The 144,179-nt window shown below is 32.9% G+C and overlaps 3 protein-coding genes and 2 long non-coding RNA genes across 6 annotated transcripts; 1 reads left to right on the plus strand and 4 right to left on the minus strand.

Moving 5' to 3' along the window:
* Nucleotides 1-15,469: 15,469 nt before the first annotated feature.
* On the minus strand, nucleotides 15,470-17,005 carry LOC127709510 (uncharacterized; the record flags this gene model as incomplete). The annotated part of the gene is made up of 1 exon (XM_052215116.1): nucleotides 15,470-17,005. A coding segment is annotated over one exon (1,536 nt), but the record flags the coding sequence as incomplete, so codon positions are not given.
* A 14,445-nt stretch (nucleotides 17,006-31,450) lies between these two features.
* On the minus strand, nucleotides 31,451-34,745 carry LOC127707842 (uncharacterized). Its single transcript, XR_007985041.1, has 2 exons — nucleotides 34,494-34,745; nucleotides 31,451-31,691 (listed from the first exon to the last, which is right to left on the minus strand). It is a non-coding gene; the product is annotated as an uncharacterized LOC127707842 (long non-coding RNA).
* Nucleotides 34,746-52,244: 17,499 nt separating this feature from the next.
* On the minus strand, nucleotides 52,245-104,602 carry LOC127710265 (uncharacterized). Its single transcript, XM_052216040.1, has 2 exons — nucleotides 104,316-104,602; nucleotides 52,245-55,403 (listed from the first exon to the last, which is right to left on the minus strand). Exon 2 carries the CDS (start codon nucleotides 54,784-54,786, stop codon nucleotides 52,963-52,965), a length of 1,824 nt encoding a protein of 607 aa, XP_052072000.1. The 5' UTR covers nucleotides 54,787-55,403; nucleotides 104,316-104,602; the 3' UTR covers nucleotides 52,245-52,962.
* On the plus strand, nucleotides 86,011-98,161 carry LOC127710266 (uncharacterized). 2 transcript variants are annotated; one of them, XR_007986097.1, is made up of 4 exons: nucleotides 86,011-86,319; nucleotides 91,498-91,586; nucleotides 96,573-96,984; nucleotides 97,969-98,161. It is a non-coding gene; the product is annotated as an uncharacterized LOC127710266 (long non-coding RNA). The 2 variants fall into 2 exon arrangements; XR_007986096.1 differs by having other exon boundaries at nucleotides 91,511-91,586.
* Nucleotides 104,603-121,636: 17,034 nt separating the features above from the next.
* On the minus strand, nucleotides 121,637-125,711 carry LOC127708010 (toll-like receptor 4). Its single transcript, XM_052212799.1, has 2 exons — nucleotides 125,598-125,711; nucleotides 121,637-123,787 (listed from the first exon to the last, which is right to left on the minus strand). The coding sequence occupies exon 2, from the start codon at nucleotides 123,780-123,782 to the stop codon at nucleotides 121,692-121,694; it is 2,091 nt and encodes a 696-aa protein (XP_052068759.1). The 5' UTR covers nucleotides 123,783-123,787; nucleotides 125,598-125,711; the 3' UTR covers nucleotides 121,637-121,691.
* Between the last annotated feature and the right edge of the window lie 18,468 nt (nucleotides 125,712-144,179).

The raw sequence follows: 144,179 nt of genomic DNA on the forward strand, positions 1-144,179 counted from the left end.
CATATTATTTTATCGCTGAGATGCTGTCTCGTCATGCCAAGAAATTGCCTCCGTTGAAATTTTGCAAACATCCCATAGAGCAAATTACATGGATGATTAATATTGACCATTTGGTATATGGCCGTGTTCTAAGCGACACATACATGCAGGTCATAAATTAATTTGTTGAATGAAATCAAATCTTTAACTACTAATAGGTGCCGTAGGAGGTCCACCGGAATTTTTAGAGAGGATTTCTTGGCATGTAACAGATAGAAAACTCAGTGTTAGAATTTATAGAACAGACAAGGGGCAGTGGCAAATATTTCATGTATATTATGAACACAGAGAAGATTACCCCGGCACCCTTTGTAAAAAAAAAAACCTTCTATTTCTTCTATGTGCCTTCGGACTTTATGTTTCGAATTGTAGTTTCACTTTCCATATTCGGTATTCATTCTAATGTAAGCTCCACGTGGCAAAAATCACGTGATGCAAGAATGCAGTATCTTGGAGTTAGGCTATTTCTTTCTTTTCGTGCGGGGACTCCAAGCAGACAACACGCATTTATATAACGGCACTGTAGATTTTCTTATTGAATAAAGAAAGTTCCCGGTCCGGTACATGAATAGATTGGTTAGAAAGCAAGGTTTTAATTTTAATTACATTGGAAAGCCTTATTTGAGGGTTGAAATTGGAGAGCACAAAAAAAAAAAAAAGAAAGGGGGTGGGGTTGTTCCACAGGGAATATTATTATCATATGAACTCAACATTTGAAAGGTTTGTCTAAGGCTTAAAACAAATTAAACTTTTCAAAGTTATTCAAGTTCCATTACTAACTTAATGTCGACACTTTATAATGTAGAATATCTATTTTAAACAGAAAAGGGTAATTTCTATTTCAAAAGATTGCAAAATTTCTGAGAATGAATAGAGCAGTCCCTATTCGAATGCAGCATTCGCTAACTTAGTAGACATGTCTTTGACAAGCAATACTTTGAACCATTGACAGTGTTTTTAACGATCCCATGCGCAAAAATGACAAAATTAAAAAACAGAGTACTGTCCCTGCTAACCTAAAGAGTGTAGGTTTCAGCTCGACAGTTCCCAATGAAGACATTTTTTTTTCAGTTAAAAAATTTGAGGTACATAGTCTACAAAATGAAACAAACGTTGAAAATCTGATGCTCGTCTTGGCGTATACTCAAGAATTTACTTATTCGGAACTGCTTAGACATGAAATGATGTCACAAGACACATGCAACCAGTCACGGCTTTTATAGAACGAGTTGCTCTTCATACACCTTTGACACATAGTCCCACAATGCCCTAATGTTCTAAAGCATAATACAAAATATCTTAAAGTCCAGTATAAAAGAAATAACATAACTAATAATTTTAACCAAAAAATTTGATATGAAAAAAAACCACAGATATTAAAGTTTACATTCATTACAAATGACAGGAACTATATTTGTAGACAATCGATTACGAGCGACCAAACAGGTCATTTTTTGAAAATCAGATCATTTCGTCTTTTTCTATTTTGTTCTTTGAGTCTCATTTTTGCTTTTTTTTTACTTTATTATTCATGACATGAAACCTTAACTTCATGTTCTAAAACATGTACGTGTGCATTGTGCTTCAATGAAAAAATATGGGGTAAACGTCAATGAGACAGCCACCTAGTGACAGAAATAACCAAAAGACATGTGCTCGGTTTGACGGTAAACCAGATATATGCGAGATTCCCTCACAGGAGAAAGGAAGAAAGACCATTCACAATTTGTCTTACATTTGTTTTTCTCTCTTTTTATTAAATAAAAAAAAAAACCTTTCAAATGTTGAGTTCATATGATAATAATATTCCCTGTGGAACAACCCCACCCCCCTTTCTTTCTTTTTTTTTTGTGCTCTCCAATTTCAACCCTCAAATAAGGCTTTCCAATGTAATTAAAATTAAAACCTTGCTTTCTAACCAATCTATTCATGTACCGGACCGGGAACTTTCTTTATTCAATAAGAAAATCTACAGTGCCGTTATATAAATGCGTGTTGTCTGCTTGGAGTCCCCGCACGAAAAGAAAGAAATAGCCTAACTCCAAGACACTACTTTCCATATTCGGTATTCATTCTAATGTAAGCTCCACGTGGCAAAAATCACGTGATGCAAGAATGCAGTATCTTGGAGTTAGGCTATTTCTTTCTTTTCGTGCGGGGACTCCAAGCAGACAACACGCATTTATATAACGGCACTGTAGATTTTCTTATTGAATAAAGAAAGTTCCCGGTCCGGTACATGAATAGATTGGTTAGAAAGCAAGGTTTTAATTTTAATTACATTGGAAAGCCTTATTTGAGGGTTGAAATTGGAGAGCACAAAAAAAAAAAAAAGAAAGGGGGTGGGGTTGTTCCACAGGGAATATTATTATCATATGAACTCAACATTTGAAAGGTTTTTTTTTTTATTTAATAAAAAGAGAGAAAAACAAATGTAAGACATATTGTGAATGGTCTATCTTCCTTTCTCCTGTGAGGGAATCTCGCATATATCTGGTTTACCGTCAAACCGAGCACATGTCTTTTGGTTATTTCTGTCACTAGGTGGCTGTCTCATTGACGTTTACCCCATATTTTTTCATTGAAGCACAATGCACACGTACATGTTTTAGAACATGAAGTTAAGGTTTCATGTCATGAATAATAAAGTAAAAAAAAAGCAAAAATGAGACTCAAAGAACAAAATAGAAAAAGACGAAATGATCTGATTTTCAAAAAATGACCTGTTTGGTCGCTCGTAATCGATTGTCTACAAATATAGTTCCTGTCATTTGTAATGAATGTAAACTTTAATATCTGTGGTTTTTTTTCATATCAAATTTTTTGGTTAAAATTATTAGTTATGTTATTTCTTTTATACTGGACTTTAAGATATTTTGTATTATGCTTTAGAACATTAGGGCATTGTGGGACTATGTGTCAAAGGTGTATGAAGAGCAACTCGTTCTATAAAAGCCGTGACTGGTTGCATGTGTCTTGTGACATCATTTCATGTCTAAGCAGTTCCGAATAAGTAAATTCTTGAGTATACGCCAAGAAGAGCATCAGATTTTCAACGTTTGTTTCATTTTGTAGACTATGTACCTCAAATTTTTTAACTGAAAAAAAAAATGTCTTCATTGGGAACTGTCGAGCTGAAACCTACACTCTTTAGGTTAGCAGGGACAGTACTCTGTTTTTTAATTTTGTTATTTTTGCGCATGGGATCGTTAAAAACACTGTCAATGGTTCAAAGTATTGCTTGTCAAAGACATGTCTACTAAGTTAGCGAATGCTGCATTCGAATAGGGACTGCTCTATTCATTCTCAGAAATTTTGCAATCTTTTGAAATAGAAATTACCCTTTTCTGTTTAAAATAGATATTCTACATTATAAAGTGTCGACATTAAGTTAGTAATGGAACTTGAATAACTTTGAAAAGTTTAATTTGTTTTAAGCCTTAGACAAAAGGTTGCCACATATGTAATATGATGGACACACCAACCTTTAAAGACAGGCCCCTTCAATGTTGCCTTATCCTTGGAAATCTTGAATATCTTCTCATTATCTATTGCTTTCCCCTAAAATAGCTGACAAAAATTTAAATTGTTCTGCTTTAAAACTCATCTATTCTTCTAGTTATTCAAAAATTATTAGAAGTTAAGCTTGTTCATGTCCAGCGGCACATATTACAGTGTTATCCGGATTCACCATTATACGATGCGGGAAAATTGCTATTGTCAAATTCAATTTCAAATAAATAGATTCGTGTTTAACAAAACTATGATATGTGTGTGAAACGTCTAAGATATACAATGATTGATGTATTCATTGTTGGTCTTTAACGCCACTTTTATCATTATTTGCTATGTCTTGGCGCACAGCTTTTTTTGTGTGTAGAAAGCTGGGACGCCCGGAGAGAACCACTGACCTTCGACAAGGAAACTGTCAATCTTAGTCAATTAAGATTGGAGTCGAACCAAGCTACCTACCACGTGTAGAGTTCGAACTCTGAGATAAGCAATGAAGCAGTAATTTTCACCAATGAAAGAAACTTGTTTCTCACTTTATCCAGTTTTCGTTTGGTATATAGTTTTATTTTCTATTATTCAAATTGAAGAAACCAAGACGTTTTAAAAACGAATTGAAGAAAAAAAGGTAGCCAAGTGCATAGTTCTTTCAAACATATTATTTTATCGCTGAGATGCTGTCTCGTCATGCCAAGAAATTGCCTCCGTTGAAATTTTGCAAACATCCCATAGAGCAAATTACATGGATGATTAATATTGACCATTTGGTATATGGCCGTGTTCTAAGCGACACATACATGCAGGTCATAAATTAATTTGTTGAATGAAATCAAATCTTTAACTACTAATAGGTGCCGTAGGAGGTCCACCGGAATTTTTAGAGAGGATTTCTTGGCATGTAACAGATAGAAAACTCAGTGTTAGAATTTATAGAACAGACAAGGGGCAGTGGCAAATATTTCATGTATATTATGAACACAGAGAAGATTACCCCGGCACCCTTTGTAAAAAAAAAAAACCTTCTATTTCTTCTATGTGCCTTCGGACTTTATGTTTCGAATTGTAGTTTCACTTTCCATATTCGGTATTCATTCTAATGTAAGCTCCACGTGGCAAAAATCACGTGATGCAAGAATGTAGTATCTTGGAGTTAGGCTATTTCTTTCTTTTCGTGCGGGGACTCCAAGCAGACAACACGCATTAATATAACGGCACTAGATTTTCTTATTGAATAAAGAAAGTTCCCGGTCCGGTACATGAATAGATTGGTTAGAAAGCAAGGTTTTAATTTTAATTACATTGGAAAGCCTTATTTGAGGGTTGAAATTGGAGAGCACAAAAAAAAAAGAAAGGGGGTGGGGTTGATCCACAGGGAATATTATTATCATATGAACTCAACATTTGAAAGTTTTTTTTTTTTTATTTAATAAAAAGAGAGAAAAACAAATGTAAGACAAATTGTGAATGATCTTTCTTCCTTTCTCCTGTGAGGGAATCTCGCATATATCTGGTTTACCGTCAAACCGAGCACATGTCTTTTGGTTATTTCTGTCACTAGGTGGCTGTCTCATTGACGTTTACCCCATATTTTTTCATTGAAGCACAATGCACACGTACATGTTTTAGAACATGAAGTTAAGGTTTCATGTCATGAATAATAAAGTAAAAAAAAAGCAAAAATGAGACTCAAAGAACAAAATAGAAAAAGACGAAATGATCTGATTTTCAAAAAATGACCTGTTTGGTCGCTCGTAATCGATTGTCTACAAATATAGTTCCTGTCATTTGTAATGAATGTAAACTTTAATATCTGTGGTTTTTTTTCATATCAAATTTTTTGGTTAAAATTATTAGTTATGTTATTTCTTTTATACTGGACTTTAAGATATTTTGTATTATGCTTTAGAACATTAGGGCATTGTGGGACTATGTGTCAAAGGTGTATGAAGAGCAACTCGTTCTATAAAAGCCGTGACTGGTTGCATGTGTCTTGTGACATCATTTCATGTCTAAGCAGTTCCGAATAAGTAAATTCTTGAGTATACGCCAAGACGAGCATCAGATTTTCAACGTTTGTTTCATTTTGTAGACTATGTACCTCAAATTTTTTAACTGAAAAAAAAATGTCTTCATTGGGAACTGTCGAGCTGAAACCTACACTCTTGAGGTTAGCAGGGACAGTACTCTGTTTTTTAATTTTGTCATTTTTGCGCATGGGATAGTTAAAAACACTGTCAATGGTTCAAAGTATTGCTTGTCAAAGACATGTCTACTAAGTTAGCGAATGCTGCATTCGAATAGGGACTGCTTTATTCATTCTCAGAAATTTTGCAATCTTTTGAAATAGAAATTACCCTTTTCTGTTTAAAATAGATATTCTACATTATAAAGTGTCGACATTAAGTTAGTAATGAAACTTGAATAACTTTGAAAAGTTTAATTTGTTTTAAGCCTTAGACAAAAGGTTGCCATATATGTAATATGATGGACACACCAACCTTTAAAGACAGGCCCCTTCATTGTTGCCTTATCCTTGGAAATCTTGAATATCTTCTCATTATCTATTGCTTTCCCCTAAAATAGCTGACAAACATTTAAATTGTTCTGCTTTAAAACTCATCTATTCTTCTAGTTATTCAAAAATTATTAGAAGTTAAGCTTGTTCATGTCCAGCGGCACATATTACAGTGTTATCCGGATTCACCATTATACGATGCGGGAAAATTGCTATTGTCAAATTCAATTTCAAATAAATAGATTCGTGTTTAACAAAACTATGATATGTGTGTGAAACGTCTAAGATATACAATGATTGATGTATTCATTGTTGGTCTTTAACGCCACTTTTATCATTATTTGCTATGTCTTGGCGCACAGCTTTTTTGTGTGTAGAAAGCTGGGACGCCCGGAGAGAACCACTGACCTTCGACAAGGAAACTGTCAATCTTAGTCAATTAAGATTGGAGTCGAACCAAGCTACCTACCACGTGTAGAGTTCGAACTCTGAGATAAGCAATGAAGCAGTAATTTTCACCAATGAAAGAAACTTGTTTCTCACTTTATCCAGTTTTCGTTTGGTATATAGTTTTATTTTCTATTATTCAAATTGAAGAAACCAAGACGTTTTAAAAACGAATTGAAGAAAAAAAGGTAGCCAAGTGCATAGTTCTTTCAAACATATTATTTTATCGCTGAGATGCTGTCTCGTCATGCCAAGAAATTGCCTCCGTTGAAATTTTGCAAACATCCCATAGAGCAAATTACATGGATGATTAATATTGACCATTTGGTATATGGCCGTGTTCTAAGCGACACATACATGCAGGTCATAAATTAATTTGTTGAATGAAATCAAATCTTTAACTACTAATAGGTGCCGTAGGAGGTCCACCGGAATTTTTAGAGAGGATTTCTTGGCATGTAACAGATAGAAAACTCAGTGTTAGAATTTACAGAACAGACAAGGGGCAGTGGCAAATATTTCATGTATATTATGAACACAGAGAAGATTACCCCGGCACCCTTTGTAAAAAAAAAAAAACCTTCTATTTCTTCTATGTGCCTTCGGACTTTATGTTTCGAATTGTAGTTTCACTTTCCATATTCGGTATTCATTCTAATGTAAGCTCCACGTGGCAAAAATCACGTGATGCAAGAATGTAGTATCTTGGAGTTAGGCTATTTCTTTCTTTTCGTGCGGGGACTCCAAGCAGACAACACGCATTTATATAACGGCACTGTAGATTTTCTTATTGAATAAAGAAAGTTCCCGGTCCGGTACATGAATAGATTGGTTAGAAAGCAAGGTTTTAATTTTAATTACATTGGAAAGCCTTATTTGAGGGTTGAAATTGGAGAGCACAAAAAAAAAATAAGAAAGGGGGTGGGGTTGTTCCACAGGGAATATTATTATCATATGAACTCAACATTTGAAAGTTTTTTTTTTTATTTAATAAAAAGAGAGAAAAACAAATGTAAGACAAATTGTGAATGGTCTTTCTTCCTTTCTCCTGTGAGGGAATCTCGCATATATCTGGTTTACCGTCAAACCGAGCACATGTCTTTTGGTTATTTCTGTCGCTAGGTGGCTGTCTCATTGACGTTTACCCCATATTTTTTCATTGAAGCACAATGCACACGTACATGTTTTAGAACATGAAGTTAAGGATTCATGTCATGAATAATAAAGTAAAAAAAAAGCAAAAATGAGACTCAAAGAACAAAATAGAAAAAGACGAAATGATCTGATTTTCAAAAAATGACCTGTTTGGTCGCTCGTAATCGATTGTCTACAAATATAGTTCCTGTCATTTGTAATGAATGTAAACTTTAATATCTGTGGTTTTTTTTTCATATCAAATTTTTTGGTTAAAATTATTAGTTATGTTATTTCTTTTATACTGGACTTTAAGATATTTTGTATTATGCTTTAGAACATTAGGGCATTGTGGGACTATGTGTCAAAGGTGTATGAAGAGCAACTCGTTCTATAAAAGCCGTGACTGGTTGCATGTGTCTTGTGACATCATTTCATGTCTAAGCAGTTCCGAATAAGTAAATTCTTGAGTATACGCCAAGACGAGCATCAGATTTTCAAGTTGAACGTTTGTTTCATTTTGTAGACTATGTACCTCAAATTTTTTAACTGAAAAAAAAATGTCTTCATTGGGAACTGTCGAGCTGAAACCTACACTCTTGAGGTTAGCAGGGACAGTACTCTGTTTTTTAATTTTGTCATTTTTGCGCATGGGATAGTTAAAAACACTGTCAATGGTTCAAAGTATTGCTTGTCAAAGACATGTCTACTAAGTTAGCGAATGCTGCATTCGAATAGGGACTGCTTTATTCATTCTCAGAAATTTTGCAATCTTTTGAAATAGAAATTACCCTTTTCTGTTTAAAATAGATATTCTACATTATAAAGTGTCGACATTAAGTTAGTAATGAAACTTGAATAACTTTGAAAAGTTTAATTTGTTTTAAGCCTTAGACAAAAGGTTGCCATATATGTAATATGATGGACACACCAACCTTTAAAGACAGGCCCCTTCATTGTTGCCTTATCCTTGGAAATCTTGAATATCTTCTCATTATCTATTGCTTTCCCCTAAAATAGCTGACAAACATTTAAATTGTTCTGCTTTAAAACTCATCTATTCTTCTAGTTATTCAAAAATTATTAGAAGTTAAGCTTGTTCATGTCCAGCGGCACATATTACAGTGTTATCCGGATTCACCATTATACGATGCGGGAAAATTGCTATTGTCAAATTCAATTTCAAATAAATAGATTCGTGTTTAACAAAACTATGATATGTGTGTGAAACGTCTAAGATATACAATGATTGATGTATTCATTGTTGGTCTTTAACGCCACTTTTATCATTATTTGCTATGTCTTGGCGCACAGCTTTTTTGTGTGTAGAAAGCTGGGACGCCCGGAGAGAACCACTGACCTTCGACAAGGAAACTGTCAATCTTAGTCAATTAAGATTGGAGTCGAACCAAGCTACCTACCACGTGTAGAGTTCGAACTCTGAGATAAGCAATGAAGCAGTAATTTTCACCAATGAAAGAAACTTGTTTCTCACTTTATCCAGTTTTCGTTTGGTATATAGTTTTATTTTCTATTATTCAAATTGAAGAAACCAAGACGTTTTAAAAACGAATTGAAGAAAAAAAGGTAGCCAAGTGCATAGTTCTTTCAAACATATTATTTTATCGCTGAGATGCTGTCTCGTCATGCCAAGAAATTGCCTCCGTTGAAATTTTGCAAACATCCCATAGAGCAAATTACATGGATGATTAATATTGACCATTTGGTATATGGCCGTGTTCTAAGCGACACATACATGCAGGTCATAAATTAATTTGTTGAATGAAATCAAATCTTTAACTACTAATAGGTGCCGTAGGAGGTCCACCGGAATTTTTAGAGAGGATTTCTTGGCATGTAACAGATAGAAAACTCAGTGTTAGAATTTACAGAACAGACAAGGGGCAGTGGCAAATATTTCATGTATATTATGAACACAGAGAAGATTACCCCGGCACCCTTTGTAAAAAAAAAAAAACCTTCTATTTCTTCTATGTGCCTTCGGACTTTATGTTTCGAATTGTAGTTTCACTTTCCATATTCGGTATTCATTCTAATGTAAGCTCCACGTGGCAAAAATCACGTGATGCAAGAATGTAGTATCTTGGAGTTAGGCTATTTCTTTCTTTTCGTGCGGGGACTCCAAGCAGACAACACGCATTTATATAACGGCACTGTAGATTTTCTTATTGAATAAAGAAAGTTCCCGGTCCGGTACATGAATAGATTGGTTAGAAAGCAAGGTTTTAATTTTAATTACATTGGAAAGCCTTATTTGAGGGTTGAAATTGGAGAGCACAAAAAAAAAATAAGAAAGGGGGTGGGGTTGTTCCACAGGGAATATTATTATCATATGAACTCAACATTTGAAAGTTTTTTTTTTTTATTTAATAAAAAGAGAGAAAAACAAATGTAAGACAAATTGTGAATGGTCTTTCTTCCTTTCTCCTGTGAGGGAATCTCGCATATATCTGGTTTACCGTCAAACCGAGCACATGTCTTTTGGTTATTTCTGTCGCTAGGTGGCTGTCTCATTGACGTTTACCCCATATTTTTTCATTGAAGCACAATGTACACGTACATGTTTTAGAACATGAAGTTAAGGATTCATGTCATGAATAATAAAGTAAAAAAAAAGCAAAAATGAGACTCAAAGAACAAAATAGAAAAAGACGAAATGATCTGATTTTCAAAAAATGACCTGTTTGGTCGCTCGTAATCGATTGTCTACAAATATAGTTCCTGTCATTTGTAATGAATGTAAACTTTAATATCTGTGGTTTTTTTCATATCAAATTTTTTGGTTAAAATTATTAGTTATGTTATTTCTTTTATACTGGACTTTAAGATATTTTGTATTATGCTTTAGAACATTAGGGCATTGTGGGACTATGTGTCAAAGGTGTATGAAGAGCAACTCGTTCTATAAAAGCCGTGACTGGTTGCATGTGTCTTGTGACAGCATTTCATGTCTAAGCAGTTCCGAATAAGTAAATTCTTGAGTATACGCCAAGACGAGCATCAGATTTTCAACGTTTGTTTCATTTTGTAGACTATGTACCTCAAATTTTTTAACTGAAAAAAAAATGTCTTCATTGGGAACTGTCGAGCTGAAACCTACACTCTTTAGGTTAGCAGGGACAGTACTCTGTTTTTTAATTTTGTCATTTTTGCGCATGGGATCGTTAAAAACACTGTCAATGGTTCAAAGTATTGCTTGTCAAAGACATGTCTACTAAGTTAGCGAATGCTGCATTCGAATAGGGACTGCTCTTTTCATTCTCAGAAATTTTGCAATCTTTTGAAATAGAAATTACCCTTTTCTGTTTAAAATAGATATTCTACATTATAAAGTGTCGACATTAAGTTAGTAATGGAACTTGAATAACTTTGAAAAGTTTAATTTGTTTTAAGCTTTATACAAAAGGTTGCCACATATGTAATATGATGGACACACCAACCTTTAAAGACAGGCCCCTTCAATGTTGCCTAATCCTTGGAAATCTTGAATATCTTCTCATTATCTATTGCTTTCCCCTAAAATAGCTGACAAAAATTTAAATTGTTCTGCTTTAAAACTCATCTATTCTTCTAGTTATTCAAAAATTATTAGAAGTTAAGCTTGTTCATGTCCAGCGGCACATATTACAGTGTTATCCGGATTCACCATTATACGATGCGGGAAAATTGCTATTGTCAAATTCAATTTCAAATAAATAGATTCGTGTTTAACAAAACTATGATATGTGTGTGAAACGTCTAAGATATACAATGATTGATGTATTCATTGTTGGTCTTTAACGCCACTTTTATCATTATTTGCTATGTCTTGGCGCACAGCTTTTTTGTGTGTAGAAAGCTGGGACGCCCGGAGAGAACCACTGACCTTCGACAAGGAAACTGTCAATCTTAGTCAATTAAGATTGGAGTCGAACCAAGCTACCTACCACGTGTAGAGTTCGAACTCTGAGATAAGCAATGAAGCAGTAATTTTCACCAATGAAAGAAACTTGTTTCTCACTTTATCCAGTTTTCGTTTGGTATATAGTTTTATTTTCTATTATTCAAATTGAAGAAACCAAGACGTTTTAAAAACGAATTGAAGAAAAAAAGGTAGCCAAGTGCATAGTTCTTTCAAACATATTATTTTATCGCTGAGATGCTGTCTCGTCATGCCAAGAAATTGCCTCCGTTGAAATTTTGCAAACATCCCATAGAGCAAATTACATGGATGATTAATATTGACCATTTGGTATATGGCCGTGTTCTAAGCGACACATACATGCAGGTCATAAATTAATTTGTTGAATGAAATCAAATCTTTAACTACTAATAGGTGCCGTAGGAGGTCCACCGGAATTTTTAGAGAGGATTTCTTGGCATGTAACAGATAGAAAACTCAGTGTTAGAATTTATAGAACAGACAAGGGGCAGTGGCAAATATTTCATGTATATTATGAACACAGAGAAGATTACCCCGGCACCCTTTGTAAAAAAAAAAAACCTTCTATTTCTTCTATGTGCCTTCGGACTTTATGTTTCGAATTGTAGTTTCACTTTCCATATTCGGTATTCATTCTAATGTAAGCTCCACGTGGCAAAAATCACGTGATGCAAGAATGTAGTATCTTGGAGTTAGGCTATTTCTTTCTTTTCGTGCGGGGACTCCAAGCAGACAACACGCATTTATATAACGGCACTGTAGATTTTCTTATTGAATAAAGAAAGTTCCCGGTCCGGTACATGAATAGATTGGTTAGAAAGCAAGGTTTTAATTTTAATTACATTGGAAAGCCTTATTTGAGGGTTGAAATTGGAGAGCACAAAAAAAAAAAAGAAAGGGGGTGGGGTTGTTCCACAGGGAATATTATTATCATATGAACTCAACATTTGAAAGGTTTTTTTTTATTTAATAAAAAGAGAGAAAAACAAATGTAAGACAAATTGTGAATGGTCTTTCTTCCTTTCTCCTGTGAGGGAATCTCGCATATATCTGGTTTACCGTCAAACCGAGCACATGTCTTTTGGTTATTTCTGTCACTAGGTGGCTGTCTCATTGACGTTTACCCCATATTTTTTCATTGAAGCACAATGCACACGTACATGTTTTAGAACATGAAGTTAAGGTTTCATGTCATGAATAATAAAGTAAAAAAAAAGCAAAAATGAAACTCAAAGAACAAAATAGAAAAAGACGAAATGATCTGATTTTCAAAAAATGACCTGTTTGGTCGCTCGTAATCGATTGTCTACAAATATAGTTCCTGTCATTTGTAATGAATGTAAACTTTAATATCTGTGGTTTTTTTTCATATCAAATTTTTTGGTTAAAATTATTAGTTATGTTATTTCTTTTATACTGGACTTTAAGATATTTTGTATTATGCTTTAGAACATTAGGGCATTGTGGGACTATGTGTCAAAGGTGTATGAAGAGCAACTCGTTCTATAAAAGCCGTGACTGGTTGCATGTGTCTTGTGACATCATTTCATGTCTAAGCAGTTCCGAATAAGTAAATTCTTGAGTATACGCCAAGACGAGCATCAGATTTTCAACGTTTGTTTCATTTTGTAGACTATGTACCTCAAATTTTTTAACTGAAAAAAAAATGTCTTCATTGGGAACTGTCGAGCTGAAACCTACACTCTTTAGGTTAGCAGGGACAAAACTCTGTTTTTTAATTTTGTCATTTTTGCGCATGGGATCGTTAAAAACACTGTCAATGGTTCAAAGTATTGCTTGTCAAAGACATGTCTACTAAGTTAGCGAATGCTGCATTCGAATAGGGACTGCTCTATTCATTCTCAGAAATTTTGCAATCTTTTGAAATAGAAATTACCCTTTTCTGTTTAAAATAGATATTCTACATTATAAAGTGTCGACATTAAGTTAGTAATGGAACTTGAATAACTTTGAAAAGTTTAATTTGTTTTAAGCCTTATACAAAAGGTTGCCACATATGTAATATGATGGACACACCAACCTTTAAAGACAGGCCCCTTCAATGTTGCCTTATCCTTGGAAATCTTGAATATCTTCTCATTATCTATTGCTTTCCCCTAAAATAGCTGACAAAAATTTAAATTGTTCTGCTTTAAAACTCATCTATTCGTCTAGTTATTCAAAAATTATTAGAAGTTAAGCTTGTTCATGTCCAGCGGCACATATTACAGTGTTATCCGGATTCACCATTATACGATGCGGGAAAATTGCTATTGTCAAATTCAATTTCAAATAAATAGATTCGTGTTTAACAAAACTATGATATGTGTGTGAAACGTCTAAGATATACAATGATTGATGTATTCATTGTTGGTCTTTAACGCCACTTTTATCATTATTTGCTATGTCTTGGCGCACAGCTTTTTTGTGTGTAGAAAGCTGGGACGCCCGGAGAGAACCACTGACCTTCGACAAGGAAACTGTCAATCTTAGTCAATTAAGATTGGAGTCGAACCAAGCTACCTACCACGTGTAGAGTTCGAACTCTGAGATAAGCAATGAAGCAGTAATTTTCACCAATGAAAGAAACTTGTTTCTCACTTTATCCAGTTTTCGTTTGGTATATAGTTTTATTTTCTATTATTCAAATTGAAGAAACCAAGACGTTTTAAAAACGAATTGAAGAAAAAAAGGTAGCCAAGTGCATAGTTCTTTCAAACATATTATTTTATCGCTGAGATGCTGTCTCGTCATGCCAAGAAATTGCCTCCGTTGAAATTTTGCAAACATCCCATAGAGCAAATTACATGGATGATTAATATTGACCATTTGGTATATTGCCGTGTTCTAAGCGACACATACATGCAGGTCATAAATTAATTTGTTGAATGAAATCAAATCTTTAACTACTAATAGGTGCCGTAGGAGGTCCACCGGAATTTTTAGAGAGGATTTCTTGGCATGAGTCGGCAAGAATAAAGGGACATTTAGTTTCCATTGGAATGTCGAATGTCTGTTGATAAAACTTGTCCTCCAAATGTAACAAATATGTTGTAAATAAAACAAAATCCAGCATTTGGAAGATGCCAGTTTCGTATAACTTTTTTCTGGAATCAGATTTTTTTTTTACAAAGTATGATTTGTCCGTACCTAATATAAAGATATTTGTATCTGTGTTGGCCGTTCTGGTTATTGGCTTTGAACAAACTTTTAGTAACTGCGAGTACTCCTTTTTCTGTGCTTTTTATAGTTTGTTCTTATGTTGTACTGCTACACTTCTATCCAAGGTTAGGGGGAAGGTTGAGCGCTCACAAACATGTTTAACCCCGCCACATTCTTTATGTGCCTGTCCCAAGAAAGGAGCCTGTAGTTCAGTGGTTGTCGTTGGTTCAAGTCTGTTATATATGATTTTCGTAAATCGTTTTGTCATAAATTATGCCGTTTGCTTTCTCGTTTGAATTGTTTCACATTGTTTTCATGTCGGGGCCTTTTATAGCCGACTATAGGGGTATGGGTTTTTCTCATTGTTGAAGGCCGTATAGCTTATATCCACTTTAAATGAACTCTGGTGGGTAGTTTTCTCATTTAATTTGGTAATCATACCACATCTCCTTATTTTTTATATTGGACCAATAATTGTAAACTTCTTTAAGTTTAGGATGAGGAATGAAAGTTGAAGTTCTGATAATGAATGTTTTATACTATTGAGAGGCCAAGCAAAAGACCCCTCGCATACATAAAATCGTTGTTGAAAAATTGTACTATTAAAACAAGTCTTTTAAAAGATAAAAGAAGTATAAAATAAACTCTCAGTTTTAAATTTTATAAAACAAAACTATTAAATCATATGAAAAATATTAAATTTCATTAAAAAAATATATTTATATACGAGAGAGTCTCAATGCAGCACTGGTCAGTTTGTATTCATCGCATACAGCTATAAGTTCAAAAGATCGTCTCGTCATTGCTGTTTTTCCTGTCATTTGCCAACATATTCCTAAAAGTATTATTGGGTAGGAAAATACATAGAAAGATTCGAAATCGTCATTTGTAAAATTTGTGTTCATTATATGCATTATTTGTTGCATAGAATTTATGGCTGAAGTAAGGTCACGTGAATGAAAATAACACAGAAAACTCAGAAAATGTGCAAACGGTTCAGCGCGTATTATTGTAGAACGTTCCTCTACTTCCAGTTGCAGTTCTTCTGGAATGATTTCCGATTCTTCTATAAAATGTAGATCATCACGTTTTGTTGTTTTCAAGATCTTGAAAAGCTTTTCTTTTTGCATCGATTCTAAGGAATATTTCTGTGTTCGATTTAGTTTAATTTCACAACTAGGGTGAACCTTAAAGGGAATTTTGTCATCGGTGCACTTCAACAAAGCATAGTTTATTACACGCAACGATGCTGTATAATTTTTACGAAGATAGAAGAAAGACGCCAATAGCAACCAACCTGATACTGCATCTGAATTCAAACTCATCAACAAATGACTGATGTCATGTTTGTATTTCATATATTGATGTTTGTTGTTTATATAGTGTGAAACAATTTGTGACTGTGGTGCAAACTGGTGTGCACGCGAAAGAAAGACAGTAAATATATCTCTTGATAAATCAGTTCTAGAATGGTGTAGTAAACTGAAGAGCAATCTTGAAATATTGACACTAAAAGAAAATGTTTCAACAATTTCCGTAATAACTCTAGAGTTTGTACTGCGTGAGCTGAAGATGAAATCGGTGTAATCACTTAGAGTACTTGAAGCGTTGAAACACTGAATCCCGAGTTCAAAGGAAATTCTAAGGGTCTTGATCAGTCGTTCTTTATCTTCTATACTGAATCTTGAATAAAACAAATTATTTTCAGGGATGAAATAATGCAGCAGAGTCGAATACTCAATGCAGTATATAAGTCTTTCTAAACAACCATGGTAACATGGTATGATATTGTCTGGCCTCCAAACAGACGGGTCCAGTTCTTCTGAAATCCAGAACATCAGTGTCTTCAGGAAATAAGAACACAGCAATTCTTTCAAATTTTTGCATTTTTCGACTATTTCCTTGAGCAAAATTTTCAACAAAGAGTAACAAAGCAACTGGGTGTGAGTAAATGAATAAATAAGCATTTTTTCTGCGATTGAAAATGAAATACGCCACTCAAGACCTTCGTTTTGGGATTTTTTAATACCAATGGGGACAAATAACACACCACATGTAACTATTTTTGAGATTAGTTCAGGTGAAGGCCATCTTGCACGTGCTCTAGTAATCCATGGGCAAGCAGCCGATATCCACTGATCACATTTGAAACAAAACGCAAAGTCAAAGTCATCATTTGCATCTGCAACACAGGGACCATGAATTTTATTAAAGTATATGATATTTGTTCTGTTGCTTGTTTTAGAAGACCGAGTTTGTATAATTCACTTGAAACTAATTTATTTGGCCCAATAGTCTGCAATAATTGCCTATCAGATTTATCCAAAATGTTGTAAGGAGATATTAGTCGTAAAAATGAGAAGCATGGTTGTGTATCCCTCGTCTCCATGATTAGTTCTATCTTATTTCTTTTCAACGCATCTGGTTCTGTTTCGTATACAATAATATCAGGATTAATAAACATAATATCAAGGTCACTTCCTTTTAAATTAAGCCCTTCTGCTTTACTCCCGCTGCTAATAATAGGACACTCGCATTTGAATCCAATATCACATATTGTGTATTTTAAACGTCTAGCTTTTACAACCTTTTCACATCCAATTTTTTGACACAGGTATTGATAAAACTGTTTTGATTCTTTTTTCGTGTTATTCATTTTCTGTATCTTCTTTTTGCTCAACCTAAATCACAAATTGATATTCAAATTAGAATTGCTTTCATGTAATGTATTTTCCAAAATTAACTCTTACAGATTGTTAGCTAGATGCAGGTTAATTAAAAACGAGACACACTTGGCATATTTTTCCAGATTTAATACAATTTTTTAACTGAATTATACGTCTTCTTTATACCTTATGTTCTTAACATAGCACCACTTCTACCAATAGACAACTAAAACACAAACATATGTTTGTCGACTAGCTTGCTGCTTGTGTATTTTCTGAGCTGCCGATTTTATTCAATAAATATGTACAAACATGCCACATCAATACACATTAAAAATTGTGGCAATCATAATGACTTCTAATATCTTCTACTTATATCTAATTGTTTCGTGGCCGACCAGGAAAAACTACTTTTAGAAACCTGTGTCCTTTTGTCAATGCCAGGCGAAACCCCAAGTGTTGGACCGCACTTGATATAAGAATGTTAAAAAAAAACATTAAAGAAAACATTTAAATGCAAAAAATCTGCTATCAGTCAAAAGACTGCGGCTATATGAAAATAATTTGAAGACAGAAAAGAGTCTGAATAAACAAATCCGATTACGTTTGTATAGCCATACCACCTATATATAACAAAAAGTTTTACCTTTAATGCTAATTTGAACATACTTATAAACAAAAATATTTTAAAACGTTTCTTAACGTACATATGTTAAAAAATTTGATGTTCACTCAAGTAAGGCAGGGCTAGAAATGACCATATATACACCTATCATTTAACACAATAATTTTTCCCGCCCAAAAAATTCGTACGCCTTCGAACTACTACGTGAGAAGACAATTAATTCCCGTTACACTACGTGCCACGGAAATTAGGAATCCTTTGTGTAATGTTTTTTAAACAAAACACCATGACTATGAGATTACCAGTTAACTCTCTATAATTTTTTTTTCGAATTTGCCTTTCATTAATCACGAAGAGTAATTGAAAATCATCATTTATCTCAAATCAATCATTTGAATTAACCTTTATTTCTATGTTAAGCAAATTAAATCTAAAAGGAAATGCAAAAGCTCTTGGTTCAGTTTTTAAACGAATATGAAGACAGTAAAACGATAAGTAAAATTCTTTGATTTTAAGTTTTTGAAAATGCCTTTTGTAGTAATAAAACAGTTCTACAATAGCAGGTTTAAAACCATTCAAATATGGCTATATAAAAACAGAGATGCTGTTTAATGGCCAATAAGACAACTATCCACAAGACACAAAAAGAAGAGGATGTATGTAACTATGGGTCACCGTACGATCTTGAACAATGAGAAAAATATATACTTTATAGTAAGCTTTAAAAGGCCCTGGCATGACAAAATGAAACACTTTGAAAGAAAAAATCAACGTCCTGATTCAAGTTAAAAGTATAAACGAAACACTAATATTGCAGACAACGATCAACGAAAACCACTGAATGACAGATGCATGACTTAAGTCAGACGTGTAAATAATGTAGTGGGTTCAAACATGTAAATGAAGGCTCAAGCATCCCATATCCTGATACAGTGGTGTATTACACAATAAAAGAATACACTGTTAATTAAAACTCAGTTGTTGAAAAGGATTTGACTAAATAGATCGACACGAGGCAGAAAAAAACTACTAGTAACAAAAATACAAGGACATAAAGTACCGGAATGAGACCTCTCGCAGTTACTGAAATCTATTACAAAGCCACAACTAATTATAAATCAATCATGTTCGGTATCACCAGCCCAGTAGTAAGCAATTTGTGTAGACATAAAATATCATTGACATGGTCATTTTTTGTAGATGATCCAATTAAAATTTTGATTTCTTCTACTCCCAGTCTGGATGATCTTAGTCGTATTTGACACTACTGGTAAAGGTTTCGCCCCCGATGGTATCACCAGCCTAGTAGTCAGCACTTTTTGTTGAAATAAACTATTTTTGTCCTGTAGCATTGGTTTGTTACGAGGGATCATAAATAGAATAAACAAATGTCTCAGAATAATTGCTTATTCAGACAAAAAAGTGCTGGCTTGCAATCATTTGTGTATATAGTCAAAGCTCTTTATATTTATAAAACATACAGGGTTCTGCTTGTCATTAATCAAGGAGAGGCGAAAGATAAAAAGGGATAAACAAACTCATAAGTCAAAAACGGACTGACAATGCCATGTAAAAAATGAAAAACGACCAAACGACAGTATTCAAAACACAACATATAAAACTAAAGACTAAGCAACACGAACCCCGCCAAAACACGGGTGGGGGAGGTCTCAGGTGCTCCGGAAGAGTAAGCAGATCTTGCTCCACATGTGGTACCTGCTGTGTTGCTAATGGAAGTACCACTCGTGCTAGATAAACCTAGAGAAACCTTGAGGCAACCTTATTTATCTGTTCAACGATTTATATTAAAAGCCACATTTATAGCATAAGTAGGTGTGATGTAATGACAGAAAGAATCTGAGTATTTATCCTGAAAGAACTTTTTGAATGAATCTGTCTGATTATCAAATGAATAAATACAGTTTTCTTTTTTTTTAAAGATAATTTTGTCAGATGGTATGATAATGGAATTTGCTGGGCGCCTCGAATTAACAAAAAACAACTCTGTAATCCAGTGGCTGTCGTTGGTTGTTGTCGGTTTTGGTTTTTTTATGCGTTCGTTGTAGCATTAATCAGGCAGTTGGTTTTCTCGTTTAGTGATAACTACTATACGATATGGATTTTGCGCATTGTTGAAAGCCGTTCGTTGATCCGTAAATGCTCCCATCATAATTGTCCTATACCAATGGTCTGTCCCGATGGTTGTCTCATTGGTTATCATACCACGTTCTTATTCTTATATATTTAAGGCCATAGTTCAATCTGGAACTATCATAACACGTTATTTACAACTACTTTAAGTAAATAATAAATGAACATAAGTATTTTTTATTCAAACACTTAATAATAGTATATGGATGTGTCAATGAAATAAGTATCGTATGAATCAAATTATGATTTATCAATGTATACTAGTATATTAACCAACAATTGTTTCATTTACTTACATTTGCAGCTATACATTGTACAATACCAGTATTCTCTCATTAACTTTTTATTGAAATCTGTACATGTTCTGTAGTTTTGTTAAGTGGTACCTTTTAAAGGAAACTGAAAGTGCATTTTATAAATATCTTTTTCTAAAATATTTACCGTGTGGTTTATGAGACGACACTTATTTCCTCATTGCTTTCTTGGTAAAGGGAGTATTACAGTAAGTCAACATCCGATCGAAAATTTGAGTCACATGCATGTATATTTTATGTTTTATTGAAGTATTTAAGAAAGGTCACGTAAACAAGTTGATTTAGTATACATCTTCCTTATTTAGAAAGTTCTTAATTTATGACGTTCTTTTATTAGCAGATATGTAAGATAAATGGCAAGGAAGGCATATTGTTATACTTTTGTCCCTTTTTTGTTTATCCAGCTCACCAAAGTTTGTATTAGGTTTAGATATTTTTCACTCTGAAGATATATTGTTTTACGTTTTAAAAACACGTCTTTAGGATTTTCGCCCGTTAGAAAATGACTAAACACGTGTATATTGGAGGTGTAATGTCTTGAAATGAACAATAATTTCATCACAAAACACTGGGATTTCAGATATAGGGTTTTCGCCGAGATGTAAACAAGTTAAAGGGACATTAGTTACGCGATATACAAAAAAAATAAGATATGATTTTTTTTTCAATCATTAATGGAAGTGAAATAGTGAAATAATAATTCGCTTTTAGCAGCCAGGTTAGTTCAATTTTGTCAGAATAAGCTTAGAAACATCGCTGATGAATTATTCACTTGCAAGTGAATAATTCGACCTCATTGAATCCGTATTCATGTGACCTTCAATTTAAACCATTAGCTAGAGATTGGTTAATGTCTTATACAGTCGTGTTCAGCCATGAAAAGGAAAAGAATGTCAACATTGAAAGTGAAACAAAGGTGAACCAATTCGTTGACTGGTTCGATCCACAAAAAAATCATTCCTATACAGCTAAAATCGATGATAAAACTTATTTTTTTTAACCTATAACAAGAAATCAAACAGAACTAGAAAAGTCCAATTGCACGAGGTCGCTACCTATTTATAGTTATGTTTATGTTTATGTCGGGTTATGTAACCGTCGGCAGTCTTCGGACTGTGTTTTTTACTCTTTGGTCGGGTTGTTGTATCTTTGGCACATTCCCCATTTCCATTCTCTATTTTATTCGGAGGTCATCTCAATGGTTAAGTAGATGGCGTCAAGACTAAAATACACACAAAATGCTGATATATATTATCGAGTTCATGCGTTGTTAATTGTTTATTTAAGACTTATTGTAATTTGGATATACATTTTAGTGTTATAAATCAAAAATGAGAATTTGAGTCAAATGGTGAATATGAATTTGACAGCTAATGTCCCTTTAAGCTCTATAGAATATCATAGCTATATTTTGATTGTAATATTCAGTCTTTTAAAATCTTTTTTGTGTGCAAAACGTTTTTCTTTGACTATTCCAAGATCATTTTTATTCATAGAAATTCGTTGCATTTTGCATCCTTATATATGTCCATCAAACAACCCGTCAAACGGTTTGACTCCCATTCTATTTAAACCCAATGTATTAATGTAGCGTTTCGACAAGTTGTAAAAGCTATTTGCTAAATCTCTATAACTAAGTGGATTGGTACTAGAAATGGACCAATTACAAAACCATGTCATATCATTGAATGCACACTTATGAAATGGTCTTATTTTGTTGTATTTTAGGTTCTAGTAGGTTGTATGGGAACTGGTCAAGTAGATATTTTGTAATAACTCTTTAGATATTAAGTGTAAGTCGTTATATTCAAATTCAACACCCTGCATTCCATCTGGAAATTTAGGAATGAATATCAATATACCCTTTTGAAGTCTTGCATTTTCCTATACATATTTTTGAATTTCTATACATATTTTGATTTTGCCTTTTTCTTCCACGCTGAATGGACAATATTTGTTACAATTATAGTGCCTAACAAGATTTTGTGAGGTAGACGAAATTGACCATAAAACGATCGTATTGAATTTCAATGTCCAAAAATAGGCAGATCGGACATATTTCGACTTTATTTATTGACTTCTTTTGTTTGGGATTAATTGTAATTACATTGTATAACATTATAATGAGACTGAAAAATGATTTTTTTTTTGTTAAGATAAACAATAATTTTACCTTACAAAATGTTATCACACACTATAGTATCTACTAATACAAGTGGTAGAACCGTGACAAGTAGAAAAATCACAATTTCTAAAAAAAGAAATTACTTTAACTCAAATAATATATTGATACAATGCGGATGAGTTAAAATGAGGTGCATATTCATATATAGAAAAACAATTGGGCGCTAAATGGAATAGATTTCTATAGAATCAAAAACCAATTGTTCAGAGAACAATTGAAGGTCTTTCCACATAAATTTTCTTAATGATTGATGAGAAGCTACTTCCGGTTTCAAAGTTACTATTGGCGTCCAAGCATAGGTTACTTCATACTGAATCAATAAATATATGGTTTCTATATATTTTTGCCTTAAATAAGGGAGATAATTGTCAACTTTCGGTTTAATCAACTGTCACGTTCGGTCTCGTATGATAGCTTTATTCACACTGATTCCAAAAATATATGATTTCTATATACTTTTCCTGTACCAAGGGAAATATTCAGCTACTTCCGGTTGTTTGAAGGTAACTTCCGGTCTCAAATGATAGGTTTTTTATGTCTATTTAAAAAATAAACAGTTTCTATGTACTTTTCCATGAAATAAGTGCAAAAATGATTACTTCCGGTTTACTCAAGGTCACTTCCGGTTGATATTGTTCAAGGTCATATGTCACTTAACATTTTGCAAAAGACCATATGGCTTTATAATGTACCAATTTGAACTAATAATCAATTAACCTAAAATCTAATCTTTTCAGGAACAATAACTCCTATGAGATGTCATTGGATTTTTTTCAGACTAAATGTACCATATCTTCATCACAATGAGGCAAACATTTTGCACTAGTTCTATTAAATATATCTTTAAAATTGTCAGGGGAGATCATAAAACAATTAAAAGTCAAAATTGAGAACATGACCTTGACCTTTGACCTTGGCCACAAATTCATTTTTATGTACCCAGGACCTCAAATACAAATACCCTAGGTCTCTATTACTTACCATTCATGTGATACATTGTCATATCACTTATGTCAAATAGAAAAGGGGAAATAACTCTCATATGGAGTCTTCGAATCGCTTCGGTTAAAATTTGACAAAACATCCTTAGGATAAATTATAACAAGCAATTTAGTAAAATAAATTTGTCGATTTTTTTTTACGGTTACGGAGGAGATGCACAAACAAGAAAAACAGTGTTTGGGGAGATAACTCTTACAATAAAAAGTCTTCGACTAAACAGGGTGGGTCTCAAAAGTGCAACAACTGTTCAATTTCATATGCAAAATATCTAAGCGAAATCTTGCAAAACCACTTTACACCGCAATAAACAAATTTGGCGGAAGAACAAAACAATAATCAGAACAAATACAATAGGTCTTTCCACAAAATAGTGGAAAGACCTAATTATACGTTTAACCATTACTTAAAATGTGAAGAACAGTTCTCAGTAGTGCAGTCTCTCATCGCTCACGTAATTCATTCTCTGAAACTGTCATTAACGAAAAAGCATCATTTTACCATGCGAAGGGAATATTTTTTCAAGCATGATGATTTCTGTTCATCTACACTGTACACGAACTTATAGAACGAAATATTTTAAAACTGAAAGTTATTGTGTTATTAATTGATAATATAATCGAAAATTAGTGAGTTTAAACTTATATTCACATACTAAATAGTGTGTTAAAATTACATTGTTAGGAAATCTATAATTTTATTTGTGTAATTGAATTAATCTCTGTACTGATTAATCCACACTCCCATAGATTTGTATGTCATGTGCTGCTATTTATAGGCACTTATATATATATCTATATATATACATAGATTGCCTAACAATGTAATTTTAACACACTATTTAGTATGTAAATATAAGAATGTTTAAAATATTTACAAAATGATGAAAATAAACGCAATATTTCGCTAGACTAACTAGCTTTATCAAGCGTGCATCTATCCAGGTGAAATCGGATGTAGATGATAAGAAACTTTTGCAGCTCAATGTATATGTTGCACTTGAATTTAGCTGCCTTGAAAATAATACATAATTTGGATGAAGTTCAAGATTTTTACAAAATTGGTAGTTGAAGTTAGCAACGTCCATTGGCCAATATTACAGGATAAAAAGGACGATGCTGTGTACTAAATTATTCTTTATCTTTCCTGTATCTTTTCTCATCTTTTTCGTTAAGACCATCAGGTTCTAAAGTGTGGAGTTGGTGGATCCAAAAATTTTCTCTTCTCCTTCTCGCCGTGGTGTCCCACTCGGTGTTGACTTCTATGATTTGGAAGGTAACATTATCAAAAGAATGTTTCGTTGAACGAAGATGTCTTGTGAGAGGACAGTTTTTGTTTGTTTTGTACCATGAACGATGGTTATTGAGCCGAATATTAAATTTGTCCATTGTTTCTCCCACATACTGAATGCCACATGTGTCACATGTTAATATATAAATTGAGTTCTCCGTTTTACAGTTGGAATTTGAGTAGATGGTATAATTTTGTTTAGTAACGGAGCTGATGAAAGAACTGCTTGTATTGGCAGCTTTACAACACAAGCAGTTCCTTCGACCACATTGTTTGTAGCAACCGGGAGATGGAGTAGGCTGCTTTGCTAATACAGATGTCACTAATTTGTCACGGATGTTTTTAGGTCTTCTGAAGGCCATGACTGGTGGTGAGGAAAATACTTTTTTAAGATTTGAATCATTTTCTATAATTTTCCAATGCTTCTGAACAATGGAAGACACATTTTTAAAATCAGGATGGTAAGTGAGTACAAGGGGTGTTCTGTTAGCTGCTTTATTCTTATCTTTGTACTCTAGAAGTTCTTGGCGACTAGTTTTGTTTGCTCTTTCGAAAGCGCTATCAATGATGTTGTTATTGTATCCTCGAACAACTAGATGTTTACGTAGTTGTCCAAGTCTAGCATTTTGCGTATTTTCAGTAGAGCATATTCTCTTGATTCGCAATGCCTGGCTGAATGGGATGCCACGGGAGCAGTGTTTAGGATGGCAACTTTTAGGAGAAAGGAATTGATGTTTGTCCGTTTGTTTGGTATGAAGGTCCGTTATAATGGTTCCGTTCTTGATGTAACTCGTAGTGTCGAGGAAGTTTATTTTCTCCATAGATGATTCATATGTAAATTTTATTGAATGGTGGAAAGAGTTACAGTGTCCTAGAAATTCATTAAGATGTTCTTGTGAATCTGTCCATTTGAAATCAATATCGTCAATGAATCGGAACCATGATAAGGGCTGGTATGGAGCACTAGCCAAGAGGCGTTTTTCAAGTTGGCCCATAAATATGTTGGCATATGACGGGGCCATTTTTGTGCCCATACTAGTACCGTCTATCTGGAGATAATGTTTTTCATTGAAAGAGAAGTTGTTGTTCTCTAGCACTAGTTTCAGAAGTGTAACAAGGCACTCAGTTGGAGGATTTTTTTCACTACGAGTGTTCCATACCTCTTCACACGCTGCTATTCCTTCGTCTTGTGGAATGTTGGTATATAAAGAAGACACGTCCATGGATGCAAGTATAGTATTGCTTGGTATATATATATATACAAGTGAAAGTTAAATGGTCAAGATTTAACGAACTATGGTATCGAACATCAGTGCCAGATATTAATGGTGTTGTTGTTTCTACATAATAAGTTCTAGTAGGCTTTGGGATTTGTTGATTTGTAACAATAAATTTTATGCACATGTCATTTTGACAAATCAGATAAACAAAAATGTCCGTTTCAAAAACTGAAAATAAAACAAATAAAATAAAGACTGTTTGTTAATATTCCCAGGAAATAATCATATTCTTAATAATAAAAAATATATTATATACTTTTTTAAATAAGGAAATAGATTTAACAAATGCATGTTAATCTTTCATGAGGTCTTTAAAAAATATGTTATGCAAAAGAAAAAAAGAAAAATACACAAAACAATTAACTCTAGATTTTTACACTGAATAAACATACAATGGATTCTTTAAACATTGGAAAGTTAGAAAAAGAGTGTATTTATTCTTACGTTCCGGTATTTGTTTAAGCAATTATATATCAATATAAGAATTAAGATTGAAAATACATAATATAATGAGACCAACATTCTTTTAATAAATATATCTGAATTTATGAAATTGTGTTTTAAAATTAAAAATTATTATGAAATGTGGTTCCTTCAACCAACATACGTAATAAATCTCAAGACTTTAAACCTTTTTTGCTACCTAAATAAATGTTTGTTGCCTATAATTCAGAATTTTATCAGATTTCGGGATTTTTTGCTTAAAATTGTTAAAGCATGGGTCCCTTTTCAAAAGTCTCCCAACTACTACCTCGCAAGGTATTCTTGTTGGCATGCGTTTATATGCCTTTTTTTACCTCGTGTGACTCAATTTTATTAATGAAATCTTTTGTATCTCGAATGTAAAAGTTAATTAAGCCTCTTCAATAATGGTTTTATAATTAGATCAAGAAATCTCTCAATGCGTCTCGTGGGAGAGTTACACTTATTGATAATTGGTCGGTAAGGAAATTTAATGTCTCCTACTATCTGACCAGTTCGCAATGCATCATTAATTATGTCTAGATTTATTTTATAAATTTTTAAAAAAAGGTACATGTGTCCATGTTTTGAATCATTATCATTCTTTAAGAAAGTATACGTCTGGGAATCCATTTCTTTTTATGCCCCCTACGTAGCGGTGGGGCATTACGTTTTACCCTTAACTGAGTTGGTTTCCGTTCTCTAACTTAAGTTTGCCTCAAACAAATGTTATGAAACTTATACACAATGCTTATTACCACAAAATACAGATCAAGTTTGAAATTGGTGGCGTCACTTTAACCGTTCTAGAGTTATGCTCCTTTTCAAATGAAAATTGCTGAATTTTTCATTTCCGTTCTCTAACTTTAGTTTTCCTCAACCAAATAGTATGAGACTTATACACAATGCTTATTACCACAAAACACAGATCAAGTTAGAATTTTGGTTGTGTAACGTTTACTGTTCTAGAGTTATGCTCTTTTACAAACATAAAAGTTTCCGTTCTCTAACTTAAGTTTGCCTCAACCATATATTATGAAACTTATACACAATACCTATTACCACAAAAGTCAGATCAACTACAAATTTGGGTAGTGTCACTTTTACAGTTCTTCAGTTATGTCCCTTTAAAACTTTATATGATATGCAAGCAGGGGCATAATGTATCATGTCCCATGGACACATTCCCTTTTTATTTTCATCTCACTTTATAATTAACACCACTCTCATATTGTCATGATTTAAAATAATTTAAAAAGAAAATATCATCCTTCACACACATGGCCATGAAACCACTGAGATATAATTTTAATTTAGTTGAATTAATTAATAGCATAAAAAAGTTCTAAGGTTCACGTATTGTCTTTTTTTTTCAAAAGCAACTTGTTTTAATCTCAAACCCTCTGCTGTGGGACCCCTCCCCTTCCCCGCCAACAACACACTTGTCTCGCCTTCTAATTGACTATCTCATTAAATTGTTGGAATATCGCTTGTTTAGTAATTCCCCTGGTTAAATTATTTCGTTCAAAGTACTGCGTGAGTTTTTTCATCACGTTGTGTCAACCTTCCTCTGTATCGTTTGCTACTCAGTGTTTCTTTTGAAATTGTTTCGACAATTTAAAACTAGGAGAAGATGTTCACATTTGAAATCCTATCACTTGATTTGTGGATAAAAATTTCAAGAGGTCTACATCGTACTGATTGGCAGAAATTTCATAAATTTCGTAGAAATTTCTATATGCAAAATAAACCACATGTGGTCCTCTGCTGATCGGTAACCCTTCAGTGGCTGTACACTTACAGTCAAGAGATTGGAAAGCTTAACATGTACAAAAACATTGGGAGCACAAAAAACGTTTTAGAGCGATCTGAACATAACAACAAGCAGAAAAATAGGTTATATGACCTGGTAGGTTTAAAAAAAAAAGTACAAATCAGATACTAAAAATATCAAATAAATATGCCGGTAATTTGGCATATCACACCATCCAAATGAAATATACTACAAACAATTTGACGCTTGCTTGGTACGTTTATCATCATTTTACTTTGGTTAATTTCATACAATTTGATAAATTTTCAATTCTTTTTTTGTATTTTTTTATAAATATGAAGATAAGAATATGTGGTATGATTGCAAATGAGACAACTATCCATCAAAGTTCAAATGAAGTGGATGTAAGCAATTATATGCAACAGTACGGCCTTAAACAATGAGAAAAACCCATACCGTATAATCGGCTATAATAGGCCCCGACATGAAAATATGAAACAATTCAATTGAGAAAACTACTGGCCTAATTTATAACAAAACAATTTATGAAAAAACAAATATGACGGACATGACCGAACGACAAAAAAAGCTTCAAACCCTTTCTTTAAGGATTGGTTGTTGAATTTTAGGCTTCATTTGATAACATTGATTTCTGTGTATTCCAGCATGAATCATATATCGACGATTTACCAAACGTTTTATAAATAGAAATTATCCATCAAAGCTTTTCGAATTGCAACAAGTTTGAGTTTCTCAGTGCTGACCGGTGGAAATCAAAACTTAATGACAAAAGATATATTCCAAATTAACAAATTCTACAAGGCTAGTTTGCCAGTCCTGAGGGACAAATGGCTGATAATTTTCCTGAATATTAAAAATTAATATCTTGAGACATTTCATCTAGAAATTCTGATTCAAGATTCTTATTCAATTTTTATAAGCTTTTGAATAGCCGTCATATCATAATACCAAATAATAAGCCTGTTATCTTAGATGAGTTATTATAATGCTTCCTCCAAAGTCTTTTTATACAAAACACCTTCTGGGCCCTTGATTTTGGCCAGGGGTTACCATTACACTGGCTGGAGGTACATGCCAAGTAAAAATGTGCAAGAAAATTAAAAAAAATGTATTTAGGAGATTTCAACTAAAAATCAAATTTTCATACTAGTTACAGCTATCCTGAGCAACTATGACTTGACTTTTGACCTATTGACCTAAAACCATAGGCTTCCTACCTTTTTTCCTCCTTCAACAATTTGTATAAGTTTTATAAACATCCAACATAACCCAGAAACAACAAATTCCAAACAATTTTTCATGATTTTCAGTCTATTTTTATCAACTGTGACCTTTATCTTTGACCCATTGATCTAAAAATTATAGGATTTTCTCTTCTGTATATTTTCCATCTATACAAGTGTTTTTATACACCATAAAATGATACTAAAATTACCATCCAGAAACAAACTTTTAAATTATTTTTTTAGTAACAGTGACATTGATCTTCAACCCATTGACCAACAAACCAATAGGCTTCTTTCCCTTCCCTATATCTTTTATCTGAGCTCCATTTCAATCAATCAAGGGAACCATCCGGAAACATGATTTTCGAGAGAAAAAATGTTATTATTTTTAGTAAAGTAGAGAGGCGGAAATTAACAAAGGATTATAAACTGACAAAAAAACCCGAAAAACTAACAAAAGACAAACAACAATCTTAAAACACAAAACATAGAAAACTTAAGACTGAGCAACATGAACACCTCCAAAATCCAGTGGTGATCTCAGGTGCTCCGGAAGGGTAAGTAGATCCTGCTCCACATGAGGCAATTCGTTATGGCGTCCGTAAAATTTTCGAAAGGATGACTTCAACTTCATTAATTGGAACCATTGCTTTAATAGCTTCCTTCTAGGAAGCAATACTCTATCACGGAAATCATGATAGGAAATGCAAACTCTGGAATATATTATCAACTTGGAGATTATTATCTATATACAGACGCTGCTGGAATGTTGCTACATAGTAACAGTGATATTGACCTTAATCGGATGACATTAATTCAATAGGCTTCTTTCCCTTTCTAATATCTTACATCTGCACAAGTTTCATTCCAATCATTCCAGTGAAACTTAACTTTACCTTCTGGAACCAAATGTTTGTCAAAATATATATTTTGTAACTGTATCATTGACCTTATGGTCATACTTATAAATTGACTGTTTAAACAATTTAGAATTTTACGAAATACTTAGAATTTTCTACACAGGGAATACAATACCTTAGCTTCATTTGGCAAAACCTTTCGGAAAGTTTGGTCCTCAAATCTCTCCCATTTTGACTTTTTTGATTCGAGCGTCACTGATGAGTCTTTGTAGACGAAACGCGCGTCTGGCTTTAAACAATTTAAGCCTGGTATCTGATAAGATGAGGTTATTTCTTTCCATATATCTTTCATCTGAATATTTTTCAATCCAATCAAGCAAGGGAAACTCAAGATACCATCCGGAAACCATATTTTATATATTTTTTTTATTTTAAGTAACAGTGACTTTTGATCTATTAATCTCAAACAAACAGACGACTTGTCCCCTTCTATATATCTTCTATCTGTGTAAGTAGCATTCCAACCAAGCCAGGGGTTCTTAAGTTATCATCTGGAAATAATTTGTATTGGACACGAAGACGAAAGGAAAGACAAAAGAACAAAGCATTTGCTTTATGCTCTTCAACTTCATACTTTATTTAGCCTTTTTAACTTTTTTAAATTCAAACGTCACTGATGAATCTTTTGCAGATGAAACGCACGTCTGCCTTTCAAAGTTTTAAGCCTAGTAAGATGAGTTTTTTATGAGCCCGAAATTTTTTCAGGAAATCACAAAAAGGAAGTCATGAATATAAGAGGTGTGGGGTTATTGTCAATGAAACAAAATACACAAAGAACCAAACTCCATTTAGATATCTCAGATACTTTTTTATTTTCTAAGAGAACACTTGAACTTCCGCAAAATTTAGTATTGTTTCTTCTGTATTCTGGTCCTTCATCATCACCTTTACGTAACGTGCTACCATCGGTTCTCTGCAGGACATATATATTATTTCTCCTTTTGTAGCTGTTCCTTTATAATACCCACAAAACTTCATATAAGCTAATGAATATCCAATGGTAACTTCTACATTGCGGAATCTTTTACCTACAAAAATATATAGACCACACAAATCATTCATTAAAATAAATAAGTAGGATTCAAAATGGCAACGGTTTCATGTTTTTTCTTGAGGTAATTGTACTTCCTCTATACGTGTATGTTTAATAGTATTAAAACATTTGACTTTTCTACACTTTACACAAGTATTCCCCATACCAAACTAAAAGACAAATTGAAAGAGTTGGTATTACTTTGTTTCATTAAAAAGAATGGCGAACGTAGATACAAGTATCTTGTCTTGGGGAGGGATAAATCCTACTTTGTAAAGAATCACTCTGATTCAAACAAAAAATTCTCTGAAACTGACATTATCAAGATGCTTGATTTCTTGATTGACAACATATTTGTTACGTTTGGAGGACGTGTTTTTCAACAGACTGTCGGAATTCCAATGGGAACCAATTGTGCCCCTCTTCTTGCCGACTTGTTTCTTTATTATTATGAGGCTGACTTCATACAGGAGCTTTTTAGGAAGAGAGATAAGAAGTTAGCAATATCCTTTAACTCTACGTTCCGCTATATAGATGATGTTCTCTCACTAAATAATACAAAATTTGGTGACTATGTTGAACGAATCTATCCCATCGAACTAGAGATAAAGGATACTACAGATACAGTTAAGTCTGCCTCATATCTTGACTTACATCTAGAAATTGACAATGAGGGTCGGTTGAAAACAAAACTTTACGACAAAAGAGATGATTTCGGCTTCCCAATTGTGAACTTTCCATTTCTATGTAGCAACATTCCAGCAGCGCCTGCATACGGAGTATATATCTCCCAATTGATACGATATTCCCGGGCTTGTGTTTCCTATCATGATTTCCTTGATAGAGGATTGCTGCTCACAAGGAAGCTATTAAACCAAGAGTTTCAAATGGTGAAGTTGAAGTCATCCCTTCGTAAATTTTACGGACGCCATCACGAGTTGGTTGACCGTTATGGAATAACCGTTTCACAGATGATATCGGATATGTTCCTTATGTCGTAACTACAATACCCTTCCCTTTTCACGAATGTGACTTACCGAATTAGACTATTTACCGGATTTGTAATAACATAAGCAACACGACGGGTGCCACATGTGGAGCAGGATCTGCTTACCCTTCCGGAGCACCTGAGATCACCCCCAGTTTTTGGTGGGGTTCGTGTTGCTTAGTCTTTAGTTTTCTATGTTGTGTCATCTGTACTATTATTTGTCTGTTTGTCTTTTTATTTTTGGCCATGACGTTGTCAGTTTGTTTTCGATCTATGAGTTTGACTGTCCCTCTGGTATCTTTCGTCCCTCTCTTTTTTTTTTAATATCGTTATGGCCACGGTAATAAAGTATAGTTGTTTGTTGTTTTCAAAAAATGCTTGAAACCTAATTTCCCAAAGTCTAAGTCTTATTGAATATCATGATCATGTTTGTACAATTTAGATATGAAGCTAGTATACCGATATTCAAATATTTGTCAGGTTTGACTAGTTGTAAACATCTTCTGCTAATCATGCACCACTGAGTCGTCTCACTATTCTTATGTCACACCAAATAAGTTCCAAAGAAACAATCTCCGGCGCAGAGATCTCTTTCCGTTCCGTTCTATATTACGTAACACTTCACTCAATACTTGTATTAAGTGAAGTATTAAGAAGCACGTACATAACGGATATGAACTATGTGCCAGAGATTGTCAAAGATACGGAATTAAAATGCAATTTGTTTTGTATCAATGGTTCTGATTGGATGATGATTAGCGTACAATTCTGAATCTACCTGTCTGTAACTAAGGGAAACCGACATTTTGAATTCCGGAATGTAATGACATGTGATTTCTTCAATAAGAAACAAATAACTCACATTTTTCACCTAAAAAGTCATCTTTTTGTCAAATTTTATAACAGTTTGAAGCGTAACTGAAGCGTACACGACTGGTGTTTTCGTTTGACACCGGAAGCGTAGTCTACCTATGACGTCATCTTGTTAAGTTGACAATAAGATGAATTTTCTTGGAATTTTCGTTTTATGAAAATTTTACATCAAAATAATGACGACGAAAATGAACAGATTTGTTTATTTTGCATTAGAATATTCATAACCGTATTGTATTTGAAGCTTGGTTTATACTTAAAACATTGTTTTACTGTAAAAAATATCCGTTTACCTGGCGTCGCTAGGTAGGTAAACTCAATTTGCGACACTTTTACGCAGGTCAAACTTTAAATACAATACAGTTATCTTTTTATGTGACAAAAGTCGGCAATATTGCGTATTGCTGTGTGTTTGTTTATTCCACATTGATTTCTCGCTGCGTTGAAGACCCATTGGTGGCTTTAGGCTGTTTTCTGTTCTTTGGTTAGGCTGTTGTCTTTTTGACACATTCTTCGTTTCGATTCTCAATTTTAATGATTTGATATTGACATTCCTGGGAATAAGTAAAATGTCAAAATAAAGTAGAGATATTGACACACTGTAAAAAACAACCTATCCATAATGGCGGCCTTAGAATAGAAAAAAAACACTGATATTTTTTGTCGTTCTTCTAACCTTTCTGAAGCAGTAAAAGTTAGTAGTAAACTTGCAATAAAGAATGAAATTTAGTATCATTTGGGAAACACGATGAGCTGGGGCATGTGGTATGTTTACAACTCAAGAATTATATATGAAGTTATTAATAGGAAAATTAATTGAAATCATCGTGTTTGCCATATACTAGTAGTCAAGACAGAGTACTTAAAATCATTCTTATCGAGATTTCTCATACAAGGTCAAATGCCCCAAATAGTTGCATTTTATAGAAAACTTACCACAACAATCTTTTCTGTTGTATATTTTGATTAGTTTTACCACACAACTGCTTTCCAAATCAACCCACCAATACGGGTTACTTTCGCCGTGCCAAGCATTATTCTTCCAGAAATATGTTGTGTGTATAACGGTATTGAAATTCCCATCAACAGCCAAACCACATGCATATCCATCCTTATATGAACTTTGCCCACATTTCTTATTTAATGCTAGATTCTTCTTACCACACGATCCTTGATAACAAAATGAAATGTTAATAAAATTGAGAATGGAAATGGGGAATGTGTCAAAGAGACAACAACCCGACCATAGAACAGACAACAGCAGAAGGTCACCAACAGGTCTTCAATGTAGCGAGAAATTCCCGCACCTGGAGGCGTCCTTCAGCTGGCCCCTAAACAAATATATATACTAGTTCAGTGATAATGAACGCCATACTAAACTCCAAATTGTACGCAAGAAACTAAAATTAAAAATAATACAAGACTAACAAAGGCTAGAGGCTCCTGACTTGGGACAGGCGCAAAAATGCGGCGGGGTTAAACATGTTTATGAGATCTCAACCCTCCCCCTATACCTCTAGCCAATGTAGAAAAGTAAACGTATAACAATACGCACATTAAAATTCAGTTCAAGAGAAGTCAATATATATATTGTAAGCTTACAGTGAGTTCAGTACTCAATTGAGAAGGTATGATTAGTTTATTTTTAGGGCCCTTGATTTTGAAAAAACACAATGTTGGGTGTATTTCACATATAATTCTGTATTTATTGTAACAATACCGGTTTTCGAGGGTCGCATATGTATATTCTAAAAGTTAATCTTATTAAATGTTTATTTTAAAAGTAAATCTAATAAAACATCACATATTTTGAAAGACGGGTCCAGCGGATACTTATATTTATAATATATCTTACATCAAGTACAAAGAACATGTTTCCCCGTTCGTTAGAAAGATTACATTTTATCATTTTTTGCTTTTCGCTCTCCCCAATGCGCAAATTACAATCACATTATCTTTCAGTTTCACATTTAATATATTTGAATTTCGTCCTATATATTTTTTGTTAACTTAAAGAACAGCCTTACCGAAGAGAAATCGGGAAAAAATATTTTGTTCTTTTAATGTAAGGCGCATATTTAAAACCAAAAGCTATTATCTTAATATTGTGCTCTCTTTCGTCAAACAAGTCATTTTAATGAAATGTTTATGTCGTCACTATAACACAACATCTATGACTTTAATGCACTTAAAATTAATATAATTGGTGAAAGGATTGGAGATCTTTAAACTTTTTTTGCAATTACAGGGCTAACTTCATGGCGCATATAGCTCATCGCTATAATTACTAAACTTAAAAATAAGTGCAATATTTCAACCTTTTTAAGGCAATATTATTAACTGAAGTATTTTTTTGCGTGAACCCCTGAACCCCTGAACCCCCGAGGGTTCACGCATATTAATTAGTTAGAAATATAGTCTATGGAGGAATATTCGGAAGCTAAATTATTCTTCATTCGGAACACTTATTCCTCTTATCTGTATTAGCCTCCTGCAATTAAGAGCATCTCCATACGGGGGTATCTGAGATATTTAAAACGTCGCAATAAAGAAATTGTCACAAATCGCGTATTCTCTTATCTGATATATGATAATAAACTAAATGTATCTATAGATCACTTTCAAACATGTATGTTAAAGCTATATTTATGCATCGTTAGTGTTTACTTGAGCAAAGTTGACAGTTGCAACGTTTGATAAACAAGTGAAAGTTAAATGGTCAATATTTAACGGCCTATGGTATCGAACATCAGTGCCAGATATTAATGGTGTTGTGGTTTCTACATAATGAGTTCTAGTAGGCTTTGGGATTTGTTGATTTGTAACAATAAATTTTATGCACATGTCATTTTGACAAATCAGATAAACAAAAATGTCCGTTTCAAAAACTGAAAATAAAAGACTGTGTGTTAATATTCCCAATAAATAATCATATTCTTAATAATAAAAAATATATTATATACTTTTTTAAATAAGGAAATAGATTTAACAAATGCATGTTAATCTTTCATGAAGTCTTTAAAAATATGTTATGAAAAAGAAAAAAAGAAGAAAAATATACAAAACAATTAACTCTAGATGTTTACACTGAATAAGCATACAATGGATTCTGTAAACATTGGAAAGTTAGAAAAAGAGTGTATTTGATCTTACGTTCGGGTATTTGCTTAAGCAATTATATATCAATATAAAAATTAAGATTGAAAATACATAATATAATGAGACCAACATTCTTTTAATAAATATATCTGAATTTATGAAATTGTGTTTTAAAATTAAAAATTATTATGAAATGTGGTTCCTTCAACCAACATACGTAATAAATCTCAAGACTTTAAACCTTTTTTGCTACCTAAATAAATGTTTGTTGCCTATAATTCAGAATTTTATCAGATTTCGGGATTTTTTGCTTAAAATTGTTAAAGCATGGGTCCCTTTTCAAAAGTCTCCCAACTACTACCTCGCAAGGTATTCTTGTTGGCATGCGTTTATATGCTTTTTTGACCTCGTGTGACTCAATTTTATTTCGGGATTTTTTTGAAATCTTTTGTATCTCGAATGTAAAAGTTAATTAAGCCTCTTCAATAATGGTTTTATAATTAGATCAAGAAATCTCTCAATGCGTCTCGTGGGAGAGTTACACTTATTGATAATTGGTCGGTAAGGAACATTTAATGTCTCCTACTATCATAACAGTTCGCAATGCATCATTAATGATGTCTAGATTTTTTTTGTGAATTTTTAAAAGAAGGTTCATGTGTCCATGTTTTGAATCATTATCATTCTTTAAGAAAGTATACGTCTGGGAATCCATTTCTTTTTATGCCCCCTACGTAGCGGTGGGGCATTACGTTTTACCCTTAACTGAGTTGGTTTCCGTTCTCTAACTTAAGTTTGCCTCAAACAAATGTTATGAAACTTATACACAATGCTTATTACCACAAAATACAGATCAAGTTTGAAATTGGTGGCGTCACTTTAACCGTTCTAGAGTTATGCCCCTTTTCAAATGAAAATTGCTGAATTTTTCATTTCCGTTCTCTAACTTTAGTTTTCCTCAACCAAATGGTATGAGACTTATACACAATGCTTATTACCACAAAACACAGATCAAGTTAGAATTTTGGTTGTGTAACGTTTACTGTTCTAGAGTTATGCCCTTTTACAAACATAAAAGTTTCCGTTCTCTTACTTAAGTTTGCCTCAACCATATATTATGAAACTTATATACATAATACCTATTACCACAAAAGTCAGATCAACTACAAATTTGGGTAGTGTCACTTTTACCGTTCTTCAGTTATGTCCCTTTAAAACTTTATATGATATGCAAGCAGGGGCATCATGTATGTCCCATGGACACATTCCCTTTTTATTTTCATCTCACTTTATAATTAACACCACTCTCATATTGTCATGATTTAAAATAATTTAAAAAGAAAATATCATCCTCCACACACATGGCCATGAAAGCACTGAGATATAATTTTTAATTTAGTTGAATTAATAAATAGCATAAAAAAGTTCTAAGGTTCACGTATTGTCTTTTTTTTTTTAAAAGCAACTTGTTTTAATCTCAAGCCCTCTGCTGTGGCACCCCTCCCCTTCCCAGCCAACAACACACTTGTCTCGCCTTCTAATTGACTATCTCATTAAATTGTTGGATTATCGCTTGTTTAGTAATTCTCCTGGTTAAATTATTTCGTTCAAAGTACTGCGTGAGTTTTTTCATCACGTTGTGTCAACCTTCCTCTGTATCGTTTGCTACTCAGTGTTTCTTTTGAAATTGTTTCGACAATTAAAAACTAGGAGAAGATGTTCACATTTGAAATCCTATCACTTGATTTGTGGATAAAAATTTCATGAGGTCTACACCGTACTGATTGACAAAAATTTCATAAATTTCGTAGAAATTTTTATATGCAAAATAAACCACATGTGGTCCTCTGTTGGTTTATTATATAGTTCAAAAATCCTAGATGTCTTTTCTAGAGGTTCAAAATTGCCATTTAAATGTATCATTTTTTATTAATATAAAAAAATTTACCCCAGTAAATGTATTTTCATTAAGGAAGAAAAGTTTTGAATAATCTAAGAAATGCTTTCACTTTTAAACCATATGTATTTAACCCGATCTCTTTGAGTCTGAAACGAATTCGTTTTGTTTTGTTCATTATACTTTACGTTATTCTTCAGTGTTTCATGATTAAAGAGAGATAAATTGTCAATGGGTTAACCAGTTGTAAATAACACTTTATTTGACATCGAAAAATAAGTACAATATTTAATCCTTTTTATGGCAATATTATTAACTCAGTGTTTCTTTTGAAAGGTTTCGACAATTAAAAACTAGGACAAGATGTTCACATTTGAAATCCTTTCATTTGATTTTTGGACAAAAGTTTCAAGAGGTCTACAGCGTAATGGTTGGCTGAAATGTCATAGATCTCGTAATTTACCATTGTTTATTAGGTTTATTTCATCATAGATATAATAGCCATAGATAAAGTACTCGACCCACATCAAACGCAGATGATAAATGCCGAAATTGTGTCACCCTCTTATTATATACATGTCACGCTTGGTGTTAATTAGACTTTATTGGCAATTGCCGTCGATCGATATCTAATAAATTGTGAATCGGAAGAGGAAGATGTCATTCTTCGGTAGTTATCGTTATCTTCCGGTACATCATTTACATTGGCAACCATGTCCGACACTGATGCGACTGATTTTACGGAAGAAGAAATTAATGAAATAATGAAAGATGACAGTTTTACCGAAATATTTTGCTATTGCTGTACACCTGCAGATGACAACATGATACAATGCAGTTCGAAAATCTGCGAAATGGAATGGTTTCATAGGGAATGCGTTGGGATTCCCGTAGACAATGAACCTCCGAATAACTGGATTTGGGATGAATGTAAACCGCAGAAGCAAATAAAAGGTAAACACTTTAATACTCGTGAAATGCAAGTATTTTCTATATTAGTGAAGAGTGGGTGGATATTTTTAAACTTTTAATCATACTGTTTCAAGAATTAAATGTTAAATAATAAGCATTCGCTTTTTTGTTGGCGCCGGCAAAAAACGATCTAGTTTACAGATTTATGCAATTCGGAAAACCGACTACATTTTAAAAACAGCAAATTTAGTTTAACATTTTAGACTTTGTTATTTATATTTAATGAATACAATTATTAGGAATCGTAAACAGATATCTGAATCCCCGTTAACAGGTGATGTACATTGATTTAACATACAGAAATAAATTTTTGACATGTAAATTTCATTTTACACCATTACACAAGTTCGTGTCAGTTATGAATGTGACATATTTAAATGTCTATTACTTCAGAGATAGTGCTGGTGTGTCTTTTGTATGAGAATTTAATAAGCGAGGTACCAACTATTCATCTTAGTTTTGTAATATTCTGCATGTGTTTGACAAGAAATTATTGTTTCTCTATTTTTTTTTCTGTGAACAACTGGACAGTCATTGTGAGCTAAGTTTAAAACGTTTTATAAATTGTCTCTCAAGAATGTCTCATTTCAATTTTATCAAGCCTGCGACTTTTGTCGCAAAAGCGAGAAATGGCAATCCTACATTCCGATGTCGTCGACAGTATCCACAAATAATGACTCTTCGGTTAAAGTAACTTGGTATTGGAAGTTTTAAAACTTGCTTAAACTATCCTCGATTTCTAACAAACCTGTTCAGAAGCTTATTTATGATCATAAGATAGTATCAAGAGGTAAATAGTTCGTAAAAAAAAACCTGTTTGTTCGTATTTTACTCATAAATTGACTTAGTTTTTCACCAAGTTAACGTGACATTCACTCTGTGGTTAAAGTTATAAAAATTTTAATAACTTTATTAAAATATCCTGGATTTGAACGTAACTTGGACAGAAGTTTGTTTGTGATTAAAAAAAAGCTAGTATAGTATCTAGAAAGAACTTTTGTAAAAATCATTTCCCGTTTTTCCGTATATTACTTATAAATGGACTAAGTTTTTCGTCTAGTTAACATATTACATACAGTCTGCAGTTTAAAGTTTTTAAAACTTTTATTAGATTCATAAACCATCCTTGATCTTTGCCAAACTTGGACAGACGCTTCTTACAATCAAAAGATAGCATTTAGAGGAATATTTTTAATAATTTTCCCCCATTTTTGTTGAGCCTGCGATTAGCAGCAATAGAAGGCGAGACACTGGATTCTACGGAACCCTTGCTAAATCCTGTGTCTTGTTTGTACTACGCATATTCTGTACTATGCACTCAAATTTCTTTTAATCTAACACCACAGCTACATTACTTAGTTAAGAGTCAATCCACCGTTTGGAAATCAATATTCTTTCATTCTTTTTAAATAGGTAAAAAGGTTAAAAGATCGAAGGAAAGTTCAGTACAGAAACCGGTCCAAGAGAGCAAGTCAAAAATTAAACATACTTCATCAAAGCCAAAGAAGATATCAAAAGGTAAATATTGAATTAATACGTACAGTAAGTGTCAAACCATCAATTATAATTGGTGTGTGACAAGCACCCGTCAAGCAGGCTAAACAATGACGTGGTGCCCTATGATCTATTACGATGCAGAACAAGACTCAATAACTAAGTACAAAAAATCAGTAAAACTAAATGATATTTATTTACATCAATTGTTTATTTTAATATACAGGCATTTTTAAAGCATAAAACTCAAGATTTTTAATTGGGTACTGCATTGATTTTTTACATGCAATAAGCATGTTTATGAGAATTAAATAGAAAATACATTAATCATTCCTATGAATATATACGTCGAACACAATACAGTAATTTCTCCTTAAAATATATTCTGAAATTGATAGAGTTATCAGACGTTGGCCTTGAAGAGGTTGAAAAGTTTGATGAATTCGAAAAAATTTGCGGTTCGGAGTAGCTCCATCACACACAAGAGCACGGACGTGAAAGGCTGCAGCTTCAAGAAGTCCAACTGATCTCCAAACGTTGTGGTAAAGATGATGACTATTGGCTATTATATCTATGGTTTCATATAGTGTTTTCTTATCTGTATTTAACCAGTTAGAAGCTAGCTTTAAAGAATGATATTTGGAATATTAACCTCTATTATTATGATTATAATCATATAATTGTATGATGCTTGCCTATTTTAATCTATTTCCGTGGCCAATAAAGCGATCTATAAGACTGAAATTTGAAATCTGTTTTCGTTGAAATCATTTATACAGACAACAATTCGGACCAATGAACATGAGAAGGAGTCTTATTATTTTGTCTTGTTCTAATGTGAACGGCAAAAAATAACCTGATAAGAGGAAAAAAGAAAAGTATGGTTGTAGGTTTTAAACATACATTTTGTAAGAATGTTGTGGAATTAAAACAAATGTTCGCGTGCATTAACGCACTAACGCCCCCTTACACTAGACTCAAGCTGGCAGCCACTTTTAGCAGCCAATCAAGATAGCAGCCACTTTTTTCCAGCAGCCAATTTTGATGATAAAAAATTATCTCTAAAAACCAAAAAACTATAACAGACTCGAATGTTCCAAAAATCTCAAAATCTAAGTAAAATGTAATTTAAGAGCGGAATTCGACAATTTCACGGCTTGTAGTGATTCTCAAAGGATTTTTTCGTTTTAAATACCAATAATGATAGCAGCCACTTTTTTTTCGAAATTCTAGCTACCAATACGATATATGTATTATTTTTTAACGTCTAAATGACCACAGATGTTCAGCCTTAGAAGTGAACGTTGAACAAACCAACACAAATGACGTCAGTAACTGAAAGCACTCACTAGCTTGCTTTCTAAATCCGGCATATTGGTATCAATGTGTATAGAAATATCTAGTTTCTACATAACTAATATATGTGCAGTTAGCCGCCGGTTCGATATTCTATATCCAACTAGCTGTGAGCAGTCGGTTCAATATTCAAACTTATTTGAAAATCATAAAAAATTGAGAGTTAAGAGGAGTGAAAAAATACGTAGGAAATCGTTTTATGACCCCTTCAAGCTGTCGTAAATTCTCGTTGTCCTCGAATATAAGCCCTTATGTAAGTTGCATAACTGTCTTTATGTAAAATATAGTTTTTATCAATAAAACATTGAAGATGTATTTTATATACAATATTTCTTAAAACTAGGGAAATATAACCTTAACGCTAGAAATATTTAAAAAATATCAATAGAAATATTTATGGAAAGCCCCCCCCCCCCCCCCCCCCTGTCCCAAAAATTGTATAGTAAAAACCTACCAACTTTGAACCCCAACAATTTCCGAATGGGCCTAACTCCCAAAAATTCATTTCAGTGTGGCCTTTCCCAAGTTATTACCTTTCATTTGAGCCTTGTCCGGTGGCGAACTTTACCGTACAGCGCTGGCGAGGCTTACCGAAAGAATATAGGGTGTATACATATTTTTTTCCTTAACAGCAACATTGAACCCCAACAATTTCCGAATGGGCTTAACTCCCAAAAATTCATTTCAGTGTGGCCTTCCCCAAGTTATTACCTTTCATTTGAGCTATGTCCGGTGGCGAACTTTACCGTACAGCGCTGGCGAGGCTTACCGAAAGAATATAGGGTGTATACATATTTTTTTCCTTAACAGCAACTTTGAACCCCAACAATTTCCGAATGGGCCTAACTCCCAAAAATTCATTTCAGTGTGGTCTTCCCCAAGTTATTACCTTTCATTTGAGCCATGTCCGGTGGCGAACTTTACCGTACAGCGCTGGCGAGGCTTACCGAAAGAATATAGGGTGTTTAAATATTTTTTTCCTTAACAGCAACTTTGAACCCCAACAATTTCCGAATGGGCCTAACTCCCAAAAATTCATTTCAGTGTGGCCTTCCCCAAGTTATTACCTTTCATTTGAGCCATGTCCGGTGGCGAACTTTACCGTACAGCGCTGGCGAGGCTTACCGAAAGAATGTAGGGTGTATACATATTTTTTTCCTTAGCAGCAACTTTGAACCCCAACAATTTCCGAATGGGCCTAACTCCCAAAAATTCATTTCAGTGTGGCCTTCCCTAAGTTATTACCTTTCATTTGAGCCATGTCCGGTGGCGAACTTTAGCGTACAGCGCTGGCAAGGCTTACCGAAGAATGTAGGGTGTATACATATTTTTTTCCTTAGCAGCAACTTTGAACCCCAACAATTTCCGAATGGGCCTAACTCCCAAAAATTCATTTCAGTGTGGCCTTCCCCAAGTCATTAAATTTTATTTGAGCCATGTCCGGTGGCGAACTTTACCGTACAGCGCTGGCGAGGCTTACCGAAAGAATGTAGGGTGTATACATATTTTTTTCCTTAGCAGCAACTTTGAACCCCAACAATTTCCGAATGGGCCTAACTCCCAAAATTTCATTTCAGTGTGGCCTTCCCCAAGTTATTACCTATCATTTGAGCCATGTCCAGTGGCGAACTTTACCGTACAGCGCTGTCGAGGCTTACCGAAAGAATATAGGGTGTATACATATTTTTTTCCTTAACAGCAACTTTGAACCCCAACAATTTCCGAATGGGCCTAACTCCCAAAAATTCATTTCAGTGTGGCCTTCCCCAAGTTATTACCTTTCATTTGAGCCATGTCCGGTGGCGAACTTTAGCGTACAGCGCTGGCGAGGCTTACCGAAAGAATGTAGGGTGTATACATATTTTTTTCCTTAGCAGCAACTTTGAACCCCAACAATTTCCGAATGGGCCTAACTCCCAAAAATTCATTTCAGTGTGGCCTTCCCCAAGTTATTACCTTTCATTTGAGACTCAAATCAAAAGAACAATTGCTCATCAATGTATAAACCAAATAAAACAGCCATCACATATACATGTATAGAAAGAAACATATTTGAATCATGGATTGAAATCTTGGTTTGACATAACTTCATTATAACATGCCTAAATTCAATATATTGATGATGAAAAACCCAATACATTAAAGAGTTTGGTGGTGAAAAACCCAATTTGATATTTGCTTGAATGGTGAATTGGAGTTAATAATGCAATTGAAAAAAAATTATTCACTCATTACATTAAAAATAATGGGTAAAAACCCCAATTTGTGAATTTTTATGTGGAGCTCTGTTATATGCTAAATCTGATTAGTTCAGTTTGTGGGGAACCAGTACTGGTAAGTCAATAATATTTGGTGTGTTGTACATGTATCAGAATAACAACATCTCATCAATGGGGATTAGTTGGTCAACCACCTTAGTCATGGTTGTCATGGTCTATTGGCATGTTACAGCTTAAAATTAAAAGGCCAAACCTCAGAAAATAACAATAAGACCTATTAATATTCTGGTGTAAGAAGTTCATCCTTCATTTAAATAAATGCCACCAGGATTATTATTAATTTACATGTAAAACAATTCTAGAGGTCAATACACAATCTCAAACAATAGACAAAATAAAAAACTTAAAGTACAGCCGATTGCTGAAATGTATTCTTTAAAAACGTTCATTTGACAACAAATTTCAGTAAATATGATGCCACACTATAATAATCTAAAAAAGTGTCTGGAAAAATAATGAAAAACAGTTGAATATCTTGCCAATGGGGCGACAGAGGACGATCGACCTCGAAATTTTCAGGTACTAAGTGGCAAGTTCTTGAGTATAACACAAAATCTTGTCTTAATTTTGTACTTATCGGACTAATAATTTAAAGAATTATATATCAGAAAATCATTTCTTAAGCGGTACCCTCGTCAAATCAGTAGAAATGCTTTAAATTGAATGAATTCTTACCTTGTTTACTTTTTTTTCCATTTCTCTCCGCTTCGTTAGTACCCAATTTCCGGTGGCGATGATACACAGTGACGTATGTATATACACGTATCTTTACCTATCATACAATTGATTTGAGTCGTCTATCATGGTTTTGACCATGACTTTGTTTTTCGATATACTTTGCAAATGAACCTTTTATTATTTAATATTTGACATGCTTTTATTTTTCGTTATCAGATTGGTGTCCTTTTTTCCTTTCGTCTCTTAATGTTTTATAATATTTAATTTCCGTGGGTATTTATTATTAGACAGAGATTTTTCTAGCAATTTCAGAAATATCGGTTTCAAAGTATTAGTCAGAATTTGTCTCTGTTAAAGTTGATATCTGGGATTGCATCATACTTTATTAAGCATAATTTCAAACGTTCTTTTCTTCTGCAGTTAATCTTGTTTTTTTACAATCTCCGATTTTTTCCCAGGGAAAACGTTCGACAAAGGGATGTGTATCTTTAAAAAAATATTAATACAGGTCTTGTACTTCTTTGAATTTTAATAGTTGACATACACTTCTCTTTCAAATGAAAGTCAACATTAAAAAAAAGAATTTTGTAATTAATAATGAGAAATGTAAATAAATGTGTACACCAATTCGTTATATAGATTGTAATTTGGAAGGTGTACTTGATTAGCAATTGATGACTAATCTACATTGACCGTTGTGGATAGTAAACTATCAATTTATAGTACATAGTAATTGGCTAAAAAATGTCCTGTCCCGAAGTATCTCTGATTAAAAGTGGACGGGAATGCCAATTTATATACTTGTTAATTTTTAAGACAACTATAATGCCACTTCAGTCTTTACAGTAATTTTCTTTTTAAAATGTTCTTTTAATTAGTAAGGCTTGATATTGTCATAGTTGTTTTTTGGATTAAGACAACTCTTACTAATCCAACAAGAAGTGGATTCTAAAACTATCACACATTGATTGAGTTAAGCAAAAAATTTTAGTTTCAATTTTTGTCTCGCCTTAGAGGTATATATTTATATATAAAAGTTAAACTCTATGACATATCCTTGCATAGGATCACCAATGAAGGTGATACACGGCTGAAAACACATTTTATATTAATAATTACTTTAAATATGTATATAGTTATCAAAGGTACCAGGCTTATAATTTGATACGCCAGACGCGCGTTTCGTCTACATAAGACTCATCAGTGACGCTCAGATCAAAACAGTTAGAAAGCCAAACAAGTATAAAATTGAAGAGCGTTGAGAACCAAAAACTCAATATTCTGAAGGAAGGTTTTTCCAGGTTGTTCTTATGCTGTTGCACCACTGTCTCAGGATTAGGGGGAGGGGTTAAACAATCATTCCTTATGTGTCTGTCCCATGTCAGGAGCCTGTGGTTCACTTGTTGACGTTGGTTCATATCTATTATATTTGTTTTCCGTAAATTGTTTTGTTTTAAATCAGGCCGGTAGTTTTCTCAATTGAATTGTTTCATATTTTTCAAGGTGGTTCCTTCTATAGTCGACTATACGGTATGGATTTTTCTCATTGATGAAGGCCGTACGGTTGCCTATCATTGCTTACATCCACTTCATTTCTTATTGGCAATCATACCATATCTCCTTATTATTTTTTTTTAACTAAATACGTTTAATATTCTCAGGTAATTTAACATGTAAGAATTAGCTTTCGGTACCTGTGGGTACTTTAAGATCGGTACTCTTTGTCTTTCATTATAAAAATGTAATTATATTGGGCTTAATTCAATATTGATTAGTTGAGCTGTTTCCAACTGAATTTTACAGGTGTTTTTCTTCTGATATTGTGTGCTGTTACACCAGAGTGTTGAGCGCTGGTAAACGCGTTTAATCAGGCCAAATTCTATATTGGCTTTCCCAAGTCAGGAGCTTTCAATTCAGTGGATGTCGTTGGTTACTTTCTGTCATTTTTGGGTTAATTTTACTCTTGTAAAAATGTTTTTATTTTCGTTTGAACTGTTTACATTTTTCAAAGTCAATGCCTTATATATATACATGTACTATAGTATCTGATAATACGGTATGAGTATTTGCTTATTGTTGACGACAGCACGAGCCACTGTAGTCGTAATTCACGTCATTTGGACTCTGTTTGATAGTTGGACGCTCCAAACGGATCCAGGTATATACATGTCGGAGTGTAAGGAATAAATCGAAAAAAAGAATGCATGCTAAGCATACTGATGCTTTTGAAGAGAAAATATTTGTTGAACCGGGACAGACTGGCGGACGGACAGACAGAGTGATTGCAATATGAGTGCCGGTACAATATTTTATCAGTGTATGTATCTTAGATGCTAGTGGTAAGGAAGTCTGGATCAAAACGGGTTAATCTTTACTTGTTAAAAAATATTTTATACTATTTAGAATAATAATTGCATGCCTACTGGATATTAATACAATAGAAAGTCACAAGGATAATGGAAGCTGTGAAACACCATTTTACAATAAAAACTAAGCTTTTTGATACAAAGAAACATGGAGAAACCAAACAAATTATGCAACAAAACAAGTGTTGCTAGAATAGTAATATATGCACATAAAACATAAAATATATAAACAGGTTTTTATTAAATATGGGATTGACTGGTAGCAGGTTAGCCTCGATTACGGGTTCAATTATTTTGTTGGACCCCCCTGATCGAATGATTTTAAGACTGGATTTTTCGGCTTCATCACCAAGCATGATGATGCATTCACGAGTAAGATCAGGTATTGGTTTAATCGAAGAAAGACAAGTGTGTCTTTGTATCGGGTACGCTAATTTACCTAGCATATAAAAATGCGACTGTTAGTGTTGGTCATGTACAAAAAGGTATAATCATTTATCATTATCATTTCATCATCCTTAATATATATATGTAATATTTGTCGCTTGATATAAGACAAACATCAGTATCATCATCATCATGATGAGAACTTATTTTACGCATGCATTTCTTTTCTACATAGTTTCTATAAATGTCCAAGTTAAAGCTAATAGAGATCATAGAAGTATGTTTATCAAATGATCATGTCTACTCACAATTAAAACATTTAGAAAGGGATTGACTCGTCCGACTAAAACGAAGCACAAAAACAGCAATTACTAGTATTTCCAAATAAACTCCATGTACCGATCTTAGAGTATTCACAGCTACTGAACACTATTTTAAAAACAACTACAACTAATAAATACAGAATAATTATCCAGTCTAGAATATTAATCAATTATTTCGTACTGTTACACCACTGTATTAGGTAAGTGGGCCCGTTAACATGTTTAACTCCGCCACATTATGTATGGATGTGACTGTCCCAAGTAAGGAGCCAGTAATTCAGTGGTTATCGTTTGTTGCTGTGCTTTCGTTCATTTTTTTGTACATTAATTTGTCCGTTAGTTTTATAGTTGTGGTTGTTTTACATTTGTCATGTTGTGGCCTCTTATAGCTGACTATTCGGTATGGGCTTTGCTCATTGTTGAAGGTCGTACGGTGGCCTATAGTTGTTAATTTCTCTGTCATTTGGTCTCTTGTGAAGAGCTGTCGAATTGGCAATCATACTACATCTTCTTTTTTTGTACATATCACAAATTAAGGAAATTTTTTTTGGTGCCATACAATTTGTGATTATGGCCGGATCCAAGATATTTGAAAGAGGGCATAGTTTCCGATAACTGAATTTATACTGCCGAGCGGAGCAACGCGAAAAAAAATTAGACGATTTTATACTCAACATTTGTATAGATAACGTAAAAAACGTGAGATTTTCAAAATTATTTTGCGATCGAAAGGGGGGAGTACGCCCTCTACCCATGTATCTGCGAATGCACGTTTAGGTATACATGGACACCTCGTCCAATGCATTATTATAGTTGAAGACTAAAAAATACTATTTGATAAATGTATCAATGATATAAATTTCTGTCAAATTATCTTGAATTAAATTATAGAATTTTTTTTTTAAAAGTTAGTCGCGTACACCTTTTACATTCGGGTGTGTTGGAATCTACTTTTTAAACGTTAAAACTTATAAAAACAAAAAAAAGAGATAAACTTCTCGCTTCGGATTTCATTATTTTAATATTTTCATACTAAATTTTTATTTGGTAGTTTTTAAAATTCACATTTTGAGAAGAACTGAAATATGGGTCAAGTGAAATGACAAGAAATGATGGGTGTATTTGATTACAAGTTGATAGCTTAAGTATTCCATTAAAATATTTTTGTCAATAAAATCTTTCAAAATTTAATAACAAAATATTTAAAGATTAAAAAAAGTAGTTGGGATTGATTTTTACATTAAGTCTATATCTACAAAAAATGCGTGTTCAAAAAGCAAAAAGTGCATGGAGTGTATGCTCCCCTCCGTCATGCTTCAATGCAATAGGACGAAATACGTTGAGTTAGGTCGGTTATGTCGAGTAAAGTCATTTTATTGGAAATCTCTAATACAACTGCATACTAAATATCATTGACTTAATATTAGTGGCATGTTCCTCTTAAACTGATCAAAGCACTAACTTTAACATGTAAAAAATGCAAAACATTCAAAGTCAAAAGACCATGTCTGAGGGGGCGAAGCCAAATAATCTCAATGGAAATGAGATGTGCCAATCTGAATGCATCTACATACTAAATACCATTGACCTACCACTAGTGGTGCCCCTTAAACTGACATAATCACAAATTAAAACATGAAAACTAAACAAAAATTTCAAAGTAAAAAATCCATGACTGAAGGGGCGGGGCCAAATAATCTCCATTGAAATGAGATGTTCCAATAATAATACAACTGCATACCAAATATCATTGACCCACCACTATCGATTCCCCATAAACTGACATAATCACAAACCAAAACCCAAAACATTGTTGACGCCGCCGCCGCCGCCAACACCGTCGGAAACAGCATACATAAGTCTCGCTTTTTGACTCCATCTAGGCAAGAAAAAAAAAAACTGAATGGGTCTAAGCACCCGCTCTTCCTCCATGGCGAACATATACCGCTGAGACATTTATCAAAGTGAAAATCCTGAATAATTACAGGTCTCTTCTTTGTCTGCAGAATTTCAAACAATGACGAAGAACTGGATCTTTTTTTTTCTTATTTTTTTTTGATATCTTAATTATATTGGTGTCCTTACAATAATCGAATGTCATAATGCTGTGTCTTCCAAACGCTCCACGAAACATATGTCTAAACTATTATCATAAATTTTATAGGTAATCAAAGCCGATCTTCAAACTTATTGAGAAACTACCTACTCTAGGGGCGGTGTGAATTAGATGTGTTAGTCTGTTAGGTTAGAGTACATACACTCTATGTCTCTCACCTCTTACAATAGTAAAAACGCATTTCACTCCTATCCTTCACACAAGTATTCCCTATTCCAAATTTAAAGAAAAAGGTGAAGAATTGGTCTTTAATTACCTTGTTGCATAAACAAAGAATGTCCGACGTAAATACAAATATCTTGTTAAACGATGGACAAATCATACTTTGTAACAAAACTTCTCTGATTAAAAAAAAACAAACTCTAAAACTGACATTATCAAGCTGTTTAATTTCTTGATCGACAACATACTTGTTACGTCTGTAGGTCGTCATTGTTAAAAACAAGTAATCAATATTCCCAAAGGAACCAACTGCACTCCTCATCTTGCTGACTTGTTCCATTTTTCACATGAGGCAGACTGCATACAGGAGTGACTATATATTGAACATATATATCCCATCGAACTTTAAATAAAGGATACAACTGTTACAGATGTCTTTGATTTTTTTACTCTTTATACAAATATTCATTATTCCGAGCAAAAATTAAAAGAATAAGTCCGGTCTTGGTCCATACAAAAAATGACCAACGTAGATACAAGTATTTTGTTTCACAATGTTTAAGGGAGGGAGTAGTCCTTCTTAAACATGTCGCAGTGAGTTTTTATCACCTTAGCGACTGCAGCTTCTAATTTCCATGTTGAATATATATCATCATGTTTTTTTCAATTTTGACTCTTCGTTTTCTAATTTTTTCCGGCCCTTCACACATAGCTTGACTGCACGTGTGCTGTTTGAACGATTTCAAGCCGTGGGCAAATTTCCACATTCCATCATTGGCGTTAAACCTGAAGTGATCTCCTTTCTTATTCCTTTCTACAGAATTTGGCTTAAATACTTAAATTTTTAAATATGACGTATACATATATGAAACTGAGGCTGTAACCACGTGTAAATAGGATTCAGATTTAGCATACATGACAAATACTGGTTCCAAGATATGATCTCCATGTTTGATCTCATAGAGAGAAAAAAAAAGAAAAAACTTGGGAATCTTACCAGTATAAATACAGTTTAATGGAGGTCCAATTAAATTCTAAAGAGGACCCAAAGTAAAGGGAAGGGTAGTGCAGAATTTTGATATAAGCTTAAACTCTTTTAAAGAAGTTCTTGGTACTAAATAAATGCTAAAAAATGCCAAACAACCTTTAAAAAAAAGTAGTAGTGCATGTTAACTTTCTATTCCAGGATACGATTTTTTTTATGAATCTTCATAGATAGCCTTAAAAGGAGAAGACGTTATTGGAAGGACAACCTATATTAAATGAAAAAGTTAACAAGTAGAATTTACCAAAATATGGTTTATCTTGGGAGATTTAAATGAAAGCAACATAAATATGCAGACTTTCAGTTTACAAATATTTCATAAATAACGACTCAGCAATGAGCATAAACGCAGGGTTTACAGTACATGTGTATAAAAACTAAAGACAAATCCCTGACACTTGGGTCATAAAACATATAATTTAAACTGTAAAGGGTGTGATTTTATTATTTCAAAGGTCTTTTGTGATTAAGACAACAATCTTGCTTTGAAGTTATGTAACAGACAGATTTAAACAGTTATACAATTTTTAATATATTTGTATATCAAACTAGTAACTGCATATATACAACAGTTGCAAATTTTTTTGCTTTATTCAAACTGTTCTAGCTAATACATGTATGTTAGCCCAATAAAGTTAGAAATATGGTTAAAGATGATAATATGAAAAGCAACTATAAGTCGCCGTACGGCCTTCAACAATAAGCAAAACCCATACCAAATAGCAAGATATAAAAATCCCAAAAATGACTAAATTATATGTAAAACAGTTTAAACAAGAAAACTGACGGCCTGATTTATGGACAAAGCAATAAACGAAAAACAAATATGATATATACAGCAACTACATCAACTGAATTACAGGCTCCTGACTCGGGGACAGGCGAGTTAAAATTCGTCAACAGGAACTAAAGAACAAGCAACAACTGAGTTATGATCAGGCTTGGTGTATGACTGTTTCACAGGAAAGTTCCTTCAATAAAAATTAAATCAATCAGAAAATTGTGTCGGAGAGCTAGTTCTAAGATAGTTCGACTGGATCTAAATTATTTATCCCTAATCAGCGAACGATTAGTTCTGTCAAGCTAATGTGTTTGTATAAGATTCAAGAGTGACCAAAGTATTTATTTTTTCATATTGTCTAGATTGCATTGCAAATGTTATTGTTTATATGCTATATGCCCTCCTGGGGCCCTAATTTGGTGAATATTCTATTCTATTCTATTCTATTCATTAGTTCAACAATTTCAATTTACACCAGCGGGCGAAGTGGCTTGAGTCATTGGAAAAATAAGAAAACATTTGCTCTCCTATTCGTTCCCTTGCTCGACGAACTACTTCCTCCGGATCATAGGTTTTAAATTCACTCGAGTAATCAAATACAGAAACTGATCCATTAAACGGAACTTTCAAAATATCACTTTGTATTTTTTTCTGTGTGAATGGCCCCTTGAATGCATAGTGTGCAATCTCGCACTCAATATATTTGTCCTTACGACTGAGGACATCAAGAACCACTGAACAGTGTAGAAGTCTGAAATAGCTATACAAAATTATGTCCCCTTTTTGTATATCGTCTTTTTGTAGAACTTTCATTTTTGTTACACTAAGCATTTTCTTATTTCTCTCGAAGCACATTTTACAAAGCATACCATGTTCATATTCGACCTGGTTTCTTAATAGTTCGTCACTAAGACCACGGAATCCTTTCCTTAACTTAAAAAATATTTTAAGAACAATCCTTACTTTTCTTATTTGAACGCTGAGTCTTGTTCCAGTCACGCACCAAGACGCAAAATGTTCGCAATTATTATCAATAATATCATACCGAAATTCCTCCTGGTCTACTTGTAAAGCCCCAATTGCCCGTTTCACCACTTCTTCTGGAGTACTCGGCTTTATGCTTCCCCAATATTTACAAATCATCACTATGTCTGTTTTTAAATTGACAGTTTCAATTTTACGTTGTAATTTGGCTAGTGTTCCTTTAGGACGAATTTTGCCCCAAACGGCACCCATCGGACTGTTTGTCTGATGAATTAGTTCTAAATCAATCTTATCACTGTTATCATCCTCTGGTTCAATTACTCTAACTACAATTGCGTGATGATCATAAAAACTCCTTGAAAGAATGATATGATCGCCTCGGAGGATTTCCTTCCAAGTTTTAACTTGTACTGGCTTAATACAATCCATACAACTTCTAACAGTCTCAATATCTTCATGTTTTATCGATTGTAAAGATGAGTGTAAATTATTCGAATCCGTATCATCATCGGGAACGCCCCCAGACAATCGGTCTCTTTTTGATTTTATCCCTTCATCGTTGTTTGTTGCCAGTCGATAATCGTTTTCGCCTTCCTTGTGCATTGATTCCGAAGTGTTTGCAATATTCATGCAAACTTTGGTGCTTTCTATCCCAATGCCCTCACCAGCATTATCATTAATACCCAAATTGTTTATCAGTTTCTTCTTTGAATTATGTCTTGTTAATGCATCAACCTCTTCCTTTATTACTGAATCGGATGATTTCATTCTTCTTGTAGGTGTGTTTTTCATTGCCCATTTAGAAACAGTAATGTGTGACGGAGCTCTTTGCATAAACATATAATCTTCTGATAATGAACATTCTGTTACTGGATTAACAACATATAATTCGTCTGGAGATTTTTCTGTTTCAATATTGTCTACCGTTTGAGATTTTTCTGTTTCAATATTGTTGTCCATTTGAAATTTTTTTGTTTTAATATTGTTTTCCAATTTAGATTTTTCTGTTTCAATATTGTCTTCCATTTGAAATTTTTCTGTTTCAATATTGTCGTCCATTTGAATGTTTTCTGTTTTAATATTGTTTTCCATTTGAGATTTTTCTGTTTCAATGTTGACTTTCATTTGAGACTTTTCTTTTCTAAAATTGTTTTCCATTTGAGATTTTTCTGTTTCAATATTGACTTCAATTTGAGATTTTTCTGTTTTAATATTGTCTGCCATTGTAGATTGTTCTGTTTCAATATTGTCTACCATTTGAGATTTTTCTGTTTCAATATTGTCTTCCATTTGATATTTTTATATGTTACGGTTACCTGACAAAATTCGTTGTCATTTGACTGATATTCAATATTTGTGGCATCATTCGATTCTCGAGTTCTTTTTTGTTGATTTCCTTTTTTGGTAGATATTTCAGTTTCAGACTTATCATTTATATTACACACAAAGACTTTGACATGTGACTGGTTAACAGAATCGTCATCATATGTTTCGTCAACCAAATAAATTACTAAGTGAGTATGTTCTTCTCCTAAGTCTATCTGGTTAGCAGTAGTCTCTTGACAGTTGTTTGTTGCCGAGTCGCTAGTTTTATCTAAGTCTTCAGTAGCATCTCCCGATTATTTTATCTTTCACTGGTGTCTATATTCCGATAATGTTCTACAGAAATGTCTTCCGATTTATCATTATCCTCCATGGTGTTTCTTCGTTGACCCCCTGCTCGTATTAACTCGGTAATATCTCTGATATGACCGACCTCTTTAATAACGAACCGGCTTATTGTTGAAATCTTTCCTAGTTATCAGAGTTCAAGATAATTCACAGTTTTCAATATTTATCTGGACTTTGCAGTCGCATTCGCAAGCGAATTATTTGATGTGGAAACAGGCCAAGGGATTTCCATTCCACTGAAATAGACAACAACACGTTTAGTATACTAATATAAGATGCCTTACATCATACTTTTTGTTAATATCCATTGCGCAGATTGGATTTTTTTACCACCGCATTAACAGCCAAATCATTTTAATCGGTCTAAAATTATAATTAATAGATATGGTGAATATGTGTATTTTATGCGCGCATGGGTGTGTGTTTATGTGTCACTGTTCTTTATATTATTTGTAAATGTCTTGTTATTGTGTCATGCATTCTAATGGCATTATTTGAGACATACCTCGTTTAAATAAATGTCGAATTAAGGATGTTCGCTACTCTTGTTTTTTAAATTCGGAGTGTCTATTCGTCCGGCTAGCCGGACGAATAATTAAAAATCTCTATTCGTCCGGCCATCCGTCTGCGGATGCGCAAATCTTCAATATAAATAAAAGTGTCATGTGACGCGGAAAGTGTCCCGGATGAGGTGTCGGATAACAAACGCGCGTATGCAATGGACGTTTTGAGAATCGGAGATCGTGATTTATATTTAACGATGCCATAAAGAAAACAAAAGAAAATGTGATTGCTTTAAACAAATTTCTATAGGAGTGATTCCAGAACAATAGCGTATACATGTTAACTGTGAGGAATAAGCCTGAAATCAAAGTGAAATTGATGATTTACCCCCATTTACCTTATGGAGGCAAAACGCATTCAGAAAAATACTATATCAAACTTGCTTGGATGCATTTTTTTAAAGTTATACTACTACGGAGATCTATGAAAATGCACTGATATGCCTGGACTGGGAATATGACACCAGGGTTGGGGTATCCCCCCTTTTTTCTGTTGTATCTAATAATCATTTTTTTTTAAATTCTATCGAAAACCCAATCCTACTTTTGGGGACATGTTACACGTGCCTACCCTTTTCTCTAATTTCCTATGAATTAAAAATCGCCGAACAATTTAAATGAAGAATCGTGCATAATCATTTCAGGACCTTACTTTAATCAAACTACACAGAAACAATAAATTCAGGATCTTTTGGAATCATAGATGTCTAATGAAGCCAATAATCATTGGCCCGACTATTTACCTTACAGGAAATAAGGCAGAACAACAAAAGAGAGAATCATTTTTGCCCCCCACCCCACCCCCATCCCCAAATTCCTTTATATATATATATAGAATAAAAAAATCTGAATCAAATGTATAGTTTATTTTTTTATTTGAATGAGTTCTTTTTCATAAAACGATGTTGGACAATATATTTTAAAACTACTCATGCTTTATCCATCTCCTTCAAAACACGATGTTATATCTTCAGCATTATATTTTGGCCGGACAAATAGCGAAAAACCGTAAAAATGCTATTTGTCCGGCTTGCCGGATGAATAGACATTTTTGACTATTTGTCCGGCTAGCCGGACGAATAGCCACTGCCTTTTAAACTTTTGTCAGACATTCGGAATCCTCTAGATTATCCATGTAGTGCCAATAGAAGTTTTGCCCGCTAACCCCTACTTTTCTTTTCATAATTTAATTACATATAGTTTTAAAAGTCATTTATGGAAATCCTATAAAGTCCTTGTTATTTTTTCATAGTTTTTGAAAGAAAAAAATTTGAGGAACACATATATAAGCGGCTGAAAAAAAGTGTAAAATGCATTTATATCTTATAATGAGTTATAAGGTATCGTTATAGTACAAACATTTCTTGTAAACAAATCAATGTTTATAACACAAATAACACAAATATATTAGTAATACAAAACTTATTAAGTACTAGTATATCCTTCTATAATATAAGTATAATAACATTCTGGCAAGAATTGTACACATGAGAGCGCTAACAATGCAATTTTCCATATAATCAATATTTCCAAGGGAAATAACTCTTTTAAAAATAATTGATCGGCACTGATTTTCAAATTTGTCTGAGACATTGATGATATAAACATTTAACATAAATTTCATAAAAATCTGGCAAGAATTGTACACATAACAATGCAGTTTTTCATAAAAATCAATATTTCCAAAGGGCATAACTCTTTTAAAAATAGTTGATCTGCACTGATTTTCGAACTCGTCAAAAACATTGATGATATAAACCTATGATATAAATTTCATAAAAATCTGGCAAGAATTGTACACATTAAAGCGCTGATAAGGCAATTTCCCATATAATTAATATCTCAAAGGGGCATAATTCTTGTTTAAAAATACTTGATCGGCACTGATTTTCGAACTTGTCCAAGACAATGCTAATATAAACCTATGATATAAGTTTCATAAAATCTGTCAAGAATTGTACACATGTAAGCACTAAAGATACAATTGTTCATATAATTAATGTTTCCAAGGGGCATAACTATTTTAAAAATACTTGATCGGCACTAATCTTCGAACTCGTCCAAGACATTGCTGATATAAACCTATATGATATAAGTTTCATAAAAATCTGGCAAGAACTGTACACGTGAGAACGCTAACATGACCGGACGGACGGACGCCCGGTATTTCTTTGTCCCCCGCAATGCGTTGCGCGGGGACAATAATCTCATGCTTGTGTCTTTATATTTATCAAATGTATATTGCGAATTTGTATTACATTCCTGAAATATTGGATTAGAAAACTATGGAATATTCGTGATGGTACTCTTTTGTACAAAGCAAGCAGGAATTAGATTAAATGTGTCTGAAAATGTAACCAATATGAAGCTTGCAACCAAATATCAAGAACCTCTGATTTGTAGTTCATGAGAAAAAAGTAAGACTGAAATGTGTTATGGGCTGAGGTACTGACGGACACGGAAGCATGAACGAACAGAAGAGGTGATATATTACATCTCATCTCATTTGAAAATGAAGTGTTATTGCTCGATATCCCGGATGATATATCATTTGAAGGAAGAAACATTGCACTGTAAGAATATACTTGGCGTAAGGTTCAGATATGGTCACGTTTTTTTCAAAAACTAAGACCAAAGGTCAACTTTACCGAACTTAGAAAATTTTGGTGGAATTAAATTTTGTAAAATTTTCCCTTTTCCACATTTGGTCTTATAACACACTTATATTTGTTTGGCTTTAGTACAATGTAATGGTATTTTTTTCTTTAAACAACTTAATATTAGATATCTATTAATACACACTTACTAAAACAACGTTTATATATGCAAAAAAAAAATGTTTTCAACCATGCAGATAAAGTCTCAGCAGATTGTATCAGACCAGCAGCAGTAACACAGTAAGGTTAAGTATGACCTGAAGTAACACAATAAGGTTAAGTATGACCTGAAGTAACACAGTAAGGTTAAGTATGACCTGAAGTAACACAGTAAGGTTAAGTATGACCTGAAGTAACACAGTAAGGTTGAGTATGACCTGAAGTAACACAGTAAGGTTGAGTATGACCTGAAGTAACACAGTAAGGTTAAGTATGACTTGAAGTAACACAATAAGGTTGAGTATGACCTGAAGTAACACAGTAAGGTTGAGTATGACCTGAAGTAACACAGTAAGGTTGAGTATGACCTGAAGTAACACAGTAAGGTTAAGTATGACCTGAAGTAACACAGTAAGGTTAAGTATGACCTGAAGTAACACAATAAGGTTAAACGTGACCTCATAATGATTTTGTCGTATTTTTTTAACAAAAATTTGTTTTGCTGCTTCTTTAAAACTGTTTCCTACTGGGTAGTGTAATCAGTTAAAAGTCTTTTTTGTTGTCAGTATAACTACCTTACATTCATACTATAGGAGTCTCATCCCTTGCCTGTTGCAACGTACTACAAATTTTCAAAGTTTCCAGGTCCGTACTCAATAATCGGCATTTCCGTGATCGATTACAAGCATGATTTTATGGTACCCCATATTTTAGTTGCATGGTACGAACAAAAGTCTGAACATGGCGGAGTATGCTCGAGGCAAACACATTCTATTGAATTTTACAATAACACATTTTTTAGAAACGATATTAACCAAAAAGTACCAACAAAGTTCGATAGAAAGAGAGACAACACAACCAACAACAACCGACTCCGCCAGAAAATTAAAAGTTCAGACTACAGCGATAAATGAGTGAGGATTTCAAAAGTTTTACATGCCGTAAAAAATTCCACATTTGCCTTTCTATACCACACATGGTCAAAGTAAAACACGCAATGGAAAAAACATTGTTAAGCTTAACTATGAACTTTCAACAACTTTGGGTTGGATATGGACACTCATAAAACTAGAGGATTTAAAGAGCATATGTCGCTAACCTAGGTCTAATAGTAGGGGATTCTTCAACCATGGACCCTATCCAACATGGAGGAATCAAATAGAATTCACGACAAAGATATCTTTTTTGTTGATCTGGTATTGCTGATCATGTTATCTGTTTACAGTTTTCTCTATCCTCTCTAGTTTTCGCAAGGGTAAAACATCGTCATTTAATAGTTATCACTCCTATCAAGAGTTTATTAACGATTTCGGCAAAATTTTACTTATTTGTAGATCTTGTCTCGCTGATCATTCTTATTATTTTTAGTGTCTATCTTTCTATTATAGTTTTCAAGATAAAAGTCAAAAACACTAAAAATAGGTAAAAAGAGCAACATATCCAAAAATGTACCGGAATAACACACACCTATATTGCATATCGATGGAAAGAGGAAAATGTGTACAATAAGGAATGTTTGGTCATAAAAGCCCAGAATGGTCAAATATTTGTAAAATTGAGGTAAAAGGTCAAACCTCAAATATAATTATCACAAATTCAAACACGAAGAAACAAGAAGGAATTTTCTAAATTATATTCAGTAGAATGCTACAAAAACGATTTAATCAAAAGCATAAACTACCAAGGATGTCAAAACGACAGTTTTAACTATTTGTATGAACAGCTGCCATTACAAAATGGGGTTAATGATGAAACTTCTGATCTTTTTTTCATTTATGACAAAGAAAGTATAGATGTGGCATGACCTTTTCACGTCCATTAACTTTTACATTGCTTATTATTTGCAGTGGCGGATCCAGAGGGGGGCGTAGAGGGCGTACGCCCCCCCTTTGCTTGCACTTTTTTTTTTTGTTAAATGGTTAATCAGACTAGACTTCGCGAACTTTGCCATTTCCCGTGTACTAGTATTTAATTTTTATGCGACAATTTTTTACTTATAAAGATATTTTTCGCTCGTATTTACTGTAATATATTATTGATTATGTCAAAGTCATGTGATTCGCTACGGTGGAGTTGACCAGTACGTCGAAAAAAAACGTCACTCAGTCATTTTGAAATTCAAATTATAGTAACACATTGCTTAGGCTGAGGATGACAAGCATGACGCCTTCAAAGCGACAAAGTATTGAACAAGAACGTATTGACTTCTATTTCACAATTCCACCCAACAGAAAGTAATACTCTATTACACTCTCATGAAAAAAAAGTTCCACAGCAATATTATTTACCTACGAAAACATGTTTAACCCAACACGCCCCAACCCATTAATAACATTGCTGAATAGCGATCCCCAGTCAGTAAGCTCTAGATATAGATTTAAAGTATAAGGTACGGACCACTTGATCTGAGGGGGCAGTCTGAGAAAAAATTCTGACCCTGATTTTTGCCATAAACAAAAATTCTGGCCGCATCTGGATTGAAAACAATAATCTTGTCCACTTTTTTGCTATTAGAAAAAATTATTTTCAACAAAATTTTTTAGCATTAAATGAACATGATGAATAAAAAACGGGCGTAATTTTTTTTTTTTGGGGTGGGGGGGGGGGTTGCATGTGAATCCCATATCTGACAGGAGTGTCTGTTTCGCCGAACTGATATACTGAATACTTTTTTCAAGGCCCGACTGCAACCTGCCTGCTGGGTGTGGCCTATATGTCTCCATGTGTCGACCGTCATTCACAACTTCATTGTCATTTCCGACTCATTCGTAGCCTTTGGTTGATTTGGAACCCCTCACTTCCCTTGTTGGTTGAAACATTTCAACCAAACATTTGGATAAAAATTGCTTGTTTGTCTTTCTTCGTGTCGGTCGTATTGTAAATTTCATTGAATAGACGTATACCTTGTTTACAACAAGAAATCTGTGTGGTTATGCTAACTAACCATACAACAAACGAGAATTTTCCATGTCCATTTTTTACTGACAAATCCCACATCAAATATAGTAGTTAGTACATAGCTTTGGATCCATACAATCATTTTATAATAGACAATTAATGGAGAGAATACGGCACCAAAAATGTCCAACCCCTACACTTTAACTATAAAAAGCATTTTACACTTATTTTATGTTTTTTAGCCAAAAAAAGGTCAAAAACATTTTAATACTACGCCCCCCCTTTCCAAAATCCTGGATCCGCCCCTGATTTGTCACCACAGCATATGAGAGAATTATTTTTTAAACTGTATAACACCAGTTTCTCAATATTTTAGTTATTTTTCTTCCTTTAAAAAAAAAAATAAATTCAAACACCATTTTGCATTCAAAAGAATATGTATTTTGGAAAATCGGCATGTGGTAATAGATTAACAAATATCGTATAAATAACTTGCAAAGTCGACAGATCAATTATAACCCAAAGAAAAAACATAGTCAACCGAGGCAAATGCGAGGTTTAAAAAAAATCATAGGTGTAACTTATCTGTTGGTTCAGTGTAAAACAAAATAAGTTTTATGCCATGAACATTCTCTTCGTAGGATTATCCTGTAAAAATGTGTAGTCTCATTTTATTTTAGCGAAGTGATGGATTATAATGTTAATCTGTTAATGTTGTAATCTGAAAATCGACCAAGACCCTTCTATAACTTGTCTTTGAAGAGCTACAAACATTAGCTCTGGTCTTCACCAAATATGGGGTAAACAGTACAAAAATGCTTCACATTGAAAAAAATTATACAATATCTAAGCTTCACGTCAAAGTCTTCCTCATTATTTGCAAATCCGGTAAGCATATTAGTCTGCTTCACCTCTTCGACACGGACAAAGTTCGTTACAAGACAGATTTACAGGTACAAAGTAAAAGCTTGCAAGTAACCTGAAGACATTTTTTCACCCTTAAAGTAGTGGGATTTAATCTACTTTGGTCTTTCCAGTCAAGGTCTAAAGGAGACTGTCGTGGTGGCTGTGCAATATGTAAATAAATTCAAATACTGGTCTGAAGCGAAGCCCTCAGGACATGTTGCACAAAAGTTGATTCGTATTGGGGTTGTTTTACCAGGCTAGCATCTTTCTGTTTAGCTTTCCTTACGCGAAGTTTATTCAGATCACCGTGATCAAATTTGGCTTTCCGTTTATGGACAGCAACACATTTGTCAATCTCATCGCTTTAAAGAAGGTTTAAATCATGAAGTCTTCAAGAATGTTCTTTAAAACTTTGTAAACAGTTTTCTTCTCTATTCCAAACATTGACGATGTGGTGTCACAACCTATGAAAGCACGAACAACCGGTAAAACTTTACACTTAGCAGGGCTTGACAAACTACATATATCATGTTAAGGGAGGAATCTACGACCATCTTTATTGCTAGTTATTGTCCCTGTTTGAATTAACTCAGCATAGATACCCGGATTAAAATTTTGTACGTTTTGTCTAAAAACGACTCATCAGTGACGCTCTAATAAAAAAAGATGAAAAGGCACAATAAAGTACGAAGAGCATTTAGAACCCAAAATTCCGAAAGTTTTTGACAAATACAGCTAAGGTAATCTATGAAACCACATTTCCTGGTTATTTTGCATTGACGGAAAGAAATTTACACAAAGAATGAAGACATATGTATCTGGAGACTTTATAAGTAGTGTTGTCAAATTGAACAGTTTTGTCTAAACGGTTACTAAGACAATCTTTCAACCGACTAACCGGTTAACTGGTAGTTTAGTTGATGTTTTAATGGTCCTCAGTACTCTACAAATACTGTAAACCAACTAATTTTCGCTAGCGATTTATTTTCGCTAGTTTCGCGAGTAGAAAAATAACGCCAATATAAATCTTCGCGAATATTTGAAACTTGATCTTTCCTTATTTAACTACATCAAGTAAATTAGAAAATCGCGATATTTAATCGCCACAAAGTGGACTAGAAAAGGCTAAACGCGACATAAAGTATCTTCGAAAATAAGTTGGTTTACAGTACACGGTTTTATGATAAAATTAATTGAAGTTAATGCTAAGGCATTATAAGGCTTGGCTTTGAGCAGTCCTGGTAAAGCTTTATTTTCAATAATCAAATACCCTCATATCTACTTTGGCGTTTGTAATAACTTCATATTGAGAAGATGAAAATTTTCTTGATCTCAGCGAATTGACAAAGTCTGAAACCGGAGATTGTTTCATTTTCTCTGATATCTCAGAAAATTCTGTGGAGTGTTTCAGTTTTTAGATGATTACGCGTGTTACTTAATACCACACAATATTATACAATAACTTCATCCACAAATTTGCGTTTAACCATTTTTGAATCGTCGAACCAACAATGGAGGTGGCATATTTTCATGAAGTCTACGAAAATCAATGTGAAATGATGACGTAAACCGTAAAATTTAATCAGCTTACAACTGTTTAAAATACATGTACTCTAACTCTAATTATGTTTACTTTAGATCTTGCCCCGAGCTGACCGATTAACCGTTGACAAGTAATAGTTATACACCGAGGGATAGGTGTGTCTGGATAAGAAACCCCGTCGGCCGGAGGCCGGAGGGGTTTCTTATCCAGACACGCCGTATCCCGAGGTGTATAACTAACTTACACCCCATTTTAAATCCTATATTTGTTAACATTGATTATTAAATGAAAAAAAAAAAAACGATAGCATATTTATTGACAATATCAAACCATGATTTATAGAAATATTTTTTTTATTACATGAAACCCCACTAGTAACCTTTCTTTGGTTATCTTCGTTCAAAATTTGACAAGTGAGTATATTTTACAAATGTCATGTTGTTTTGAATATTCCCGTTAAATCCATGTGCTAATATGGATCAGCAGGTCAAGGTTGACTGTTTCGTGTATTCTTATTACAAACAAAAAATACGTCATGCTCCTGGTATACAGTTGTCAATATGGACGGGTATAAGACGGACGACATTTTGTGGCAAGCGTTGGATTTGGTAGAAGAGACTAAAGATAAATGCAATATTATAACCCAAAGTACTTACCTGTATCATAAGGTAATCATTACTGTATTTTATATCTTACGATTTTATCAAAAACAAAAGCCCCCGCCCCCCCCCCCCCCTCCTTCTCGATAATAAACAAACATTCATATTTGAACATACTAAGGGATAGGTGTGTCTGCATTAAAAACCCGACTACCAGACACGCTCAACATACAATATTTAATATAGAGGAACTCCCTTTTTGGGGGCAATCAGGGGCTGATCCCGGGGGTTCCCAACTCAAGAGAAAAAGTGGGGTCCAACCATTCAAATGCATTGATCTTTTAAATAAAAGTCGGGTCCAACCCGCGGAACCCCCAACCCCGGATCGGCCACTGGGTAACCGGGAGGGGGGGGATGGGGGGGGGGGGGGGCGTGGCCGGGAGTTAGAGAATCTCCTTTTTTTAAAAGAAATCAATGCTTTAGAATAGAGACATATGACTGGGATAAAAAAAAATACCTTCAAGCAAAAGAGTATTTAAAGGATTATTTTTGTATTCCATATAGATGCTTATTGGAATTTCCTAAATTGTGTTTTTTCAATATCATGAAACTATTTGTAGTGAACACTATTAGTAATTTCTTATGTTCAAGCTATTTAAAAAATAATCAATTTCTATTGTTACGAATAACAATGGACTTTGTTTGCGGGATGTAGAAAGCAGGGGTTTCCAGAAACCCCGCTCGTCACACCCTGTGGTCAAAATCCATTGTTATTCGTAACAATAGATCTATTCAATTTACACATGTTTCAGAAATAGAAACTATGAAGTATAACAATAGAACTGGGGTGTAACACTATTTATAACTATTCGACCCTTCTAGTTTTGCCTTCCAATCTCTTTGTCAGCAAACATAAATGTAGAATCATTTGCATTTGCCTCTTCGTGCACGTGTGTCCTGAATAAATCATGAAAGTCAGTAACCTCTGTCTTAACATTTAACCATTGTTTTAAGGCCATCCATTTTGTCCCTGATAAGTACGGTAGCGGATCGATCATATGGTCCCAGCTGATGATGAGATCAGTGGCGGATCCAGAGAGGGGGGGGGGGGGGGTTCCGGGGGTTGGAACCCCCCTTTTTTTGGACGATCAATGCATTTGAATGGGGACATATGGTTGGAACCCCCTTAATCCTGGGTTGGGACCCCCCTTTTTTTTGAAAATGGCTGGATCCGCCCCTGGAGATACAGCTTCAGCTTCTATCTAATGACAAAGATCGGCCTTACATATTTTTAGCATGGTACCGTCCTCATGGAAAAGAGAAGTAGGAATAGATCCAATTGAGAGTGATTGAACCTTCTCTTTTCTGATGCCATCACGACGAACTGCTAATTCTAGACTAATATGTACATTAAGTATCTCTCCTGACCTACACTTGATTTTAGACTTTTTCGTTAAGTCTTCGAAGGTTTTAATTTTTGATCTAGGTATTGGGCCATAGAAGTCACAGTTGTCACATTCCGCCGATGCACCTTTGACAAACGATTTGACAATTTTTATACATTGTACTATCGTCAAATGATTTTGTCATTGAGGATCCAATTTCCACAGGCGAGTGCATTCCAGCTGAGATGTTGATGAGTCACTTGAGATGAGAATTTAAATCAAAAGGATTTGTCGGTCGCTGGTGAACATGGTCTATAATAAGTTTTACATGCTCTTCGTCTCGTCGTAAGGCAGTTGGTCTAGTTTCCTCATGAGAGGGTCTTATTTCTGCATTAAACTCTGCGTACATTCTTCTTCTTCTTCCAATACAGTGCAGTCCTCTAATTGAGTATTATCGCACTATTGCCCATGCTAGGTGTGACAACATAGGTGCAAGAAAATATTTACAGGGGCAAGTTAAAAACAGTCTGATGGTGCGATTAAGGATGCTGCAGCTCAGTACCCCCTGCTTGAAAGAATCTAGTGAGGTACTATCCACCAAAGGTTGTGAAAGGCTGTGTTATCCGTATGCTGTCTGGGAAGAACGAATGCCTGTATGTTGATGTTCTGGCATATGGTACAATAAATCGTGTTTTGTATCCTCTAGCTACTGATGATGTATTATGTAGCTCTAGCTTTGGTATTGCTACGAGGCCATGTACTATTCTGTACATCATTACTGCTTTACATCGGGCCCTCCTCTCGGCTAGTGGTTGCCACTGTAGAGCTTTTAGCATTTATGTTACACTACTGGTTTATTGGTAGTCGTTCATAACAAACAGGGCTTATCTTCTTTGCACACTTTCTAGTTTCTTTGTGTTACGGTTGGTAAACGGGTCCCAAACTGAGCATGCATACTCAAGCAATGGTCTAACTAGCGTTGTGTAGCATAAAGCTTTTGTTTGTTGTGGACAGTGGTGCATGTTTCTTTGGATGTAGGCCTTAATTGAATTTGCCTTTTTAGCTATGCTTTCTATATGTGTGTTCCAATTAATGGTTTTATGGATTGTTACGCCTATGTATTTTGCTGAGTCAACAAATTCCAAATTGCTGGGATGGAATTCCATTTGCCAATCAGATTCCCATCTGAGCAAGTTATTCATGTCTTCTTGTAGTAGTTTTGAATCTGCATCATTTTGGATCCTCCTGTACAGTACACAGTCATCTGCAAATAAACGAACTGTTGATGACTGTACGTAGTCTGGTAGGTCGTTGTTAAACAGAAGAAACATGAAAGGCCCAAGTACACTGCCATGTGGTACTCCTGATTGGACAGGTGCAGTGTGAGATGTTTTGCAGTCCACAACGACTCTCTGGTTTGAGGAGATTAGATTAACCCTGATCCACTGAAGTGTTGGCCCGCTGATACCATAGTACTCTGCTTTATAGAGTAATTAATCTGTCACGAGGGACTTTATCGACTGCCTTCGAAAAGTCAAGCAAGATAAGGTCAATTTGTTTACCGAGATCTATGTTCTTAGCCAAGTCCTGTATTGTAAAGATCAGTTGTGACTCTAATGAACGGTTCTTTCTAAATCCATGTTGAGCATCGTTTAGGATGTGGTGGGTTTCAAGATGTTTTGCAATACTACTGCAGATTATATGTTCTAGAATCTTGCATGTGACAACAGTCAAGGAAACTGGACGGTAGTTACTGGCACTTGATTTATTATCTCCTTTCTTAAAAATTGTTACAACAAAGGCGTTTCCAATCTGGTGGTATGGTGCCTTGATTGATTGATGCTTGAAAGAAAGTGGTAAATGTTGCTGCCAGGTATGGTGCAAGCTCTTTGAGAAGTCTTGTTGGGATCTCATCTGGACCAGTTGTTTTGTGGATATTCAAGTTACTTATCAATTTAAGTACACCATTTTCAGTTACGTGTATATTGTTCATTGTTAGATGTGGACTCTCTCCCTATATTAGGAACGGTATAAAGGCGGTATTGATATCCTCACTGGTGTTGACTACCGAGAAAAATTGATCGTGTAAAATATTTGCCATTTTTTTCACTTTCTGAGTATGTGACTCAGTCTCTATCTTTGAGAAGTGAAACTCCAACAGATTCGCATTTCTAACTTTTAATAAATCCCCAGAATCTTTTAGGATTTACTGATAATTCAGGATTAATGATGTCAATGTTGTCTCTCTATGCCTTCCTACATTCTTTCTGTGTTGAGCTTTTCAGTCGATGGTATCTGTCAAGATCAGATTTTCTTTTGGTCTTTCTTGCTTTTTCAAAGCTCCTCTTTTTCTGTCTTGTTAGTTTTTTATTTTCTGGTTTACCAATTATTATGGTTGATTGAATCTTGAAGATGACATTTTCGATGGTACTGTTTCTTCAAGTAAGTAAGTTGAATTTATTAAATTCCAACATTTCAGTTATATGGCTGTCCAGGTTAAATTTCTCTTTAAAGTTAGCATTTAGTTTCCTTGCCTTTTCACCGTGTTCTTTAGCATCTGCCTTTGTCAAAATAAATATTTTTCTCTTCTTTCATGCCAAAAATAAAAGTTACCCGACCCCTCGCATGCATATTAATTAATCTGGTGACGAACATTGACACACAATGCATTTTTCAAACACACCCTCACTCGTTTTCCTTTTGGGACTAGTTAGATGTAAACTTTACAGGACTACCATGACTAGTCATTATCCGGAAAAAATCTTATCCAAAGGATTTGGTTCACTATTATAAAAAGTGAAAATTTCAGCAACAAAAATATAATTATCTACCGAAAAAAAACCAACAATATGTGATCAACACACACTTTAAACCAAAAAAATATCTAATAAATCACAGATAACGTACAAAATCACATCGAAACTTAAATTTATTGTTGAACAAAACGTCCCAGTAATTGAACTTAATAAATGGTTACTACAATTAATGGAGGTGATTGACGGATATGAAATAAAAGGTATGAGCAATGTTTTTATTTCTTGAGTTTTAGCAAAAAATAGTCGGAGTTTTTCCATTGAAATTTGCATGCAGTATCTCAATAATATTTTCTTTCCACTCAAACATGAAATACTGTTTTTGAATCATATGTTTTATCTATCTATTATAGTTTTCAAGACATAAGGCAAAAACACCAAATAAATGGGTAAACATCGATATTTTAAGGTTAATACTCCAATTAGAAGTCAACTAACGATTTAGTCCAAAAGACTTCTTGGTAGATCTTACCTTGCCGATTATTTTTCCTCATTTAATTTTTTAACTATGATCTATTATAGTTTTTAAGATATTAGGCAAGAACGCAAAAATTTGGTAAAATCGTCATTATGAGGCAATAACTCCACTAAGTAGTCTTCAGACGATTTCGACTATGTCGACTTATTTATGGATCTTGTCTTGCTGATCATGTTTGCTGTTTAAAGTGTTTATTTATCTTCTATAGTTTCCAAGATAATAGGCGAAAAACACTAAAAATAGGTAAAAATTTGCATTAAAGAGCAACAACTCCAATAAGGAGATTTCGACAACTTGACTTATTTGTAGATCTTGTCTTGCTGATTTTTTTTGCTTCATTAAATTTCCATCCATCTGTTATCATTTTTAAGGTATTTGATAAATACGCAAAAAATGGATAAAAATCACCATGAAAGGGCAATAACCCAAATAAGAAGTCGACGATTTCTGCCAAGTAAACTTATTTGTAGATCTTGTCTTGTTGATATCTTTTACGATTTAAAAGAATCTCTATGTCTATCATAGTTTTGAAGATAATAGTAATAGGCAAAATTGACAAAAAATGGACAATAACTCATACAAGAAGTCGTCATTTTTGATATGATTAGACAATATGTAGATCTCATCATTGTCAGATTTTCTCTATTCATAGCGATTTTCAAGACAGTACACAAAACTTGCATTTTACCGCTATGTTCTACTTTTACTCATATCGGCTATGTTTGTTCACAGGCAGGGTCATTTGACACATTTTTAAACTAGAAACCCCAATGATGATTGTGTCAAAGTTTGGTTAAATTTGGCCCAGTTGTTTCAGAGAATACGATTTTTGTAAAAGTCGAAGGGACGATGACGACGACAGATGACGGACGAAGGACGCCAAGTGAAGAGAATAGCTCACTTGACCCTTTGAATCAGGTGAGTTAAAAAAGAGAAACAACACTTCTAACATATTCATAGAGTCTAGTCATGAAAACAATTGAAATCGGCAGTATTAGGGATATACCAGAACCAATCTGATTAAAATACCGACCCTGTGTCCAAGCTTGGCCTTGTAAGCAAAGCTTGGGCACATGATCTGAATTTTAATCAGATTGGAACAGAAAATACATAAAGGTCGGCGGACCTCAAAATTTTATTGAATCACGCCTGTATGCATTACTTAAACATATTAACTGACTCTATTTTAAAAGAGTAAAATCCATTTTATTCCTTTTTATAATCTTTTTCAATGTTTACTATAAATGAATGCAGATTTCATAAAGAAACACACAATTTTTACAATATTCCATGTTTTTATTCTTAAAATTGATAAAACTTAAATTTAATGTTCGGGAAATTTCCCAAAATATATGAAAGTTTTAAAATATTAGTGGTAAATATGTATGTGACACTTGTTGTTATTCGGGAAATGTCCCGAAATCATTTTCAACATTATTATTTATAACATATAAAAAATTGTTGGAAAAGCGTTTTGACAAACAGATCTGAAACACATTTCGGGAAAAATCCTGACAAAAATAAACTAAGTACAAAATGTATAACACAGATGTCTTCAATTATATTTGGGGATTTATCCCGAAAATCTATGTATATGCTAGAACTCATGACTAATAATTTCTTTCACATTTCGGGAAAAATCCCGAAAATATAACTCTATTATCAGGCACACACTTGGTGCATAGTTTTTTTTTTACCCATTTCGGGAAAAATCCCGAAATAAAATCTACAAGCAAAAATTATGCTACAGATTTCTTAAACATATTGGGAAAAATCCTGAAAAACAAAATCTTTCAGATTTTACAACACAGAATTTTGATACATTTAGAAGGTTTTTATGTAATCATGAAATATAATGTTTGCTCTCTATTGCATCTCTTTTGCAACCTGCTATATTTGACTAAGTGCATATTACAGGTTAAACATAGAAAATAAAATTCCATTAAAAAAACTTGTTTTAAAAATTATTTCTTAATTAAAAAGACTAAGATTGATGATAGGTATGGTATTTAATAATGCATATATATGCAATTACTACGCGGCAAGCGCTAGTTAACTAATAAACTCACATATAGAAATACAATCAGGACAATGTTTTATAAATAGTGGTTGCATTAAAAGGAGCTAAAAGGTACCAACAAGATTTGCAGGATGTATACATGCCTATACAAATAAGATGATATTGCATTATTACATTTATACCAAAAAGACACAATAATTTGAAAGATATCAGGAAGTATGCAGTCCTTTAAACTATGTTTGGCATTCTTTTCCTCTTGTTTATCTTCATATCTGTGTCTTTTAAGACTCAAGTCAATTTGTCCTCCAAGATTTCTATGTATCCTACAAAGAAAAGTCAATTCAAGTTCAATATTTTAAAGTCCTTCAGGCATATTATTCATGATTTTTTTTTTCCGGCATATTTTGTTCTTTCTTATAATCATGATAATAGATGAATTTGTTATCACAGGTCGACATCCTTTCATAGCTTACTCATGTTACTGTATGTCATTTGTTTTGTTCAATATATAATTGAAGCCTTTCCACACTGATGATATATAAATTTTGTTCAGATTAGGGCAGTTGTCTCCTTAGCTATCATACTGCATCATTTTTTCTAATCTGGTGTTTTCATTTTTTGATATATGTATATATATATATGTGTTACTTTACCGATTATTACCTACAAACAAATGGGGCAAACTGGAAAAGTTTTAAAAAATAAAACATTTTTTTTTTTACTTTTAGAGTTATCATTAGGATTAGCAATCATACTATAGATATCTTCTTCTTTTAAAGGGGGGCAAAGTTCTAATCCTATTAATTTAATTATTTTACTTTACCAATAATTGTCTGGAAACAAACAAGGCAAATTTAAATGGTTTTAAGAAAAATTTGTAAGGGTTCCAAAGAACACAGTGTAACGCCTGTGATTGCTGCTGTCACTGTAAAAATGACTTTCAAAGTAAGCACAATTTTACTTGAAAAGACTCAACATAATCTAGACTGTACTTAACTGTACTTGACTTTGGTCTACAATTTAACCTAAAGAGTCTAAGAGTACTTGATAATCTTGGTAAAGTCAGAATATGGTCTTGTCAAATGCTCAACCAGTCCCGACCAGTCTCTACTTAGTCTTGACCCAGTCTCCACCTGTCTTGACCTTTAAATTTAGTCTTGACTGGTCTTAAATCAGTCCAACTATATCAATTATGTATTGAACAGGTTATTTTATAATATATGGTTTATTGCTTTCAAACTTAAGGATTTAATTTTAATAGGTATAAAAGCTACAATTTTTAGTTTGCACTAAATTTCAGGCAGTCAACTTTAAAAATTTCTATAACTATTTCAAATCAACTTGGTATTAAAAAAAATATCTAATTTAAAGCTCACAATCATCATTTTTGCTTTTTAAAGTTTCTATTTTCCATAAAAAAAACCAAACAAACCCATCACTGACAGGCAATAACTCAACTGATGATTTTGGCCATGTGACTTATATGTAGGTCTTATGGTGTTAATCATTTTTACTATTCAAAGTTTCCATCTCTTTACTATAGTTTTCAATAAGGCTAACAACAAAAAAGATGTGTTTTGATTGCCCTTCCAACCCTAATTTATCGGCTCCGACACCAAAAAAGTCAAAAATCGATGTTTAACAAAAAATTAAATGGGGAATGTGTCCATGGACCACAGATGATGCCCCCGCTTGCATATCATATAAAGTTATAAAGGGACATAACTGAAGAACAGTAAAAGTGACTTTATCAAAAACACTTGATCTGAGTTTAGTGGTAACAGGTATTGTGTATAAGTTCCATAAAATTTGGTTGATGCAAACTTAATTTAGAGAACGGAAACAAAAAAATCAGCAATTTTTCCATTTGCAAAGGGGCATAACTCTAGAAAATTAAGTGACAACTCCAAAATTCAAACTTGATCTGTATTTTGTGGTAATAAGTATTGTGTACAAGTTTCATAGCATTTGGTTGAGGCAAACTAAAGTTAGTGAATGGAAATGAAAAATTCAGCACTGTTTCAATTTGTGAAGGGGCATAATTCTAGAACAGTTAAAGTGACCCCCTAAAATTCAAACTTGATCTATATTTTGTGATTTATAAAAAGCATTGTGTATAAGTGTCATTGCATTTTGTTGAGGCAAACTAAAGTTAGAGAACGGAAACTATAAATATAAGCATCTTTTTCATTTGTAAAGGGGCATACCTGCAGAACAATTAAAGTGATGCCCCCTTAATTCATACTTGATCTGTATTTTGTGGTAATACGCGTTGTGTATAAGTTTCATAGCATTTGGTTGAGGCAAACTAAAGTTAAAGAACGGAAACGAAAAATTCAGCAATTTTTTTGTTTGTAAAGGGGCATAACTCTAGAATGGTTAAACTAAATGACGCCACCAAAATTCAAACTTGATCTGTGTTTTGTGGTAATAATTAAGCATTGTGTATCAGTTTCATAACATTTGGGTGAGGCAAACTGAAGTTAGAGAACGGAAACCAACTTTGGGAAGTATGGAAAGACTTACGTACAGACAGACAAGGGTAAAACTACTGCGGGGGCATAACAAAGGTCTTCCTTATCATGTCCCTAATTTGCACTATTTGTGAACATTAATGCTAATAAACAACTGGCCAGCTAATGTGTGCTGGCAGTACGCTTGATTATACAAATGCAACATTCAAAAAAGAAGATGTGGTATAATTGCCAACTGTCCACAAGCGCCCAAATGACACAGAAATTAACAACTATGCCTGCTTTACTTATGATTGAAAATATGACGCTTTTACTACAATTATCACTTAAACTTGATCCATAAATGATCCATGAAAATAAAGGCATGGTCAGTTTAACCCGTCAGGCAAAAACAGCTTATAATCATTTCATACACAAATATAGTGGCCTTATTGCTACATAAGTGTCTGAGAGACAGAGTATTTTATTTGTGAAACAGCACATTTTGTTAGACATAACATATTTTTGTACACTTACAAATTTTCAAACTTACCTTTCAAATCTTCCCATATTTAGACTAAGAAAGACCTTGAACTTCACAGAGAATTAAATCAGAGACCTTTCTCTTCCTATTTGTCTAGGCTAACTGCATGTCCTATGGATATGTCAATCTGAAATAAGAACAGAATGACATAAGACTTCATGCTGAAAATGTTTATCATCCTTAGCTTTTTTTTTACACATGAACTGCTTGAAGGCACATTAATTAAAAATGGTGATTTGCACTAATGCAGGTGGATATTAGATTAATTTCTATGAAACTTTGTCTATGAAATCAGACCAGAGATATGATTTTCACCTAAATAGGTGGATATTGGATCAATTTCTATGAAATTATGTCTTTACTAAGAAAAAGAACAAAGTTGAAAATAGATATATATAATATACCATTCATTACAAATTATCATTCGAATTCTTAACATGCTTAAGCAGAAAACTTCAAAAAGTATTCAGGAAATACTGGCATCTTATTAAAACAGATTCTACAAAAGGTGACAAATTCCATAAAAACCTATTAGTGAAACAGCTATAAAATAATTTATATGAACCTAATAGTTCCTTCTAATGTTTAACTGTGCAGAACTAATTAATGACATTAATGTAAACAACACATGTAAACTGGTATTCTTATGAAGACACTTCCTTACTATGAAAAACTTAATTCAACCATGAAAGTAAATGAAATATAATACTTCCATGATTCAAACAATTTAAAAACCAAAAAACCAAACAAAAATTTTGGTAAAATATTCTTTCAAGGGCAATAACTGCTTTAAAGGATCAATTGTCAATTAAAATAAGGAAATAATGCAAGTCCTATTCCCAGATCGTGCTGATGTTCTAAGTTTTGTATTTTATGTATGAATTCTGTCTTTCTCTGTTTTTCTCTTGATTATCCAAGTTTTTAATTTTGTACATTATTTGGCCTTTTAAACTTTTGTTATTCGGAAGTCACTTATGAGTCTTTTGCAGACGAACTCTTGTCTGACCTAAAAACAAATTATTAGGGTATTTGTCATTTATGTGTTTATGGCTTAAATTTATTAAGGTCTAGATAGGGGTTCTGTATATCTTTATCCTTTAATACATGTATATTGGATTGTTTTTCTTTAATCTTTTGTTAATTTTTTTTAATCTCTATTCTTCATATTTCAGCACACTATTATTCTCTAATATTTATTTTGGTTTCCTACTTTTCCCTGTTTATTATTTTTTTTTACCTTTATTCTGCACATTTTGCCCGTTATTCTCTATTTTGTAAACCCCATCTAAAATCTCATCCATGTCAATTTTTTTTTTCAAGTGGCATACTCATTATACTTGTATGCAAAATTCTTGAATTTTAAATTGTAGGCAATTATCAACTCGTGAAATTCAGAAACTAATTCTTAATACTTTTTTTTGCATTTAAATCAACAACAATAATGTGTCCATAGCACACAGATGACCCACTGGTACTATCATTTTTATATGTTCAGTGAACCATGAAATTGGGGTCAAAACTCTAATTTGGCATTAAAATAAGAAAGATCATATCATAGGGAACATGTACTAAGTTTCAAGTTGATTGGACTTCAACTTCATCAAAAACTTAAACTTGAAGCCGGAAAGACGGATGGAGGAACAGACGCATACTCATGACTCATCAGAAAGCATATAATGCCCAAAGGTGGGACATAAAACATCTATAGGCAAATATCCTTAGGTGACAGATTATTAAATTTATCACTAATGCATATATATATCAATATAAAAAGTTTTAATTGATATATTAGAATTTTTTTAAATTATAAAACATCCTTAGTTTCTGTATGTCTGTGGTATGCAGTGGCAGTACCAGAATTTTCAAAAGGGGCCCGCTCAAACTTGCTTCAGTGTTTCGATCCCTCAAAAAATTAATCAACCAAATTTTTTTCAAAAAGGGGTGCCCGGGCCGTATGTTGCGTGTTGCATGTAGATAAAGTTAATTTTTTTGTACATTAGGGAAGTCTTTTCTTTCTTTTTTGTTTTTTGATTGCTATTTCTATGACGTAATTCACAATTATATAACAATACCTTCATTACATGATAGATGAATGGTGGTTTTGATTTTTTTTCTGTCATGAGAACAAATTTATGTATTTTATATATGTTTTTACCAGTGTCTGTAAATTTAACTTTTTTTTATGTTAAAGTAACAGAATCTGAAAAATGAAGGCTAAAAATTTTTAATATTCATTTGTTAAATTTACATGAGGTTTTAAATGTTATAACTGAATGTACATGAGTCATATTTATTCTGTACTATATTATGCTTGGTAATAAATGGACCAAACATGAAACTATATGATGACATACATATGTATATATATATAGTGTATCCTTCAATTCATTTGACATTTTTAATTAACCTATCAACAAAAGTCATCAAAACTTGGATTCTAGAGACTGATCTATAGTAGTATTAATTAGATGATATGGGATAATTTGATAGAATTTTATGACCTGTTAACATGGTTAATTATTTTCAATAACAGAGATTTTCTCTCAACATAGAGATTTTTATATTTGGCTAAAATAAATAAAAAATTTATCAAGCTAAAGGTGAAATGATCTCTTATAATTGAATTGATTCAAATTTCATATATACATATTTGTTATCTACAAATTCCATCATATATATACAAATACATATAGTTAAAGAGAGACACATTCATTAGCATAGGCGTAATGAATGGAAGTAGCTAATCAGAGGCGGATCCATTTTTTCCGAAAGGAGGACAGGCCTGCTTCATTTTTCTAATCTGTAAGTGTGGGGTCTTTATCTTGGAAATCTGTATGAAATCAGGATTTTGGGGTCAAATTTAGTTCTGCCCTCTCCAACTTACAGTTAAAAAATGTAGCGGGCATATCCCAGTCCCCCTCCCTTTTCGGAAAGTCATCACTATACATACTCAACTTTTTCACATTTTAACATTTAAAACAATATTGTTAATATTGACCAGGGCTTGGATACTTTCTAATATGAATCAATTTAAAAGTAGAATGTAGTTCAAGATCACACAACTTGAGGAACAGGATATAAAAACAACGAAATCATATAATATAGGGCTAGTAATGAGAGATGATTAGAGTTGATTCACAACCATGACAGCTGCACAATACATTAAATTTAACAGTCAATGGGTCAGTCTGCTAAAGTACATAAAAACAATTAATTAGTAATATCAACACTCCTGAAAATAGCAAATTATTGTCAGCAATTAAAAACTGATAAGAGATCAAATATAGTTTACAAACTTAAGCTCAATATTTTAAACTTTAATTAAAGAACCTTAGTGAGCGACCTCACATACCCCACGTCCCCACATTGTCACTGGAAAAATAAAATAACTGTAAGAAAAAAAAATTGTATAAAAAAAAAAATTGAATCCTAATTTCCTGTCGATATGCACATCTACCTAGTATGTCCTTATTATCTGAAAAGGTTTCATGAAATTCTGTTGTGTGGTTTGAGAGGAGTTGCCATGACAAAAGGTTGCAGTAGTATATTGGGCAAATAAGTTTAAAGGGGCGTAACTCCTGGAAAAAAATTGAATCGTAATTTCCTGTCGATATGCACATCTACGTAATATGTCCTTATTATCTGAAAAGGTTTCATAAAATTCTGTTGTGTGGTTTGAGAGGAGTTGCGATGACAAAAGGTTGCAGTAGTATATTAGGCAAATAAGTTCAAAGGGGCGTAACTCCTGGAAAAAAATTGAATCGTAATTTCCTGTCGATATGCACATCTACGTAGTATTTTCTTTTTTATCTGGAAAGGTTTCATGAAATTCTGTTGTGTGGTTTGAGAGGAGTTGCGATGACAAACTGTTGCAGTAGTACATTAAAGTCAATAAGTTCAAAGGGGTGTAACTCCTAGAAAAAAAAAATTAAATCGTAATTTCCTGTCGATATGCACAACTACATACTATGTCCTTATTATCTAAAAAGGTTTCGTGAAATTCTGTTGTATGGTTTGAGAGGAGTTGCGATGACAAGAAATAGGACTGACGGACTGACGGACTGACGGACTGACGGACTGACGGACGGACAGACGGACGGACAGACAGATGGACAGACGGACGGACAGACAGGTCAAAAACAGACTCCATGATGTAAGTCAAAGACATTTTAAAGGGTGAATTTAAACGATGACTGATGAGAAATTTTACCAAAAATATTTGTATATATCCAAATTAAAATTCTTCCAATTTTACAAACAGTTTTTGTATATCCAAATTAAAAATTCTTCCAATTTTACAAAAATTGTAAAAGAAATAATCGAAGATCAATGTAACACGCAACACGCAACATGCAACATGCAACACACAACATGAATACTAGTCAATTTCGCCCGGGCCCACTAGCCCCATCCCCTTAATCCTCCTCAAAATAAAACTTTAAGCAGACCATACACAAAACAGAAAATATAAACCAATTATTGACATTAAGTATGAAATTATTACTTACAATATTTTTTTTCAAAATTCTCTCCCTGTATAAGGCTGTATGTCATTATGAACATATAATACTGTGTATTCTAATCCTTCTTATGATTTCACTTTTATTTACACTAATAGACCTACTACCATTATACTTAATTATGTCCATTGAATCAATGTGGTGAGTATATATATATATGTATAATATTTACTTGTGTTTTTATGTTTTTTAAGCATAATACACACAACATGTACAAGTAAATGTGACCTGTTTTTATCCAAAGATCTAGGAAGACATAAAATGAATTTCTCTTTTATCTCATTGGTTACTATATGGATTCATATTGATGTCATGACCTCATTACTTGGACATCATAAAATGTGTAGAGGAATATAAAATGTTGAAATTCATCAAGAATACACTACTCTTATTACTATCTTTATTACTATTGTTTTTGTGGTGATTTTGTGAAGAACCATGCAGTGGAGGAAAACAGTTCAAAGAAGAAAATGGCAAGTTAATTCACTTTGAAGTTTAGATACAGTAATATAAATTATATAAAAAGATAATTACAATGATTCTCTATCAAATATTTCTTTAAAAGTTCAACAACAGTGTGTTTGAAATTTACACATCATTCCCTAATTAATGCATAATGACTCTATACAAATGTAATTCTGTCTTGAAATAAGTGGTTCAGGATAGTTTGAAGGGAATATTTTGTCACATATATATATATACATGTGTATACCTTCACTAGATGATTTAAATTATCTTGTGTATTTTTTTTTAATAGTTCTTTACTAAATTTTTTTTTGTATCTTATATTGCTGATCAATAAAGTCTGTTTAGTTTCTCTCTATCTTCATGATCTTATTTAGCTCTTGCTCCAAACACAAAAGAGTATTTTTTCTGATCATTTTTGCATTTTAAAGTTTCTCTCTATCTATTATAGTTTTCAAGATAATAGGCAAAATTGAAAAAAAAAAGTGAGAAAATTTGATTCTATTTCATGTATTTGGCCCAGTAGTTTCAGATTACAAAAATTTACGAAAAATCCTTAAAATAGACTATAACTCCTTAAGGGGTCAATTGACCATTTTGGTCATCTTGACCTAATTGTAGATCTTACTTTGCTGAACCTTATTGCTGTTTATAATGTATCTCTATCCATAATAATATTCAAGATAATAACCAAAAACTGCAAAATTTTCTTAAATTATTAATTCAGGAGTGCAACCCAACAATTGGTTGTCTGATTTGTCTGTAAAAACTATTTTCCCCAATGATGTTTGTGGCCAAGTTTGGTTAACTTTGGCCCAGTAGTTTCAGAGGAGAAGATTTTTGTAAAAGTTAACTGACGACAACGGACGATGACGACGGACCTCAAGTGACATGAAAAGCTCAGTTGGCCCTTTGGTCCAGGTGAGCTAATAAAAAAACTAACAAAAGTTTGTAACATTAGAGTTCTCACGTCAAAATGTGCTTCAATGGTGACTTTCGATTTAATTGATTTTTACACAACTTTTGGTATGCATCCCTAAACTACAAAGTGACAAGGATGGTGAATATACAGCTTTGATTATATCCAAGGTTAGACCAACTTGGCTAGAATAGTGGCATCATTTCAGTTAGTTTACATTTTAAAGTCCAGCAGTTCTTGTTATGTTATTATCATGATTATGTACCAAATGTATTTTAACTTTGAATAAATGCCTTTTTATTTACTTGCATTTAAAGCCTGGACATATTTTTTCAGGATTTAAGAATACATTTTTTATAATGACTGTTAACATCATTTCTAGATGATAGACTTAGTCTACCTGGGCATTACCTTATTGACAAGGATTTAAGCTTAATGCCTAATTTCACTTATTGCCACTTACATATGAATAATATAAATACTTACATATATATCATAAAGGTTTCTACTTCATACTAATAATTGGCATTGGCCTTTTAAACTTTTTTTATTTCAGCACTTTTAGGCATTAACAAAAACATATTTAAAATGTTGAAAATAAAAAATGAAAATGAAAGAGGATGCTGATTTTGTATAAACTGTTGACTACATGTATAAAGCATTGTAAAGACTATAGACTTGTTTTGTTTGCTAGTTAAGTATTTCAAAAGTTTGTCCTCCACTCAGTGTACCCTTGAGCCACTATACTGTGCTAAATCTCTAGAAATATCTTGTACCCAATTAACCTACTAGAATTTAATAGAACCATTAGATAAAATTTCATTTTCTGAAGAGGGTGTATAGAAATACATGTATGAATTCTGATAATAATATATATGATCTTAGCATTATGCCATATATCAAAATAGTTTCTCTATTACTTTCAATTCCCAGTAGACATGGTAGATGTCTTAATGTTACATTTTTTTGTATGTCCTATGGATTGAGGGATATCAATTTTAAATAAATTCAAGAGTACAATGGACTAAGCAAGTTGATTGTTTGACCACATAAATAACAAAGGCAGAAAATAGTAGATTTAACTTTTTGACCATAGTAAATAATTGATAAAGAAATCTAAAGAATAAAAGAAAAAGAGGAATCTAAGGCACTTACTCATGTTATTTTAGTAAATCAGCTGATTATGTTCTTACCAGCTGCACAAATGGTCAATCAATTAAAAGCAATAAATTTCTTCAGTTTAAGTGACCACAAATAATTGCTCCCAATCAAGCATTAAATTTCTCTGACCCTAAAATGTTGTGGAACAGTATCATTATAAATCACAGCTTTATTCTGTTAAGCTCCTGTATATTTAGCATGTCAGTTAATACATGAGATTTAATTATGCTCACTGAAATTAAAGTTATTGGAATAAACATAATGTTGGAAGAAAATATTTTAGTATATTTAGGAACTTTTCTACAAAAACCGTCAGAGATACTGGACAAAAACTATAAAAAAAATCCCTTGAAAAAACAATGAGAAAATATAATAAAAACGCGTCGAAAACTACTGCAAAGAATGAATAAGGTAGCTTTGTTACTCTAATAATACCAGTTGTTTCCAGATTATTAGGGTTGATGATATGATGATATATTTCACTTTATTCATCTAATTGTAATTATAATAATTTGTATGTATATATGTAACACTCCCAAACGTGTCCATCCCCCCAAACGTGTCCGATTCCCCCAAACGTGTCTATTTCCCCCAAACGTGTCCTTAAAAGTTGATATCACCCAAACGTGTCCGATTTCAAAACCCCCAAACGTGTCCGATAATTGTTATTCGCTAAAACGTGTCCACTTTAAAACGCCGGAACGTCTGAAAACTTTAAGCGCTATTATATTCTCAGTTACGTCTATAACATTTACGGCAATTCCATAATAGGGGACATGTCGGGTTTTTGTTGGATCCTAAATAAGATAAAAGCCGCATTCAAAAGACATTACTCCTGGAGTATATATTTTGGGCACAATTACCAGAAATTAAAAAGGAACAGAGTTAAAAGAAGAACATTCAAAATGTATTAGCATTAGTTTGTTCAACCCCAGTTGTTTATATGTATGCAATATTGATTATCAACATATACATAATTCTTGACTGTTGCTTGCTTAATGTCTAGTGGCAAGTATTTGATGCATATTTAGAGCGAACATCAACATTACTTTAGTACAGTTAAATTAATCGTTTACTCAATAAATTATTTTGTACTAATAAACTGCAGTGATGTCTTACTATATTAATCATGTATGAGGATAATGTACGACTGGCTTCCTGCAGCGGTGTTTTCCAATTTTTTTCAACAGTTCTGATTTTTTAAAAGCTCTTGAAATCATAAACTTGTTTTCAGGTTTAATATTATAAATTTGGGGTTTCGAACATCACTTAAAGACACACAAACAAGAGACATTACTTCCAGTTGCAAATATTTCATGCATTTTTAGGACGACAACATATTAACAATAAATATTATTGGTAAGTTCTTTAATGAGAGACGGAGGACTATTTCCTGGGACTTTAGGAAAGTAACATTTTTATGACGGGAATTTGGGATTGGGCCTAAATTTGTACGGTTATTAGGAATTTACACTAATCGGGACTCAGAATTAGATAATAATTTTTGGGAGCAGAGAAAGACCACTTTATGTTTACGGGGCTTCAGTATAACAATCTTTTATTCCCCTTTATATAATAGAGGCCGTTTAAAATTAAAGTTGGGGAAATTCCAACTGCCACTAGATAATATGTATAGGCACAAAAATGGTTGCCTTGATGCATACTATCGACGGCACCCTGAAAGAGTTGTTACAAGGATTTTAATGTACAGATAGCGGGTATTCTCCCTATACAGGAGGTATCTGATTCAATATCCACATTGTTACCTATAGACATTGCTGCGTACTTTTACACCCCGCCCAACCAAACGGAGGCCCCATTTTGGCACGGGTTATTCTGTTTGTTTGATAAAGACCTAAAGGACTATATTTCAATTTGCAATGAAATAGTAAAAGGAGTATATGAAAGAGCAATAACCATGCAAATAACGGGGACACGTTTGGACATTTTTATGATATGGACACGTTTGAGCTTCATATGGACACGTTTGGGTGTTATTATATAAATGGACATGATTGGGCGTTAATAAAAATGACACGCTTTGGCACCCTTTTACATTTAGATATGTTTTGCAGTTCAGTGACGTCATGTGGACACGTTTGGGGGAATCAGACATGTTTGGGGGGAAGGACATGTTTCTGAGTGGACACGTTTGGGGGAATCGGACACGTTTGGGGGGAAGGAATAAGGTAGCTTTGTTACTCTATAATAATACCAGTTGTTTCCAGATTATTAGGGTTGATGATATGATGATATATTTCACTTTATTCATCTAATTGTAATTATAATAATTTGTATGTATATATTCAATAAAAATTTTGATAAATGTTTGTCTAAAATTAACCCCTATATGGTACAAATACATATAGGGGCCAGTTAGTCCTAGACTGTATGAGTATACTCAAATGGTCTGACCGTACACATATGGTCCGACTGCACGAGTATATGTGTACGGTCCAAATACTCATATGGTCTGGAACATATATACAATATGAAGATTTGGATAAAGAGGTTTTATTACATTATATTCTTTGATGTATAGCCTGTACATGTAAGAATATTTAATCGCATTAACAAAATCCCTCTGCCCTGATTACATGTTTCCCCTAGGTCTGTTAACCCAGAGTTCATTCACCCACAGAGTCTGTTCGCCCTAGGTCCGTTCTCCCTAGTACTTTTATTAAAACATATTGTTTAATGGGTATTAAATTTTAATAAACTTATTCATATGGTATAAATTCTGGAAATTTATGAAAACACATGGAAATATTTAAAAGTTGTTGGCTTAAAATTTGTTTTAGAGCATTAATTGTTAAACCTTATAACCTTTTTGATTCTTTAGTAAAACCAATTATGACCTATAATTCAGAAGTAACATATTTGGATACATATATTTCTTTTCATAGAGCCAAAAACAGAGCCTTATCTTCAGGAAAACAAATTAATCAACTTGATTTTACAGACAAAACCCCTATTGAAAATATGCATCTTAAATTTTGTAAATCTACTCTAGGAATAAGAAAAAATGCATCCAATTTAGGGGCAAGAGTTGAATTAGGAAGATTGCCTATAGAATGTTTTATTAAAACACAAACCCTTTTATATTTAGCTAGACTATATAATAATAATATTAATCCATTGATAAAGGAAGCTTTTTCTCTAGCACAGTCTCTAGATTTGTCTGGAACTTATTCATGGTATACATATGCAAAGAATATTGTTGAAGAGACTAATATTGACCTTAATATTTTTTCTAATTGTAAGGACATAAAAGATGTAAATAAAATAAAAAACGATATAAAGTTAAAAATGAAAAATAGATATGAAGATTTAATTGAAACTAAATTTGAAAACATTGATGATAAAAGTAAATTTTATCTATATAAAAAACTTAAAAAGGATTGCAAACTAGAATCTTATCTAAATATATCTAATTTTCAGATAAGGAGATTGATCACTAAATTTAGACTAAGTGATCACTCCCTCTTAATTGAAAAGGGGAGATATTTTAAAATCCCAAGAGAGGAACGACTTTGTCATAAATGTAAAATACTAGAGGATGAGAAACATTTTTTACTCTATTGTGATTATAATAAAACACTAAGAAATGCCTTTTTTGAACACATATGTACTGAAAATAATAACTTTAATAATTTAAATGAAGAAGAAAAAATTCATTATTTACTAAATCCATCAACGCCTTTACAAACAAATAAGTTAGGATCCTTCTTGAAAAAGTCATTAGAACTGAGGGCAGGGGACTCTTAACAACTTGTTTGTTTTTATAAATTTTGATGCTGTTTTTATTGTGTTTTTTTTTTTTTTTTTTTTTATATGTATGTATATATGTTTATTGTGTTAATACATGTTGGTCACAAACTGTAAAGTTTATAAGACAATAAAATATTTGATTTGATTTGATTTGATTGTTAAAAATGATAATTCTCACTGATTGTTGTAATGGATTTATAATAAAAATAACATTTTTTTTTGATAAACTAGCTATATAGTCAGCTTGGAATGAGTAACAAAAAATGATGTACCAATTTTAAAACTTGAAAAAGATATAAATTCATATTGTTATCAAATTGACTGATTAGAATTAATAAAATTGTTAACAAATATCAATAAGATAAGTCATGTAAGTACAATGTATTCCAGTATTCTACTATGCAAATAAAAAATAATTTATATTTGTTTGCAGCAAATACATTTTACAAATATTGGGCGAATTTTTCAATAAACTTAAACATACTCTGTTCGAACAATAAATATTATTGATTATGCAACTAGACTATAATATAAAAAAATCAGGATGAAATTCGAAAAAAAAAACAGGACAGGAGTTTTGAGTAATCAAAAGGTGGGATGAGACACTTTGCCGAAAAAAGGCAGGATGACTATTTACATGTATGTAAAAAAAAAGTCAGGATAAACTAATGAACTAGTACACATTATTGTTTTGGGGCTAGCTGAAGCAAGCCTCCTGGTGCGGGATTTTCTCGCTATGTTGAAGACCCATTGGTGGCCTTCTGCTGGTTTCTGCTCTTTGGTAGGGTTGCTGTCTTTTTGACACATTCTCCATTTCCATTCTCAATTTCAAAACAAAAAAGGCAGGACCGAATAGAGTGAAAAATACATAACAACTAATAGAATGAAGGACAATATTGTTCATCCTAGCCCCCCATGAAAACCAAATGGTAGGTCCCTTAGTTATCTATACCTTTCACCTCCCCCCTCCCCCCCCCCCCCCCCCCCCCCCCCAAAAAAAAAAAAAAAGAAAAGAAACAAAGATTCAAAACAAAAAATCCAGTCCCCCTTTAAACGTAAATTGCTCTCACACTTGTTTTAACTAAATGTTTACCATATATATAAATTGAAATCATTTCAACAACAGGCTACTGTCGTACTGACAAGTTTTCATTCAGCATCTCTGCATCTTCAAGTTCAAGGTCACAACAAGTTTGTCTTACATGAACTGGTTCCCTGATTGCATTTGGATAACAGACGTTCTTCTATCGCACTGCAACTCAGGACTCTTGTAGAAGTTGAACTTTACCAGTTTGAAGGTGAGGATGTTTGTTCCATCCACAGAACTGTTACCCGTCACCTATTCTGTATTAAAATTCCACCTTTTTTAGACGAACCACTTCGGTTTGGAAATCCTCTGGTTACCTGACAAGTATGGGGGAAAATCTGGATTCCGAATATTTTTTGGTATCTGCTTGACCACAATAATGTCAACTGGTCAATGCTTATTAGATAGAGCAATAATTTCTCTTACACAGTTTAATAATACCAATTTAAAATTCAGAAATAAAGTTATTCATTAAATCAAGACTACCAAATATAGACCTATTCAAGTACACCTTTGCCTTTGGCTTTGGGTGTGTTTGACTTTGGATTGTATTTGATTTAAGGTTGTGTAGGACTCTTTGTAAACAATAAATGCTGGCATGGACATAATACTTGTAAGTGAGTTAAATTTTACAATGAAAATCTGTAATAGATCAAACTATAACAGATAAAAGTCTTTGTTTTTTTTTTTTTTTTACAAAAATCTAGGCTTTACTTGCATACAATCCCTATTTTCTATTCACCTACATCTGACACAGGTATTTGGGGATTTGGGGCCCACTGTAAAAAAGTCTTTATTATTCTCCATAATTACAATTTTCTAAAATGTATTGACATATAACAAGTCTCAACAATCCATTACTAGTCATTTACATGTGTAAGTAACAATACCTTTTTTTACTATCAACCACCTTGACACTTTTTCACAGAAAATGTAAATATTTTAATTTGTCCGATGCTTTGAAAAAGTGTCCTTCAATTCATTATTTCATGATAAAGTACTATTAAATTCTGTCCTGCAAGGTTGATTTTCAATAAGAGGACCTTTTCACAGTAAAAGGTGTCCTTTAAAGGGAGATCATAAAAAAGTCACTCACGTATTTTGGCTATATTAAATGTTCTATTACTAAAACAAACCAATCAAGAACCTGTTATAATTTGATAAAAACACCAAATGGAAGGTGTTAAATTCCAAAGCATATTCAATTATCTTAGCTATAAAGATGTCAACAAAAAGTATCCACCAGCATCAACTGTCACACAACCCCTATATAAAGTTTATACACAACACATTTTAAAGAAAGACTTTTATTATATAACATAATAACTCTAAACATCATTATCTAAATTAAACACCATAACATACATGTAACAATAAACATTTCTTTAACTTAAAATGTTACATTATTGGCTTTCTTGGGGCTACTCATTCATTGGAAAATTTAACCTTTAAATTTTTTAAATACATAACAATGATGGGGAGATCCCTGCAGCAAACTTAACTGTATGAAATGTCACCTGGGGCGATCCCGGCAGGTGTGAGCTACTTGACTAGAGAAATTAAACTTAACTGTATGAAATGTCACCTGGGGCGATCCCGGCAGGTGTAAGCTACTTGACTAGAGAAATTACCGACCTGGCAGGAATTAACCCATCTGATGTATTATTGAATTGGGGGAGTATAATTCCCCTTGAATTATAAAGGCCAAAAAAAGTCTTTATTATTCTCCATAATTACAATTTTCTAAAATGTATTGACATATAACAAGTCTCAACAATCCATTACTAGTCATTTACATGTGTAAGTAACAATACCTTTTTTTACTATCAACCACCTTGACACTTTTTCACAGAAAATGTAAATATTTTAATTTGTCCGATGCTTTGAAAAAGTGTCCTTCAATTCATTATTTCATGATAAAGTACTATTAAATTCTGTCCTGCAAGGTTGATTTTCAATAAGAGGACCTTTTCACAGTAAAAGGTGTCCTTTAAAGGGAGATCATAAAAAAGTCACTCACGTATTTTGGCTATATTAAATGTTCTATTACTAAAACAAACCAATCAAGAACCTGTTATAATTTGATAAAAACACCAAATGGAAGGTGTTAAATTCCAAAGCATATTCAATTATCTTAGCTATAAAGATGTCAACAAAAAGTATCCACCAGCATCAACTGTCACACAACCCCTATATAAAGTACAAGAATACCAAATGAAGAAAGAACAGTATTTATGAGAAAATTCTTGAAAATTACATGATTTTTAGCTCGCCTTGACAGAGTAAAAAAGCGAGACATTATAGGTTTGCCGACGGCGGCAGCGGCGTCAACAATGTATTAGTTTGAGATTAGGTCTAGTTTATGGTGAAACACAAGTGGTAGGTCAATGATATTTGGTATGCAGTTGTATAAGCATTGGCATATCTCATTTCCATAGAGATTATTTGGCCCTGCCTCCTGAGTCATGGTCTATTGACCTTGAAAATTTTGCTTAGTTTTATACATGTATTAGTTTGTGATTAGGTCTGAGTCAGTTTATGGGGAACCACTAGTGGTACATTTGTAGGTCAATGATATTTGGTATGCAGTTGTATTAGCATAATGGCATATCTCATTTCCATGGAGATTATTTGGCCCCTTCCCCTCAGTCATGGTCTATTGACTTTGAAACATTTGCTTAGTTTAAATGTATTAGTTTGTGATACTGATTAGATCAGTTTAAGATGAACTGCTAATGTTAAGTCAATGATATTCGGTATGCAAATTTATTGGCATAAATTTACAAGTATTGTTTCCATGGAGATTATAAAGCCCCACCCCCTCATCATGGTTCATTGACTTTGAAACTTTTACATAGTTTACCAAGTTAATGTTTGTGTTTAGGTTTTTTTTAAGGGAATGACTTAGGTAAGTCAATTATATTTGGTATGCATAAAAAGAAGCTTTTGTATAATTTAACATTAGCACATCTCATTTCCATGGAGATTGTTCAGCCATGTACCTTCAGTCATGGTTCATTGACTTTGAATATTTTACATAACTTACATGTTAAAGTATTGCTATTTTAATTTCAACAATATTGCTTTATCAAAATTACAAAAAGGCAAGACATATCTCTGTGATAACAGTTTATGTAAATTGAAATAAAATACATGTATTTTTATTAACATTGTTCATATTTTTAAGTACTATTTAATATATTTCTGTTTTTGTGTGTATTAGTACATGTTTTATTGTATAATTCATGTTTAACTACACATGGTGATGGTCACATTTAGTATGAATTCACTACTCCAGTTTACATGCCATGTTTTAATAGAGACAAAACCTATATTCTAATTTTTAAACTTTAATTTAGATAAAGAATTGAAGCTATGTAAACATAGTAGGTATTGATAGTGGGCACTTTTTCTCTTGACATACTGTCCTTTCTATGAAGGACACTTTTTTCATATGAAATATTGTCCCTTCATTGAAGGACAATTTTTTTCACATCTGGACACAATTGTATACTATAGGCAAACATTGTTTGGACAATATTTCATAATAACATTAAGTCCGTGGACACAATTTACTGTGAAATAGTGTCTGGTGGACATAATTTCATGGCAGACAATATTAAATCCTATATATATGTTCTTTGAAAATTTCTTAATACATTGTTGGTCATCTAAAATGTGAGTCATTAATATTTACATGTACTTGGGATCTTTTAAATGTTCAAAACTGTTCTATTTGCTTAAAAGTAATCTGAAGCAATTTCTAGACACGCTTCGATCATTAGGGTAAAAGCCTTGTGACATAAGGGTGTATCTCCTATTCGAGCCCCAGTTTATGAATGCATGTACATATCTTACCTTGGAGAGGAGGTTGATCTTACATTAGAGTCAGTCAGGGTAATTCCGTACACGTTTGGTCCTAAATGAAAGTCATTTGGTTCCCTGTTTAATAAACAAGCAAAATGTACAGTAATTACCTGGTCTGGACACACAGTTATCGTCCTTTGATTTTCATTGTCCACGAATATAGTCCCTAACTAGTGTGGACAGGGTGTTACTTGCCAATTTTTTTTTATCCCCCTTCCAAATTTATGTCTTCATGTTTTATGTCTCAAATAGCAAGTTGGGGGATAAAATTACACTGTTAAAAAATTTGAATTATGAATTTTAAAGTAAAATAGTGATTTGTTCCAGCTGAAAAAGGTTAAAAATTAGCATTAATTTTGGAAGCTGTCAAGATTTCAAGACCCCCTTAACATAAAATTGTCCATATTTTGAGTTAGAGCTGATGAAGTTTTTCTATAATTTTTATATAATTTGTCCCAAAAGTTAAGTAGTACAACACACTGTAAAAATATTATTGAGAAAGCTCAGTTTGGATTTTTTTTATTTCCACTTATTGTCTAAAAGAAATGCACTACAAAAAAACTGTGTTCTCGGACCAACTGCCTGTACGAAATTACCTGGATCGACTATAATCTTTATAGATTAATCAGTTAAGCTAATTCTTTTTTTTTCATTAATAAAAAAATTCTACAGATGATTAAGTATACAACGTATATCTATTTCAAACAAACTAAGAATGTTTAAAATTAAAAAAATTCACAGAATCTAAATAACAAAAATTTTTAACTTTGCATTATTTGTTAAAGGGACAGTATAGACTCAGTTCATCATTATGATAGGAGCACATGTCCTGTGCATGCTGTGTATATAGTATAATAGATTTATTATGTCTTGTCTGTATCTTAATTTTGGTTAAACTGCCTACTGGGAAAAAAATTATTACATGTTTACATTCCCAATTACTACTATTAGTCAATTATGTGTGAAAAGTTTCAATTTCATGGGTTTATATCCCCCAGGATGTGAAACATCATTAGAATTTGTAGATATAAATGAAGAGATATGAAAATGTTATCCTCAGTACTGTGTCAGTCACTTAATTAAAGACAATAAAAACATTAAATTAGGGTAATAAATATTCCCCCAAAAAATGAACATTGAGAAGTTCTGACTCTGATACACATTTCAATGATCAATTAATTCATCTTTTAATAATTAGATGTGAGGACATGATGGATAATTTTTAAACTCTTTCCTTACTTAGAAAAAGTACCTGGTTCCCTTCAGAGCACAAAATTTCAGGGGGAGGGTGCAGAGCCTCTATATATTTACTGCTCTCCCGAATACTGATTTGTGAACATGTAAAAATAAGGCAGCTAATGCACTCATGTAACCTCAACAACGAAAGCGACAAATGAATAATTTTATTTACTTTTTGCAATTTCTCATTGATGTGATGTAAATTTTCTGTTAGAAAGTCACACGATTCTGTATCTAAACTAGTATGACAGTTACACAAGACTGTTTTATCTTATTTTTGCAGATTTTTTTTCTAGGTGTACAACTGTGCAAGTATTGAACATCAGCTTCAAATGCAATGTGATCTAAAAGACAACATAATAATGGACAGATGTAAGTAATGATCAAATAGTTAAAGATATGGGAATGTATGAAATTGTTTGAAAATGTCCACATGAAAGTAGATAATTATCATTTTTACTGTTCTGCTAAATGAGGGTTTGGATGAGGGGGTCCTTATTGTCTTTATTCTTTAAATATTAGACCATTTTTCTCTCTATTCATTATTTATTTTGCCCATTTATATTATCTCTATCATGTCTTAATAATTTACTGTATTTTTGTGCCCTATTATTCAATATTCTGTATTATTTTTCCAATATTCTCTATTCTTTATTTGTTTGCCCCTTTATTCTGCACATGTTTGTCCAATATTCTCTATTCTTTATTTGTTTGCCCCTTTATTCTGCACATGTTTGTCCAATATTCTCTATTCTTTATTTGTTTGCCCCTTTATTCTGCACATGTTTGTCCAATATTCTCTATTCTTTATTTGTTTGCCCCTTTATTCTGCACATGTTTGTCCAATATTCTCTATTCTTTAAACCCTATCCATTCTTTCTCTCCATTACAGAGTTCTTGAAATCTTTTTTCTCCTGGTGGTCCTTGAGGGAAATACTGAAATTGTTCTTTGCAAATTTTGGTGGTCAAAAACTTTTAGACTTATATGTGATACAGAAACAAAACAACACAACACAATACAAATATAAACATTAACAAAAGACTTCTGTAAACATGAATAATTTAAATTATGAACTTTTCAATAGTATTTTAAACAAAGTGTATAACTCTGTATGTCCCCGCAACTAAAAGTTGGCGGGCATATTGTTTTACCCCTGTCCCTCCGTCTGTCAGTCAGCTATAGGTCACAGTACAGCCTTCAACAATGAGCAAAGCTCATACTGCATAGTCATATATAAAAGGCCCCAAAATTACAAATGTAAAACAATTCAATACTAAAGGCCTTATAAAAATACAAAAAAATTAACGAAAAACAAATATGTAACACAGCAACAAACGACAACCACTGATTGTCCAGGTTCCTAACTTGGGACAGGCACAGAATGTGGCAGGGTTAAACATGTTAGCGGGGTTCCAAGCCCTCATAAATTCATATATTTTAGATATTCTCCTCAAGAAAATTGGATATATCAGAAATGTTATTAACATCAACACTTTTAAATGTTGTACTTAACTTTACTTGATGTATGCTTATAAATGATGTGGTATGATTACCAATGAGACAACTCTCCACAAGAGACCAAATGACACAGAAATTAACAACTATAGGTCACCGTACGGCCTTCAACAATGAGCAAAGCCCATACCACATAGCTATAAAAAGCCCCGAAATGACAAATGTAAAACAAGAAAACAAGAAAAATTACGGCCTAATTTATGTACATGTACAAAAAATGAACGTAAAACAAATATGTAACACATCAACAAACGACAACCACTGAATTACAGGCTCATGACTTGGAACAGGCACATACATTACATTGTACATTAATATTTAATTTCCATATTGCTATAAAATCTATCATATGTTTTTTCTCATGGCAGCTCTAATATAAATAAAAAAATTTCTTTGAAGTGCATTATCTTCTTTATTTCTAAACACCTGTTGAACATCTTTTTTAGCTCACCGGGGCCCAAAGGGCCCCATGTGAGCTTATGCCATCACTTGGCGTTCGTCGTCTGTCGTCGTCTATCGTCGTAAACTATTTCAAAAATCTTCTCCTCTGAAACTACTGGGCCAAATACCTTCAAACTTTAAATAAATGTTCCTTAGGGTATCTAGTTTATAAATTGTTGTACATCTTTTTTAGCTCACCTGGGCCCGAAGGGCCCCATGTGAGCTTATGCCATCACTTGGCGTCCGTCGTCTGTCGTTGTCGTCTGTCGTCGTCGTCTGTCGTTGTAAACTATTTCAAAAATCTTCTCCTCTGAAACTACTGGGCTAAATGCCTTCAAACTTTAACTAAATGTTCCTTAGGGTATCTTGTTTATAAATTGTATCCGAAGTTTGTATCCATTGACAAACATGGCCGCCATGGCTAAAAATAGAACATAAGGGTCAAATGCAGTTTTTGGCTTATATCTCAAAAACTAAATCTTTTAGAGCAAATGTGACATGGGGTAAATTGTTTACTTGGTCAAGATCTATCGGCCCTGAAATTATCAGACGAATCGAACAACCCATTGTTGGGTTGCTGCCACTGAATTTGTAGTTTTAACAAAATTTTGCAGTTTTTTTGTTATTATTTTGAATATTATTATAGATATATATAAACTGTAAGCAGCAATAATGTTCAGCAAAGTAAGATCTACAAAAAAGTTAATATGACCATAATTGTCAATTGACCCCTTAAGGAGTTATTGCCTTTTAAAGACAATTTTACACAATTTGTTCATCAAGTTTGCTAACATTTAAAAATGTTCTCCTCTGAAACTACTGGGCCAATTACCTTCAAACTTTACCTAAATGTTCCTTAGGGTATCTTGTTTATAAATTGTATCCAAAGCTTGTATCCATTGACAAACATGGCCGCCATGGCTAAAAATAGAACATAAGGGTCAAATGCAGTTTTTGGCTTATATCTCAAAAACTAAATCTTTTAGAGCAAATGTGACATGGGGTAAAATTGTTTAATTGGTCAAGATCTATCGGCCCTGAAATTATCAGACGAATCGAACAACCCATTGTTGGGTTGCTGCCACCGAATTGGTAGTTTTAACAAAATTTTGCAGTTGTTTTGTTATTATTTTGAATATTATTATAGATATATATAAACTGTAAGCAGCAATAATGTTCAGCAAAGTATAAGATCTACAAAAAAGTTAATATGACCAAAATTGTCAATTGACCCCTTAAGGAGTTATTGCCCTTTAAAGACAATTTTACACAATTTGTTCATCAAGTTTGCTAACATTTGAAAATCTTCTCCTCTGAAATACAGGTGAGCGATTCAGGCTCTTGAGAGCCTCTTGTTTTATTTATGCCTATTATCAGGAAAACTATGAAATTTAGAAACATTTTTTATGCCTCGCCGTAGCGGAGGGGGCATTAAGTTTTACCCTTGTCCGTCTGTCCCGTAGGTCCGATAATTGGTTTCCGTTCTCTAACTTTAGTTTGCCTATACCAAATGTTATGAAACTTATACACAATGCTTATTACCTTCAAACACAGACCAAGTATAAATTTGGGTATTGTCACTTTTACCGTTCTAGAGTTATGCCCCTTTACAAATGGAAACATTGCTGAATTTTTTGTTTCCATTCTCTAACTTTAGTTTGCCTCAACCAAATGTTATGAAACCTATACACAATGCTTATTACCACAAAACTCAGATCAAGTTTGAATTTGCGTAGCGTCACTTTTACCGTTCTAGAGTTATCCCCCTCTACAAATGGAAATATTGCTGAATTTTTCATTTCCTTTCTCACTTTAGTTTGCCTCAACCAAATGTTATGAAACCTATACACAATGCTTATTACCACAAAACTCAGATCAAGTGTGAATTTGGGTAGCGTCACTTTTACCGTTCTAGAGTTATCCCCCTCTACAAAAGGAAATATTGCTGAATTTTTCATTTCCTTTCTCACTTTAGTTTGCCTCAACCAAATGTTATGAAACCTATACACAATGCTTATTACCACAAAACTCAGATCAAGTGTGAATTTGGGTAGCGTCACTTTTACCGTTCTAGAGTTATCCCCCTCTACAAATGGAAATATTGCTGAATTTTTCATTTTCTTTCTCACTTTAGTTTGCCTCAACCAAATGTTATGAAACTTATGCACAATGCATATTACCACAAAACGCAGATCAAGTACAAATTTGGATAGCGTCACTTTAACAGATCTTGAGTAATGTAAGAAAAGGCATGGCAAGATCTATTAAAAGTTAAATTCTGCCGATATAGTTAGTAGACTGTCACTCTTAACATGCTTAATAGGAGTGATTGCCCTTCAGTGAGAATTTTTGTTTACCCTCTTTTGTGTTTTGAGCAAGAACTAAAGAAGAAAGAGAGAAACTAAACAGACTAATTATAAAAGACCTGTAATAAAAGATCAACAAAATAGAGATTTTTGTCATGAAGTATATTCTCGTCTACAATGTTAGAGAGTGTCCTTTGTTTGATATGCACATAAACCAAGGTGAGCGACACAGGCTCTTTAGAGCCTCTTGTTTAGCTCACCTGGGCCAAAGGGCCGTCGTCGACCATTAACTTTTACAAAAATCTTCTCTGAAACTACTGGGCCACAGTCAATCATCATTGGGGTATCTAGTTAAGAAAATGTGTCTGATGAATATTAAGAAAGAACAAAATGAAAATGATATTTTGATAAACATGTTGTTGTCGTGGTATTGTGCTCTCTTAAACCATCAGATTATTACTGTACGTACTGCAATAAAAAAAAACATGAATCAATATCAGGGAACTTGAAGTAATTGAAAACTAGTTCAAATCCCTAATTGCACTTTAGCTTTTCATTGCCTCAACCAAGTGTTATGAAACTTATACACAAAACAAGGAATTATCTGAATCTGGAATAATTTTGAATTCTGGAAAATTGATAAGAAATGTATGATGAAAACATACCCAACTAAATAGGGATAGCCATGCAAGGGTAATTTTACTTTCACTGTTCTTTCAGTATGAACTAACTAACCCTATTTAGTTTGGTTAGTTTTCATCATAAATTTCGTTTCAATTTTCCAGAATTCAAAATAATTCCAGATTCAAATAATTCCTTGTTCCAATGCTTATTAACATCAAACACTGATCAAGTCACTTTCATCATTCTCATATTATGTTACTTTATTAATAGAAAAAAAGGATAAATTAGAGATATATTTACAAGCAGGGACATCCGTGTCCCATGGACACATTCTTGTTTTATTTATTACATATTTTAGTGTATTAAAGTAATTATACTGCTTCCACCTTTCAAAATTCTAACAAAGCTCTATCTCTTTAATGGATAAATAAATGATACTAGTCGAGAACTCAACAGATAATTTTTTTTCAGGTTCTCTGGTCGTTAGTACTGGTTTGCCACACACATGAATATATTGATCCTGCTTTCAGCTAAATATCAGAAAAATTAAGAACAAAGGAAAGGATGCTGAAACTGTACAGTCACCGGTCAGGATTGTTTCAGAAGTGAAATTACAATACAATATATGTTACTGGTTAATTCCTATGATTTGTAATTTTAAACAACACACATAGACTTTGCATTATTGTTTTACAAGAGAGACACCAAAAGATGCAGTCAACATTTATTATTTTTATCAAAATACACCGAGGACAAATCATGGGTACACTTAGCTTGAAATATGGTGCTTTCATACCAAAATTGCCTGGACGTAAAAGAAATAAAGAACCAAAATTCATGTCAGGAATCATGCAGGGGATAAGATGAAAGAATAAAGAATAAGGTACTGTCATATTCAGTCTTAATAAGAGTCCTGCTGCTTTATATGTATATGCATTTTGTTATGCCCCGTCGTAGCGGAGGAGGGCATTAAGTTTTATCCTTGTATGTTTGTACATAGATATAAGAAGATGTGGTATGAGTTCCAATGAGACTACTCTCCATCCAAGTCACAATTTGTAAAAGAAAAACCATTATAGGTCAAAGTACAGTCTTCAACACAGAGCCTTGGATCACACCGAACAGTAAGCTATTATTAATTTAAGGACCCCAAAAATGATTAGTGTGAAAATAGCTGTCAAATAGGAAAACAAACGGTCTAATCTATATAAAAAAAGAGAAACAAGAAACACTTATAGTGCGTGATTTTCTCGCTGTGTTGAAGACCTTATTCTTTGAAAAAGCGACGGAGGTATCATGTGCTCATGGCACAGCTGTTTATTCATTTTAGTTCACTATAAACTTAAGTTTGCTTAACCAAATGTTCTGAAACTTATACACAATGCTTATAACCACAAAACTTAAGATACAACTTTAGGTAACAGGAACGGTCTTGACTTTGGAAAGCCACATGAAAACTCAATTCTGCTCCCCTTTTAAATCTTGATCAGTATTTGTTAAATGAAAAAAAGTAAAATAAAAGAATGCAGGTTGCCAGGAACATTCAATTGGAGAAAGGGAAAAGAACTCAACTCTACACTAAATAATTTTGAAAACTATTATTGGCTATACTATCTTTATTGATAAAAAATGTCAGAAAAGTTATGTACATTATGATCATGTTGATTGTGTGAAAAGTCACACAAGGTAATCAAAATGGTCAGAGGGGGAAAAGAAGTTTTGTTATAAATGTCAAATGTGATAGTCTCAACCTATCAACATGATCAAAATTGTTGATTTCACCATTAATATTTACATTTAGCATGTTCAGCGGAATAGCACGTTTTTGTTATATTTTACTAAATGTTATTTTACTTTTCTCTTATAGGCAGGAGTGAAAGGAAGAGAAAAAGTCATCAGTAAAGAAACAGATCAATTTAAATTAACATGTAATAATTCCATCTGAATATAACAAGCATTGCACATGTTATGAAGATTTATTCACATGTTACTATGATTTGTAGTTATATTTTATTGTATGTATTTGTAATATTATATAGAACATGTATTTTATTTTAGAACAGTATTTTTCTTTTTCGTCGAGCCTGCGATTTTGTCGCAGAAAGCTCGACATAGGGATAGGGATCCGGCGGTGGCGGTGGCATCGTTAGCTAACTTCTTAAAAGCTTTATATTTTAGAAGGTGGAAGACCTGGATGCTTCATACTTTGTATACAGATGCCTCATGTTACGATGTTTCCGTGTGTCACATTTCCATTGACCTTGACCTCATTTTCATGGTTCAGTGACTACTTGAAAAAAAAGTTAAGATTTTTTGTAATGTTAATTTCTCTCTTATTAAGAGTAATAGGTTAACTATATTTGGTATGTGCGTACCTTGCAAGGTCCTCATGACTGTCAGACAGTTTTCACTTGACCTCGACCTCATAATGGCTCATTTCTTGGATCAGTGAACAAGGTTAAGGTTTGGTGGTCAAGTCCATATCACAGATACTATAAGCAATAGGTCTTGTATATTTGGTGTACAGAAGGACTGTAAGGTGTACATGACCAACTGGCAGGTGTCATCTGGCCTTGACCTCATTTTCATGGTTCAGTGGTAAGTTAAGTTTTTGTTTTGGTCTGTTTTCCTTATACTGTTTGCAATAAGTCTACTATATTTGGTGTATGGAATGATTGTAAGGTGTACATGTCTAGCTGGCAGGTGTCATCTGACCTTGACTTCATTTTCATGGTTCTGGGGTCAAAGTTAAGTTTTTGAGTTGTGGTCTTTTTTCTAATACTATATGCAATAAAGGTCAACTATATTTGGTGTATGGAAATATTTTATGATGTACATGTCAGTCTCGCAAGTTTTATTTGACCTTGACCTCATTTTCACAGTTCATTGCTCAGTGTTAGGTTTTTGTGTTTTGGTCTGTTTTTCTTAAACTATAAGCAATAGGTCAACTATATTTGTTGTATGGAAGAATTGTAAGCTGTTTATGTCTGCCTGGCATGGGGCATCTGACCTTGACCTCGTTTTCATGGTTCATTGGTCAATGTTTAGTTTTCTTGGTTAAGTCTATTTCTTAGAAACAAAAGCAATAGGTCAACTATATTTAGTGTATTGAATGATTGTAAGGTGTACAAGTATTTCTTGTTTGGTTTATATGACCTTGACCTCATTTTCTTGGTTAATGTTAAGTTTATGTGATAGTGGTAGTAAAGCTTTATATTTACGACTATCAACATAACATCAATAATTAGTAAAGAAGGCGAGACATTTCAGCGTGTGCACTCTTGTTATATTTTGTTGTGGAGAACATCAAAGAAATTTAGAAAAATATAATTAAAGATAAAGTTTCTTCCATGTTTTCTGTGACAAAAACAAAATTGTGCAAATTAGGAAAATGAAATGAGGCTACATTATTGAATATTTTTGAGTTTGAGTTTTTTCTTTTTATTCCTATTTTAAAATTTCATTGGCATTTGAAGTAATGAGTTAAAACTAGTTTTTATCAATCATTTTGTTTTCAAGATGTACAAACAGTACAGAAGGTTAAGGTTTTGTGTACAATAGTTTACTATGATGTTATGGTCAAATAAACTTGAAACTTTGTACATTCAAGTGTTCATTATGAAGTCATCGATTTTTTAAGTAATTACAAATAAGTTACTGAATATGGAAATCTGATTGTGGAAGCAGGGCATAATGTGTTATGGAAACACATCTCAATCCCATAGAGCACCGCCCTCCTCACCAGCCTCTCAGTAATGGAATATTGACTTTGAAAATTTCCTTAGTTTACACTGTAAGATTTGTAAGAAGTTCAGTTTAAGGAGAACCACTAAAAGTAGGTCATGGATATTTTATATGCAGTTGAATAAGCTTTTGGACAATACATGTGCTTGGGGATTTTTTTATCCTGAACCCTAAATCATGGTTTTATAACTTAGAATCTTTTGCAGTTTATATGGAAAGTTTATGCTTAGGCCAGTTTAAAATCGACCACTTATAAGAGGAGGATTTAGAGGAGGCCTAAGCCCCCTTTTTGTGGGACAAATTTGGTTGATATTATATTTGGGAAATTACTAAAGCATGACAAAAGAGATGCAGTAGAGAGCAACCTTAATATTTCTTAGAAAATACTTTTTTCGGACCTGTAATGAAAAGTATGGTTATAAACAAAATACATATTTTTTTCAGTTAGAAACATATTTTTTATGAATCAAAATTTTAACAAATGTTGGAAACAAATTTACATAAAAACTTTCTAAATGTATCAAAATTCTGTGTTGTAATATCTTATAGATTTTGTTTTTTCGGGATTTTTCCCAATATGTTTAAGAAATCTGTAGCATATAATTTTAAAAATTTGCTTGCAGATTTTATTTCGGGATTTTTCCCGAAATGGGTAAAAAAAATCTATGTAACAAGTGTGTGCCTGATAATAGATTTATATTTTCGGGATTTTTCCCGAAATGTGAAAAGAAATTATTAGTCATGAGTTCTAGCATATACGTTCTGTTTTCGGGATAAATCCCAAAATATCCGAAGACATCTGTGTTATACATTTTTCACTTAGTTTATTTTTGTCTGGATTTTTCCCGAAATGTGTTTCAGATCTGTTTGTCAACATTCTTTGCCAACATATATGTTATAAATAATAATGTTGATAATGATTTTGGGACATTTCCCGAAAAGTTGTCACATACATCTTTACCACAAATTTTTAAAAACTTTCATATATTTTGGGAAATTTCCCGAACATTAAATGTAAATTTTATCAATTATAAGAATAAAAACATGGAATATTGTAAAATATGTGTGTTTCTTTATGAAATCTGCATTCAATTTATGGTAAACATTGAAAAAGATTATAGAAAGGAATAAAATGGATTTTACTCTTTTAAAATAGATTCAGTTAATTATACTAATTTTTTCTAGATTATAATATAATTATATGTATCTTTTTCAAATTTTTAGTTCTATTTACGACATTTCAATAGAATATGGGAGGAACGCTTTTTAATATTTGTTTTTAAGAGAAAATTATAATGACAACCGACTTTCAATAAAATTATTTTCTAACCCTGTAGAAGTATTTATGTGCTAATGCTAGATTATGGTCATTAAAGAAGCTCATTAGAAGATATTCTAATAAACCATACAAGTTACGAAATTTATACGCCATAAGATGCGACAAGACATGCAAGAGTTACATCCCCATCTAGAAAAAGAAAATACATAATTGGCCTCTTTTCTCTATTTAGCTTATCTGCTATTTTGTACTAATTATAGATATTGTGATGTTGTTGTAGAACGTCCCAAAAAAGTTTAATTTCTAATAGAAATGACTTCAACCCATTCAATTTTAGCTGAGATCACGGAGTTGGCTTACCTAGATGTGAATCAATCATTTATAAAAATACATTTAAAGATGCTTAACGGAAATGCTGTCTTAACGTGGATTCATAAGAGAGTGGATAGACAGTGACGTGTCCTAGCTAGTTGCAAGATTTATACGCAATATATTTAGGGCAAATATTTTATGTTTTGATCATATAACAAAGCGATGCGCTTTCTTGCCAATTAAAGAGATTTATTAATAAACTGTTTGTTCGCCAATCTGACATCTGTTTAAAAGCTTTGAAAACCGTCTTGTTACATTTCGATGTTGAGTCATATTATGCAACTGCTACAGGCAACCATTAGCTGATTAAGGAACGCATGCAATTACAAAACGTTTGTTTCTAATTTCAGGGATGAAAAAAGTACAAACAGAATTAAAACGTCCGTATCAAATTTTTATAAGAATACGAGGTATGATTTACAATGATACAACTATCAACCCGTTCTCTCCGCAACAGTAATTAAGGGCGGATTTTTTTTTTGGGGGGGGGATGGGCATGGGGTCTGGGCCCCCTAATGGAGTTTCATATGTAACAAATACAAAGACATTTTACAAGTACCACTCCAAACGTTGGCTTGAGGTTGAGGCCTCCCCCTCTCCCCCTCCCCGTTTTTCAAAATCCTGGATCCTCATCTGTTGATGACATCAAAAGTGATGACATCAAAACTGTTTATCGACATGGATAATGTGTAAAATTACGCTTCCGCCCGTCAATATAAAGCTAGGTCCATGCAGTCATGCAATGACACCTCTTCCACAAATGTGTTTTGCAATTTGAGAGTACTTAAGTTTAAATTCAAGCTATAATGAGGTCTTCAAAATTTAATAGCTCATACAGTTTGCTTTGGTTATAATGCATAGTAAATTTCTGAAGAAAGTGAAGCTGTGAATACCTATTGTGTAAAGGTTGGTCTTCTATCCAATTCGGTCACCTTGATAGACAATTTAAGAAAGAGATCGATTTTAAAACGGTAAAGCTTAATGGCACAAGTATTCAATGGACTGGAAGAATCCGTGCAGAATTTTTAATTCTCGACATGTCCTTCGAAGATTTTGGTTTTATACTATAAGACCCCTTTTCTTTAACACAAAAAACGAAAATACTAATAAATAAACACATCAAAAGCACAACTTATTTATTTATAAAAATATTACCTGGAAAACATCTTATTTACTAGGAAAAAAGTAATAAACTTATATAATAAGTACTACTTGAGTGCTAATCTAAAATTAAAGACCGCGGGAATAATGACCAAGTTCCGTGTTAAACTTGCAGTTTTTCTTTATTTTAATTTTTCATCAACAACTTTTGCCTTTTTTATAGATGATCTCTAAATTTTTATTAGAAATATCACTCAAAGCGAGGCGAAAGATACCAAAGGGACATTCAAACTCATAAGTCGAAAAGAAACTGACAACGCCAAGGCTAAAAAAGAAAGAGACAAACGGACAAACAAATTAGTACACAAAACACAACATAGAAAACTAAAGACTGAGCAACACGAACTCCACCAATAACTGGGGGTGATCTCGGGTGCTCCGGAAGGATTTCTAAAACGTTATCACACAATCAATTACAATTGTGTTCTAAAAACAAATACAAAAAGAAGTGACATTTTTAGTAACTTAAAACCGTAAAATTTTATAGATTAGATGACAATAGTACACAAAAAACAATAGAAAACGTAAGACTAAGCAATACGAACTCCACCAATAACAGAAGGGTGTCTAAAACGTTATCAAACAATTAGTTACAATTGTGTTCTAACATGGACAAGGACAAAAAAAAAAATACAGAAAAAAGTGAAATTTTTAGTAATTCAAAACCGCAAAAGATTATAGATTAGATGAGAATGGAAACTCAACTGAAATTCTGAAAGATGTTTATTCCGTAAATAAAATTATTTCGATGAAATGTAAGCATGAAAGACCAAATAAACATTTGGAAAGGTCTAGCGAATAACAAAATTACAAAAATAGTCTATTCGGAAAAAGCGTTTTTTTCTTTTTCAGAAAATGTACACTTACGAATTTCTTATGACAGGGTGGAAAGTAAACAAGGCATATGCAAGTTTAATTTAAGACTTATTCCAGCCGTGTATTTATTTGTGAAAATTAAACTCAAAAGTAAAACGTTTTTTGCCTTTTTATCACCGCACTGCTTTTACAACTGACAAATGAGTCTTGTGCAAATTGAATAATGCATGCATATGGTTAAAGTACAATCTTATCATACACTCGTTCATTTTTGTCCGTGGTTTATTTGTCCTCTGTAGATATTAAGCATATTTTTTTTTTAACTACTTACCATGTTCACCCGAAAATTTATAAACCAACGTCTCTTTAACGCTTAATTGAAGTGTGTGTGTTTTCCTGTGATATGCCTATCATCATAAAATGTGATACTATTATTTGTTTTTGCGTACATCTCTTTCATCATTTCGGCTCGACCTTATTATAAATTAAATCAATAACACCATATGTACAACATACATAACACAGAATGAATCTTAATTCGAATTTAACAGTTTTAAATATAGATTATGAGGAGATTGAGTGTCTCTACCATGGATCATCTACTTATTTTTAAACAAAGATAGATCGAATGTTCGCCACAATGTTAGCAAAGTTCACAAAATGTTTACATAAATTAAAAGATCTAATTAATGTCAGTTCCCAATAACATGTACCACTTGCACGCGATCAGTTGTAACTTGACATAGTGACCTGTTTCTGGCGAAAATATTTATACTACACCTCTCAAAATGTTGATTACGTTGAAAAGCAGATTTCTGTAACTATTATTAACTTGTACTTACCTGATATGTGAATATACATATTACACGTCTCAAGATTTATAAATCCAACTATCAGTAAGATCTTCACACTTAAAATAGAGATCGACGTCCGGAAAATCGTTTCATCTATCGCTCAAGTCATGCAAATTATACACTTGTTCTGTGTGTAATGTCAAACCGAAGTTAGTTTATAGTTCATATTCATTCATGTTAAATGGGAGAAGAATCAAACTAAAATCAATTCCATCACCATTTCCAATACTTTCGTTCTGTTTATTTGGTTCTGACTGCTATTGATCGGATTAATCATAATCATCAATCTCTGTCCTTGAAAATTTCCATGTTTTTAAATAATATTGTATTATTCAAAAGACAGAATGGGCCACATAGGGGCAACATGAGGTTTGATAGCTAAACAAGTACAAAAGAACAGTAGTGTGGAAAAGAATCACGTACTTGATTGATAAAATGTAAATGAGAAAATAAGCACACAAAACGCCAGCTTCATCAATAATTTGCATTGTACGTGTTGTAAAAGCCAATATTACATTTATATAGGATTCATAACGTTTAAGGCAAATGATCATAAATTTACTCACACAATATAAAATATATTTGTCCTCATCATCTAATATATCGAAGAATTTTTCCTCCTCATTTAACCAGATATATTTGTTTACTATATTAAATATGAGAGTACAACTTGCTTTCGTACATTGTTGCTTTGTCACAATTGGTTAAACATGTAATCAGGTCTTTCCACTTTTCCGCGGAAAGTCCTTTTGATTTTGTTCTGACTATTATTTTTTTTCCGCCAAATTTTGTTCTTGCATGTAATTTTTGTTTCGCAACATATCGCTTAAATACTTGGTTTATGTTATCATACAGTTTATGCGCTTTTTATTTTGACCCTGCTTAACCGAACAATATTCTTTGTAAGAATTATCTCCCCAAACACTGTTTTTCTTGTGTGCGCATCTCCTACGCAACCGTAAAAGAAATTAATTTTTCCAAAAAGAAAATGGTGTCAAGTTCAAAGGTCAAGGTCATTTTCTAAATTTTGCTTTTTGCTTGTGTGTGCATCTTATCTTATACTGTAAAAGCTAGATACAAATGAGGGGACCCTAAATGTTCGGGTTGTTGAGACAAAGAAATTGTACATTTAGTCCGAAGCGATCTGATGATATCTTATAGGAGTCATTGCCCCATAAATCTTAAAATTAAAGGTAAATCGAATATTCCATCATTCTGATACATGATAAAGCCATAGTGTTTCTTGCAAAGGGAAGGGTGACACATGACCTTGAAAACATATTGTCTTCCATGTGATATTTTTCTGTCTTAATATTGTCTTCCATTTGAGATTTTTCTGTTTCAATATTGTCTTCCATTTGAGATTTTTCTGTCTTAGTATTGTCTTCCATTTGAGATTTTACTGTTTCAATATTGTCTTCTATTTGAGATTTTTCTGTTTCAATATTGTCTTCCATTTGAGATTTTTCTGTTTCAATATTGTCTTCCATTTGAGATTTTTTCTGCTTCAATATTGTCTTCCATTTGAGATTTTTCTGTTTCAATATTGTCTTCCATTTGAGATTTTTAATATGTTACGGTTTCCTGACAACATTCGTTGTCCCATTTGAGATTTTTTATATCTTACGGTTTCCTGACAACATTCGTTGTCATATGACTGATTTTTCAATATTTGTGGCATCATTTGATTCACGAGTTCTTTCTTGTTGATTTCCATTTTTGGTAGATATTCCAGTTTCAGACTTATCATTTATATTATACACAAATACTCTGACATGTGACTGGTTTACAGAATCGTCGTCATGTGTTTCGTCAACCAGACATTTAACCAAGTGAGTATGTTCATCTCCTATAGTCTCTTGACAGTTGTTTGCTGCCGAGTCGCTAGTTTTATCTAAGTCTTCAGTCGCATCTCCGGATTATTTTCTCTTTCACTGGTGTCTATATTCCGATAATGTTCTAAAGAAATGTCTTCCGATTTATTATTATCCTCCATGGTGTCTCGCCGTTGATGTCTTTCAGTTCGACAAAGACTTATCTATATACCTTATATTATTGTTATTCTCTGTGATTTGTCATTTGTAAGTTTCCTAGTTTTTTAAGTTCAAGATAGGTCAAAGTTTTCCATATCTATCTGGACTTTGCAGTCGTCGCATTCGCAAGCGCATTATTTGATGTGGAAACAGGTCAAGGGCGTTCGATTCTACTGAAATAGAAAACAACACGTGTCATATACTATTATTTGTTACCTTGCATAATACTATTTATGTTAATATCCATTGCGCAGATTGGATTTGTTTTACTGCGCCTTAATTGCCAAATCATTCAAATCGGTTAGAAATTATAATTAATAGATATGATGAATATGTGTATCTTGTGCGCGCGTATGTGTGTGTGTGTGTGTGTGCGTGTGTTTGTGTGTCACATTTCTTTATATATAATTTGTAACTGTCTCGTAATTGTGTCATGCATTCTAAGGGAATAACAAGAAGTCCTTAATTGAGTTGTTGACATTCCTCGTTTAAATGATCTTAAATAAATGTCGAACTAAAACAACTTTATTCAACAAGACGTTGTATGAATAAATATATTGTATACTACGCTCCTGCTTTTAAATACTTTTAAGCAAAAGGAAATACAAACACCAAAAAATGTGAAAGCATAAACGAAATAAGGATACAGTTTAATCTACTAATATTACACTTGGTACAAAGTATAAAGAGGACAGTTTAATCTACTAATAATAAACTTCATACCAAATATAATGAAGACCTGATTTGTACTTGCTGACGAAAATCTGACAACGTTTCTTAGTATCGCATCAATTTGAGGAACATATATTATGCGGCTGAAAAGAAGTGTAAAATGCATTTATAAGAGTTAGATCTGATAATGTGTCACAAGGTATCGTTATAGTACAAACATTCCGTGTAAACAAATTAATGTTTATAACATACATATATGAGAAATACAAAACTTGTAAGTACTAGCTAGTATAATTATCCTCCTCATATATCAATGTTTCAATGTTGTGAGGTTTTTTTGCCTATTAATAATCTCATACTTGTGTCTTTATGTTTATCAAATGTATATTTCGAAATTTGTGTTAAATTTCACCTGAAATATTGGATTAGAAACCAATGAAATATTCGTAATGATATTCTTTTGCACAAAGCAAGCAGGAATTAGATTAGTAATACATGTGTCTGAAAATGTAACCAATATGAAGCTTGGAACCAAAAGTCAAGAACCTCTGATTTGCAGTTCATGAGAAAAATTAAGACTGAAATGTGTTATTTAACTGAGGTATATTGACCGACACTTAAAAGGATGAATGTTTTAAAAAAAATCTGTGGTATCTCTATTATCTGTATTTGCACTATCTTTATATTTAACATGTAACCATGAACATATCTTTTGCATGTCATGGTTTTTGTTCAAGTTATTCAAGTTTATACAAGATAAATGGTTTATGATGAGGAATTTTGTATGCGCACATAAAGATGGCGGACGATGTTCTAGAATAATGAATCTGACATCATTAATTGAATATAGGGAATACAGCTTTAAATTGTTTGATGTATGCAGATGACATAAAATTAATGTCTCAAACCAAAGAAGGGCTACACAACTGTTTATCCTCATTGGAACTTTATTGTAAAAAATGGAAATTATCCTTGAATATAGAAAATAACTCAAATAATAGTGTTTAATAAATCAGGTAAATTATTGAAAAGACTGTAATTTTTATTTTGTGTTCAAGAGTATAAATACTTAGGTATTGTAATGAGAGCACCAGGTTCTTTCAGTACTGCAGTTGAAGATCTTAGTAAGAAAGCTCTTAAAGAAATTTTTATGATTAAACGTAAATTTCATTGTGTACATAATAGTACACCTTTGCTCTTAAAACTTTTTGACTCCTGTGTTAAACCTGTACTTCTATATGGAAGTGAATCGTGGGGTCTATACATTCTTAACCTGAACAAAAGATTAACACCGGGTATAAATGATGATTTAGAAAAGACTTTTTAAAATTTTGCACCTGAAAAGGTTCACATTCGATATTGTAAATTTGTACTTGGTGCCACTAAATATGCTTCTAATATTGCCAGTATGGCAGAACTTGGTCGCTACCCGATTTCTCTATTTGTTATTTTGCAGTCTCTTAAATACTGGCTATATTTGTATAAAGAACCTCTTTTGAATTTTTCAAAATTAGCATATAAGTCAATCGAAGAAGTTGACTGTACCTTTCCATGTACCTTTAATTAACACATTTTTCAGTTTCTAAATTTCATTGGTTTTGACCATGTCTGGAATAATAAAGGAACACTGTCAGAAGGAAAACTCATATCTGCAGTGAAAAAAAGATTACAAGAAAGATATGAAAAATATTTCTTCTCACTTTATCAGGTGAAGACCAAAACAAATTACGTACATATTACAAACTTAAAAAGGAATATAAACCTTAGACTTATACAAAGTTGAATATCTCGAAACAATATATTAGACAGTTCTTTAAATTAAGAATTTCTAACCCTAATTTACATATCGAAAAAGGCAGATATAATAATACCCGTTTGGGTCAAAGAATATGTAAACATTGTAGTGATAACAAAATTGAAGATGAGTTTCATTTCATATGTGAATGCAACCTCTATCAAGACGATAGGAAAAAGTTTTATGATGACATTGTTAATATTATACCATGTTTTTGTAATTTTGATAAATTTAGATATTAAATGAACTGTACGGAGACTGATGTTCTCAACAGATTTCTTATATATATATATATATGCATCATAATCAGAAATTCATCTGTGGGAATAATTGCATAATTGATGTGTGTGTTTTGTCTATTGCATATATCTGTTTGTTATACGTCACAAAATTGCTGTTTCTTTTTTGTATTAATTTGTTCTATGTTTTCATGTATTTCAGCGATGATACTTTTGTACTGGATTTTATACTGAATAAAATTAGTTAGTTAGTTAGTTGAATAATCACGTGACATTATTATTTGTAAACAAACGAACACGTGTCGGAACTTTCTATACAATTCCAAATTTTGATTTTTTTTTACAGATTTTGCAAAACTTGCTGGATTTCCACCTATTTGTCTAACCAAATGTTTGTCTCAAAACTAAAAAAATCTGGAAATCCAGCATATAATTCTTCCATAGGGTTGAGAATAAATAAATTGTCTGGAATTCCAGCATCTTCCATAAGGGGGGGGGGGGGGGGGGGGGGGCGGGTAATTATTTCTGGAATAGACCATTGCACTCTAATACGCCATGCAACTTTGTCAATACAACATCATCATCCATATATATAGCTATAAGTCTGCATGAAGCAACAAACCTGTTAAATTATAACTTGAAAAAAAAACCATGTGAAGATATTTTGGTTAAAATACATATATATGGTTGCATATAATTTTTGTAATGCTTTTTTCCCATCATATTACATGTATGTATAAACTATATGTATTTTTAAGGTGCACATTGAGTGCTCCCAAGTAAGGAATATTATGTACACGGTAACACTCAGAAACATGTCCATCCCCCCAAACGTGTCATATGTCAAGATGTCAATGAACACCAAAAGGTGTCCTTTTTATAAACACTCAAACATTCCATATGAAGCCAAAACGTCTTCTTTTTATGAACGCTTAGTCGTGTCCAGCGTTATTAGATAGTGATTTGTAAATTAATCACCATTTCTTTAAATATAAATCCAATCAATATTATTACAGGAACCTTCCTTTTGTTTTGTTATGAAAATGGAACAATAATTCTCTAAAAGTTCAGAAACCACTCTTGCAGGAAGCCGTCCGTGCAATACCCTGATACATTATTAAGATATATATGCATCACTGCAGTATATTAGTACAAAAGAATTTACTTTGTAAACAATGAATTCAACTTTACAAAACTAACTAATTGCAATCTTTATGTTTGCTCTAAATATGCATGAAATATTTGCCACTGGACTTTAAGCAATCAACCGTCAAGAATTAATGCATGTGTTGCAAATTAAATTTGCATTTATGCTATAAATATCAAGAACCGACTTTAAACAAACTAATGCTAATAAATGACCACTTAATCAATAGTTGAAGCACTGAGAAAAATTGTACTATAGTCTAGTGAAAACTTGCAAAATAAAATTAAATGTATAAGATTTTTTAAGTGTGAAATACCTTCATTTAAAATTATAACAATAATAATCATATTGATGAGAAATTAATAAGCTCTCGCAAGTGAAGATAATTTTTTATTGTGATATTCTTTTTCTTATCTGGTGTCTATTTATTTGAGAGCAGAATTAAGTCAGTAATTTCATCTTTCACTGTGCATAGTGTACCACATTTTGGACTAATAGGATCACTACACCTTTCCTCTAGATGTCCTTGGATAGTGGCTTAATTTTTTTTTTTGGAAATGTCCGAATCCTGACGTCTTCAGTCGTGTTCCCCTCTTCCATTCATTGAATGTTGTAAACGTTATTTCATTAATACTGAGGTCATATTTGAGCTTAACGTTTTAGTGGACAAGTTTTCGGCGAATAACAATTGTAGGACATGTTCAATTTGGTAGAGTAAAAATTCGGACACATTTTGGCGAAGTAAATGATTGGACCATTTGGGGAAGTGAAATTGGACATGTTTGGGCGATTTGTGGTTTAAAGGACACCTTTGGGCGAAATGAACACGTCTGAGAGTGTTAAATATATGAGAAATCAATGGTCACAAAATTTGTGTCATTATTTTTGTTACAGGTGATCCACTGATCTGATGGCCATGGGTGGTTAATGAAAAGAAATATTCAGTCAGACTATCCATTTAAATAAATTTCACACGACCTCGCAGTTGGTAACATTTGCCGAACTTCATGATAAGACTAAAGATTGATGAAAATAAAATTGGGGGGAGGGGGGGGGGGGGTCTTTTCACAAAAAAATTACAACAAAAATTGATCGTAAGCTATACTGAAATGGTTATGACTTACAAGTAATTTTCTCGTAAGATTTTGTGTGAAATAAGCCGCTTCCAATTTATTTTTTGGGAGCATGCAACAGGAAACCCACCTATTTTTTTGTTTTGGCCTTAAATGAAATTGCAAGTATTATATATATAAGGATCAATAATTTAACAAAAAATGGATTTGTAAACAAAAAATTCCCCCTTTTTACTAATAAATGGACTTATTTTTTGGCAGTCACCATTACACATTAACACAATGCAGCAGCAGCAATTATTAGTGAGGAACCCTCTCCCATTTTGTTTTGTCTTGCTGCAACAAAATCTCCAAAGCTAAACTAAGGTACCAAAAAATGTATGCTGTTTTTGGCATAGCCCAGACGTTAACAATTTGTTAAAGATTATAATTATTACAATTTTTGATTCCTATATAATCTTAATTGACTAGGATTGTCAGTCTTCTTACAGAGGGTTGGTCGTTTTCCCCGGCCACTCCGGCTTCCTCCGCCTATAAAATATGACCACTACAAAATGGCCGATAGTGCAGCAGCAATTGTGTTGAAAGTGGCCTTAAAACACCAATCAATCATTAAGAATTACAGTTTGTGTACATGTAGGTTAGTTTAACGGGAAACACTTATGGGAAGTCAATGATATGTGGTATGTACTATAATGCAGTTGAAGGAGCATTTGAATATCTCATTCTATTGATATTAAGGGGCCTGCCCCCCAAAAATCATTGTCTAATGACTTTAAAAAATTGGTTACTAGTAGTTTATATGCTTAATCTGATTATTTCAGTTTGAGGGGGGCCAGTAATGGTAAACCAATGATATTTGGTGTGTTGTATCAGAATTATAGCATCTCATCCATGGAGATTAGGTGGTAAACCCCCTTAGTCATGGTCTATTGACATTAAATCTTGGGCATGTTGCAGCTTTAAAATAAAAGGTCAAACATCAGAAAATGACAATAGGACAACCATCGACATCATCTTACATGTACATGCATATTAATATTTTGGTGGAAGAAGTTCATACTCTTGATCTACGTTGCATATTCCTTTCATATTCATATAAATGAATGCCACGTAGATATATACAACAATAAGACAACAACCCAATGCCAAAGTAATTGAAAGACATCCAGAGGTCAATATACAGTCTGAAACAATAGACAAAATAAAAAAGTACAGCCAATTGTTGAAATGTATTATAACACATGTACATGCATTTGCAAGATTTAGAATATTATATCTTTCACGACTTTTTAAGTATTGGGTTCAATCTACCATTTTATAAAACTGTGATTTCATTGCGGCTAGTCTGTAAAAAGGATATCAATAAGAGAAGCCAATACTATTGGGACCTTGATTTGAGAACAATAAAAAAAGACATCTATTACAGCGGTATATAATTGATCATACATGTAGATTTGGAAGCTTTTTTTTATTATGACGTCAGATTTGGACGTCGACTTAAGAATGGAGGTCGATTAGAGACTGGAGGTCAATCCGAGTCTTACATATATAGATATAAGAAGATGTGGTATGAGTGCCAATGAGACAACTCTCCATCCAAGCCACAATTTGTAAAAGTAAACCATTATAGGTCAAAGTACGGCCTTCAACACGGAGCCTTGGCTAACACCGAACAGCAAGCTATAAAGGGCCCCAAAATGACTAGTGTAAAACCATTCAAACAGGAAAACCAACGGTCTAATCTATATAAAAAACGAGAAACGAGAAACACTTATGAACCACATCAACAAACGACAATCACTGAACATCAGGTTCCTGATTAGGACAGGTGCAAACAAATGCGGCGGGTTTGAACGTTTTATCTGGCGCCAACCTTCACCCTAACCTGAGACAGTGGTGTAACAATACGACATAAAAGGACACACTATAAAACATTAATTGAAAAAGGCTCAACTCATCAAAGTGTGTATATATTGATTCAGTTGTGACGGTAAATAGACACTAATAAGTCTGATAACATTTTATAGTTTTGAATGTTTGTTCACCTGTTTACTATGATTAGATGGAAGTATATTCTTATTTCAAAAAGAGGGGCACTCCGCCTATATTATTAATTTGTGCAGGAAGTGACAACTACTTGCTAGGAACTGAAATGTTTTTTCCACAACTTTGTTTGAAGTTTTAACCGGGCTGTAACGTACAATTATATATAAAAAAATTACATGTCTTTTTCAGGACTTCTGATCCATGTAGTTTGGCATGTTTTTGTTAGATCATAGATGTGGTTATGAATGGGGAATGTTCATGACAGGCCTCTTTTACAAATCATATCACTGGATTGAGCTCTTTGTCTAAGTGTATTATTAAAGTATTTTGCTTTGAGCTCAGTTCATTGTTATGCAAATGCATTCATTGTGAAATAAAGATTTGACAGACAACTCATTTTTGCACATGATCTGTAAAGTAAGATGATTTAAATTGTCAGCACAAGAACCAATCAGTTTTTATCCAGAAGCCACATAAAAAAGCACAAATTTACCAAATAATGCTACTCGTGCTACTAGCAATATAATGCTAGGTGGTTTTGCAACACTTTTTTTAAACATCTGTACTGCCTACGGAGGAGTCCTGAGTGTAAATGGTCATTCACCTATACATAATGTTTGTTTATGTAAAAGAAAAGGACAAAATTCACAAGGCTTAATCGATTTCTAAAATTATCTTTCATTGTTCAACATTTATCACTCTTTCATTAATTTCTTAATTTGTGTAAATGTTAATTACATCACTTCATTTTATACCACAACAAAACTGCATCTCACTGTACCGGTATCACATATCTTTTTATCCATATAACAAAAATCTTGAAACAAGAATAATTTTGCAATACCTTTTTCATTTCAAATACTAAAAAACCATAGTTCATATTTCTTCAAGTCTACACTATTTGTCATAATTTATTTCTAGAAATAAAGAATCATAAACAATTTCAGTGGATTTAAAAAGTTATTACATCCCACACAACAAAGTAAATAAGTATAATGTTATTGACCCGTCAGTCCGTTTGTCCATCAGTCCTGTTCTTTTCATTGCTACTCCTCTGAAACCATACAAAAGAATTTCAGGACACTTTGTAGATAAGTAGACCATATTTATGTAGATGTTCATATCCACAAGAATATTTATCAGTTGACTTTGTAGGAGTTATGAGCATCTGTATTAGTATCTGCCATATCTGGTATATTGTAATTACTTAAAACCATTAGATATCTTCTAAGAAACAATTTCGACATTTAAACGAAATCTTTTACTAATGCTACTGGGAAGATCCTTAACTAATTTACAGTTGTTGTGGACAAACCCAAGTAAAAAATGACCACCACAAAGGAACATAAATAGAACCATACAAATAGTACATGCATGCAGGTTCTCGGATACCACCTCGCATATTAAAATCAAATCATGCAGAAATGCACCAAATGTGTTTCTCTTCTTATTTTGAGTTTTTGCTTCTATCCAAAATCAAAGTTGTGGAACATGTTTTGTCAGAATCATTTGGTAATCCGTACAATCTTCTTCTTCTTTACGCAAATCCCTCCAGCGTTGGAGCACACACAGCTAGCTGTGTCCCCTCAACAGATCAGTTTTAAAAATGTTAATGTATTCATATAAAAGTTATTCCGAAGTTAAAATGTTGAAAAGAAACCCCCCCACAGGAACGTTGGACATGCACAAAATTTATTTTCAGGAATGTACATATTATATACACAAAGCACCCATACCTTCGCCAAGATGTAGATTAGTAGTCTAGTCAATTTGGTGAACAATCTGCAACTAATTGCAACACAAAGTTTTTCTCTGAAAAACAAGTCTGTTACTATCTTTGAACAACATACTAAAAATCTACAAAAATATATTTTGCGGAAAGTGCTGTAATTAATCAAACATTTTGGTAGTAAAGTAAGGTAATCTGAGTTGTTTCCCCTTATTTGTCAAAGTTGAAAAAAATTGAATCATACAAAAATGTTCTATATTTTTTTTTTAAAAACAATTGAATCACTTTCCTCTGTCAAAATTTGTATATTTTGATAAAGATATAAACCGATTGTGTTCTTCTATTTTACAATCCAAGATTCTAATCCTCCAATAACAGTGTTAGTATATAACCTACAATTGGTAAATGTACTTATTTAGTAGATATAGGAAGATGTGGTATGAGTGCCAATGAGACAACTCTCCATCCAAGTAAACATTTAAGTCTTAATCTTACTCAGTATTTAAAATAATTCCGACACTGACTGTGTCTAAGGCACAATTTTTTGTTGGGTGGAGATGGGTTTTATTTTCTCGAAAAACCTTTGTCCTTTATAAAAAACTTTCTTTTTGTTTTTTTTTGCAAGACTTAATTTTTTGAAATTCAAAGTCTTTAATGTATTTATTTTCCCCAAACTTATAAAGAAAACAAAGTTTTTTTTTTTTGCATTTCCCTTCTGAAACAAAATTTTTTCGAAAGATTTAGAATCCATCAATTTATTTCATAAAATAAGATGAATGTTGAGTGTTTAATGATTATAATGTTATATATTTTTCAAAGGTGAAAATTTCATGCTCCTGGAAGCCAATAGCTAATCACGCTAATATCAACGATCTCAGTACTGACAGACTATCCAATTAAATCCTTAGCTTTGCCAGCTTTTTTTTTAGATGTAACACTGAATCTCACTTTTCGCTTTGGGTCGAATCGGATCTGAAGTGATCTATATTTTGATCTTGGTCAATATGATTTATTCGTTAGCTGTTATTAGCATTGTGCTAGCTATGAGAACTCAGTGGTGTCTTATTGTAAGATGTTTTATGCTCCGTGATAATCTTTTGAGTCGAACCCATTCCAACTGATTTTTACAATTTGTTTTTATGTTGTGCTTTTTGAACATTGTCCCTGATTATGGAAGGATTGGGTGCTCGCAAACATGTTTAACCCTGTCACACTATGTATATGTTTACCACAAGTCAGTGGCTGTAATTATTTGGTGATCATTGTTTTCTGTCCGTCATATTTGTTTCTTCGTTTATTGTTTTAACATAAATCAGGCCATTATGTTTATGGTTTGAATTGTTTTATATTTTGAAAAAAAAACAGGATAACTTAAGAATTGGAATAGCAGAGAGAATACAGGGATTCGAACCTAAACCGACAAATCCCTATCTTTAACTCATTGATTTTAACCATGCTAACCTCGCGGCTACCAACTCATACTATACGATTGCCTATTTTGTCTATATAAAGGTACATGCCCTGTGTGTCCGATGAACCGATATATATATCAGATGTTCATTTAAATATATAAAATAGACATCATAGTGTAACCCATTGGTAGCCGAGAGGTTTCGTCGATGTCTTGATGTCAGTCACACATAACTGATTTCAAGGAAGGATTCGATTCCCAGTGAAGGCATATAAAAATTACAAAAATTAATGGCAAGTTTTTAAATTAATTCCATTAGTGAACAGAAATCAGTAAATTAGCCAATTCAAACTTAATGAAATTAGGCACACAAAAGGAAACAATTGAATATAATTTGGTGAGTCAATTTCAGCGGCAGATTTAGGAAGCGTTGATTCTAGAAAAAGAATCCACGGTAAATGAATAGGCTGACGTCACCACAATGGTTTAAATGTAATGAATGTTGCTAATCGTTGAAGGCCGTACGATGACCTATAGTTGTTTACATCCAAATCATTTTTATCTCTTGTGGATAGTTTTCTCATTGGAAATCATACGAAATCTTCGTATATTTTATTTTAAGCAGGAATAAATTTTCAATAAATCATGGTCTGACTGTCAAGCCATCAAACACATGACTTCCCACATTTGAGACAAGCGCACTACCAAGAGATCACTGATAGAGTTTAGTGGACCTTAAAAGCTAAATATTTATATCAGTTTGGCATGAGTTGTATTCTATTTGAAATATTGTTTGAGTATCATTCTAATGAGTTGAATACAGGTCAGCATTCAGAAAGCAGGAAACAGCGTCTTTTAACATCGAATTTTCAAGTACTTTTTCTATACTAGAGTATATTCGTGAATAAAGGGAACTGTGAGGTATTTAAGGTCAATGAGACAGCAACCTAAACGACTCAAAAAGACACAAGAAATAATTTTAGATTAGCCAGGACTATTTAAACGATATCTCAGGCCCTAAATCGCCAACTTAAACTACAAATGTTAGTTCATTTTCAGGTGTTGAATGATGCATGATCTTTTTATAGTTCTTGGATAGGCTTAAGCTGATTACCATTATTAAATTAAGTCAATGAGATATCTAAGAAATGAACTTTGTAATGCTTTTCTTTATATATATCTTTGGCCGTGATATTTTCATTGAATAGATAACTCATGTTAGTTCTTTGTCATTCTCATTTGGTCGATTTTTTCAGATCACCACATACATGTTTACAGGGTACACACATTATGCGTGGTTGCTATTAGCACTTCCCACAGGAAGAAACCCCATCGATTCATTTAACAGTGATATATTCAGACTGAGACTACTGATTGTATGAATACTCGGAAATTAAATATCTAGAAAATTCCTTATACCTCTCTTTGACATTTTTTCCCAAATGAATCTTCAGAACTTCCTATTGTTTTCTTGTCAGAAAAAACACCACACTATATAAAACGAATGTGTGGTATGCTTTCCATTTTGGCAACTATCAACCAGAGTCATATGTGTTTAATGTGAATTTATGCAATTCAAATATTGTAAAAGTAGCTGATGAAAAAATACCAGTAAATGATGAAGCAAGGACACTAGAGCAATAACTATTTCAGCAATAATCATGACAAAATCAAAGTCATTAACCAAACTGATTTAAAGGTATTTTTGAACTAATATTAAACATTTTTGTTTATTATACCTACACTTATAATTACTATAAATACATAACAGAAACATAAGATAAAATGTCCAAACTTCAACAAAACGTACTTCTTTAAACGGAGTTTTACTGTGCGTATTGCTGTATGTTTGTTTATTCCACATTAGCTAGAGGTATAGGGGAGGGATGAGATCTCACAAAACATGTTTAACCCTGCCACATTTTTGCACCTGACCCAAGTCCAGAACTTCTAGCCTTTGTTAGTCTTGTGTGTTTTTTAAAAATTTTGGTTCATTTGTATGTTTCGGAGTTAAGTGTGGCATCCATTTCGCTGAACTAGTATACATTATTGTTTAGGGGTCAGCTGAAGCCCGCCTCCGGGTGCGGGATTTTCTCGCTGGGTTTAAGACCCATTGGTGGTTTTAGGCTGTTTTCTGCTCTTTGGTCGGGTTGTTTTCTCTTAGACACATTTCCCATTTCCATTAACTATTTTCTTTAAAAATCAATCGGCGCATCCATTTTGGACGGGCAAATATTGGACATACCACAATTGACTGCTTTGTGAAATTTTGTCTTTAGTTCAAAAGTTAACAAATATCTCGAAGCTCCATACTATAATTGAAGTAAAAATACGTATATCAGATGCAAAACATCCTAAATTATGCACCTACATTAAACTTTTAAAGCCCATAGAAACAGATGTAAACCATTCAATTATACCAACTTGGCTTTTTTACCTTCTCCAATAAAGAGTTCCATTTCCATTTGCTTCTTCTCAAAGTGTGATTTTAAAATAAAAAATAACTACAAATCGAAATTTTAATACTCTGAAGCGAGATGATATTTTCATTTCTTTTAATCGTTTATATAAGTTATACGGTTATGAAAGGAGTTTCAAACACACTCGAATGTAAAAAGTGTAGACGACTTACCTTCTTTAGCATATTTCTATAATTTGTTTTAAGATACTTTTGTGACAGTATACATTCATCAGATAATAATTGTAGATTAAATGTTAATAAAACTTTGAATTTTTTCGAAATACTGAGAATGTTCTACCCTGGGAATAGATTACCAGAGCTGTATTTGACAAAACCTCTCAATTTTTGGACTTTTGTAGAAGAAACGCGCGTCTGGCGTCCACAATTTTAAACCTGGTATCTATGATGAGTTTTTAAAGTACTTTTTATCTTTCCATATTATTTTATGAAAAGGAATTGATGAGGATGCATCTTCAAAATAAACAATTATTACACTTTAACAAATCAGTTGTTCATTTAATTCCCATTTTATAATTATAATGATGCATTGGTTATAGGAACAGTAATGGTGTGCACTTTAAAGGTATTGCCTACAAATTGTTTTCTGAAATATTTGACTATTTACAAATACGTATAAAAACGGACATGTATGGAATATTTCATTGCAGTTTTATTAAATATGATTCGTTTAGTTTTATCTTCCACCTACGATAGTAGAGGGGTGTTATATTTTCTGATCTAGATTTGGCTTCCTCTGATCGTCTGTCCCGTGCAAGATTTATAACTTTTAAAATTATATACCAAATTAGGGTTTCTATCTTGATTCTGCGGTTAACTTAACATGGAAATGTGATACAGGGAAAAAAAGGGGGAGGGGGCTGTTATATGTTGTATGGACACATATTCTTGTTTCATATGTTGTCACATTAAAATAATTTTTCTATTATATGTGTGTGTATCTCCAATTTTCATTTTCTAGCCACTACCAAATTAACGGGTATCTTTTGCAAATTATGTATACTATATATTCATACCAAATATGCACTCTAAAATAAACACTTATTGTCCTACATACTGTCGATACTTATATTTTGTCGTTTCACTATGTCGTGACTTCTACTTCGCATTGAACATAAACCAACACAAAGGCAAAATATAGCAAGACGTCGTGACTGCAATATGCATCGAAATTCGTATTGTCTTATTTTTTTCTTGTGAAAAATGCTCATCAATGATTTATGTTGTGTAAACGAATTCGTTGACCCCCTATTAGTTGTACATCAATGCAATAGATAAAATAATACTAGTAGATATACCTTGTTAATTTTGCCTGGAATTGTCTTTTTTATTCAATGTACTAATGTACTCATATAGCATTTTAAACTGGCATTCTCGTTAAACAACATCACAAAGTACAACCCTAATCGAGCACAGTCACCTTCTAAAATGCAATCTGTTAAGGAATTTTTATCTATAAATTTCATTTTAAATGCAGGATAGTGTTTTCATCAGGTGGGTTACATGTTTAAGACACATAAATTCGTTCTTGTTGAAATGTTCTCGTGTTACGTACTCACATACAAATCGTAACTACTCGGCCATTCTCGCTACGCCTACAATAGGCGTATCGAGAATGGCCGAGTAGTTGCGATTGACTTACATACTTGATAGAATTGGATGAAATGGATAACTGAAGTTCTGATAAAGTCTTCTTGTTTAGTTTTCAATAAAGAATGAGGTGACATATATGTTTATTCAGTTTGTCAGAAAGCATGCCGTTTAATATAGAGCTAATCCTACAACATGGTCACTTGGTATTCCTTCGAGGTCATATGGTTAGCTCCGGATGTCTTTTTTTGTTAACTCTGGATTTTGTCTTTCGCGTATCTTTTAAAAAGCTTATGCTAATGCGATTTATAGATGTTTTCTTTTTCAATTTTTATAGTACTTATTAAGTTTCAAATAATTTAATAAAGAGAAGGTCGGCTACTCTCATGGCGAGCTATAAATTTGAGGAATTATAAGGCCTGTATCTTTTAAATAACTACTCTGTAAATTGTGTGCATTGATTTTGTCGAACACATTCTTTATGTTACTTCAACATAAACATTCTTTTATTTGTGTGTTTTTCAGAATTATTAAATATACTGTTGCGAATATACCACTACCATAACAGTATAAACATTATGTAAGAAATATTAAATTTGCAATTCTCCAAGCCTGTTTTTATGCCCCCGCCGTAGCGAACGGGGCATTAAGTTTTACCCTGTTCTTGAGTTATGTCCCTTTATAACCTTTATAACATTATATGAAAGCGGGGGAATCCTCTGTGTCCCATGGACACATTCCCCATTTTTTTTTATCATATTGGCTAACATGTATATATAAATTGTACATAGTAGAACAGATTGCAATTCATATTCGCTTTGTATGGAAACGCAATCAGTCACTAACTCTTTAAATTGGCTTTGACTTTTCCTTCAATTTGATTTCCGTTCGCATAATTTTTTATACTTTCCATTTGCATGGTGCTGTATGATTTGTTTGAAATGTTTTGTTTCGACTATTCCATGTGATATTAATTATCAATGAATTGGTTTGAAATCTCACCTCAACGGCCTTAAATCAATTGGGAAATGAAACTTTAGGAATGATTATGAGTTAAACTTTAGTGAAGCTAGTTCATTGAGGACAACTGTGTAGTATGCACCTTGTTTATTCTAAACTATTGAAAATTAAACTGAAATAATCTGTCTTAAGTATTCTTTAAATGATCCTTGATTTTGTCCCAGAAAAGTTCTTTTGCGTTACTGTCTTCGCTCCAAGCTGCATAATTTGATAACTTAATGAACGAGTAAATTGCTGCATTCATATTTTTGAATTCAACTTCCTCAAGCATAACAGGGAAAATTGTTAATGATCCTTCTTTAGTAAGTTTGCTTCGAGCCACATCAAGCTGAAAGAGACACCATTCATTTTTGGAAAAGTTATTAGAAAAAACAGGTATAACCATTTTGCTCAAATTCATGTGATCAACGATATTGTCCGCGAAAACTTTCCCAAGTTCGAAATCCCTATGAGGAATACATAATTTGAAGCCATATTCTATTTCTATTTCCTTGATAAGTTTGTTTTTTATCCACTTAAAATCCTCATAGCAGTATATAACGTATGCAGCATAAACACAATTATTTTGTTTCAGCTTGTGATAATTTCTATAGCGGGATCGGATGTTATATAATTGGAAACGAATGCGCCATCTACAAAAGTAGACAATAATTGTGGCAAATAGAATAATACCGACTAGACATCCAACTGACACTGCAATAATTAAAACGATATTTTTACAGTTTTCGGGAGTCGGATTGTAATTGATCAGAAACTCTGAGTTGTCACACTTGTATTCTTTTGCATTTTTTATGATTACCTTTGTTGATTTCATCCACTCTCTGAACCACATTATGTCACAAGAACACGTGAAATGGTTATTTGAAAGATCAATTTTCTTTAAATTATCAAGCACTATTGATGGTATAGATTTTGAACTTATCATGCTAATTTTATTATTCTCCAAATTAAGTCTTTGTAGTGCCTTAACTCCTTTAAACGTTGAGGAACCATCTGCCCATGGTACTATCTTGTTGTCTGCCATAGAAAACTCCTTAAGCTTGGGGAATTGGTTAAGGAAGTACCTGGGAATATAACTAATTTGTAAATTTTCCAAAAAAAGATTCTGTAGTTTTTGTAGAGGTTTGAACATTTCTCTAATCGCTTTTTGTGTAAAATCGAACACGTTGTGTGACAAATCAAGAGAAAGAATATTCCTACATTGAGCGAAAAGTGTATGCGGAACAAAAAATCCGATTTGTGCAGACCACTTGGAAAAACGGAATCCTTTAGTCATATAAAAGCTTAATTGTTCTAAAGAAGAGCTATTAAATGCAAACGGGTTTATTTTTAAGCTACGTCCTTGCATTTCCATCAAACTGAGTTCCTTTAAGCTCTTTAGTTCTGAAAATGTATTGTTATGCAATTGATTTATGTCGAGGCCGTTTAAAAACAATTGTTTTAATGATTGTAGGCATCTGAATTTTTCTTTCATGTCCGCAAATGACCGCAGCTGTGTATATGAAAGATGTAATGTCTTCAACTTAAAAAGTCCGTCATCACAAAACGCCGGGATTTCAGATAACGGGTTGTCGCCCAGATGTAACCAAGTTAAGGTAGAGAGTCCTTTTAGATTCAAATTTCGACTTGATATTCTATTCCAATTTATGTCTAGACTGATAAACTCTTTTAACTGTGCAAACCATGTTCCATTGAATGTTTCAATATTATTGTTGGTCATGACAATTTTCTGAATCTTGCACCCTTTAAGTCCACCAAACATGCCGTCAAAGGGTTTGAGTTTCATGCTTTTTAATACCAATGTATTAATGTAACGTTTTGGTAAGCTGTAAAAGCTGTAAGCTAGATCACTACTTTTAAGTTGATTATTACCAGAAATGTCTAATTTACATAACCAAATCATATCACTGAAGGTATTGTTGTGAATGAATTTTATTTTGTTGTATTTTAAGTTCAAGTCAGTTACATGGGAATGCGTCGAGGATATATTGTCTAATGACTCTTTAGATAGTATCTGTAAGTCGTTGTTAATAAATACGACTTTCCTTGTTCCATCTGGGAATTCTGGAATGTATGTTAAATTTCGTGTTGAACTTCCATCGCATATTCCAACGTATATTTTGCTTTTTTGTCCTCGTTCCACACTACATTTACAGTACTTGTTGCAGGTTGTATTTGCTAACACCAGTGGTAAAATCGTAAGAAGTGTAAGCTTCATAATGTCTGAAAAAAATCTTTAGATTAACTCGCATAATATATAATAAGGACGAGTTCGATTTAGAGGAGGATTCGGATATTAATAAAATTACAAGTTTATTTGAAATATTTCACATTTAATGTTTAATTTTAAACATTTATTAAACGCAACATAGAATAGTTATGCTGTGGATCTTAAACTTTGATAACATTTAAAATGTAGTTTTGAGAAATATGTATCACTATGTTTGTTTTGAAAGTGAAAATCATATCAGGAATTTCACTTAAAAACAGGCTTTTTATTATTGATTTGCATATTAAAGATTTTGAATTGAAGACAACATTGTGTTCAATCATCTTTTCTAAATTTCGAATATGGTATGTGTACAATAACTAATACCATTCTTAAATGATACTTGAAATTGATTATGTTTTGCAATCTGACATATCCTTATGACTGAATGTATTTCTTTTTCTGATTTCACTTTGTTCTTCCAATTATCTGCAAAATGTAGGAATGGTTTAGTACTTATAAAAACACCATTTTAATCCCGCTGCATGTTCAATGCATTTGTCCAAAATCATTAGTGGTCATTATAAACATAGGGAGATGTGGTATGATTGGCAATGATACAACTATCTACCAAAGTTCAAATGAAGTTAGTGTATGCTATTATAGGCAACCGGAATGCCTTCAACAATGAAAAAAACCCATACCGTATAGTCGTTTATACAACGATTCGACATAAAAGACATGAAAGATATGATACAATTCAATTGAGAAAACTAACGGCCTTATTTATGACAAAACAATTTACGAAAAACATATATGACAGACAATAAACCAATTGCTTATTATTGCATTTTAAGAATATTTTGTGTTTCGTATGAGGATTCGCCTGTAAGAAATTTACTAATTATTTGTCCAGATATCGAGCCAATAGAACATGTCGTTCGGTGTGGATACTTTTCCTAGTTGTCTTTTTTGTTTAACATGAACAATGTAACAACTATTGCGATGTTGTTATTTTTTAAACTTATCTCCTTTTTTATGTATATTACTATTGTATATTATTAATATTCAATGTCAAGTATGAAAGTCACATTACAAAAAGTGGATTTTTCGAAAATCATCTTCCTCTTCGTCACAAAGTCCTTAAAATACATGTTTATATTTAGCAAGGTAAATTTTACAATTAATTTACATAGGATTTAAATTTTGCCCATTAAAGAAATGCTTAATATAAATAGATATTTATTGTTCCTGTCTGTTGAATATTTGTTCTTATATTGTTCAGGTATGTTTAAAGAAAAATAAGACGGTACCAAGGGAACAATAACAAATAAAAAATGAAGGACAAACAATGCCATTTCTAAAAGAAGAAATTACAATAATCCAATTTACATAACAAGTGTCATGTTATACGCATTCTTGAAAGTTTTTGTTAGTCACCTAAAGAAATGAACTTAGAGCTTACAGTTGAAAGATATGTGCTCTGAAATCTGTTCTACTAGTATCAGCGTTCAAGAAGCGCTGCGTTTTGCTTACAAAGACGTTTAAAATGGTCATATTACAAAACTTGTACAGATGAAATACATAATAATCATTATTAATATTATTCTATTATTCTAGTATTATATAATTCTTTTTGTAAATTTAATCAGTTAAAGTACATCATTGCAGATCTATTCTATTTGAGAGGGGGGAAATTTTATTTTGACTATTTATACATGATAGAAGATGTCATAACGCCAAACACAGGACTGTAGAATATCAAGGACAGAATAGAGATTCCAAAGCAATTTTTATCAATCGAAATTAATTATAACAACTGACCTTAAGAGTTGCTTCATCAAACGTATGATTATATTTGTTTCATAACTTCCTGTGTAATCTAACTAAAATCATATATATTAAGGAAGTAAATGAGGAAATACAGTTGTATTCACTTTAATATGAACTTTGATATGGACTTTTATAAAACTTGATGAATCATTTTATATGTTTAAATCAAATGTTTTCAAATCTACAGTGTTATCTGTGTTCGAAGCGCTTTAATCATTGAAACTTTTTCACAAAAAAAAACTCTGAGTCAAAGATACGTGTATATAAGCATGCGTTACATTACACACGTTTATTTGTACACGAGACAAATATAGATAATGTTTTACATTTTGAATTGATATATCAATTTTACAAATATAACAGGATAGTCGAAAGTAGATTCTATACAGGTAGTATCTTTCCAAAAAACTTGTCTGACTTTATCAAGTATTTAAAGTAAGAAGAAGTCCGATTTTAGACGTGTGTTTAAATTCTAGTATAGGTACTAGACTACTTCAGTTAAGAAATGTACTAGTTAAAATATTTGGGTAGGTACTGTCTACTGCTACGAAGATTTCATATACATGAGTATTATTTTCAACAAATGACCGTAAACTTATGAATTTTGTTGTAATGAGGACGTCCTTTCAAATTCATCGGTTATGCAATTTGTTTTTTTAACGTATTGAATGCTGTGGGTATTACTTTTGGTTTTGGCTAATATTTATCAAAGATAAACCCTATACTCTATTTCAGATTTCATATAAATGAATTGATTAAACTATTGGTTACCTCACTATTTTTTTTAACTATTGTAGGGACCTCGGCGGCCGGGTTGTCGAAGAAGTTCATCTACTGTATCACTAGCCTGTCAATGCTGAAATTGAGCATTCGAACCCCGCACGTGGCAGGTGCGTTTGACTCCATTCTTAATATACTTGGATTGTCAGTTTTCCTGCCGAAGGTCGGTGGCTCTCCTGGGTAATCCGGATTCCTCCACCAATAAAAACTGACAGCCACGTTATAGCCAATAGTGCTTAATGTGGCGTAAAACACCGACAACCAATCAATCCATCGATCTTTTGTTGTACACAATCAGATGATAATGCTTTGTAAACTGTTAGATGATTTGGCCGACAAACATAATTATGTTCCTATATTAGACAATTACAAAAAGTTGATAACGTAGAACAAAATGTATTTCCGTGATTATTTGAAAGAAATAAAATAAAAAAAAAAACCAATCAGTTTGCGTAGTGCTGTTCTGCATGAATTTGCGAATTGTAAGAAGAGTTTAACAGCCTAGTTCTGTATCTTTATTCGGGAAATTTCATCAAATTGACTATGATAACTGGCATATTGCCAAGGGTCTCAGTGACCAAGAGATCTAAGCAGTTCAACTACTTTATCACTAGCCAATAAACACTGGGGTTGTGATTTCGAACCCTGCAAGTGGCAATTGCGTTCGACTGTAAGCTTAATTGACAAAGATGGTCAGTTGCCTGCCGAAGGTCGGTGGATCTTTCCGGACACGTCGTCTTCCTCCACCAATAAAAACTGAACGCCGGGATATAGCCAATAGTGCGGTAAGTAGAGTTAAACACCAGAAATCAATTTATCAATCAATCAAATTGTAAACAGCTGTCAATTGCGTGAAAACTGTGTCAGAAAAAAAGTTATACATATGGACATACACTACACGAAAAGGCAGATTTACATCAATTTGGGCAATCATGTAAATGTTTGACAAATGTAACTACTTTTCTGCCAGATATATTTGCGGACCTACTAATGTATATGTAAATGTATTATTCCTTTGGCATTATTTAGGACGTCCTCAAAGATATGCTAAAGATAATTGTTTATTTCCATAGCTTTATTCATATTCCAAAGATAGGCCTAAGATTTGCAAGCACTTTCCAGGATAGGAGATATATGCAAAGTTTAAAATTTGCATAACTGTTTTACAGAGGTGTGGGCAGTTTTGAGAGACCGCGGTTTATAAAACATTTACAACCAGTGTAAATGCTGTCAAATGTTTCTGTTATATTTGCAAACGTTTCTCGATATCGTTCATGCATGTAAAGAAATGTATTTTATTTACTTATACTTTCCAGTATTATAGTTATTTTGATAAATATTGATATTTGCAACATATCTTTACAGACTATGCAAAGTTTTGAGAGACCGCGGTTTATAAAACATTTACAACCAATGTAAATGCTGTCAAATGTGTGTGTTATATTTGCAAACGTTTGTCGATATTGTTTATGTATGTAAAGAAGTGTATTTTATTTACTAATACTTTCCATTATCATAAATATTTTGATAAATATCGATATTTGCTACATATCTTTACAGACTATGCAAAGTTTTGAGAGACCGCGGTTTATAAAACATTTACAGCCAAAGTAAATGCTGTCAAATGTTTGTGTTATATTTGCAAACGTTTGTCGATATAGTTTATGTATGTAAAGACATGTATTTTATTTACTAATACTTTCCATCATTATAGTTATTTTGCTAAATATTGATATTTGCAACATATCTTTATGGACGTATGCAAAGTTTTGAGAGACCACGGTTTATAAAACATTTACAACCAATGTAAATGCTGTCAAATGTTTGTGTTATATTTGCAAACGTTTGTCGATATCGTTTATGTATGTAAAAAAGTGTATTTTATTTACTAATACTTTCCATTATCATAAATATTTTGATAAATATCGATATTTGCAAAATACCTTTACAGACGTATGCAAAGTTTTGAGAGACCGCGGTTTATAAAACATTTACAACCAATGTAAATGCTTTCAAATGTTTGTGTTACATTTGCAAACGTTTGTCGATATCGTTCATGTTTGTAAAGAAATGTATTTTATTTACTAATAATTTAATTTTGGATGTAACGCGTCTTCTGATTAGCTGACGTTGTTTTGTTTATCAGCTTATAGACATAATTTTATCATGTGACCGTGACGTCATCAACGTCTTTTCATGGTTTACTCAGGTTTAAAATGGAATTTAGAATTAAATTATAAGAAATGACTGTAATATTTTTTCTGTCTATTCGAAATAACATAAAAAATGTGGTGCACACTTTAAAATAACCCGCTACGCGGGTTATTCAGTGTGCACCAAATTTTTTATGTTATTTCTTCATAGACAGAAAAAATATTACAGTCATTCCTTAAATACTTTCCAGTATTATAGTTATTTTGCTAAATATTGATATTTGCAACATATCTTTACACAGGTATGCAAAGTTTTGACAGACCGCGGTTTATATAACATTTACAACCAGAAAATGCTGACAAATATTTGCTTATTTTTGCAAACATTTGTCGAATGTATTCATGTACGTAAAGAAATGCAATTTATTTACTTCATAGTTATTATATGAAACATTGATACTGCTTAGTTGTCTTTACACAGGTATAGCTTTGCGAGACTGCAGTTTATATCTCGCATGCACAACAAACGTAAATGAAGGTCGTGATTAGAGCTAAAGGAAGAAAAAAGAAAATAATTTACTCCCAAAAAATTAAATAAAAAGGGTCTAATATATACAGAATAGAAAATAATCATGACAATGGACATAAAATATAAAAAAAAATAGAGAAATATAACCTAAATTATCATAGAACACATATATGAAAGACCCCATCCAGACCCTAGTAAATGCTGTAAGATGTGTCGATTATTTCGCATTTACGGGAAAAAAAATCCATATATTGTATAGTAATTTTTGCAGCAAAGTTCACGTATTGATGGTTTCAGAGAGTCACTCCGAGCGAATATTTGAATTGGAGTAGATATGGTTCTTCCCGTTTCAAAACAGAACTGATTGAAGATATAATTAATGATATTAAAAAATGGCAGGGTGCTTTTTAAATGTCGGACCGATGATTTTTTTTTCTATTTGAATAAATAAGAAAACCACCAAAGCTTTACTCCAGAACCATGGAAAATATTTAAAACAGTAATGGGGATTTTTTTTAAGATCTTGCTTGCATAACAAAACACAAATGCTTTAAAATGTTCATAACTTTCCTTACAGCAGAGTTTAAAATTCGATATGCTTGTATCAGAACGGAAACTTTAACTAAGACGATGAATTGTAACAGTAAACTGATATTTTTTTACATCTTATAGACACATAATAAATGGGTTGATGAATTTATTTGTGTAAACGTCCAGTTGCAAATACTACATGAATCTCAGGTGTAGGAAGAAATGCACTATTATACTAACACTGTACTAAATTGTAAGCAGCTTTACTTTGTCATTCAGGAATGAACTCTAAACTAGAATAAATAAGATCAAATCGATAAACACGGTACGTTTTCTCAACCCAAGCTTAAGTCTACCAATCTTGGTGTGGTCTTGAAAAAAAGTTAGTTTAGCTTCTGCTTATTTGTGATTTTTTGTCATTTTATACAAGAGAATACAAATTAATTATTTCAATATAACTTGAGCCAAGGCGTGTGTTTTGCATGATCTTATAATTTGAAAATACACGAGTATGCACATACATGTATTTTATCAGAATGTTTATGTGTACAATTGAAAATGTCTAATAATACAATAAAGAAAGAGTATGAATCAACTATCCCTTAACAGGTGGTAAATGTGTCACTTGTATGTACATGAATGGATTTTCCTGACTGTGAAATGGTTCATCTTTTAGCACTACAGGGTACCTTAAAAGGAAAACCATATGTGTTAATTACCAAAATTGATCTAATAACGCTAATTGTGTATAATAAAATCCAGACGTTGTAAAGAGATTGATAGTATACAAATATACCAATTACGCAAGCCAAGAATATGCCAGATAAAGACATCGGTATCATTCTGTAATTAAACATGCAGTTTATATTCGTGAAAACGTGTTAATACTTTGAAAAACGCAAAGAATTTAAAAGTTTACATGCTAGAAAATTAAAGAAGAAATAAGAACAGTTACTGTAACATTGTATCTAAAAATATGTTGAAATTATAAACAGTGAAACTGTTTTTAAACAATTATTATCTTTTGTATATAAAAAACATTCTCGTTTCCCCGCTTCTCATAGCAGATATAATAGATTCGATGCAAAGCAAGTAATTTAATTTTTGAATCAGGTATAATTTCTGTATTTCCTGCTCCTGTATCAGTTTTATTCTAATGATATATGCAAGTATTTAATCAATTCAAAATTTTAATAAAAAATATTGGTGCCCTTTGGTTTCTCGATCTTGACTTTATCCTATTTAAAGGTATAATGATATAAAAAAAATCCCAGTACATGTATTTGTTCCAATCGAAGGCTCAAAATCTTTAAAACATTTCTTATCAAGATTAGCATTTCATTTCAATTCAAAATAATGTTGTTGCTGAATGCTGTAAAGTTAATCGTCAATATCAAACTCTACCTCCATTTTGTCATCAGTGAAAAAAATTTGAAAACCTTAATTTGGATGAAAGGTTCATAATTCGTCGCACGGAAACGACTGGAGCAGCCCACCCGCTCGTCCACAGTACGACAATAAATCAATAACGGGACTGGAAATCCGGTAATAAAAATAGCAGTCATTAATAAATGTAAAATAAATCCGGTTAACTGTCACATTCTGACATCCTCATATTTATGTCATATACTTGTAAAATGGTGTTTGTCTTTGAGTCGCTTTTTGTTTTTACTCAATGCAATAAGCATTGCATTGTCGGCACTGATTTTTGAAACTTGTCAGCAACAAGGCTGATATATACCTGATATATAAGTTTTATAAAAATCTGGCAAGAATTTTACACGTTAGAGAGCTAACAAGACCGGACGGAAGGACGGACGCCCGGTATTTCTATATCCCCATCAACGCGTCGCTCGGGGGACAAAAATCCAACGACATCTAAAAATCATTTTGAATTTAGATTCATATTAATTTGCACTTTGGTCTTCGGGGATGGGTGTGTTTTTGGTGTTTTGAGTTAGACATGATGAACAGGCCTGGTACAGCTGGTAAAAAAACGCACCTTTTCACAAAGTGGGGAGACAAAACGACTCACAGACGATTAGGAAAGGTGCCTTTTGAGGGGGGCATATTGGTCACATAGGCGTTAGGAAAAGCACGAGATTATTCACAGTCTTATAAGGAGTTTTTCTAACAATTATACAAGTGTTTATGTAAATTAAAAGGGTTGCTATTTCTTTATTTGCATACATGGAAATTTGGGATATACACAGCAACCGGCCAATTAACGACAATCAAAACCAAAGACATATGGGTAACACGTGACTAATGCAGGATGGACAAGTATTTTTTTACTGCTAATCTGTTACAGTAGTTTTAGTAAAGATTCGTTGGTCTCTTGAATATGAAAGTTAATAAGTATGTTTAGTATAGCAAGTATTAAATCTATCAAATTATAACATCACATGTTCACAACAATAGTCAGATTTAAGCTATAACAGCAACATAGTTCAGTCTCCTAGTACGTATTTGTTAGTCTTGAAAAAACTCAAACCATTATGACATAAGGAGATGTGATATGATTGCCAATTATACAACTTTCCATCAAAGACCAAATGACGTACATGTTAGCTTGCTATATTTGAGATCTCCAAATTACCATCCCACTATGAACTGCTTATACAAAAAGATATTTTGTCACCAAATGATTTATAATAATTTATAAAATAGAACATCAATATATATAGTAATATAAATTGTGTTCCCTTGGCTAAATACTGGGATCATATTGTTTTACCAGTATCCTTTCGACAGTCCGTCCCGCACTTGGTATACTAGTATAGGTTTATACGGCTGATTTCGTAGGGTTATGTACAGTTTTTAAGCTTAAACTTTTAAATAATGTACCTGGTGTTAATACATACACTAAAGATTCGCATCTTGTCAATTTTTTCTTTTTTTTATGACTGATTGCTTAATTTGGCATTTTGAAATATATTGCACCAATTTATTTTTTTACCTACATTGAGGGTGCATATATATTCTCAGGAGCATTTTTTCTTTAAAATTTTTTCACGAACGACAGAATGTTGAACTTGGTGTATTTGAGTGAAATTTTGCATACAGTTTGCAAGGTTTGTCCGACTAACTACGCACACAACCCACACGTTTACATCATACAGAGTATCCTATATTTAGATTGTGTATTGTATCAAGATGTTGATTTTCTTTTTAATTTTCACGACTAACAGAATGTTTAACCTTTCTTGACTGCTGCACCAAATGTGTTTTTTAGACACAACAATTGAAATTGCACTGAAATATTTGCCACCGGACGTTGAGCATCCATCAATCAATCAATTCAAATTGTACCTCAATATCACTGTTTACCAAATTACGTTATTCTGTAACGTCACACGTTTTGTGTCAAATTCTAAGCGTATCGGTCAACTTTGAAGCAATGTATATAAAAAACAAGGAATGCCCGATGATGACATATGTGTTTCTATATATATAAAAAAAAAAATAAGAGGATGTGGTATGATTGCCAATGATACAACTCTCCACAAGAGACCAACTGACACTGAAATTTACATCTATAGGTCACTGTACTGCCTTCAACAATGAGCAAAGCCCATACCGCATAAGCAGCTTTAAAAGGCCCCGAAATTACATATGTAAAACAATTCAAACGAAAAACTAACGACCTAATTTATGTACAAAATAATGAACGAAAAATAAATATGTTACATAGCAACAAACTGAATTACAGGCTTCTTGACTCGGGACAGGAAAATACAAAACGTGGCGAGGTTAAAGGCGCCAACCCTCCCCTAACCTGGGACATAAACTGGACGCCTGTTGTGTTCACTTATCGCTACACTAACGGTGCAAAGCTTAACTTGGATTAGCCTGGCATCCCGGCCCGATCTAGCTGCGCATCTTAGATGCATGGATTCAGTATACAATCCTGGATATTATGTTAGTTTTTAGTCTTTCTTCGTATATAAGAACAATGTCATTTATTGAAAAATCAACCAAAAAAAGTTAAAACACGGCATTGTCCCTATGTAAATTTGTCGTCAAAATTGACGTTTTCTAATCGAATTTACGAAAAAACAAAAATGGTGACCCCCATTTTTTTTATTACATATTCCGATGTAGCTCGATTCAAAGTACAAGTGTGCCAAAAATTTTAGAAATCGGGAGCTATGCCATTCGGTATCGTGTTATCTTGATATATATAAGTACACAGTTTTGGATTATGAAGAAAAATTGCCCACTTGCAGGGGAACACGAAACTGCATTGAAAATGAAAAAAATCTGGAGCAAAATTAAACATACAAACCTAGGTTAGAAAAATACACTACTTTTAAAAAAGAAATAAAAAAAAATTAACATTAAGAGATAAAATCATAATAATTTAGTGCAAATAAAAAAGACGTAGATAACTAGAATGACATCTTCTATGAGGGTGTGGATGGAGTTTACAGAATAGAGAATAATGGTCTAAAAAAATAAAGAATAGAAAAGAAAAGGATAGGCCAAAAATTTTAGAATATAAAGAATAGAGAACAATGGGCTAAATATAGAATAGAGAAAAAATGGCGTAAATAATATTAAGAATTGAAGAACACCCACCTCCCTCATTTTCCAGACCCTCTTTTATCCTTTGACTGTTAAAAGAATGAAGCGCCGTAATTCATAGGAACAAATAGATTTGAAATATAGTATTTTCTCTCATAAAGTCTTTTGTATAGTTGGAAACATTGTCAACTAGTTATACTTATTATTAGAAATGAAATTGATATATATTCGTTATTTCATGAATCACAGAGTTATGTTTACTAGTGCATTTTAAGAATAAGGGACAAAAAATAACAGACAGGAAATCACATGTCAAAAAAGTCACGATTTACAATAAAAGTTACGTACATATTAAGTTTGATTATCATTATTTACAATGAACAAGATTTATATTTGGGTAGTTCATTTTATGATTTTCATTTAACATAGTTCTAGTCTTAGGTTATTTTTTACTTTTGTGGACCATTTCGTTCATGGTATTCATCCGCTGGCGTTGTTGCATGTCTCCTTTCTACTCTGACGTCTTGGGTAGCATTGTTCATTTCTGTACTTTTGTCTTTGTGTTGTAAACGTTCACACTTAATTTTTTGTGTAAATGGTTAATGAAACTTGGTTGATAAAAACGAAGCACTCAGTCTGTCATAAATTACTTTTGGCACAATCTTAGAGCTGAAGATTAATCTCATCTGCTAAGAGTGTATCTAGTAGCAAATTTAGAAGGATTGACAACCTTTAAACTCATGGTGCGCTTGCAACCCTTAGAATACTCTTTACCCTTCTCGGAACGCTCGGTTAATTTTGATTTGATCTACTTGAATCGTCTTTGAATTCTTATAGCATATGATATGTATCAACATTCTTTTTTTACTGAAAACTTTACAGAAAATTGTAAGAGTGGTCAGGGCACCCCAATCTTGATCTTAGTTAATGAAATAGCAACTGCAGTTTTTTCCAGCGCATAACTGTTGTCCTAACAAACTAGAACCTAAGTTCACCAAACTTAATAAGTAGATGCATCACAGGAAAGCAGTATTTCACATACCCCCCCCAAAAAAAAAACCCCCCAAAAAAACAAAAAAATACAATAAAAAAAAATCGCTGTTGCTAGTACCTGGACTATGACCTGCGACCCCCAATGCTAGTTAGTACGGGTGCAGTACTAGTCCATAACTTATGTGGGAATTGATTAGTAGAAACAATCATGAAATGAGTGTGCGTCTCTTGCCAAAAGCTATTCACTTTAACATTTCTTTTGACATTTGAGCCACATGTGATTTTTTATTTTTGAAGCATTTTTTACAATGACTATGAATTTATAAACTAACCTCACATTTTGAATAGTCATTTGAATATATAGGCATTTGCATTGATAGATTCTTGCAGATTTGCAACTTGCATAATTAGCTAATTACACATTAATTAAATTATTAAGGTCACATTTGGTACCCAAAGACCTAAAACTTCAATAGATAAACCTTTAAATTGAAGTTCAACCTGCATAGGTATTACAACATCGTGAACGGAGGAGTTGTATGTAAAATAAAAGATGTCGTATGGTAGCCAATGGGACGAATACTTTTATCCGCCAGGGACCAAAGGAATTGATATTAACAGCCTCAAAGATAAGCATGATGCGAGTTAAAAATTGTAAAATCAGAAATATGCCTAGATATATATATAGAGACACAGGGGCTTGTCACCTTTTTCGTTTTATTTTTTTTATTGGAAAATATTCTTTAATATTTCAACATATTTAGAGTTTTAAACACTTATCAATGCGATTTAACAATAACGGTAGTTTATGTATGTTGCCCCTCTTTCCTTATTTTCCGCCTGTGTGGAAAGCAAGTATAATGATACATGTTTTAGACTCGGCTGTTAAAGGACAAATGATACATGTAGTTATTTTAAGACTTTGCGTAAAATATATGTAAGAAAGAAGTGCAAGATATTCCATTATTCAAACACGAATCATATACATTTCCGCTAATACTATAAGTCTAGACTTCGTCTTGTTGTACAGGGTACAATTGCCTTATATTTTTTAAAGATAGGTTTTCCATGATACGAGCCCCTATCAACATTAGTATAATATGTATTTGTCGTTTACACATCTTCTTGAATTGTGTGTAAAAACAAATTTACTTCGTCACATCAATTTTGTGACTTATATAACCTTCAATCTTGTTTCAATGTTATTTCAATTGAAATGTGTGCAAAGTATATGTTAAATGCAATTATTGCAAAAAAAAAAAAAAAAAAAAAAAATTTAATTGATCATGATAGAAAAAAAAAGATTCCTGTCAAAGTACATATGAAAGCTGTAAAATTTTAGGATAAAATAGGCGGTAAATGAGATATCGAATGACTGATAGTTCGATAACTTATTTTAGTTTTGCGTATTAAAAAACAACACAATCAAATACAACAAATGGAAGTTTTTAACGACCTTGACTGGATATACATCCCTCGCACGGTCGGCTCGGTGCCCGAAGGCGTTTGGTGAGCGTTTAAATAATTTTGTGCCATCGGTCAGGAACAGGTGGAGGACGCCATTTTGGTAGGCCGCCATCTTGGTTTTGTGAGTTGTTTTGGTTTTTCTTTTGTTGACTATTTTGATGTTATGTCTTCACAACGGCTGCTTTCAGGGCCAGATTGGTCAGCTTGGCAGCCCGCTAACCTCGATGATGGAGTACTGGTAGATGAGTCTCGGACGTAGTATTAACGATGACAGGAAGCATTATCAGGACCAAAGTCGAGAGACAGTGAAATGGCGGTCCATCATCTAACATCTAGGATACAGCCCTCGGACGTCACTCGGCATACCACTCCCCCATCCATAATGGGTTTTGGAGTGTATGTTGACGCGGGAATTTGCCCCTACACGGATTATAGCCTAACGTAGTCTGTACAGCGTTGGATTGGTTTCTGTCATCGAAAGTAGTAAGTCGTTGATCCATCTAACCGTAAACCCTCATCGAAGATAGCGGGTAAAGGAGAGCTGACCCAGCACGTCCGTTCAGTTGTAATGACTGAGACGTGACTGTGTAATGAATGAATGCACAATCAAATGACAACGGGAGCATTGTTTTAAGACAATTTAAAAATCATAAAGACATGACAATTATTTGTGCCTTATTATATTGATGGATATTAATACTAGCGGTGGTCTTCTATTGATCTTTTCGGACCAGATCTTTCTGTAAAAGGTGATAATTGTCACACTTAACTGACTGCTGATAAACCCCGTTGATCGGAGGAAGGGCGACATGGAATGATGGAATGATATTATCTATCGATTTTGTTTGATTTCATTGGTAAATTGTGTGTCAATTATGACACGTGACTCACTGGTTCTTTGTTTGTAATTTTTAACTTTCTTCCTCGCTCACAAGAAAGTTTTTGCAGAGGACGCTTCGTGAAGCACACGGAGTTCAACATCTCGTGACTGGACTTAACGGATAAGGAAAACAAATATTACAAATATTCGTCACTAGATTTAACGTTTATATATGTGTGCAAACTAGCCGATTCTTTAAAAAAAACATTCTCTCAAGATGTGTTTTGTGTCAAATATTATGTGGCAACTAATCTACCGATGAAGGAATATTTCTAGACTATTTCAGAAACTTGGACTTTTTATAAAAACTTGATAAATCGCTCGATAACCTTCAGAATGCTACCGATTTTAAATTTGATACTGAGGCCGCATAAATAGTATTGTTTAGGCTTAATTTGTATATGTGTATTATTTCTACCAGTAACCAGAGACATAAATATATATATAGTATATATGTCTCTGCAGTAACATATAATACATATTGTAGTATATGTCACTTTTAAAAAAAAATAAATTCTATGTTTTATAAACAGAGTGAATTATGACTCGTGCAATTCCAGAAGTTTCAAAGAGATACTCAGAAGGAAACGATCGTTTAATGCTATGCGAATGAACCATCATAACTTCCCGAGAACAGAAGATTTTGATGGATAAAGAAAATCACGCAGTACATCAAACAGAGAAGAGATCAAGAACCGATTTTGTAGACCCGATTTTTTTTTTTTTTATTAAAACGAAATTATTAAAATACATGTATAATAAATGATATTACCAATATGCCAAAACCAATCCCAAAGCAGCTATATTTGTCATATCATAGCTTGAAAGCTATGGCAATATTTGTCCATATAATCTGCACCTTTCAAATATATCAGCTAATTAAAAGCAAATATAACCATTTACCATACATTTCTAGCTGTCTTAAATATCTTTCTTTATAATATCTTTGCATACATATTCAAAGTTACATATGCCCAATATATTTACACATACATTTCTAGCTGTCTGACATATCTTTCTTTATCATTTCTTTGCATATGTATTCAAAGTTACATATGCCCAATATATTTACACATGTCATTGATATTATCATTTGACCACATTTCTAAATTAAACAAATTGTCTGCAAATCTATGTATTTACAATACATTTAGAAATATGTTCAAAGGCTTTTGATATGTTCTGATTTGACATACATTTCAGCCGACTATAAAGACTAACAAAAATATTCCTTTACAATACATTTGACAGGTCTCTGCAGATTAAAGGAAATGATGCTTTACACCCTTCTATAAAGGTCTCGTTTTCAAATGGATTACATACCAGGCAAATGTAGATGCACTTTACACTTTATAACCCCTATAAAATTATTTGAATGATGATGCTTTGCTACCTAGACAAAGAAGCACATTTGCGGATAGATTTACATCATAGAAAAATACATGACAAAGATATCCATTTGCAGAGGTATACAAATACATAAGTTTGCGAAAGTTTTGAGATTGTCATAAATATATGCAAATTCTAAACTTTAAAATGGCTTGATTAGGTGTTAATATATTTTATAAACCGCGGTCTCTCATAACCGCCCATAGGAGGGTATAGCACAAGAAATGTTGATATTTACTTCATGTAAAGACAAGATAAACTAAATGCAGCGGTTTGTAAATATATGTAAATGTAGGTCTCTGAATACATTTACATAACATTTGCATACCTCTTCAAATCCGAGATTTCGTGTAGTGATATGTATGATATTTGTACGAACTGCTGTAATCCTATTATTATATAATGTAACATTATAAAAAATGTCCTATTAATGAATTGATTAAACTATTGGTTACCTCATGAAAAACACTGGTATAGGAAAATTCAACTGTTTCCACCTTCATGTACATCTACATTATGGTTCCAACTATTGTAGGGACTTCGGCAGTCCGGTTGTCTAAGAAGTTCATCTACTGTATCACTAGCCTGTCAATGCGCGCTGAGATTGAGCATTCGAACCCCGCACGTGGAAGGTGCGTTTGACTCCAATCTTAATAGACTAGGATTGTCAGTTTTCCTGCCGAAGGTCGGTGGTTCTCCCTAGGCAATCCAGCTTCCCCCTCCAATTAAAACTGACACCCACGTTATAGCCACTAGTGCTGAAAGTGGCGAATAACACCGACAACCAATCAATCAATCGACCTATTATTGTACACAATCAGATGATAATGCTTTGTAAACTGTTAGATAATTTGGCCGACAGCCATAATTATGTTCCTATATTAGACATTTACAAAACGTTGATAACGTAGAACACTTTGGCTTCCTCCACCAATATAAACTGACCGCCACCATATAGCCAATAATGCTGATAGTGGCGTAAATCAACAAAAATCAATCAATCATATTGACAATAACTGTAAATTGCGTGAAAGCTGTGGTAAAAAAAAAATTAACATATGGACATATGAATGATATATGTACAAACTGTTGCAATCCTGTTATCCTATAATATAACAATGTAAAAATTTCATCAGTAAAGTAATAAAGAGCAACATTACATTATTTCAATTCTTTTATTTGGACTAAATCAGGTCAATACATAACTACTGCAAGTGTTTGAATTATTGTTTTTTTTTAGCAATAGCTCTTACCATAACTCGTAATTCCGACTATTTATTTTTTTCTCAAATTGATAAGATGGCCACCACATACAAAAACTGGTCAGAGCATTTATGATTAGCATTAGTCTACAATTGACGGTATTCTATTTGGATTTTTTACTGCCTGAAACGCCTTATTTCATTACTTACTTTTGAAACATTATTAACTAGTATATGCACAGAAAAATATTTTCGAAATAATAGTACTTCAGTTGAAAGGAAATTTGCAACATTGTTGACAATTGTTTAAATGTATTAATGGATTTTTGAAAAATCAAGTTTCGCTTAGTTTCACGATATTGCCTAATTGAATGAACAGACAAAGAAGAAGTTGCCAGTGATTTTGGTACTGCCATTATTTAAAGGACACATTTTGTTTATTTACTGTCCAGTTCATTTTTTAAACAATTGTACACGACATTGTGTACTAGAACTAAGGTTGTAATTACTCCGGAAAATTTAATCTTAAATGATTTAAGCTGTTCTGTTTATTAAGCACTTTTGGTTTTCATGCTCCCGTATGCTTATTATTTATGTAAAACGGAAAACGGTATCGTTTTTGCACTATTACAATGATAAGACTATTAAGATGGTCATTTATTCAAAACAATGCGATTCTTTAGTGCTTTAACTGTTTTAATTGCAATACTCATAGAAGAAGACCCCAAAATAATACTGATCGAATAACAATGAGACGAAGAACACAATCAAGAGTTGTTGTCGTTTTTTCTAATCTATGTTGAAGTCTTTTCTATAATCACAAACTGATTAAAATTGTTATAGAGTTGTCTCTCTTTGCTTGTTGTTATTGTAATTCACAGATACCAAGATTAAATTACTACAGACTTTCTGTATACTATACTCAGTTGTGTAGAGGTTCCATCCTCTATTATGCATTGATAACCTTTACCACTTATACAAAAAACAATCATTCAAATTAAACCTACATTTCATTACACCAAGTTGTATTTACATTTTCATGACTAGAATATACATTTTTACTTTGTGGCATTACTTTAGCTACAGAGTATTCTATAATATTTTGTTCAGGCGCCAGGGTGACTACCGATTACCTATACACAATGGCTATCAGCTGACCTATGTTGACATAGTGTCATAAAACCCCTGGTAGTTAAACACGGTTACACCACCACCTACCATGGGGAGTGACCGGGTAAAACACTCGTATTACCAATGCTCCAGTTATTAGTGCCCCACCTGTTGGCAGGTGTAGGCCTCCCCTCTAAAAGATGATGTGGAGGAGGTCCCAGAGTTACCCATCTGTAGACCCCACCGTTACCACTAACATTTTCCAAACCGGCAAATTGTAGAACTTGTCAGGCCCAGAGCAAGGGCCGAGTAAAATAATCCCCCAATCACTACCAAATCTGACTTGGGTTCTCACCTCCACAAAATTTTAATTATTGAAGCATTGTGGAAAAGTTGATTTTGTTGTGCTTAGAAAAGACTCAACCCCCCTTGTATATTATTTAAAAAAACCTGATTTCAAGTTTGTGATTAATGAGTTCTATCTGTTCTGTATAAAGACACTTCCCGTGCCCTAATGTTCTCATGTAAAATAGCTTTTCCCCCCATTTTCTATTACAACATTTTTGAGCACTGAGTTAACTCTTTTCCTCTTCTGTTCGATTATTGGACCAGCATTTAAGGGTGCAAAATTTCAGTAGCTGCACTTTAGTATTGAAGACCAGATTATAATAACATTTTTGAATAAAGCCTGGTAACGTAGGATAAAACATTTTACATTTTCAATTTAACCCTTCCCTGTCCATTCTAAATCTGTCAAATCATTAGCTCCACAGTGAATAATCATGAAATTAGGAGAAGGTAAAAGTTTCCTTTTCGCATCCAGTAGAGAGTCCAAATCTTTTAACTGTAAGCCAGGTTGACCAATCCAGTATTTTGTAACTCCATTGGACTCCAGTCCAAGGTTGGTCCTACCATATTTCATTGCCTCTACATTGGCCCAATGAACAAGGGAACTTCCAACAAACCATACAATCTTGGGACCTGTGTAAACTTGTAGTTTGTTAGCATTTTTGTAACTAGAAAAATTGCAACCTAATATAGCGAGAATAAGCATGCGATTTCCATCTGCCTAATTTCATAATTATCGCCTCTGAGACCCCCTGCTTGGCCAGTTCAGTGGCACCCCCAATTCTAAAACTATGTGACCTAAAATGACCTTTACTGATATGAAGAAAATTTAGAGCCTTTTTCAGTATACTGCTGAATGGGTATACCATTATAATGTATAAAAAAATCTTTATTGTTACAGCTAGGTTGTACCTTTAATTAGTCGTTAATGAGTCGTAGCGGACAGTAGTTTTTTTCTGTTCCCAGGTATCAATAAAGTAACAGACTTTCCCTTTTGGTCAGTTTTTGACCACCTTACTCTCAGCTCCAGGACTTTTTTCTTAACTAAAATATCAGCAATTGTTAAAGTGGAGCCATTTATAACAGACTTATTTTTTGAAGTAGTGATTTCCCCTTCCCTAAGCAAACCAAAAAAGGCAACTGAAAAAACTGCTGAAAATAAAGCAGCTTCATAATTATTCTCACATACTTTATCTAAACAACTTATCATATCTGATAACATTTGCAATGCAATTGGTGCTCTAATGTCATTGCGTTTTCCTCCTTGAATTCTTTTTATTCCCTCTAATGCCTTGCCAATTATAAAGAATTTTGTAGTATCCTGTATGCCTTGTATTTTATGATGATATGAAACTCCTGATATATAAGATGATATGGTACCCCCTGAAAGACCTTGTACTGACAAAAAAGGCTATAAAATTTATCAAATCATTGACTGGCACTGGCCATAGCTGTTTCAATTTGTAAGATGATATAAAATTACAAAGTTTTGACAGAGCCAAATTGTATGATTTTTGTGTATTTTTGGACACACTTTGGTTGACAATATAATCCGCCACCTGATTTAAATGTTCAAGATCTGTGTTGGAATTTTGGTTGGCCACTGGTCTGCTTCTGGAGCTAGGCTTCTGAACTTTCCTCACTGAGAACGAGAAAGACAATCAGCAATTTGGTTTTGTTTTGACGGGATATAAATTGCCTTAACTGACGTATTATTTTTTAAGTTCATTAAAACCATTTGTCTTACTAAAGTCATCACTCTACTTGATTTGCTAGTTTTCATATTAATGATTTGAACAACTGCCTGATTATCAACATGAAAAATAATTTTTTGTTAACAAAATATGATTCCCAGGACATAAGTGCTGCTACAACTGGAAACAACTCTAACAATGTCATATCTCTGGTGATTCCAGTTTCACCCCAATGTTTTTGGCCATATGCCTTGGGTCCACTGACCTGCAAAAAAGATTCCATACCCACCTTTGGACCCCCCTGCACTATCCGTGAACAGCTCCATTGTTTCGTTTGAAACCCTTACATTGTCGGTTACTGCATTGACACCATTGTATTGTTTTAAAAAGTCTAACCAAACTTCTAAATCTGCTTTCATCTGCTTGTTTACTCGAATTTTGTAATATGATTTCCTTACCCCCATTGTTGAATTTATGAGTCTGCGGCAGAAGGTGCGGCCTGGAGCAACCACCTTGCAAGCAAAATTCAGGAGCCCAAGAAGTGATTGCATGTCCTTGAGAGTAATTTTAGAACTGTCTAAGGTATCTCTGATTTTTTTGTGAGATTTTGACAAGTTTTTCATTTGGAAGCCGCATGATTAAATTTTGCGTATCAAATTCTATACCCAAAAAAGTGAGTAATGTAGTAGGCAAAGTCGTCTTGTCACTAGCAAGTGGAATACATATTTTATCGCATACTTCTTGGAATATCTTCAAAGTATTGCCAACTTCTGATGTTTCGCTCGACTCGACAAATAGAAAATCATCTAAATAATGGAGGATACTATCATTTCCACTTTTTTGCTGTATTATCCAATGCAAAACTTTTGCAAATTCTTCCCAAAGGGCACAACTGATTAAAGCCCCCATTGGAAGCATTTTATTAAGATAATATTCACCCTAAAAATTTTATCCCCAATAAGTCAAAATC

The sequence above is a fragment of the Mytilus californianus genome, unplaced genomic scaffold (genome assembly GCF_021869535.1).
Source record: "Mytilus californianus isolate M0D057914Y unplaced genomic scaffold, xbMytCali1.0.p SCAF_7, whole genome shotgun sequence".
NCBI classification, from domain to species: Eukaryota; Metazoa; Mollusca; class Bivalvia; order Mytilida; family Mytilidae; genus Mytilus; species Mytilus californianus.

What these genes read in the sequence shown, in the direction of transcription:
- LOC127708010 (XM_052212799.1), bottom strand. Translation starts at nt 123,782, where the DNA reads ATGAAGCTTACACTTCTTACGATTTTACCACTGGTGTTAGCAAATACA.
- LOC127710265 (XM_052216040.1), bottom strand. Translation starts at nt 54,786, where the DNA reads ATGGAAGACAATATTGAAACAGAAAAATCTCAAATGGTAGACAATATT.